At 40.9% G+C, this 144,179-nt stretch overlaps 6 protein-coding genes across 10 annotated transcripts; 2 read left to right on the top strand and 4 right to left on the bottom strand.

Annotated features, from left to right (window-relative positions):
* Positions 1-11,287: 11,287 nt before the first annotated feature.
* On the bottom strand, positions 11,288-16,991 carry mfsd4ab (major facilitator superfamily domain containing 4Ab). Of its 2 annotated transcripts, XM_058410029.1 has the most exons (10): positions 16,669-16,991; positions 15,900-16,098; positions 15,270-15,509; positions 13,987-14,140; positions 13,789-13,904; positions 13,201-13,374; positions 12,960-13,107; positions 12,279-12,349; positions 12,074-12,194; positions 11,288-11,984 (listed from the first exon to the last, which is right to left on the bottom strand). In XM_058410029.1, exons 1-10 carry the CDS (start codon positions 16,896-16,898, stop codon positions 11,836-11,838), a joined length of 1,602 nt encoding a protein of 533 aa, XP_058266012.1. In that variant the 5' UTR covers positions 16,899-16,991; the 3' UTR covers positions 11,288-11,835. The 2 variants fall into 2 exon arrangements, with proteins under 2 accessions (XP_058266012.1, XP_058266013.1); XM_058410030.1 differs by lacking the exon at positions 15,270-15,509.
* Positions 16,992-20,469: 3,478 nt separating this feature from the next.
* On the bottom strand, positions 20,470-25,937 carry nucks1b (nuclear casein kinase and cyclin-dependent kinase substrate 1b). The gene is made up of 8 exons (XM_058410031.1): positions 25,530-25,937; positions 24,438-24,487; positions 23,529-23,580; positions 23,419-23,447; positions 23,201-23,329; positions 22,890-23,060; positions 22,619-22,759; positions 20,470-22,288 (listed from the first exon to the last, which is right to left on the bottom strand). The coding sequence occupies exons 1-8, from the start codon at positions 25,544-25,546 to the stop codon at positions 21,966-21,968; spliced, it is 912 nt and encodes a 303-aa protein (XP_058266014.1). The 5' UTR covers positions 25,547-25,937; the 3' UTR covers positions 20,470-21,965.
* A 599-nt stretch (positions 25,938-26,536) lies between these two features.
* On the bottom strand, positions 26,537-29,559 carry LOC131366052 (acidic mammalian chitinase-like). Its single transcript, XM_058410192.1, has 11 exons — positions 29,528-29,559; positions 29,338-29,367; positions 29,048-29,252; positions 28,871-28,927; positions 28,624-28,789; positions 28,356-28,480; positions 28,130-28,253; positions 27,761-27,946; positions 27,537-27,656; positions 27,286-27,427; positions 26,537-27,120 (listed from the first exon to the last, which is right to left on the bottom strand). The coding sequence occupies exons 1-11, from the start codon at positions 29,550-29,552 to the stop codon at positions 26,804-26,806; spliced, it is 1,497 nt and encodes a 498-aa protein (XP_058266175.1). The 5' UTR covers positions 29,553-29,559; the 3' UTR covers positions 26,537-26,803.
* A 3,433-nt stretch (positions 29,560-32,992) lies between these two features.
* uba3 (ubiquitin-like modifier activating enzyme 3) lies at positions 32,993-44,995 on the top strand. Of its 3 annotated transcripts, none has more exons than XM_058410376.1 (18): positions 32,993-33,074; positions 33,186-33,256; positions 35,210-35,327; positions 35,470-35,550; positions 35,688-35,770; positions 35,864-35,944; positions 36,052-36,095; positions 36,745-36,809; positions 37,046-37,201; positions 38,180-38,282; positions 39,701-39,814; positions 39,944-39,997; positions 42,958-42,994; positions 43,089-43,170; positions 43,300-43,400; positions 43,490-43,553; positions 43,643-43,697; positions 44,457-44,995. In XM_058410376.1, the coding sequence occupies exons 2-18, from the start codon at positions 33,237-33,239 to the stop codon at positions 44,543-44,545; spliced, it is 1,347 nt and encodes a 448-aa protein (XP_058266359.1). In that variant the 5' UTR covers positions 32,993-33,074; positions 33,186-33,236; the 3' UTR covers positions 44,546-44,995. The 3 variants fall into 3 exon arrangements, with proteins under 3 accessions (XP_058266359.1, XP_058266357.1, XP_058266358.1); XM_058410374.1 differs by having other exon boundaries at positions 33,004-33,074; positions 33,186-33,224; XM_058410375.1 differs by lacking the exon at positions 33,186-33,256 and having other exon boundaries at positions 33,005-33,074.
* A 3,627-nt stretch (positions 44,996-48,622) lies between these two features.
* Positions 48,623-57,656, top strand: LOC131365636 (chemokine-like protein TAFA-2). The gene is made up of 4 exons (XM_058409353.1): positions 48,623-49,114; positions 49,970-50,075; positions 53,678-53,827; positions 55,767-57,656. Exons 2-4 carry the CDS (start codon positions 49,970-49,972, stop codon positions 55,925-55,927), a joined length of 417 nt encoding a protein of 138 aa, XP_058265336.1. The 5' UTR covers positions 48,623-49,114; the 3' UTR covers positions 55,928-57,656.
* Positions 57,657-59,581: 1,925 nt separating this feature from the next.
* tafa1a (TAFA chemokine like family member 1a) lies at positions 59,582-126,519 on the bottom strand. Of its 2 annotated transcripts, none has more exons than XM_058409220.1 (6): positions 126,061-126,519; positions 125,119-125,248; positions 69,879-70,019; positions 65,032-65,156; positions 64,881-64,936; positions 59,582-63,552 (listed from the first exon to the last, which is right to left on the bottom strand). In XM_058409220.1, the coding sequence occupies exons 2-5, from the start codon at positions 125,246-125,248 to the stop codon at positions 64,910-64,912; spliced, it is 423 nt and encodes a 140-aa protein (XP_058265203.1). In that variant the 5' UTR covers positions 126,061-126,519; the 3' UTR covers positions 59,582-63,552; positions 64,881-64,909. The 2 variants fall into 2 exon arrangements, with proteins under 2 accessions (XP_058265203.1, XP_058265204.1); XM_058409221.1 differs by having other exon boundaries at positions 59,584-63,552; positions 69,879-70,016; positions 126,061-126,516.
* Between the last annotated feature and the right edge of the window lie 17,660 nt (positions 126,520-144,179).

Below are 144,179 nucleotides of genomic sequence, written 5' to 3'. Positions count from 1 at the left end.
ATATCACACAAATATAAACACAAACAAAACACTCCATGATGCAATGCATTGCAATGTCGCCCCCCCCTTCTGTTAGGCAGTATAAGACACAGTGGCAGTGTCCTGCCACCAAAACATTTAGTCAAAGTCTGAGCAGTTGTTTCCTATTCCATCTTCCACAGGAAGCTGTCACAACCCCATAGGTTCAAGCCAAGCAGAGAGAACTGATCTTTAAATGTTCTCACCATCTCCCGCTGTCTGCTGCACTCGTCATGTAACAGTGGCGTGGCAGTTAAGGAGAGAGAATTAGTGCATTGGGGTTAGTCCACCTTCACACTGCTAACAGGCTTCACAATAAAGCACTTCAGCTTCACACTAACGGCTAGCAACTTCCCACAGCACACAAATTCCTCCAGGCTCCTTTCTCAGAGCAGTTGAAAGAACATTGTATAGGAAGTGTGCAAATATATACTGATCAGGCATAACAATATGGAACCAGCAATTTCTTCAGCAATTTGAGCAACAGTAGCTCGTCTGTTGGATCGGATCACACGGGCCAGCCTTCACTCCCCACGTGCATCAATGAGCCTTGAGCGCCCATGTCCCTGTCTCCGGTTCACCACTGTTCCTTCCTTGGACCACTTTTGATAGATACTGGCCACCGCAGACCGGGAACACCCCACAAGAGCTGCAGTTTTGGAGATGCTCTGATCCAGTGGTCTAGCCATCACAATTTGGCCCTTCGTCAAACTCAAGCTCAAATCCTTACGCTTGTCCATTTTTCCTGCTTCTAACATCAACTTTGAGGACAAAATGTTGACTTGCTGCCTAATATATCCCACCCACTAACAGGTGCCATGATGAGATCATCAGTCTTATTCACTTCACCTCTTAGTGCTCATAATGGTCTGCCAGATCATTGTGTGTGTATATATATATATATTGACCATTACATACATAGGACAGTATGCACATGTCATGTCTATAATATATTATACAATATACCACTATAATAAATAATTCTGTAGGGATGTGAACCAACCTGTGTATATTATATTTGCAGAGGATTTTGCAAACTCTTGCAAGCTTTGTGCTTTGAGTCACCTTGGGTTTATCACAGTTCAAATGAGTTAATGACTCTTTCATACCTCCTATTATTATATACAATTTTTTTTTTTAAGTTTATTTATTTGCTTAGAGAGAGGTACACAGCTTTTATGTGCTGTATTGAATTTTCCATGGGTCAAAAGTATACATACACTTTGTTAGTATTTGATGGCATTGCACTTAAATGCTAAACTTCAAACAAATGCCTGGGGCAGCCTTGTCTAAGCTTCTCACAATACCTTGCTAGAATTTTTGTCTATTTCTCCCCTTTTGTTCTTTTTCTCCTTTTAAAAACTGGTGTAACTTTGTTGGCCGCCTTGCTTGGACACACGTTTTCAGTTCAGTCCACACATTTTTTTTTTTATAATAGAATTCAGGTCAGGGTTTTGTGATGGCCACTCCACTGCTTTTACTTTGTTGTCCTTCTGCCATTTTTTTCAACTTTAGTATTATGGTTAGGATAATTAAAATGCTGGAAGATGTTTCCATGTTTCAACTTCCTGGCTGATGTTTTGCATCAGTATTTTTAGATAATCCTCCTTCCTCCTTCCTCGCCAGGTGAAGTGAATAAGACTGATGATCTCCTCATCATGGCACCAAGGCAACTGGGTGGGATATATTAGGCAGCAAGTGAACATTTTGTCCTCAAAGTTGATGTTAGAAGCAGGAAAAATGGACAAGTGTAAGGATTTGAGCTTTGAGTTTGACAAAGGGCTAAATTGTGATGGCTAGACCACTGGATCAGAGCACAGGTCAACAAAAAATCTAGGTCTTCATCCTGGTGATCAGCTCCCAACTTCAGCCTGGATTTATTATGCTAGTCCTAGAGTAGGAGCTTTCTTCCTTGCTTGACAGGCATTCATGCCATGGTGATGTAGAATTCTCTTAATAGTCGATGTACAGTGCCTCCATAAAGTATTCACCCCCCATGAATATTTCTCTTTTCACCGTATTGCAGCATCATATTCAACTCCATATTCAGACAGGTAGTATTTAATTTCATTAAATTATTTTGTGTTCAGTCTGAGGTCATTTTCACAACAGTAGATCAAATTAGTCCTCCTGTCATAAGGACCAAGGAACTGCATGGGAAGCCTAAGTTGTTAGAAGGGAAAATTGCAAAAGGTTATTATAAAAAGATTTTTTAAAACAAAAAAGTACTATAAAATCCAATATAACAATCTGGGAAACTAAGACAGGCCGGAAGGGCAATTGTCATCGAAGTATCCAAGTGGTCAGCTATGATTGTGAAATTGAGACAAAGCTCACTGGCTGAAACAGAAGAAGCTGAGGAGACATCAACCATATGATCAGCTCTTCATAGATCTGGCCTCTGAGGTTTTTCCAGACATTTGGTGTAAAAGTGCAAACTGTTATTTTTTGCCAAAGACCAAACATCATGTACGGTGATGGTAGCATCATGGTCTAGAGTTGTTTTTCAGCAGGAGGAACTGGAAATCTTCTTATGAGCAGAGCCAAATACAAGCAGTTTATTAAGATAATCTTTTCCAGTCAGCCAGAAAATTGCATCTAAGCCCAATTTTAAGGCTCGACCTTGGACTGCTGACCAACATCCATCTAATTTTGGAGATTTGGAGAAACTTTGAGGGAGAACATGCCAAAATCAATACAACATAAAGCTATAATTGGTGCATTACGGATTTACTCTGGGGGTGAATACTTATCAGTTAAGAAGTGTTTAGATTTTCTTTTACTTTTAAATAATTCTGAGCTCCTTTGTTGTTGTCTTGAGGTGCACCTTCTGGACCAAAGTCCATTCAGTCCTGGGATCTACATAATATGGTCAAATGTATGTTGAGACCTGACCATTGCTTATTGAAAAGTGAAGAGGAGTGTGACTGTGGGGATTTGCCCATTCGTGCACTGGTCCAAATGCTCTCAAAGGTATTCCTAGTAGGGTGAAGTCAGGGCTCTGAGCAGGACAATTGAGACCTTTCATACGACAGCTTTTAAACCATATCTTTATGAACCTTGCTTTGTGTCATGCTGGAACAGGTTTGCGCTAGCTCTATTAGCATTAGTGAAGAGAAATCATAATGCTACAGCATATAAAGACATTTTAGAAGACTAGGTGTATGTAAACCTTAGGCTTCAACTAGCTAGGTAGATACAAAGATGATGTTCATTTTAGCCATTAGGATAATGGAATTAATTCGAAAGCTTACTAAATGGACACTCCACAAGCTAGCGGCAAGCATAGCTAACATTAGCTATCAAATGGTTGTCAGATCAGGGCCTAACTGTCTACGGTGGGATAGTTTTATAGTCCTATATGAATTTTGTGTCATTGTAAAAGGATGAGGTGATATCATGAGTAGTTTTGAACACCATTTCTGTTACTGGTTTAATGAAGTAAGGTTTTAACAAGACAATCTGTTTGGTGTCTGTCTTTGTGTCGCTGATGAATTAAAAATAACATCCTTAGTATTGCAAGTCTTATCAGAAACAGATGGAGTCTGAAGTTAGAGTCAAGGTCAGGTAAACTCCTCAGAGCCGTGTTAGTTCTGTGGACACGTGCAGCTGAAGTCTGGGAGAAATGCTTATCTAAAGCTATGAGCTTAGAATCATTAACATGGAAAAGGTTACAAAACATAATAATAGGGATAAGACATCCATTTTTATATATGTTTTATATTAAAGCTGAATAGAAAATGTCAAATGAAAAATTAGAATATAATAATGTATAATAATGGAGTGTTTCGACTTGAGGAGTCACGCTGATGTCACCATGTGTGATAAGAAACAATGGATGTAGATGCACTCAGCTTTGAAACTGAAGCTGATGAGATGTTCCATGTGAGAACCTTGTCATTTGTACTCTACTCTGACTACAGTCCACCTCATCATCCAGTCTGAAGTATTTGCCCTGTTTTTTTTTTTTGTTTTTTTTTTTACAGTTATTTTAAGTCTGATCAATAGACTGAGTGAGTCGGGTCAATGTGTGTGGTGATTTGGAGTCAGATACACTACATTGCCAAAAGTTTTGGGACATCTGCCTTTACCTGCACCAAGATGTTAGCAGCAGATACTTTAGGTATCTTTAGGTATACTTTAGATCTGGGAAATTTGTAAACATGGATGAGTGAGTTTGGTGTGGAGGAACTTGACTGGCCTGCACAGAGTCCTGACCTCAACCCCATAGAACACCTTTGGGATGAATTAGTGTGGAGACTGCGAGCCAGACCAAAACTGGGATGAATGTAATATGGAGTTGTCCCGCCCTTTGCAGCTATAACAGCTTCAACTCTTCTGGGAAGGCTTTTCACAAGATTTAGGAGAGTGTTTATGAGAATTTTTGACCATTCCTCTAGAAGTGCATTTGTGAGGTCAGGCACTGATGTTGGATGAGAAGGTCTGGCTCACAGTCTCCACTCTAATTCATCCCAAAGGTGTTCTATGGGGTTGAGGTCAGGACTCTGTGCAGGCCAGTCAAGTTCCTCCACACCAAACTCACTCATCCATGTCTTTATGGACCTTGCTTTGGTCACTGGTGTACAGTCATGTTGGAACAGGAAGGGGTCATCCCCAAACTGTTCCCACAAAGAGCATGAAATTGTCCAAAATGTCTTGGTATGAAGCTGAAACATTAAGAGTTCCTTTCACTGGAACTAAGGAGCCAAGCTACTTAAAACTAAAGGACAATGATGTAGACATTATGAAAAGTAGTCTATTTAAATCAGATTAGACCGTATATGTCTGTGAATAACCTCTACGATGCTCATGAAAAGAAAAGGAGAAGCGTTTTTTGAAGACTTTCGGCTTCCCTCATTTGAATTCATGATGTCGGAGAGTGCTGTCTATCACTTCAGTCCCTAATCTCCAATAGTAGTTCAGTTGGTGAAAACCCATGACTGTTAAGACCATAGCATATGATTTACCTCTGTTTTATTCTCACTGGGCTTTCATGTCCTGTGAATGGACGCGTTGTCATCCTGGATGAGACCAGGATCAGACTGATCATAGATTAAGGGTCATGAGATCAGTCATAAAGATTTTGTGTTGATTTGTAGTGACTCCTGCCTCTAAGTAAATAAGTGGACCCAAGCTAAGGCAACCAAAAATTCTCCCAATATAATCCTCACTGCATGACAGAGCCACTGCTTTTTCCTTTAATTTGTCCTCTGTCTGTTTTTTTCTTATATATCTATCTGCTTTCTGTGTGAACTACATTTGTACATCTTGTAGAGCAAATCTCTTGAAACAGCACAATAAGCTCAAAATGTTTTACATGAATAATTTTTTCTGTGAGCTGCTTACATTTACGTGTTTCTTTCGGATAGGCGACCAAATCAATACAAGAGTGTGGTGTTTCTCAGCTGTCAGTATTCTTTGATCCAGGCTGTCTGGGCTCTATTTTAAGCATGGGCTTGGCTGGGGGATGGAGACTCCTGAGGTGAGGTGGCATCATAATGAAACGCTCGTCAGCAGAGAAAAGACCCATCCAGACAGTCTGGGAGCTGTGACACTGCTTGCACTCTCTTTTCCATATCAAATGAGATGATTATGATTAGTCGTTAACAATCAGTTTGAGTGCGCTAATTGTGTCACTGGCGTTTTAGTGAGTCTAATCGTATTGTGAAGTAATCATGATATATAAGCGGACATTATAAGGTTCCTCAGTGCGATTCCGTTCTCATTGTCTCCGATTCTCGCTAAGCTGGTTTTGTGCAAAGTGTTTGAAGCCGATTATCAATGCCTTCGTCTTTCATTTAGACCTGAAAGGAAAACAGCAAAGACACCTCATCACTGAAACAAGGGCACTGTCTCTGTAGGGCTACAGGCTGTGTTATCTCGCCTCTGCCAGCCTGCTCGGTTTAACCGCCATCCAAGTCCATCAGAGCATCCCTCATAAATCTGGCTGTTCAATTGACAGCCACTGTGTCAGGTGGATCAAAACACGGGCTTGCTCTTGTGTTAAAGGTCATCCTTCACTGCCTCAGATCTTTATGGACGTTTAATTCACTCCCCTTATTTTAAACCATCAGTCAAAATCTGCAATCAGGAAACAAGACAATGTTTATTTCCCTTCCTTCACCCAAAGCATTAAATACAAATATAACTGGCTCTGTCTTATCAGGGTAATGATTACAGTTTTGACATATTAAAAATCAATAAACCTTTCAGTAGTGCATTAACTGAGAACCAATGATGCTTGACAGTGACCATGTGGAAAATCAATGCAGTTTGGAACAAAGACAAAGACATTCATATACACTGATCAGGCATAACATTGTGAACACTGAGAGGTGAAGTGAATAAGACTGATGATCTCCTCATCATGGCCCCTGTTAGTGGGTGGGATATATTAGGCAGCAAGTCAACATTTTGTCCTCAAAGTTGATGTTAGAAGCAGGAAAAATGGACAAGTGTAAGGATTTGAGCTTTGAGTTTTACGAAGGACCAAATTGTGATGGCTAGACCACTGGATCAGAGCATCTCCAAAACTGCAGCTCTTGTGGGGTGTTCCCGGTCTGCAGTGGTCAGTATCTATCAAAAGTGGTCCATGGAAGGAACAGTGGTGAACCGGCGACAGGGTCATGGGCGGCCGAGGCTCATTGATGCCCGTGGGGAGTGAAGTCTGGCCCGTGTGATCCGATCCAACAGACGAGCTACTGTTGCTCAAATTGCTGAAGAAGTTAATACTGGTTCTGATAGAAAGGGGTCAGAATACACAGTGCAGGACGGGTCAGGGCTGTTTTGGCAGCACCAACACAATATTAGGTTGTTATAATAATGTTATACCTGGTCAGTGTATAGTCTCCGAAGAAAGAAATGCATTTCAGTTATACATTCAGCTTGCTTTGGAGACCTAATAGGGTTGAAATCGTTTAGCAAACCCTGAGATCCCTTTTAAAAAGGGCGCTTCCGTATAGGGTTAGCATAGTCTGTAACAGCTAGGGGTAAAACTTACAAAAATCGTAATATGACTATGAACTAAACCTGACTGTGAACCAAATTATTAGGCACTTTTATTATGTTATGTTATTTATTTCTTTATTTTTAAATAAAAGCTTCTACTAAAAGGTTTCAACATGGTTCTGAAAGGGAAACCAGCTGCTACAGGATTCTATATACTGTAGAACCATTAGTGTTTCCTCCAGTGAGCCCAAGCGAAATAACATTTGTGTTCACTTAAAGGGAAGATTTAAGAGTGTTTGTTAAAAGCCAGTCTGAAACCTGGTGATTCTGGTACACCTTTCTGCAAGAACCTATAGATGTATTGTAAATGACTGATATGACATGTCCCGTCATATAGAAATGTTTTTTTAAGCCATGTAACATGGAGATTTATTTTTTTCTGAACACGCCGTTGAATTAGTGGCATCGTCCGTTTTTACAGCGTAGAGGTCAGAAAGCCAGAGCAGCAGCAGGAGAGAGACAGAAAAGTCCAGAACTCTCGGCTGAACGGCTCCCTGCTTGCACACAGCCCGCTGAAGCCCATTCTCACGCCTGTCATGGCCTGATTTATCTTGTTTAGAGGAGTGAGATTGGCTTTCTGATAAAGCCGAGGATGTAGGCTTGCGTTTGCCTTGAGGCAGCGAGATAGATAGGCTGCCTTGGTGTGTCACAGTGTAAAAGATTGATTTGTGGTGGATGTGGTCTCGGGGATACAGGATTCTGGAAGCACACTGACATTGTGGTTTTATACTCAATTCATTGGAAAGGTCTTCTTGGCTGGCATCGTGGTGTTATAAAAATATAACAGATGTGTGCTACATAGCTAGGGTGCAATGATATTAAAAAGTAAACCAATTTTCATGCATGCATTTGTATTGATAATACTGATAATCACGCTATTCAACACTGAATTATTAGGAGAGTCTTAATGCCCCGATCTAATCATATATTAAATAAATAGTCCTAATCAAATAAATGAAAGTCCTCAGGCAATCCAAACCTGCCCCTTGCACTTTTGTATATGCACATGAATGTAATATGGAGTTGTCCCGCCCTTTGCAGCTATAACAGCTTCATCTCTTCTGGGAAGGCTTTCCACAAGGTTTAGGAGTGTGTTTATGGGAATTTTCGACCATTCCTCTAGAATTTGTGAGGTCAGGCACTGATGTTGGACGAGAAGGTCTGGCTCACAGTCTCCGCTCTAATTCATCCCAAAGGTGTTCTATGGGGTTGAGGCCAGTCAAGTTCCTCCACACCAAACTCACTCATCCATGTCTTTATGGACCTTGCTTTGTGCACTGGTGTGCAATCATTTTGGATTAATAATTATGACAATAAGCAGTCTTCCCAGGGATAATATGACAAACGTGGGTATTTCTTTAAACATGTCTGCTAAATGTCATCCAGCTGTGGACAGAGATTTGGCTGTATTCCTGTTTTAATGGTTATATATTTAGTTACTATAGTAATATTTGTCTGTGGTACAGGTTCAGTGTGATTGTATATTCTCCAGTATATTTCTCTGCATTCAGTCACTGCAGTTGGATAAACGTCCAGGGTTTTTTTTTTTTGCAACACATGAGGAAAGCTTTTGCCAATAAAAAATGATAGAGGCATCATTTATGTCTCAGCTTTACCCTTTTAGACTTAGACTAACAGTTCTGAAGTGATCCATTATAAACTGTGGTGTCTGGACAGCTGAAAGTATCTAAGGCCTGACATCTAGTGTTGAACATGAATAACAACCACCAAACATTTCAGTGGTCAAATATATTGAAGTTGCAAGATCTGTAATATTCCTCAACATCTTGCAGCCCTGTATGGTCAGTCATAAATATTTACATTTGTGGCAATTGGCAGATGCCCCTATCTAACTTATACAGCTGAGGGTTAAGGGCATTTCTCAAGCAGTGGCAGCTTGATGGACTTGAGATTTGAACTCACAACCTTCCAAGCAGTGGTCCAGCATCTGAACCACTAAGCTACCACATCCCCCACATTTCCTGCAGGCATCCTTATCCAGAGTGACTTTTTTATTTATACAACTGAGCAGTTGAGGGTTAAGGGCTTTGCTCATAGTCCCAGCAGTGGCAGAACTCACAACCTTCCAATCAATCCAATACTCCGACACCTCCAACAGCTACCACTTCCCACTACTAATACACTATATTGCCTCTTCATGTGTTACACCGACACTGAGGATCTTAATGCAGCACACATTTAACTGAGAACTCAATTCTTTCTTACTGCTTCAACTAGTCAGTGTTAAAGTTTAACACAAACAGCACATTTAACATAGACAACACACTCCCTGTCTGAGTTACACCAAGAGATTCGGAAGTAGCTAGCAGATGAGTTATGGGGATTGGAGAATATTCACAAAGTCTCATTGTGCAATGCTGACCAAACATGTACACGTTATACAACAGGATGTAGGTGTAATTCAGATCTAATAGTTCTTCTGCACTAGGAGAGCAGGTTCCATGGACTCCACTAGATCCCTGAAGGTGTGCTGTGGGATCTGGCACCAAGATGTTAGCAGCAGATCCTTTAAGTCCTGTAAGTTGTGAGGTGGAGCCTCTATGGATCAGACTTGTATGTCCGAAACATCCCACAGACGCTGGATTGGATTGAGATCTGGGGAATTTGGAGTAAACACCTCAAACTGGTTGTTGTGGTCATCAAACCTTTCCTGAACCATTTTCGCTTTGTCACGGCGCATTATCCTGCTGAAAGAGGCCACAGCCATCAGGGAATACCGTTTCCATGAAAGAGTGCAATAATGTTTATAATAATAATAAAAATAATAATAATAAGGTAAGTGATACACTATATTGACAAAGGTTTTGGGACACCCCTCCAAAACATTGAATTCAGGTGTTGTTTTTCAGGGGTTGGGCTCGGCCTCTTAGTTCCAGTGAAAGGAACTCTTAATGCTTCAGCTTCATACCAAGACATTTTGGACAATTTCATGCTCTTTGTGGGAACAGTTTGGGGATGACCCCTTCCTGTTCCAACATGACTGTACACCAGTGACCAAAGCAAGGTCCATAAAGACATGGATGAGTGAGTTTGGTGTGGAGGAACTTGACTGGCCTGCACAGAGTCCTGACCTCAACCCCATAGAACACCTTTGGGATGAATTAGAGCGGAGACTGTGAGCCAGACCTTCTCGTCCAACATCAGTGCCTGACCTCACAAATGTGCTTCTAGAGGACTGGTGAAATTCCCATAAACACACTCCTAAACCTTGTGGAAAGCCTTCCCAGAAGAGTTGAAGTTGCAAAAGGTGGGCCAACTCCATATTACATTCATGTGCATGTTAAGACAGACGTCCCAAAACATTTGGCAATACAGTGTACTTATGGAATATTGTTTGCTGTTCAGGACTCTAGGTTAAGGTTTGGTTGAAAGCTTATTTGTTTAGTCAGACTTTTTCATGAGCATGGGGAGTTTTGTGTGATTACTCAGGTTTGTTTTTCAATGACATACTGGGATGCTTTATGTCTTTTAGCTCAATCTTTTAGTTATGATGTCATAGCTAGATCGACCAGAGTCCAGGCTTGCACTCTGATCACTCTATGCATCCTTTTTAACTCATAGTTACCTGACGATATGCTGGTTGCTGTTACTTCTGGCCTGGTTGATCCTGGTTACTCTGCTCCTGAAGAACTGGCTGTTTCTGGTTCTTCATCTTAGAGATAATTGACTTTCCTACTGCAACAGATAATCTCACCTGGATACTACAGAGACTTTCCACCAGCCTCTATACCAATCACTCCCCTTCCCGCTGTCATTCCCCCGGGTCAATTGTTTGGCTGCTTTTACAGCTGCAAGTTTTCTGGGGTATGTCTCTGTTCTCGTTTCCTTCATGGAAAAATTGCTAAAGCCCTGTCAGAAAAGATGGAGACCACTGGCTATCAGGAGTTCAATCAGTCCTGAGAATCTTTGACTTGGCCATTCTAACACACTCCAGTGAAGCATGTTGTTGTGCTGTTAGAAGGTGATCCTCTAACCCAGTCTCATGTTTCCTGCAGACTGGAACAGTTTCTTCTCGGACTGCCCCATAATTGCCCTCAGCCCTGACTAGTATCACAGTTCCTGCTAATGGAATGCATCCCCACAACATGATGCTTCCACCACCATGCTTAAATGTTGGCTTTTCTGGCAAACAATAAATTAATGTTTTTAAATAATAAACTTTATTTAAAAGTTTATTATTTAGTTAAACTTAGTTAAACTTTATATAAAACTCGATAATAGAACAGTGAAGGCCATGAGATCTTTTTAAAAGAGTTTATTACAGCAAAACCATTGTACTGCATCTACATACCAACAAAAGGATAATGCAACAATTTAGGTGGCTGAAATGGACTGACAGGCCCACATTCATCCAGCTTTTAGAGATAATATGCGGCTGGATTCACTGCTGTGAAATGCCTTTACAAAACACAATAAATAAGATGAAAAGTTTTAAAAGAACCCCTGGACTGGGTGATGCAATAAGACCACACAGTACATACAGAATAGTGGAAACATGATCCAACGCTATTGACCTTTGTCTGGTCTATTGCCCCTAGTACGAATCAAATGGGCATCTCCTGCTTTTTCACTGAAAAAAATAACGAAAAGCCTGCCATATGTTCACCGTGTCTTCATTTACAGAAAACAGGTTTAGTATGCAACTAAAAAAACACTATGTTTTAGGCATGATTAAACTTTGATGCCATGCAAAAAGAAACTCCTGGATCATTACATTGTGTTTGCAGATATTACTCTGCCTGTATGTAGGATCAGTTTGGACCTCAAATTTTTCAATAATAGAAACTGTTATCTTTCTTCATTTTCCTGCTCGGTTTTCATTTCTATTTCATCCTTTATTTTCTCCTCCGTTTTCACTTCTGCTTCCTCCTCTCCTCTCTCTGCCGGAGCCTCCACTGCATCTGGTTGCTCCATCATAGCTGTCTTTTTAGATGTTCCTATTTGCAACAGGAGATGAGATGTAGATACAAAGTGATGTTTGTAAAGCGTTCGATAACTTTCAAGGTCAGAGAGATATCCATTTTACCTCTGAGGTAGTTTCTGTGGAAGTAGTGACACAGCATGAGGCTGAAGAAGAGAGCAAATCCAATGCAGCCGGCAATCATGCCACAGAGGAGGAAACTGTAGCTGCCTCGTGTCTGGATGATCTAGAGCCGATATCATAGACATAATTAGACTAACTCTGGGAAAGAACTGGAAAAATACAGGCTGGCAAATTTTGCACATCTTACCGATCCAATCACGACCTGGAGGACCATTTCACCCATTCCAGCACAGGTCACTATGACAGTAGTGGCACATCCTGGAGAAAAAACACAGTGTGATGAGGAGTCAGAGGGTTTGTTGCTTTGCGATCAGTGATTTAAAAATATCCAGTGTTTCCCCGCCTTGAACATCATCCTCATTTTCTAACATTACCAGAGAGTTTTGCCATTTCATTTACAAATAAAAGAAGGCAGAATGCCTAAAGCAATTAGGGGTGCAACATTTTAAAAAGTTTAATATTTTAATAAGTTTAATATTTTAATGTTTTAATAGCTACTCAGCCTTCATGATGCTGTTTCTTGTCTAACAAACATGTGGAAAAGAGGTGTGGGTGACTGTTTATGAAAAACATCACAAGCAGCATTTTACAGACCAAAATCCAAAATAAATAAATAAATAAACAAGAGTAAAAATTCGCCAAGGTTACAGCATGAATTCTGACACTTTAGAGTAATATCTAAAGCTAGGCCTTGACTTTGCACAAGAAGTTTAGTCTTATGATTTCATCCGTTAGTTAATCTCTGCCTTCAAAAGAAAATGCTAATCTAATCTAATCTAATCTAATCTAATCTAATCTAATCTAATCTAATCTAATCTAATCTAATCTAATCTAATCTAATCTAATCTAATGTATATGTATGACGTACCCTTGTAGTCTAGAATGTCCTCAGTGTAAGCAAGCATGCATGGAAAGATGCTGCTGAGGAAGAGGCCGAGTAAACACGTCCCCACAAAGAGGAACAGGCTACTAGTGTAAAAAATCAGCAGTAGCAATACGGTCACTATTACGCCAACCTGAGGAACACATCCAGATAAAGAGATTAGTTTAGTAGCAGGTGTGTTCATGTGTGTGTAACTGAATTTGTAGAACTATATCAAAACTTTTACCTGACTAAACATGAGCAGGTACATTGGTCTGAAGCGATAGGCCAGTGGAATGGACATCAACCTTCCTCCGGTGATAGCAGCCCAGAAGATACAGGGTAAATAGCCAGCTGTTTTAGCATGCAGTGACATCGGAGACGACACAGCATATGTGTACGCAAAACCAGCATAGGCACCCTATAAACAAGAGTCAGTGTCTGTTACACATGAGTCATAAAGCTATATATCTACACCGATCAGATATAGCATTCTGAGCAGTGACCGGTGAAGTGAGTAAGACTGATGATCTCCTCATCATGGCACCTGTTAGTGGGTGGGATATATTAGGCAGCAAGTCAACATTTTGTCCTCAAAGTTGATGTTAGAAGCAGGAAAAATGGACAAGTGTAAGGATTTGATCAAACTGTGATGGACCACTGGATCAGAGCATCTCCAAAAAAAAAGCTCTTGTGGGGTGGCAGTGGTCATTATCTATCAAAATATACTTTAAGTCCATTATGTCCAGGACTTAAAGGATCTGCTGCTAACATCTTGGTGCTTACGGCTGATCAGTGTATGTCAATCTACAGTAACTAATGACCAACTGCTCACCACAATGCCATCAGTCATGAAGAGGACCAGACCTCCCAGAATATGAATTCCAAAGAACGAGGCAGGAAGCTCACGCAGGTTTCCGTTCCTACAGCAGCTGAAAAGGTCTCCATGGCCTGGAGAAATGGGAAAAAAAGCCATTCAGAAACTCTAAAGCATCAAAATATCAGGAAAACATGTTCTGTTCTTTATTTGTACCTCCAGATTCTTGCTCTTGTGCCTCTGCGCACTCAGTTGTGTTGGTCTGCATGGCCAGCTCATCTTTGTCCAGGAGACGTGGAGAGCCATTCGGGCAACAGGGGATCAGCTTCTCGCAGTACATTAGCACAAGCACTGCGATGGGTACTGGCAACTGGAACAAAAGAGACAGACTTTTTGACCCAAATGACCCAGCCCAGTTCCACCTTCCTGCCTGGTTCCTGTTTTCTTTAGTTCCACCTACACCCTAATAATGTCTCATGATCATGTTCTCAAAAGGTTTACTTCATTTCAGGAGTCTTGTCTTGAAATATCTGTCTGTGTACTGTACATAGACATCTGTCTTTGTCTTGTTTGTGTCTCTGTGAAGCGTCTGTATTATTGCAGCATTATTCAACCCGAAGGCTACTTAGTTCCATGGGTTTTTTTCCCCCTCATTTCTTTGACTTTGTGCATTTTTAAACTATCCATGTTCGGCTCCCATGTGATACATCTGCAAGATGTCGGTTTCTCAATGCTGCAAACTAAAAGTGTATTATATTACACCAGAATTTCCCAGTACAGTCCACAGGGAAGGCAGTTGGTGTTTATACAAGCTACGAAGCATGTAATCAAGAACAGAACTCTCGCCATCTCATACGAATCATAATATTAATTATAATCTTTACAGTTAAGTAAATGATGATTTAATCTAAACACTTTCAAGGTTTACTTTAAAACACACCGATCAGGCATAACATTATGACCACCTGCCTAATATTATGTTGGTGCAGCCCTGACCCATCCTGCACTGTGTATTCTGACCACCTTTCTATCAGAACCAGCATTAACTTCTTCAGCAATTTGAGCAACAGTAGCTCGTCTGTTGGATCGGATCACACGGGCCAGCCTTCTCTCCCCACGTGTATCAATGAGTCTTGACCGCCCATGACCCTGTCACCGGTTCACCACTGTTCCTTCCATGGACCACTTTTGATAGATACTGACCACTGCAGACCGGGAACACCCCACAAGAGCTGCAGTTTTGGAGATGCTCTGATCCAGTGGTCTAGCCATCACAATTTGGCCCTTCATCAAACTCAAAACTCAAATCCTTACACTTGTCCATTTTTCCTGCTTCTAACATCAACTTTGAGGACAAAATGTTCACTTGCTGTCGAATATATCCCACCCACTAACAGGTGCCATGATGAGGAGATCATCAGTCTTATTCACTTCACCTCTCACTGGTCATAATGTTATAACTGATCGTTGTTAAATTAGAAGATTTCTCAATATCCTACATTAATTACAGCCATGATCCAGAAAGCGTAGGACACACTGGACTGCTCTGTGACTCCTCCAGAATGCTCTCCAGATTGGTTCAGAAGCATCGGACTCCTGAGGCCTGCAAGACTGTGTCTGAAGTGGTGCATTATTGCCTCATGCTCTGTGCTGTTCACACTGTGACAGTGCTCTGAAAGGAATGGATCTGCGATCAGAGGGCTCACGAGAGCACCGAAGCCGATGAAAAAGTGCAATGCCTAGGAAAAAGGAAGGCAGTGCTGTCACACTTTAAACAGATGTCTTTAAGCATAAATGATTAAATCGCAAAAGGTTCTTCGTAACAAACAGATAAAACAGATTCGTCTCAGTTTTAAGGGGATTGTTAGCATTACTGTCGTTTGGGTTTTTTTCCTCATCATTAAATGATGATTCAATCTATACACAATTTTCCATTCAACCATTTAAAGCATAATTTTAACCCCAACATGAATATCTTTTCAGCGTCCAAAATTTCCCATTTCATGATAATGTGTATGATTTACAGTTTATCGTATCTACCTAATGTTTTAAATGAATATTTTTATAGTATCGTCTGCTAAAATGTGGAGGTCTCAGATGTACAACAGATGTGTGATGTGTGAAGTCACCTGTAGGAAGATGGCGGAGTCCTTCTGGTAAAGAGCCACCAGCTGAATGTTTGCAATCGTATCGATGATGCCCATCGCCAGTCCTGACACAGCCATGGCTATGGCCAAGTGCAGCACATTGTAGCAGAGAGGAATGATGGCAAAGATCAGAGAAATGAGGAGGGAAGACAGGAAGAGAGCAGAAAGAGCACTGAGCAACCTGAGAAACAGAGAGAGAGAGAGATACAGACAGACAAACAGACAGAGAGAGAGACAGAGAGAGAGAAACAAAGAGAGAGAGAGAGAGAGAAAGACAGAGAGAGGGAGACAGACAGACAAGCAGAGAGAGACAGAAACAAAGAGAGAGAGAGAGACAGACAGACAGACAGAGAGAGAGAAAGAGAGAGAGATACAGACAGACAGACAGAGAGAGATAAAGAGAGAGACATAGACAGACAGAGACAGAGAGAAAGAGACATACAGACAGACATAGAGAGAGAGACAGAGACAGATAAATACCCTAAATAAATACATAAATAACTCCATAGTAAATTAGAATCATAATACTGTAAGAAATCGTTTCAGGAAATTGCTGTTTTATTGTACCATGTGATGATAATAATAATAATAATAATAATAATAATAATAATAATAATAATAATTATTATTATTATTATTATTATTATTGAGACTAATAAAAGACTGGGAAAGATTGGAATTGTCCAACTGGTTGGTAACTCCATAGTGGAGTTTCAAATTTGGTGCAATACAAATGCAACAGCAAACTCACGTTTTCTTGAAAACGCCGCCAATGGAGCTGCCAATAAGTAGACAGATCTGCTGCGAGAAGAAAACCCAAGTGATCTCCTGTAGTGTTGAGTCGGTCTGACATTTCAGATCTAAAATAGTCGGCCCAAGGAATGCTATACAGAGTCCAAAACTAAAGAACACACACCAGTATGTCAGGGTGTGCTGCCAGTTCTGTCTGAAAAGTGCAACAAGACGCTGGTCGATAAACATGCTGTCCTCAGAACGGATGAATTATTGAACGTCGGGGCTCTTGAAGAGTTGTAGGATTTCCTGCTCACACTCAGGTCTTCGCTCAGGTTCAGCCTGTCAAAAAATAGCAGGTGATGTTTAATATTTATAGAGCCGTCGACGCTGCCGTCTGTCGTATTCACAGAAATACATTTCAGGTTAATACCTAAAAGGCAGGATGCAACAGAGCTTTTCTAGGACTTGTCAATGATTTTCATTTATGGCATCGTGTTGAAATCGGATTTGGGTCGGTTTCATGCTTCAGTCCCTCTTTCCTGTCTCTTATGGGGTTAGTTAGTGTGTGAGACCGGAGGGCCATGATGTCCTTCCTGTGGTCGATATAGATTTGAAGCAACTGGAACGATTATACTCATCAGTGAATAAATAAAATTGACAAAAGTGACATATCAGGCTTTAATATCTTAATATACAGTACATAGACTGGAGATAATGTTTTCTAACAATTTAATCACTATTATTCTCACAGCTAAAGCCAAACAATAGAGGATAGCAATTAAGTAAGGAAACCTAAATCTTTGTGAATCAAATTATTAATCCTACTGATAAAGAAATAACTCAGAGACATTACCACTATTAAATGTAAACAAAAACACACTATATTGCCAAAAGTTTTGGGATCTGCCTTTACATGCACGTGAATGTAATATGGAGTTGTCCCGCCCTTTGCAGCTATAACAGCTTCAACTCACAGGCTCTGCTCTAATTCATCCCAAAGGTGATCTATGGGGTTGAGGTCAGGACTCTGTGAAGTTCCTCCACACCAAACTCACTCATCCATGTCTTTATGGACCTTGCTTTGGTCACTGGTGTACAGTCATGTTGGAACAGGAAGGGGTCATCCCCAAACTGTTCCCACAAAGAGCATGAAATTGTCCTAAAAGTCTTGGTATGAAAAACAACACCAAAAACAACTCAATGATAAGAATGATGTTGTGTTTCTAAAGTCTCTAAATAAAATGATAAATATTTTCAGCCTTTTTGATTAATTTAGATCAAGGTTCATTCAGCCATCTTGAATAAATATTTTGGGAACATCCTAGGCAACCATATACAGAGATCAGACATCTGTTGCAGGCACCTGTTAGTGGGTGGGATATATAAGTCAACATTTTGTCCTCAAAGTTGATGTGTTATAAGCAGGAAAAATGGACAAGCGTAAGAATTTGGGGGCAAATTGTGATGTCTAGACCACTGGATCAGAGCATCTCCAAAACTGCGGTCAAGACTCATTGAAACACGTGGGGAGTGAAGGCTGGCCCGTGAGATCCGATCCAACAGACGAGCTACTGTTGCTCAAATTGCTGAAGAAGTTAATGCTGGTTCTGATAGAAAGGGGTCAGAATACACAGTGCAGGACGGGTCAGGGCTGTTTTGGCAGCACCAACACAATATTAGGCAGGTGGTCATAATGTTATGCCTGACTGGTGTACATGCACACTGATACAGTTATTCATACTTGGGAGCAATACATCATAGTCGGTTTCCCTAAAGACATGGAACCTGGAGGAATTCTATACAGACTCGAGAGAACATGCAAAACTCCTCACAGTTTCACAGTCAGGATCGAACCAGAGATTGTGGATTTGTGAGTCACTACCCACGGCACCACTGTGTCATATATCTCTAAGTTAATACAACGAAATTAAATAATTTCTCAATTCACTGCTGAAATAACAAAACTGCTATGGGTTTTTATTTTGCATCCAGAACATTACAAACACCAATACAGCTGAATTCATTATATTCATAATATTTTCAGATAGAAGAAGTGTCAGAGTTCAGATATATCCATTGGAAAGGGAAAAGGAAGCCCTCTACAGATGTGTGTTTTTATAATTGACATTCATTAACTCATCTCTGACATCCTCTTCATGTGTTACACCGACACTGAGGATCTTAATGCAGCACACATTTAACTGAGAACTCAATTCTTTCTTACTGCTTCAACTAGTCAGTGTTAAAGTTTAACACAAACAGCACATTTAACATAGACAACACACTCCCTGTCTGAGTTACACCAAGAGATTCGGAAGTAGCTAGCAGATGAGTTATGGGGATTGGAGAATATTCACAAAGTCTCATTGTGCAATGCTGACCAAACATGTACACGTTATACAACAGGATGTAGGTGTAATTCAGATCTAATAGTTCTTCTGCACTAGGAGAGCAGGTTCCATGGACTCCACTAGATCCCTGAAGGTGTGCTGTGGGATCTGGCACCAAGATGTTAGCAGCAGATCCTTTAAGTCCTGTAAGTTGTGAGGTGGAGCCTCTATGGATCAGACTTGTATGTCCGAAACATCCCACAGACGCTGGATTGGATTGAGATCTGGGGAATTTGGAGTAAACACCTCAAACTGGTTGTTGTGGTCATCAAACCTTTCCTGAACCATTTTCGCTTTGTCACGGCGCATTATCCTGCTGAAAGAGGCCACAGCCATCAGGGAATACCGTTTCCATGAAAGAGTGCAATAATGTTTATAATAATAATAAAAATAATAATAATAAGGTAAGTGATACACTATACTGCCAAAAGTATTGGGACACCCCTCCAAAACATTGAGTTCAGGTGTTGTTTTTCAGGGGTTGGGCTCGGCCTCTTAGTTCCAGTGAAAGGAACTCTTAATGCTTCAGCTTCATACCAAGACATTTTGGACAATTTCATGCTCTTTGTGGGAACAGTTTGGGGATGACCCCTTCCTGTTCCAACATGACTGCACACCAGTGACCAAAGCAAGGTCCATAAAGACATGGATGAGTGAGTTTGGTGTGGAGCAACTTGACTGGCCTGCACAGAGTCCTGACCTCAACCCGATAGAACACCTTTGTGATGAATTAGAGTGGAGACTGTGAGCCAGACCTTCTCGTCCAACATCAGTGCCTGACCTCACAAATGTGCTTCTAGAGGAACGGTCAAAAATTCCCATAAACACACTCCTAAACCTTGCGGAAAGCCTTCCCAGAAGAGTTGAAGCTGTTATAGCTGTAAAGGGCGGGACAACGCCATATTACATTCATGTGCATGGAAAGGCAGACGTCCCAAAACTTTTGGCTTTCTAGTGTAGATGTAGGAGTCCAACCCCTGAATTCAATGATCCGGAGGGTTGTCCCAAAACTTTTGGCAATATAGTATATCTATCATAGCCAGCATTAATTTTTGAGATTAGACCAAACAGTCTAGCCTTCATCAGTGACCTATGACCCTGTAGCTGGTTCACCACTGTTCCTTCCTTGGACCACTTTTGATAGATACTGACCACTGCACATCGGGAACACTCCACCAGAGCTGCAGTTTTGGAGATGCTCTGATCCAGTCATCTAGCCATCACAATCCGCCTCTTTGTCAAACTTGCTCAAATCCTTACCTACTTCCAGCACATCGACCTCGAGAGAAGTGTCCTGCTGCCTAATATATCCCCCGTCCCTCTGCAGGTGCCACTGTAACGAAATAATCAATGTTATTCACCTCACCTGTAAGTGGTCTTAATGTTACGGCTGATCGCTGTGTGCGTATACAGGACTCATACAACACTTTAAAGGCAAGATACATTTTATTTTTTCCTTGTAAAACAAATATTCCAAAAATCAGATCAGCTCAATTAAAACAAAGTTTTTTTATTTTAGTTTTATTTTAGATAAATTATCATAGATCGAAAGGCTACATAACTGGACAAAGATAGAAGTCATGGAAATTAGACAAAAGAAGCAGAGAAAGCTCAAGATGGTGTGAACCGAATCACATTCTGCTTCACCATCCAACTGGCTCCACAGATAATTTATCTGAAAAAGGCATCTATAAGCATCGAAATACTTAAAAAATACACATATAAAGCATCACAAAGTCAATAATAAGGTTGTTACTAGCTCGCTCCTGACAGCCTTCCTTACATTCATACACCCGAGTCGCCGTACACGCTACCGCTCTGGTCACGCCATCTACACACAACTCACGACACACGTAATGCCACTCCATGAACTGCGGTACTACAATGCAATTATTAGGCTACGTTTAAGCTGCGGAAACGTTCAAAGCAAAACGCGTCAGAAATGCTAACATCTTTTTTAACGGTTAGAGAATGTACAAGGTGACGTATGACCTTCCACTCTTCCAGCGCACAAGCTTTTTGTTGTTTTTTTTGCAAAAACCGACTTCAAAAAACGGTTCTATTAGGAATTCGAAAAGATCCAGTTCTAGATATCTTTAGGTTTTAAGAAAAATAATTAGTAATATCGGGTGTGTGTGTGTGGGGGGGGTGTTCGGGGGGAGGATTGATGATGAATTAAGGACTGACAGAAGAGAAAGTGGTGGTCTGGTTCTGTTATGGTAGAATATGTTGGAACGGACTAATTTGGTGCTGTAAAAATCCACAAGGCAGCTCCATGTCAAGAAATAAAAACACAAAACAAACGTGCCCACAGCTTTGAAAAGCATTTAACAGAGTGAGAGCATACGCTTTGCTTTACAAAAACAAACAAAACAGATATCTTATGGCGGTATTTCTAATCTTGTATTTCGTATATAGCATTAATCCACAGAGATTACATTCTCTACATCAGAGCAAATCATAGTTTTAATCTTCTCTATTGAAGTCTGCAAATATATACGAGAGATGATATTTTGGAATTTAACAAAACGATCCAGCCATAAAGGGTTCATCGGTGTGATAAATGTTCCACCACTTTCTTTTCGATTTGTAACTGAATAAAGATTAAATTAGCAAAAAGGTCATCAAGCAACGCTCAATATTATTATTATTGTTATTATTATTATTATAGATTACCGTAAGCTGGATATAAAGAAAGTGGCGCAGGTAACTTCAGCGATACTGTTTGCAAATAGTGTGGATGATACTTCACAGAGAGTTCATCTGAAATATTGTATTTACAGGATGAAAGAAATAAACAAACATCCAAAACACCCGGAGCAGTGTGGAAAGTAAACTCCACTGTTCCACAATAAGAAAAGACAAAAAAAAGACAAAAAAAAAGAACGGGTAAAACAATTTTCTCCCATCAGAAAGAAGACGCTCAGTCTTCACCTGACGGAGCATCCTCCTCAGAGGCATCGTCCTTTTCCCCTTTCTCCTTCTCACTCTCTTGCCCCTCTTTCTCCTCGCCGTCGTTGTCCTCCCCTTCTCCGCCGCTCTCTTCGGCCTTCTCGGCTGGGGGGGATTTTTTCTTCTCGCCTTTCTTCTTGTCTTGCGCCGCCTTCTTCCCCTCTTCCTCCTCCTCCTCTCCCTCCCTAGGGCTCTCGATGTCTTCGTCCTCGTCTTTAGGGATGACTTTTTTGGTTACGACTTTCTTTGCCTTAGTCTGACGCTTTCCTCTCTTCTTTTTTGGCCCCCTGCTCACTAAAACAATAAAAGGTCAAAGGTTAACACACAACATGTGGCTTTTAAATTAATATTTAATACTGCCAAAAGTTTTGGGACACCCCTCCAAATCATTGAGTTCAGGTGTTGTTTTTCAGGGGTTGGGCTCGGCCCCTTAGTTCCAGTGAAAGGAACTCTTAATGCTTCAGCTTCATACCAAGACATTTTGGACAATTTCATGCTCCCAGCTTTGTGGGAACAGTTTGGGGATGACCCCTTCCTGTTCCAACATGTGCATGTAAAGGCAGATGTCCCAAAACTTTTGGCAATAAAGTGTATATCACAACACACTATACTAGTATCTAGTACCTGAAGTTCTTATTCTGGATTTTGGGGACTTCTTGTCTTTGCTCCTCCTGCTGACTTTCGAGTTCCTCCTCTTGGGCCTCCCATAGTCGCTGTCATCGTCATCATCTTCCACCATAAAATCTTCATCGCTGCCTGAATCCTCTATGGAATTCGAAAACATTCGGAATTGCTCCAATTACTGCCCTGCCAGCTTATTGTGAACCATTAAGTATCTGATACACAACATCAGACCTGTTTATCTGGCTGTATAATGCGTGAAAAATATTGTCACCTCCTGTATAAACATCACTGTCATCTTCGTCTTCCTCCTCCTCTCCTTCCTCTTCTTCACTGCCTCCATCGCCAAGAAGAATCTCCCTCTGTTTGGAGACCGCCTTACTAGCAGCCTGCCTCACTTGCCGGCCCTTCTTCCTCACAACCTTCTCATCATCGTCACTGTCATCTGACGTTCATCCAAAATATACAATAAACACAGTGAGCATGCACACACCATTGTTCCTCACTTAATATACTGTCTAGCAACTAGATTCATAACTGAACTGGTGAAATGAACTATTTTAAGTCAAGCAAGAAAAGTTGTACCTGCAGCTCTTTTCCGTTTAGCAGTCGCCTGCCTTCCCTTGCTGATCTTTTTAGTCTCGTAGTCACTGTCGCCACCGTCATCATCCTCTTCCTCCTCACCATAGTCATTATCATCATCGCTGAAGTCCTCTGGAACGAAAAAACAAAACAAAACGTATGAGCGATGGCCACATCATTAAACATACTCGGAAAATATTAGTGACAGGAAGCTCGCTTACTCTTGTGGTCTTTAACTCGAGATTCATCACTGCAAAAGACAAGGCACTGGTTATTCAAGTATGTTTATAATATCATGACTTAGAAATTAAGCTTTATTTAAGAAGCCGACCTCTGATTCAGTGCCTTCTTGGGTCTGTCAGAATCTCCTTCATATTCCTCATCTACAATAATCCAAACAATTGAGGTTAATCATATATAATAACATCAACATCACACCAGTTACTAAGCAGCTGTGTAATTATGTCATCATCCTTCAGAATGCTTATTAAATATGCATAAATAATTTTCCAATTATTTTTCTATGAAGATTTTTAGTTCTGCATTTATTGTTGGCTTGTTGAAATGAATAAAGGCCAAAGCGTGGGCCCTGCTCTCCACCGTAGGAACAGTTACACTTGCTTGTGAAAACCACAGGAAATAAGCTGGCCTTTAAGGGTACATGAATACCTGTGTGTGTGTGTGTGTGTGTGTGTGTGTGTGAGAGAGAAAGAGAAAGAGTCATACTCCATAGCTTTCTTAAGTACTAAGATTTTAGTAAGTTAAGTAGTCTTTATTTTATCATATATACATTACTGCACAGTGGTTCTTTCCTCACATATCCCATCCTTAGGGGTTGGGGTCAGAGCACAGGGTCAACCATGATGCAGCACCCCTGGAGCAGAGTGGGGTGTGGGCCTTGCTCAAGGGCCCAACAGTGGCAGCTCGGCGGTGCTGGGGTTTGAACCACGATCTTCCGGTCAACAACCCAGAGCCTTAACCACTCAAGCTACCACTGCCCCACGTAGACGTCAGTTGTACTGCACAGGACTCAAGACTCTACGATTAACAGCCTAATGTTTATGTTTATTTTTTTGGTTATTAAAGGTATTTTGTCTGATTAAGGACCATGCCACCTTTTCATCCACATCACAGATCATGGATTTTAGGTCTCTACTGCACAAGCACATATATTACCGTATATATTAACCGTTAAAAACATTTTTGCGCAAATGTTTTGATATGTCAAAGCCGTACTCACCAGCGTCATCAGACTCCTGAAACTGGGCATAATCAACTACCCTCTTATTCCTGCAAGGACAAATGGAAGAATTTAAGCGATTCACAACAACTTACACACATGTCTAGAGGGTTGGGGTCACTGCTGTTCGATTACCTCACCGGTCACTTCTTCATACAGATTCAGAATTAGATTTTGTCTATTACTGTCTACATGTTTGCATGATATACATTTATCATTATCAGTTATGAAAGAAGCACAGTTCTTGTTTCCTTATATACCAGAAACATTTTACACAGATTTTCTAGTACTCAGTTTTTATTTTTAAAGAGCTGGTTAATATCACCCCATACACTTTAGTTATATTTAGAAAAAAGAAAAAAAACTAACAAAAAAATGTTCGGTAAACTGCTTATTACGGTTATTACACAGTCCATTCCTTTATAACCACTTATGTGTTAATAACGCTGCAATAGACTTGCTGTTACAAAGTTTCATCATGAACTACTCCTTCGCTAACAGTTAGCAACAGATGCTGTTAATAACGCAGCCATTGAAGTAGGCGGGGAGCTAACAGGCTAGCGGCGCTTCATGCTCGTGCAAGAAGCTAACGGCAAAAAATAAAATTGTGCGAAACTTAACTAGGCCTTATTAAAGTCTCTTCACTCGTCGAATTGGTGTCGTGTTATAACACACGCTTTATTCAATACACTTAGTTGACCCTGGTCAAGTAATTAGACAGTTATAAAGCTAACTGGAAGCTGCCCAGTTACAGTCATGTATTTCGTTCCCGAGGACAGCTTGCGCGTGCACAATGTTGGCTTGTTTACATACACGACACTGGTCTTATTTTTTGGTGTGGCGTTATTATTATTATTTTTTTTGCACTAAAATAAACCCAATAATCCGTGTAAGTGAATGAGCTGACCAGCGAGCTGAGGGGCAGCGATTCGGTTAACTGGTGCTAGTCGCTGGTTAGCATCTGCGCTGTTAGCAAACATGGAGAGGTGCGAACTCTCTCCACTCCGCTAGCTAAGCTAACGCAGGCGCGTTATCAAATATGTACACCAAACTAACTGTTACAAACGCATGCAGCACAAGATATCAACCCACCTAGAAGGTCTCGCCATTCTGCAGATCCGATTCCGTCACGTTACTTTTGTTTTTAATGTCCCAGTAATGTTCGGGGAATATTTTGGCGGCAGGTTTGGTTACACAGAGCAACCACCTAGCGTGCTAAGGTATGCAGCTACGTACAAGCCAGGTAGTTTCCAGCAGGCTAGGCTAACTCGCGCGCCTTACGTTCCTAATCTTAATAAGATTGCGATGCGCGAAATCCCCTTACTTTAACCCTACGCCTTTCTCGCAGTATAATTGCGTTTCGTTTGGAAAGTGATCTGGTTTGGCTAAGCCCAGACTGGCTTGACCTGGTTCTGCCTAGCGATGAATGGTAGCTAACTAGCTAGCCAGCTACTATTGAGAGCATTGCGCCTGGCCTGTTGCAGCCAGGAGGCGTTCAGTGTGTGTAAAAAAGTGGGATGGGACTCAGAGGCTTAAGATGACCGTAAAATCAGGATTGGACGGACAAAACATGTTCTTTCAGAGAACCCAAACTGGGGTGCTTTGATAATGAGTTATATTTACTGATAAACTATCCACACTTTCATGAAAAGTTGTATTAAACTGTATTAAACTTCTAGTTGCTGGGGTGGTGACCCTCAGGTATGCATGTTAGGTACATTTGAAATGTATAGTCATGTACGCTTAAGTTTACTTTAAAATAGCTTATTTGTGTACTTTAAACTATTTTAAAGGTAACAAAAAACATTTCCAGGTGGAAAATAGATATTAATGTATTTTTTTTTCCTGAAAATACTTTCTGAGAGTGCATAAGGCTGAAAGTGCTTAGTTCTTAAGACCCTTGTTGTTGTGTTGTTTTTATCTGTCACATACACATTACTGCACAGTGAAATTCTTTCTTTGCATATGAGAGCACAGAGTCAGCCATGTGCCAGCACTGGGGCTTGAACCCCGATCCTCCAGTCAACAACCCAAAACCTTAACCACTTGAGCCACCACCGTCCACCTTCTTTAGCATAAGGACACTTCAATAAAGAAACTAAAGGTAAAAAAAGAGCCATTTCATAAGCTTTATTACAGACGATTAAACAATCCTGAGCACAAAGGAAGTGAACAATGTTTCTTCCTAAAAGTAAGGACTAAAGGACTAACTAAAGTTGTGGGCTCTGAATCCGATATTTCCTTCCCATCACACGCGTCTAACAGCTTATCAGTTATTCTTTTATTAAGAAGATACCTGTTCAGAAACTAGAAGAATCAAGACAGCAGGGCAAAGTTTGCTATTTAATAAATGTAAAACTGAGCCTTTAGCTCCAGTTGCAGCATGAGCAGCTTGTGTCAAACACCAGGCCTGACGCACATTGCTGGAAATAAGTCTGGCCTCCGTTGCACTCGTAGAACTTGTTGCTGTTGGCAGCGAAGGGATACAGACCGCTGGCTTTGCCAACACAGAAAGAGCTGTTCATGCCGCTGGTGCCGCTTGAGCTTCCGCTGCTGGAGCTTCCGCTGCTGGAGCTTCCACTGCTGGAGCCTCCTCCACCAGAACTTCCACTTCCACTGGCACTAGGAGTTGTGCTGCTCACTCCTGGTATTGGGGGAAGTGGAGTTGCAGGAGGCTTGCAGGCTTGAAAGAGAACAAACCATCATGTTAATAACTTTGTATCTGAAACGCGTTAGTTCTCATTGTTAAGATTTTATTTTTGCTATAGTTTTCAACCTTCAGGAAAAGTTAAGTAAAGTTAAGAGGATGGCTACTGCAGTTATTAATCCAGTAGAAGGTAATTCTCACATTGTTGGTCCAGGTTAAAGGCTTTGTGAAGCACATTAATTAGAGGGTATTTTCCCTGATTACAGAAAGTTCCCAAATAGTCATCCATGTCAATGGTCCACACCATAGCACCACCAAAGTTGCTTTTCATCAGCCAATCAACCTGCAGAGATGTTTAAAAAAGTTGTTTTATTCTTTTACTGTTCTGTCAAACAAACAGGCATCTACACGTGATATTAAGGTTAAACTAAACCGAACAGCCTAATGTTTACCTTGATCTGGAAGCTCTTCATGTTGTCATAGCCAACCCATTGGTTTCCCTTATAGGCATAGGGCACGTCTTGTTGAGAGTTCCACACCTCAGTTGCGCCCCCTTGCAAGAAGGTGCAGATCTAGCCAGCCAAAACAAGACAAAAACTGTGGACTGGGAGAAATCTCTTATTTTGCTCACACATAGTAAACGCAATACACATAACATGTCAATGGATCAAGATACCTCAAAATAAGCCAGTTCCCCAGCTTCCTGTGTGTATTTTCCTGGTGTTCCAGCTCCAGAGATTGGAGCACCAATTCCATGGTTGGCAGGGTTGCTCAGGGTAAAAGTGTTTCCATAGGTGGGGAACCCAACAAGAAGCTTCTCTGCAGGAGCACCATTGTTCCTCCAGTAATTCATGGCATAGTCCTGAAGAGCATCATCAGATCGGGACATGGGTTAGCCAACGTCTTGTGAAGGCAGTAATTAATTTGAAGAGCTTCATTAGTTTGCATTTCAATATTTACACATATGCCCAGTGACCGAAGATTTCGCTGTCATCTTGATGGGCTTTATAACAATGCCTTTCGAATACAGACGTCACCAACATACCACATTAAAGTAGATGTAGGCTCCACTGTCAAAAGAATCCCTGTACAAGGGGCTGCACTCTCCTGTGAAAGGATCCCATGACCCATGCATGTCATAGCTCATAACATTAATCATGTCCAGCGATCTGGGTGAGGAAAAGATAATCAAATAAAATAATATTAAACCCATCAACTGTAGCAACACCTTAGTGTATATCATACAGGCGTGGGAAATGGCTTTGACTTACTGTCCAAGCTGAGGAATCTGGTATGCTGTGTCAATAGTGCCTCGACCCGATGAGACGGCAGCAGACATCAGCAGTCGTGCTCTGTTAGTCTGCTTGGCTTCTGCCTCAAATGCAGTCCTCATTTCCTATTCCCAGATGCATAGAGGTATACAGAATTTTTGTTCTAGCCATAATGCCACAAGACGTGTATGTATTTAGTAAAATTATATCCAATACAGCATTGCTGCTATCTATGAATTTCAACATGGAAGCAAAATCAGATACCCACGGCTAACAGAACAGAGTACAGTTGTTGATCTTGTGGCGGACTACCCCTGTTGGCCGGGTACTCCCAGTCAATATCCAATCCATCAAATTCATACTTCCTCAGAAAAGCAATTACAGAGTTGATGAAAGTCTGGCGGTTGGCAGAAGTGGCCACCATGGCAGAAAACCTAGCAGGAAGATGGAGAACCTCGTTGAATGTGACATGCCAATGTCATTTATAATTTTTGAAGTAAATAATAAGTTCTTACCCTGAGGAGCCAAAGTTCCACCCACCCACTGACAGCAGAGTTTTCAAGTTTCCGTTCCTGCCAATATGTCATACGGGAGAGAGAAAGACACAAAGGAGATGCCACACAGTACAGTACAGATCAGTTCATCACTGCGGTGAACAAAAGGATGAGATGGTAACAGCAGAACACACTCACTTGTCCTTCAGGGCATTGAATTGGCTGTAGAGCTCCACATCGTTCCACTCGAATGTAGCGATTTTGTAGTCATTGGTCATGGTGGCGAAGGCGTAGAGGAGATGGGTACACAGGCAAGGGTCGATGTCATTGGGCATGTAGATGGTGGGAGGGGGACGATATTGTGCCCAGTTGGTGAAGTAGCATGATAAAATGAAAGCTGAGCCTGTCCAAAACAGCAGTGTATTTAAGTGAGTGGTTGCATGTCAGTTCCCAAGTAAAAAAATAAATAAATCTACGGTCATACTTACCAAGCTGCACATGAAGCAGCACGGCCAACGCTGATTGTGCAATGGGACAAAAGAGACAAGAAACCTTGTGATCTTGGTTTAATACACCCAGAAAATTATGTATCTATCTTAAACAAAGCTTGTTTTATATATATATATATATATATATATATATATATATATATATATATATATATATTTAGTCTCCTACCTGAAACCAGCACCACCTTGCCCATCGTTGCTGTGTACGAAGAGTGTGGCACAGGGTCCACTCTTTTAAATACCCCGCAGTTGACCCTCAAACTCTCAAAACAAGCCAGTGGTAGTGTTTACTGTAGATAGCAGATAATAAATGGCACTTAAGATTACCAAAATGCCTGCAAAAAAAAAAAAGATTACTATTTATCATAATTCCTGTGTACTTATAGGTGTGCAGTAATGGAGTGTAGCTCTGATGCAGAGATTTCAACAGCACTAGGCTTGAGAAACAGAATGCTGAAATTTTTCTGAATCGACATTTTATAGCAAAAATGATTGCTGAGAGTCAAGTGCAAATGCTTGGAAGAAAAAGAATTATAATGTGTTAGAGTGTCGTTTAGACTGACCAGGCATAACATTATGACCACCCAGCCTAATATTGTGGTGGTGCTGCCCAAACAGCCCTGACCCGTCATGCACCACTGTGTATTTTGACACCTTTCTATCAGAAACAGCGTTAACCCTGGCGGAACATCGGTGGTCAGCTACATCATCTTTTCAGTCACACTTTTCTCACACACGTTTCTAATGACCATTCTCACTGATACTGCTCACGGGTCAGCCACTGTCGTGTTCTCTATTAAAGATACTGAGAAAATGAACAAGGTTAACAAGGATACCAGAGAGCAGGCTTTATTTATTTTATGGATGCATCCCTATTAATTGAATTAAATAATATTTTAATGTTCAGAAATGTGACAAAAATTCTATAGTTGTTTATATAGTGGATGCCATCCTGTGGCCATAACAGACAATGGCACAGTTGCCAACTGGCCAGTCACTAGGCCAATTGGCAGGTCACTCAGGATGCTAGAAATGTTAACCGCAGCTGCATCAATAATTACCTTGAGCCTTTTGGAAGTAAGAGACTTTCAGAAGTTGGGTTGCCAGATTGTAGCTGAACCCCAAACACTACAAAAGAGGCTCATTCTTGTCTCAACAAGAGTGGGACAAATAAAATATAACCTTGAAGATTGAAGAGCTTTTCATTATTTGTATCATCTCTTGCATTCATATTGTAATATTTAAGCTTTGTTATTTAGCATTAATATCGGTGGACACACATATAGAAACACAGAAACGGCTATTTGGCCCAGCGTTTAAACGGTCTGTTAATGTTTGTCTTATCGGTCATTTTATTTGCATTAATTGAGATTACATGCATTGTGTTTCCCAGACCTATTAAAACCGGCGGTGACCTTCTTTGTTATGACTTTGTTGATAACCTTCTTAAAATGGTATGAATTAAATCCCGTTACAAATTGAATAAAAGTACAAAACAAAACATAATTTTCTGTTCGATTTAAAATATAAATAAATGTCTGATGAGAAGTGTGAGAGCCCCAGTAGTCAAATGTCCTGCGATGAGAAGATGGAAAACTGGATTATCTGTGGAGATCTTAACACTGACCGCATGAAAGATAAAACACATGTGCTGACTCACTGCTGACACGCCGCGTCCAGCCCACCATACTTTGTTTAATTTAGATTACAATTAAATGACAAAAATATTTTTAACCATTCTTAATGTTCTCATACCAGATAAAGAATTCCACTTTGCTCCTTATGTGTTGTCCTTGTGATTTGTTTTATTTTAGTGGATGTTGTATATAGTTCTTTATACCACAGAGGCTGTTGAAGGCTTGAATCTGACCAACGTTTGAAGGAATGCTCACCGGATTCGTTTTCTTCTAGTCTGCTGGCACATCATCAAATTATTTCTCACATATAGAATGATGCTGAAACTTTAAAGTGTGCAATGTTTAACTTGCTAAAACCTCATGAGTGGAAGTGCAAAATATATCCATATATATGTTGTGTTATATGGTAATAATAAACGTTTTCAATATTTACACACGGATGTAATGCAATGCACTTATATACACAGATTAGGCATAACATTATGACCACCTGCCTAATATTGTGTTGGTCTTCCTTTTGCTGCCATAACAGCCCTGACCCATCCTGCACTGTGTATTCTGACACCTTTCTATCAGAGCCAGCATTATCCCTGGTGGACATCGGTGGTCATCTACACTCATCTTTGTGTTCCCGGTCTGCAGTGGTCAGTATGTATCAAAAGTGTCCTTTAAGTCCTGTAAGTATATAAGTCCTTTAACTCCTGTAAGAATCTGCTGCTAACATCTTGGTGCTAGATTCCACAACACATCTTGAGGGATCTAGTGGAGTCCATACCTCCCAGCAGGAAGGCTACTACTCTAGGACCTAGACAATGCACTGGATTCAAATGATGGGCTGCAAATTATTGGTTTTCATGGAAGAACATACAAGGCATGTGTGTTAGGGTCTCTTGTGGTCAGGAATATTTCCTGCATTGCTGGGTCACAGTCTTCAACCTGCACTTGACTACAAGACACCAAGCCTAAAGGTGCAAGTAATCTGGCCAAGGGTGTCAAATATTCCTGTTAATCTGGGAAGACAGATCTGTTGAACCGCTAGTGAGAGCAGTAGTAGAAACAAAGGTCTCATAGGCCACTTCATAGGCCTCTGTGGCAGAATCAGTAGCGGAGGCTGAAATGTGTACGGTAGACAGTGAGGCTAGTCATTGTCCAGCTCTGCCTGGAAGCGCCGCTTGGTAAAACCACCATTAACAAACAGGCAATTAAGCATTACTGAAGAAGTCTACCTGTACCTTCACAAATTTTTCCAGATTTGTAACACCACTTCTGGGTGCAGGTGCTATGCTCCTGGGCATATCTGTTATCTTGACAGTACTACTGCATCCTCCCAGCAAGTGAGCAAGGGACGTCCACTCAGCCGTGCTAGTAGCACATATTTGGGTTATGACAAGTGATGACAGGAATCTACCTCGAGCTTTGGTGGACAGGGGATCAGAAGCTATAAAACACAGTCACAAGATGTTTTGCAGAGATCTCTAAGAAGAAGACAGGTGAAAAAACAGAAAGGGAAATCGTGGCTGTTTTATAAAGCTATTTATATCAAATGCTAGGTATCTGGTGAAGGAGATTTTGGAATCCAGATGCCCATTGCAAAACTTCTAAACAAGAAGATCAAAAAGTAATTAGTTTTAGTTAGTCAAATCTATTATTGTTATTAGTAGTAGTAGTAGTAGTATTGTTGCATTAATTAATTAGTTCAGAATTAGAATATTTATTATTAATCCCAATAATAATAATAATAATAATAATAATAATAATAATAATACATTCATTCATTCATTCATTTATTTGTTTGTTAATTAGTTAATTAATTTATATCTATTACTCTCCAGTATTGGTAGACAAAAAGTAATTAGTTTCCGAGTCGAATCTATTATTATTATTATTATTATTATTATTATTATTATTATTATTATTATTATTATTGAACCTCAACATTAAATTAATCATTTATTTATTGTTATTATTATTTCCAAGCCTGGGCTTTTGTGTTCAACCTTCAAGTTCGCCCCAGCAGCAAAGCATTGTGGGAAGGCATGGGACCGTGAAACCCTAAAGTATGGCGGATGGGGAAGAGCCGTAAGTAGCGCTGAATGATCGAACTGTTTTAGGAAGAAATACTTTGCTTTGTTGTCCAGTGGCCAGTGTACCAAGGGCGTGCTTGAATCCTCTTTTATTCTCTCATTTTAGGGCGAAGAAAAGACAGAGAATAGAGGAGCAGCCTGAGAAGTTAGTGATGAAATGCTAAGCGCTGGCTGCAGGTTTGAGTATTGCACAGCATAGGGAGTGTGAAAATTCATCCTTTTTCATCTTAGTGCAGTGTTTTTATCCAGCTAGCTGAGAAATTACGGATATATTCGGAAATGTAGTAACGTAAAAAACCCCAGGTTTAATGGAACCGGTGGATTATTTTAGCTCCGGATTGTGTGTTTATTCTGAGACGCGAAATGGCTGACGGCTAACTAGCGTTAGCTTTCCAGCTGTCAATACAAACCCAGGCCTGTAGACGGATCCGAGAGATTTTATAAGCTAGTCCATGCTAACGTGAAGCGGAGATGAATTTTCACATAATGCACTGTGGCCAAGGTTAGCGATCCTGTCTTATTCTCTCAAGTCACTCTCGACTCTTGGTTGTGTTTTACTGTATTTCTTTGTGCTTGGGTAATGTACAGTATATTGCCAAAAGTTTTGGAACACCCCTCCAAATCATTGAAGTCAGGTGTTGGTGTTGACCCCGGTAATTCCGGGGAAAGGAATTCTTAAAAGACATTTTGGACAATTTCATGCTCCCAAACTTAGTGGGAACAGTTTGGGGATGACCACTTCCTGTTCCAGTACACAAAGCAAGGTCCATAAAGTCATGAATGAGCGAGGTTGGTGTGGAGGAATTGGACTGACCTCAACCCCATAAAACGCCTATAGAGCGGAGACTGTGAGCCAGGCCTAAACTGGGACCTTTACGTGCACATGAATGTAATATGGAGTTGTCCCGCACTTTGCAGCTATAACAACTCTTCTGGGAAGGCTTTCCACAAAGTTTAGGAGTGTGTTTTGGGGAACTTTTGACCATTATTCTAGAAGTGCATATGTGAGGTCAGGCACTGGTGACGAGAAGGCCTGGCTCGCAGACTCCGCTCTAATTCATCCCAAAGGTGTTCTATCAGGCTGAGGACTGGCCTGCACAGAGTCCTGACAAGTTCCTCCACACCAAACTCCCTCATCCATGTCTTTATGGACCTTGCTTTGTGCACTGGTCCTGATAGAACACCTTTGTAAAGAATTAGTGTGGAGGCTGCAAACCTTGTCCAACATCAGTGCCTGACCTCACAAATGTGCTTCTAGAGGAACGGTCAAAAATTCCCATAAACACACTCCTAAACCTTGTGGAAAGCCTTCCCAGAAGAGTTGAAGCTGTGCATGTAAAGGCAGGTGTCCCAAAACCTTTGGCAATGTAGTGTATGTATATATACAAGATTGCTATAAATAGCCTGTCTGATGGCCACAACAGACCTCTCGAACAAAATGTCTATTTCCTGCTAAATCTTGGATGTTTTCGCTTTTTTTTTAAAATCTGGATTGAAAAACGAAACAAGATCCGTTCCCAGTAAGGTGTATAGATTTCAGTTCAGACCCGTATCTCATCATGGAGGTTCATAAGTGTCCACATTGCAGCAGAAAGAGTTAGGAAAAAAGTGCAGGATTTTTGCCTGTGCTCCATATTAAATTGTAATAAGAGCCTATAATTACAAAAGCACCTTGAGCAGTAATAAAGCCAAGGAAGCATCTGTTTATAAAATAGGTTTGGGGGGTGGGGTGGGGCGTGTTTAGATTGGTGAAGAAAAAGCTACTACTTTCTTGATTAGTTTTGTGTTGTGACGTTATGCGTCATGAATTCATCAAATAAGCTTTTATACTGAGCAGCTTTAAGCAAAAGCATTGCCACGAGTTTAGGTTTAGCGTCCTTCATGCAACCGTACTTTAAAATACTTCACAAATCACACACACACACACACACTTATTCACATCTAGGTGCAGATTTGCATGGCCAGTCCTACATGGGGTGAACATGCTGTTCATCAAATCCAGTTGTATCTCGGTCAGACCAGTGGGCTAGTTTGTGGTTTTTTTGTTTTTGTTTTTGTTTTTTTTGTAAATAAGATATATTTGCTGGTTAAAAATCGTTTCAAATTAAGCAATCAGATTTTGCTTTTCAGAATGGCAGTGGATGTTAGCAGCAGCAGCAGTGACTGGGACGGGAGATGGAGCCATGTGCAGAAGTTTCTGGAGAGATCTGGACCTTTCACGCACCCTGATTTTGAACCAAGCGAGGAGGTCAATAATACTTTATTATAATAATAATAATAATAATAATAATAATAATAATAATGCATTTTGATGTTAAGTTGAATTACATATGATGATTTTTTTTGCAAATAGATTATTATTATTCGTATTTTTTTTTTTTTTTTAACAGACACTACAGTTTTTATTGGAAACATGCAAAATTCTAGTGATTGGAGCAGGAGGCCTTGGCTGTGAGCTCCTGAAAAACCTGGTAAAGTTCACATACAGTTAAATTCATTATTTGTGTATGTATATCTCTAACCGGGGGTTTACACTGAATACACTGCTCATCATTATCCTGTGTGTGTTTTAGTGTCTGATTTGTTTTTTATTCTTCTTTTTATTTAGGCATTGTCAGGGTTTCGGAACATCCACGTGGTAGATATGGACACTATTGATGTGTCGAATCTGAACAGACAGTTCCTCTTCAGGTAAGGATTCTGACTGATCATTACTACATTTCATTTCAGATCCACGTAGCTGGTTGGTCAGCAGGTTTAACCTTGAGCTTTTTGTCTTTAAAGGCCCGCAGATGTCGGCCGTCCTAAGGCAGAGGTGGCAGCTGACTTCATCAACAGTCGAGTTCCAGGATGTCACGTTGTCCCGTATCCTTCATCGCATAAAGAAGCCGCTTATTTATTCAGTCCTAACTGTTTACACATGACAAAATTGTGTATTTTGGAGCTTTGCTTCCTTGACTGCTGTAATTTAGACACTTTAAGAAAATTCAAGATTTTGATGAATCTTTTTACAGACGTAAGTTTATTTTATATATATATGTATATACATACACACACACTGACCAGGCATAACATTATGACCACCTGCCTAATATTCTGTTGGTGCTGCCAAAACAGCCCTGACCCGTCCTGCACTGTGTATTCTGACATCTTTCTATCAGAACCAGCATTAACTTCTTCAGCAATTTGAGCAACAGTAGCTCGTCTGTTGGATCGGATCACACGGGCCAGCCTTCTCTCCCCACGGGCATCAGTGAATCTTGACCGCCCATGACCCTGTCGCCAGTTCACCACTGTTCCTTCCTTGGACCACTTTTGATAGATACTGACCACTGCAGACCGGGAACACCCCACAAGAGCTGCAGTTTTGGAGATGCTCTGATCCAGTGGTCTAGCCATCACAATTCGGTCCTTCATCAAACTCAAAGCTCAAATCCTTACACTTGTCCATTTTTCCTGCTTCTAACATCAACTTTGAGGACAAAATGTTGACTTGCTGTCTAATATATCCCACACACTAACAGGTGCCATGATGAGGAGATCATCAGTCTTATTCACTTCACCTCTCAGTGCTTCAGAGTGTTATACCTGATCAGTGTATATTGTTATATAGAAATTGTTGATTCTTCATCATTTTGTTACTTTTTTTTTTTTTTTTTTTACAGAATTCCACATAATTGTGTGTGGCCTGGACTCCATCATTGCTCGTCGCTGGATGAATGGAATGCTGGTGAGAAATGCTTCAAAGTTTCCAACATTCTTCTGCCATTTAAATATTCACAAATATCCAAAACTATAATGTCAGTGTTTATTCAAACTCAGTAGCTGATTGAGATTGAATGTTAAGAGTGGACATTTGGTTTAGATCCAGCTCATGTATTTCTCTAGTGAACAGTTTGAATTAGATGATTAAATGTCTGTGGTGCAAACTTGCTAGACTTTTTTTTCCTGTGTTTTTTTCCCCAGTTGTCACTGCTTATCTATAAAGATGGGGCTTTGGTTCCCAGCTCCATAATCCCACTGATAGATGGAGGTACAGAAGGCTTTAAAGGGAACCTGAGGGTCATCTTGCCTGGTATGACAGCCTGCATAGACTGCACACTGGAGCTGTATCCTCCACAGGTAGTCTGGTTTCTTTATATAAACTGGTACAGTGCTGTTTTCTCTTCAGATTACTTCATATACACTGTGTTGCCAAAAGTTTTGGGACGTCTGCCTTTACATGCACATGAATGTAATATGGAGTTGTCCCGCCCTTTGCAGCTATAACAGCTTCAACTCTTCTGGGAAGGCTTTCCACAAGGTTTAGGAGTGTGTTTATGGGAATTTTTGACCATTCCTCTAGAAGAGCATTTCTGAGGTCAAGCAAGGCCTGGCTCACAGTCTCCACTCTAATTTATCCTATGGGGTTGAGGTCAGGACTCTGTGCAGGCCAGTCAAGTTCCTCCACACGTTCCTCCACGCTCATCCATGTATTTATGCACTGGTGTGCAGTCATGTTGGAACAGGAAGGGGTCATCCCCAAACTGTTCCCACAAAGAGCATGAAATTGTCCAAAATGTCTTGGTATGAAGCTGAAGCATTAAGAGTTCCTTTCACTGGAACTAAGGGGCCGAGCCCAACCCCTGAAAAACAACACCTGAACTCAATGGTTTGGAGGGGTGTCCCAAAACTTTTGGCAATATAGCGTATGTCATGTCCTACACATCACACATAATTTTAGTTTGAAGATCTAAGCTCAACCTGTAAGAACCGTTTTTATCATGTAAATTTATTAAAAGACCTATGAACGAATTTTGAAGCAGTCATCAGTCCCTGAACTTTGTTCCAGTGTTGTGAACAATTAACTTAAGGATTTTTAATAAGTAATAACTAATCAGAAAAGATTTTAATATGGGTTATATAGGCCTTGTGTAACATTTTGCCATCAATGAATAAAATGGGGGGAAAAAATACTTTCACACCACTGATGCTTTATTTAATCTGATGTATACCAATGATCACAGCAACCCTGTATTGAATAGCCTGACTAGAATCTGGTCCAGTGGCATCTGTTGTTCCGTACGGTTCAGTGCTTATGGTTCTCTTGTGTGTTTTCAGGTTAATTTCCCAATGTGCACCATTGCATCGATGCCGCGGCTGCCCGAGCACTGCATCGAGTATGTACGGATACTGCTTTGGCCCAAAGAGAAACCGTTTGGAGGTAGTACATTTCTCTGGCACATGCTACACTTTCATTATTTTTTATACACTAGTCATGTGATAGTGTTTACACTCTGTATGACCATACATACACCCTGTCCACTTTATTAGGAACACCTAAAACGTGCTCATTCATGCCAGTCGTTTGGTAGCAGTGCATCAAATCAAGCAGATACAGACCAAGAGCTTCAGTTAATGTTTTAAGACCAGAATGAGGAAAAAGAGTTAGTACTGTGACTTTAAATGTAGCAGGAACGTTGGTACCAGAGAGGCTGCTTTGAATATGAATCTATTTATGTGTGTATTTTCAGTGTTCTCTAACCTGAGCGACATTTTAATAGAAAGGAACCTAAATCAGAGAGGAGATGTTGTATGAGGCATAGCAGCATTGCTTGGGCTTTTCATACATCTTTACAGACATCTCAGTCTGTATACCTGAACATGATCTCACAGCAGAGTGTATGAATACTGTGCTATGCTGAAAAAAGACAAACAATTTAAATAGTCTTATTTATTTAAGAGGATGTTACTGATAAATATATTCGAAGGCAGCATGTGGCCCACCATCACAGGAGGCTGTTAATGGATGTTAATAAGAGATGTGAACGGCACCCAATTAAATGCTGATAACGTGTCCTTTTATGACAGGCTTGTGGTAGGTGTGCTTGATTCAAATTCCAATGAGTTTAGGTACAAGGTAGATGTAACAGATACCTCTCAGTGGCTAATGCTTGTGGCTACGGCTGGTTGCGGGTTCAAAGGTTGCAAGTGCAATCTGACAGCTTTTGTCCTGCGAACAAGGCCTTAACCCTTTCGGTAGCATGGCTGAGCTGCCCCTTGGCTTCATAACAGTTTCACTGTCTATCTACCTACCTACACACACCGATCTGCCATAACATTATGACCACCTGCCTAATATCATGCTGGTCCGCTCCCTCTTTTGCTGCCAAAGCAGCCCTGACACAATGAGGCATGGACTCCACTAGATCCCTGAAGGTGTGCTGTGGGATCTGGCACCAAGATGTTAGCAGCAGATCCTTTAAGTCCTGTACGTTGTAACTTAAAGGATACTTCTGATAGATACTGACCACTGCAGACCGGGAACACCCCACAAGAGCTGCAGTTTTGGAGATGCTCTGATCCAGTGGTCTAGCCATCACAATTTGCTCCTTCATCAAACTCAAAGCTCAAATCCTTACACTTGTCCATTTTTCCTGCCTCTAACATCAACTTTGAGGACAAAATGTTGACTTGCTGCCTAATATATCCCACCCACTAACAGATGCCATGATGAGGAGATACTCAGGCTTATTCAATTCACCTGGCACTGGTCAGGATGGTATGCCTGATCTGTGTATATACACGTGTGTGCACACACACACACACACTGACCTGATGGCATCTTTTAATTCTGTGCAGATGGAGTAGCTCTGGATGGAGATAATCCTGAACACATTCAGTGGGTTTTCCAGAAGTCTCTGGAGAGGGCAGCGGAGTTCAGCATCACTGGTGTTACCTACAGACTCACACAAGGTAACTACATGAGGAAGCTTCAGGTTGAGTTTCTGTAGTACCTTTAAATAGTTTGTGAACACAAATAAATAGTTCACTTCTCCAAGGTTCAGTTTCTGATTCATTAGGTTTCTTGCTCTGATCTTTCAGGTGTGGTTAAACGAATTATCCCTGCTGTTGCATCCACCAATGCAGTCATCGCTGGTATGTTCAGACCACACACACTGCTCCTGTTTTGCATATAAGATTCATATCATTAGACACAGAAGGACTTATATTTTACAGACATTGTGGTGGATCTTTGTTTGGTTATTCAAGGTGTGAATCTGTAATCTGCATGTATGTTGAAACACACAAGAGACTTCAGATGCTTAAGACATGCATAACTTTCTAGAAGATCTACATAACACACATCTTTAGGTGCTGAGATTCATCACAAACTGTACCACTGAGTTAAATAATGCTCAGATTTTTCTTTCAGTTTGGTTTGATTTTATGTATTAATAACAGCTTATATCAAGGCTGAGTCAAATGAAGGCTTTAAAAGAAGAATGCATGGTTTTTTCTGTATATACACTATTTCCAAAAGTTTTGGGACGTCTGCTTTTACATGCACATGAATGTAATATGGAGTTGTCCCGCCCTTTGCAGCTATAACAGCTTCAACTCTTCTGGGAAGGCTTTCCACAAGGTTTAGGAGTGTGTTTATGGGAATTTTTGACCGTTCATCTAGAAGCACATTTGTGAGGTCAGGCACTGATGTTGGACGAGAAGGTCTGGGTCACAGTCTCCACTCTAATTCATCCCAAAGGTGTTCTATGGGGTTGAGGTCAGGACTCTGTGAAGGCCAGTCAGTTTCCTCCACACCAAACTCACTCATCCATGTCTTTATGGACCTTGCTTTGGTCACTGGTGTGCAGTCATGTTGGAACAGGAAGGGGTCATCCCCAAACTGTTCCCACAAAGAGCATGAAATTGTCCAAAATGTCTTGGTATGAAGCTGAAGCATTAAGAGTTCCTTTCACTGGAACTAAGAGGCCGAGACCAACCCCTGAAAAACAACACCTGAACTCAATGATGTGGAGGGGTGTCCCAATACTTTTGGCAATAAAAGTGTATAATTAGATTTATTTTTAATTTATGCCACATTTTAAGACAAAATATTTCCAGATCATATTTAATTTGTGTAACTTATGATTTAATGAAAAATTGGACCATCAAAATGTTCTCTTTTTCAAGCACTGGAGTTTTCCCATGTAATCAGTTTTGAGAACCAGTCTCAGAGGCGTTGACCAGCTGCTCATAAAAAGAAGATTTTAAGAGCTAAAATCAGTGCTAATATTTAAGCAACATCGCCTTATTGCTGTGATTCAGCCGCAGGCTAGTTTGCTAGTAAAAGGCTAGTAGGGCTAGTAGGCTAATAAAAATAGCTCCAGGAGCATCATGAGCTATTGCTAGAACTGGACGTTTATGTAGTGAGCACAACATGCCAGTCTAATTAGTGGTACTGATATAACTGATGAATCTCATTCTTTATAAGGATGATCACTTTCTGAGAATAAGAATCGCTCAGAGTTTAATACTTTTTCTTATTCAGAGTGAGGATTGTTTAAACACACCACAAATCACATGGCTCGTGATGAAGCAACATTCAGTCTGTAGAATCTTATGCCGGTTTCACGCTGCACGATTTTCAGTCATCGGATCATGGTTGCTTTCACGCTGCATGACTGTTTGGGGGAGCATTCAGTCTCTGCTGTGTTCACACTGCATGATGGATCGGCGACAGGAGCTTTCACACTGCACGAAGAATCGCCCACAACTCTGTCTGGTCCACAAACTGTGTTTCACAACCGAACGTACGCCAGAAATAATAAGGAAATAACGCAAGATCACACGTGATGTCAGAGTTCTCGTGCAAGACTGGAATTGGAACCACAAAAAACCCGAGGGTCAGTGCGGGGAACAAGGATTGTGCGTCCTGTAGAATTGAACAAATGAATAATTTTGCAATGTCCTGCTGCTGATGCGGCTGGTCAAGCAAATATTTCTGCTTTATTTCTATTTGATGCTATTGTAAAGCTTATTTATTCTGATATAACTGTATTTAAGACATTTTTGTTGGATTATAAACTATAATATTGTGCTCGAACCAAAGCCGTGCTTGCTGATATTGTGGTCTATAACTCCTCCCCAAACTGACCGCTGCCCTGTATCTCGCTCTCTCATCGGCTGTAGATCATCGCGGATGTATTTTTCACTCTGAGCTCCTTTCACACTGCACCATTCGACTCCTCAGCGACTCTCTCAGTTCGAGTTTTTGGTCATTCACACTGCGTGATTATCCCTCACGTGCACCATTTGCCTTGATTTTGGGAATTTGTCGGCGACTTCGAGTATCAGGGCCAAAATCGTGCCGTGTGAACTCGGCATTACGATGATGCTGAAGCTCCACGTGAACAGCAGGTGGAACTAGGGGCTATTTGGCCAGAACTCTGGCTTCATGCATAACAGTGACAGCAGTGGGAACGCATTCAGTCACAGGTTTGGCCGAATGGTTTGGCCGTGCTTCCTGGCCCAAAGCCTCTTTCTTTGTGTTTATGAATCACTTTGAGCAAACCTTGCGGATTTGCCGTCCAGTGTTACCTCTGAGATCAATGCTGACGATATCCATGCCAGAAAGAGACAGTTAGCATATGGCCAGCCAGCTCATTTAAAAGTGGACAGCTAGTCATAAATTTCTCACTTGCCTTTCCAGAGACAGCTGTTTTCTGTCAAAAAGATTTGTCTGGCCTTCACGCCTGTGAACCGCTCACATGGCTGTTTTATCGAAATTGACTTTGAGTCCTAGATCTTTCACGTCCGAGATTAGTAGCCCTATCAGGACTGTCGCTCACTGATGGCTTTGTCCAGACAGCAGTCAGACGTCCAGATCGGGGAATACACACAAGCCTCGGCACTGGAGAAACTGTAGGTTAATTCTTACACGTTGTGGGTTGCCATAGCTACTGGAAACAAGCAAAGCTCCACTGTTTCAGTTTCAAAGGGCACTCTGTTCTGAAATGAACTAATGTTGAACTTTAGAACCAAATGAATGTCCTAGAACTGTGGAGTGTTAATTATTGTTGTACAAATATGTTAAGTTTGCTTGTTTGTCTTTGCAGCTGCTTGCGCTACAGAAGTTTTTAAGATTGCTACAAGGTGAAAATTCAAGACGATATGTTTTTATATATCCAGTTCATTTTATGAAACCCTTTGCATGAAACACTAATAGTTGTTTTTGTTTTTTTTTCAGTGCTTATATTCCTTTAAATAATTATATGGTGTTTAATGATGTGGACGGCTTGTACACCTACACCTTCGAGGCAGAGAGAAAGGTATGTTTGCTGCTGGATTTCACGAATCGTCCTCTCGCGTTTCAGTCGAGTCGGCTTATAGTTAGTTGCACGTTCTTCTGGTCTGGGAAAAGCGTGTTTATATTTTGCCGTCTCCGTTCCGTCTAACAGGAGAACTGCTCAGCGTGTAGTCAAGTTCCTCAGAAGCTACAGTTCCCTCCGTCTGCTAAACTACAGGAAGTGCTGGAGTATCTGACTGAGAATGCTTCCTTGTGAGTACAGGATATCTTCTGCCATATCAGCATCCTTCACTGAGGTATGGGATTTAATCCATTTGATTTTTTTTTTTTTTTTTTTTCAGACAAATGAAATCTCCAGCCATCACTGCAACGCTCGAAGGCAAAAACAAAACTCTTTACTTACAGGTAAGTCTTTGTGAAACCTGAACTTGTGTCTGAAAAGAATATATTTTGAAAGGTCATTAAAATTCTCTTTTGTGTGTGCACTGGTCTAGAGCGTGGCTTCAATTGAAGAAAGAACAAGGCCCAATCTCTGCAAAACTTTAAAAGGTGAGACGTACACTCAGCTGCAGAATTATTGGCACCCTTGATAGGTTGAATTATCGAGAGAGAAACCGGACCTTTAATTGATGTACACTGACCAGGCATAACATTATGACCACCTGCATAATATTGTTCTGCCCGTCATTCACTGTGTATTCTGACCCCTTTCTATCAGAACCAGTATTAACTTCTTTAGCAATTTGAGCAACAGTAGCTCGTCTGTTGGATCGGATCACACGGGCCAGCCTTCTCTCCCCACATGCATCAATGAGCCTCAGCCGTACATGACCCTGTCGCCGGGTCACCACTGTTCCTTCCTTGGGCCACTTTAATGGATACTGACCACTGCAGACCGGGAACACCCCACAAGAGCTGCAGATTTGGAGATGCTCTGATCCAGTGGTCTAGCCAACACAATTTGGCCCTTCATCAAACTCAAAGCTCAAATCCTTACACTTGTCCATTTTTCCTGCTTCTAACATCAACTTTGAGGACAAAATGTTCACTTGCTGTCTAATATATCCCACCCACTAACAGGTGCCATGATGAGGACATCACCAGTCTTATTCACTTCACCTGGCACTGGTCAAAATGTTATGCCTGTGTTATATCTGTGTATATATTTTGAAAAAGGTTTATATTTTCTTATTATTAATTTGCTTGGTGTTAGAAATACTATATATTACATAATTAAATTATTGATTGAGTATAAAATAATTTAAGCACAAATATTAATGATGCTTTTCTTCGTTTGGATTTTTCCAGAACTGGGATTAACTGATGGACAGGAGCTAGCCGTGGCTGATGTCACCACTCCTCAAACGGTTCTCTTCGAGCTTCAATTCACATCCTGAACACAAGAAGTCCTGGACATTATATAAATATCCCCTTCTATATATAATATCCTCCTCTCATTTACAGAAAAGCTGCATTGGAGCTTATTAGATGAAATGGAAAACTATTTAAGAATATATTTTGTTGTGTACATAAGGCACTTTGCAGTGTATGCAGCACTTCTCTTCTGCTTTTTATTATGTTCTTCTGTTTGCCTGAAAAGCTCCGGTAACGATTTCCCAGTTTGAGTTATTTGAAGGTTCATTTAAACCAGCTTCACAAAGTGGAGAAGACCTTTCTAGCACATACAGAGTTCCAACACTGGGGATGAAGGTCAATTTTGAGCATTTAATGATGCTTCATGTTTTTATTAAAGGGTTTTTTTGTCCATCTGTTTAATGTAAATATCGCTGGTCACTTGTATGCTTGTCAGTGAAAAACGCTCTGTAATAAAAGGAAGTGTTCGCAGGGTTGAAGCAAATGTTCCCATTTTACTAACTGCGTATTACACCATTAAACATCTTTGGTATTTACAATGGATATAAAAATTCTAGACATCCCTGTTAAAACTGCAGGTTTTTGTGATTTAAAAAAAGAAGAAGGAAGAAGTCAAGATAAATCATGCCTGAACTTTTTCCGCTTTTAATGTCAAATTACTGCAAATAAAAATTAAAACGACCTGGCTGCATACACCGATCAGACATAACATTATGACCACCTGCCTAATAATGTGGTCCCAATTTTGCTGCCAAAACAGCCCTGACCCGTCGAGGTATGGACTCCACTAGATCCCTGAGGTGTGCTGTGGGATCTGGCACCAAGATGTTAGCAGCAGATCCTTTAAGTCCTGTATGTTGCGAGGTGGGACCTCCATGGATCGGACTTGTTTGTCCAGTACATCCCACAGATGGTGGATTGGATTGAGATCAAGTTCCTCCACACCAAACTCACTCATCCATGTCTTTATGGACCTTGCTTTGGTCACTGGTCTGTAGTCATTTTGGAAACGGAAGGGGTCATCCCCAAACTGTTCCCCAAAGAGTATGAAATTGTCCAAAATGTCTTGGTATGAAGCTGAAGCATTAAGAGTTCCTTTCACTGGAACTAAGGGGCCGAGTCCAACCCCTGAAAAACAACACCTGAACTTAATGATTTGGAGGGGTGTCCCAAAACTTTTGGCAATATAGTGTATGTGCAGTTGAGAATAACAAATAAAAATTTTCCTTGTAGTAGGAAAACTCACTTATAATGGAAACCTTTTTAAATGTTGTAAATAAATGTATAAAATACTCTAAAATAACTACACAATGCAAATTCCTAATCAAGCATGCCACATAGTTTTTTTTTCCCCTTTTACAAAGCAATGCATAATAATAATAAAAATAATAATAATAATAAATCATATTTCTAATGAATTAATTATATAAAATAAAATACCCTTTGTACTTTTTCTGTTCCATAAAATATGTTTTATGTAAACACTTATTAAACAGGGTTTAATAAGAATTTTTAAAACTCAAGTATTGTTTATTAGTTTTTACATTTCTGGCATTTAGTAAACACCCTTATCCAGACTGACTTACATTTAACTGAGGGTTTAGGGCCTTGCTCAGGGGCCCAACAGTGGCAGCTTGGTGGATTTGAACTCACAACCTTCTGATCAATAATGCAACACCTTAATCATGATGCTACCACATACCCCAGTATTTAGTATTAGTTTTTTTTCCACAAAGAGAAACTATATAAATGAAATTGGTCAATTCTTTGATCGTTTATGTGGATTATTACTTTAAATTAGCAGAAGTACTAATAAGAGCCATAAATAATTATGCTTTTCCTCCAGTAGACACGTGAGGGCAGTTAATAACTCTCAGTAATAAGGGTTCTCTGAGTAATGATGGTCTTGTAGTGTAACTGTATTATTTCCAATCTGCATCCGGAGCTCATGACTCTGGGTCACTTAGAACTGACAAACCATAGAGCAGGATTCATTTGTTATTCATGAAAAGTAAAGCCAAGGAAAATCCTTAAAAGTCATGTTTGGTAGTGTCAGTAGAAATATTTTGTCAACTCATCATTTTGCATTTGTATTTAAAATGTAAGACTGACTCGAATTTATACCTAGTCTATACAATTTTATTATAAACACAGATCAGCCATAACACTGTGACCAGTGCCAGGTGAAGTGAATAAGACTGATGATCTCCTCATCATGGCACCTGTTAGTGGGTGGGATATATTAGGCAGCAAATCAACATTTTGTCCTCAAAGTTGATGTTAGAAGCAGGAAAAATGGACAAGTGTAAGGATTTGTGCTTTGAGTTTGACCAAAAGCATCTCCAAAACTGCAGCTCTTGTGAGGTGCTCCCAATCTGCAGTGGTCAGTATCTATCAAAAGTGGTCCAAGGAAGGAACAGTGGTTTCAGGCGACAGGGTCATGGGCGGCCGAGGCTCACTGATGCACATGGGGAGAGAAGGCTGGCCCGTGTGATCCGATCCAACAGACGAGCTACTGTTGCTCAAACTGCTGAAGAAGTTAATGCTGGTTCTGATAGAAAGGGGTCAGAATACACAGTGCATGATTGGTGTGGCAATATTAGGCAGGTGGTCATAATGTTATGCCTGGTTGGTCTATATTATTCACATGTTTAGCGATGAGAACGATAACACTGTAAAAATGGTGACTACAACACGTAAATATATTCAACTAGATGTTTTTTTTCATATGTCCTTCATTTCCCATTAACATTCTCTACAAAACATGAAGGCCTTGTAAAAGGCCCAATGAAAATACATTTAAAAGCTCACGTGGGCAGATGATGACTCAATGGCGATATGAAGATTATTTTATCTGCGTCCTAAAGGAAGCAAATTATCTTCCATTATCAGTTTGTGATCACGGGGGCTTTTAAGTGGCTCCGGTTGTTTACGCTCTCCATGGTGCTGAATTGTAGGTGGAAGATTTAGAATCAGAATGTTTTCTGAATTCACAGTAATAGAGGATGCAGATATGCCAAATAATAATAATAATGATGAAAAAAATAGCACATATGTAATGCATAACAGTGTCACAAAAATAACACAACCAGAGTGAATGATTTGCTTTTGAGTAAGGTCTTTTTTGTTGTAGGGAACTGTTCAGAGGATGAGACACACAACAGAGAATGTTCTACATAAACACTGTTACATACAAATATACACAAATCCAAATATCACAAATAGCTCAAAATTAAACCAGTTTTACTTATGTGAATTAAATCGAATTAAAAAAAACGTTCCTCAAAGCATGCAGTATAAAATAATAAAAATATAAAACCTTCTTCTCCTTCTTTTACTTCTTCTCCTTCATCGTCTCCTCCTCCTTCTCCTTTTCTTCTTTTTTTTTTAGTTTTGTGAGCTCTACACGTTGTATCATTTCACTTTTATGCTTTATTCACATAAATTCATTTTGCACCGCATTTAATGCGTTTAAGTTATTCTAAAAAAAATGTGTGTGTGTGTGTGTGTGTGTGTGTGTTTAAAAATCACAGATTTATTTTTCGTTATATTTACTGTAACACTGAATTTTTTTCCTGGTTCTTAAACAGCCATTTTCTTTTATTCTTTCTAAGTTTAATATAGAAATTACGGAAATGGAATAATAAACTGTTTTGGTGCATGCTGTTTTGTCAACTTATTTACACTGATAAACAACTTAAAACATGCATTATGTATAATTAAAAACATTAAAACAGAAAAAAAAAAAGTTTAACATAAATGCGGTCGAGCTTTTTTTCCCTTTTCCTTATAATTTCCCAGGCTTTCCCTTCGCTGCAGTTTTCAGTGATTCCACGCCATGAAGCATAATCCGTTAGTTATACTGACAGCAGTTTCTCAGTGGTGTCCAGACTCGAACAGAATGAAGCAGACCAGTAAATCAGTGACCCTCTCCTCGCCCACTGATCATCAGCATTAAAGTAATCAGCTTTGGAGTAATAACGGGAGCGGTCTGCTGAAGCAGATGGTCTTTTGATTAAGTTTGTACCCTGGATAAAGCCTTGTGCGCAGGATGACTTTAAGTGAACTTGCTCCCTGACTCGCCCACACAACAAGAAATGAAGACATCTGTAGTGTAGGCATCATATGCTGCAAAAAAACACAGACTCAATTCAAGGCAATTTGTTGCTCTCTTGTTGATTCCTTTCTTTCTCTTTTTTTTAATTTCTTTTTTCTTTTAGACAGGTCTGGTGCTGGATACTGATTCGTTGTTTTCTTGCAAAACTGGATGACATTTACAGAGAGAACACACACACACACACACACACACTTGTGTACATGAACAATACGGGGTGTGACTGAGAAAGCGCGAGACGCGCGAGACGCCCGATCCTGCGCGCGCTCTTAATCAACTTCGTCCAACTTAGAAGTCACTTTTTAGGTCACTTTATGAACAAGTGATCAAGTTCCAGGATGCTTTTCCGACGCAAAATGATGTATCTGATTTTCCTCAGCATCAGACATCCGACTCACTTCTAACTCCACGACAAGGACGCAAGGTGCAACACCCAGAACCCTCTCTTCTTCTTTTTTCAGCTACAGGAATTTAAAAGGTAAGATCCATGCCTGTCTTTAGTTATAATGGTTGCTGTAGGTTTGTACTTCTTGGACTGTTTAGGACAATACTATTGTGTGCTGTGATGTAAAACATCTGATGGGTCATGATATATATATATATATATAGAGAGAGAGAGAGAGAGAGAGAGAGAGAGAGAGAGAGAGAGAGAGAGAGATTTGAGCACTGTCTAAGTTTGAGTAAAAGTTTTTTGTTTGTTTTTTAAAAAATTTCCTTTAAAAATAAAAGTTCTAAGTTCTCTGCAATTATTGTTAGAAACCATCATACAGGACAAATATTCTGTAATCCGTACCTCTCAAGATATCCACATTTTTCTAAACTAATCAGACCAATCTATTTATTTATTTATTTATTTATTTATTTATTTACTTACTTACTTATTAGATATTAGAACCCTCTGCATCTTTGTATTGACTGCCAAGTTCTGCAAAGCCGTGAGCTTAAAATGAGATCTCTGTTTTTCTTAATTAAGTCTCTGAACCTATGAATAGGCGAGTGATCTGAAGGAGCTGGAAAGAAAAGGATGTACAGGATATTAGAGCGAGTCAAGATCGAGATCAGATTAACTCCAAGGACATTAATACTAACACTAATCTCTCTTTCTCTTTCTGTGTGTGTGTGTGTGTGTGAGAGAGAGAGATAGTAGAGAAGTGGTGTGTGTCACTTTTTATTACTTAGTTTAACCCTTTAACTCTTAATATCAGTGTCTATCACTTTCATATTGGGCTGAAATAAGAGTTTCCTTTGCACTGCATGCTTGTGCTGCTTCTGCTGAATAACAAACAAACTGATGGCTATGGACGCCTTCTCTTTTTCTCTTTACCACCAGTAGATGTGTGAGAAGCTGTTTGTGATTACACTGCTGCTGCCGGTGTGCGTGTGGCTCCTGTGCGCTCAGTCAGTGTCCAGCAGCAACCGAAGCTCTAGGGGACATCCAGGTGAGTGCTTTCTCTCTCTTTCTCTCTCTCTCTCTCTCTCTCTCTCTCTCTCTTTAACTCTCTCTCTCTCTCTTAGGACTCATTACTGGACACACACCAGCAGAGCTCCTTTGGGAGAACTTTCAGACCATCTCTAATGACTAAATAGAATCTAATTGTAGCTCAAGTAGCTTGTACACATAAAACTATACAGATTCAGAGATCAGGATAGCTGTCACCTTTTCCACAGTGCTATAAAAGAGCTACAGTTAATTATACATGTATTTTATGATGCTGCAGGATGTTATGTTACAATGACAGTATGCTAGCTGTCTTACTGTTCGCCATAACCCTAAAGAGGTGATGGACTCGATCAACACCTTGCTTCAGTGATGGACACAAGCTAAGATTATCAGGTGACTTTCCACCTACCTGGATTATGCACGGACGGTAGGAATGGGTAGTTTAACTTATAAAACCAATCCTGCGTAATCTGACCAATGCACTGGACTTGCTCATTGGATCTGGATTGGAATAGCAATGTTTTTGTATTCAGCCCAGTCAAAAAGACAATCTGTGTGTCCATTTTTCTTCACAAAAACCTCTTTAAAAGGGTCCTGTCTCTGACCTACACACCTTAGGTACAGTGTCATCAGGATATTGTTGTATTATGAGTTTCCACCAAAGAGAAGGCCATAGGGACATCATTTCCTTGCACACTTTTTGGTGTACAGTTTCACAATGGTGTTTTTTTTACACTCCACACAATTCATAGGCAAGATTCACTGAGAATTCTAGATACCCGGTCATCCCATGTTTTCAAACATTAAACTGCATTCCCACTGATGGCTGCAGCTCCAGTGGTTGTTTGTTTGGTTTCCATTACTGCTTTTACTTGTGGTCTGAACACCCTGGTGACTTTTTCCCTCAGGAGATCTGCTGGCCAAAACGGAGAGATTTGACACCATCAACCAGGTCCTCTGTGCCTGTGGGTTTAGCCTCTCAGAACTAATTGACAAGTCAATACTGTGACTTTATTCATTCAGGAAACACTCAGCTCGGGTCTAATATGTTCTTAACACCCCACTAGCTTAATCCACTACACTGACTAATTCACAAAATACTAATAGTACTCATTTAATGTTTGTTCTGGTGTTTGGCTCAAATTGACCTGTTTTATATTTTTATTAAAAAGGTTTTGCAACTGAGAGCTGAATTTCACAGCTAGCAACTGCAGTAATCTTTGGTTTCTTGGCCATGTTGTTGTTCATCGCCTGTATTTGATAAATCAGTTCAAAATAATGATAAAATATGAATTGAAACTTTATTCCATTTCAATTGTTTTTGCCAACAAGGTCTTATTGTACTATACACTGACCAGGCATAACATTATGACCACCTGCCTAATATTGTGTTCGTGCTGCCATAACAGCCCTGACCCGTCCTGCACTGTGTATTCTGACCCCTTTCTATCAGAACCAGCATTAACTTCTTCAGCAGTTTGAGCAACAGTAGCTCGTCTGTTGGATCGGATCACACGGGGCAGCCTTCTCTCCTCACGTGCATCAATGAGCCTCGGCCGCCCATGACCCTGTCTCCGGTTCACCACTGTTCCTTCCTTGGACCACTTTTGCTAGATACTGACCACTGCAGACCGGGAACACCCCACAAGAGCTGCAGTTTTGGAGATGCTCTGATCCAGTGGTCTAGCCATCACAATTTGGTCCTTCATCAAACTCAAAGCTCAAATCCTTACACTTGTCCATTTTTCCTGCTTCTAACATCAACTTTGAGGACAAAATGTTGACTTGCTGCCTAATATATCCCACCCACTAACAGGGGCCATGATGAGGAGATCATCAGTCTTATTCACTTCACCTGGCACTGGTCATAATGTTATGCCTGATTGGTATATTTTGTTACACAAATTATAACTTTATCACAACAACGAATAACACTTTAATTGTGAAATGTGATCTAATGTGTAATCACAAACATTTTGGATTGAGATAAAGACAATATGTGTAAAGGACTATTATTTCTCTAAGGCTTTTAAAAACCCCAATATCACCCCGGGTCAAGCAAGGGTTCAAAGCATGAATATAACAGAGGTGGTATGAGTGTAGCGGCCATTTCAGACCAGTTTACTGGCTATGAGTCCATTGTTGGGATGTTATCCAGGTGGTACTCATCTTTCCTGAGGTTAGAGATCGGTATGATAAAACCATGTGTTATGTATTTTAACTGTGGTTCTAGAGCAGTGGTGTCCAATCCAAAGAGGTGTCCAATACAAAAAGGGTGGGTCCATTCCCAGGGGTGGTGTGGGTGCAGATTACATTCTATTTCATTTCATTCCAAGTTGATACCACAAAGAATTTTATTAAAAGCCAAGATCTGATCAAGCAGGTGGAATCAGGTGTGGCTCCTGTTTGATTGGAACGAAAGCCTGCACTCACACCAGATAAGACTGGACACTCCTGCTCTGTGGAAAGCAGACCAACCATTTATTTTACTTTGTCCAATTTGCAGCATTATTAAGAAAGTGTAACATTATTATTTTCCTTTAATAACATTATTATTATTATTATTATTATTATTATTATTATTATCATAAACATCATTTGAAAATGTTGAATATTGAGTTACTGTTTATTTTTTTTATGTGAGCATAATTATGGGCTCATACTGTATTCAATGATTTATACATAAAGGCTTCAAAGTGTATGTTACCACTTGTTACCATACACTACATTGCCAAAAGTATTGGGACACCCCTCCAAATCATTGAGTTCAGGTGTTGTTTTTCAGGGGTTGGGCTCGGCCCCTTAGTTCCAGTGAAAGGAACTCTTAATGCTTCAGCTTCATACCAGGACATTTTGGACAATTTCATGCTCTTTGTGGGAACAGTTTGGGGATGACCCCTTCCTGTTCCAACATGACTGCACACCAGTGACCAAAGCAAGGTCCATAAAGACATGGATGAGTGAGTTTGGTGTGGAGGAACTTGACTGGCCTTCACAGAGTCCTGACCTCAACCCCATAGAACACCTTTGGGATGAATTAGAGCGGAGACTGTGAGCCAGACCTTCTCGTCCAACATCAGTGCCTGACCTCACAAATGCGCTTCTAGAGGAATGGTCAAAAATTCCCATAAACACACTCCTAAACCTTGTGGAAAGCCTTCCCAGAAGAGTTGAAGCTGTTATAGCTGCAAAGGGCGGGACAACTCCAGATTACATTCGTGTGCATGTAAAGGCATATGTCCCAAAACTTTTGGCCATATAGTGTATAATGTGATGAACTGATAGAGTTGGGGTATGATGGTCTTTCGTCATTCTTTTAATTTATTAGAAAGCATAAGAATTATGTTTAAATACTCGGCATTACTGTTAAATGACAGTTTTCTTAAATTATGTTTGATTGACAGATATGAAAATATGAAATTATGTGAAAATGATATGTAAATTATATAGTTTTGATTCTTTAATTCTTTACGCAGCATCTTGTGGAGTAGTACTTTGAATGTCCATGTGATGGCCCTAGAATACCAGAAATTACTCTTCTAAATATATTTATACAAAAATCTTGTTAATCATCACTCTCTGTCTGTTTCTCTGCTTTAGGTGGAGTAAAACCTGGCACATGTGAAGTGGTGGCTGCCCATCGCTGTTGCAATAAGAATAAGATTGAGGAAAGATCTCAGACAGTCAAATGCTCATGCCTCACCGGACAGGTGGCTGGAACAACCCACGCACGGCCGTCATGTGTGGACGGTATGACACAAGTCTTAATGAGAGGACAGTCAGTGCAGGACACCGGGCCAAGTCATTGAAAAGTCTGAGTTTAGTGAAAGTGTAACTTTACTGACTCACAGTTATTCTAAATGTCAAAGAAAGATCTCAAAATGATGATTTTAATGCTGATTATTGTTCTGTTGTACTTATTATCTTATATATGTCCTGAGGATTCTCCATAAAAGGACAGAGTTTGTTGATTTCAGTAAACACTAAGGAGTTGTTTTTACGCTTTCTTTCAACAATCTTGGTTTGAATGATGCGACCACTATCACGTCTGTGGTTATGTGAGTAATTATCCAAAGCAGTGGTTATGTGTATACACTGAAATTTGGTGTTTTTTTTCTGTGTGTGTGTGTGTGTGTGTAGAATAGACAAAAGTATGTGGCTAAAATTATGGCTATCATACCCATATGTAGGTGTTTCCCAAACAATCTAATTACATGCTGTAACATTTCCCTTCTCTGGAGCGAAGAGGTTCAAACCTGTTTCATCATAACAATGCCCTCATGCACAAAGCGAGGTCCATAAGGACCTGGTTTGCAATGGCTGATGCAGAAGAACTTGAGTGGCCTGCACAGAGCCCTGACCTCAACCCCGGAGAGCACCTTTGGGATGAACTGGAAGGTTGACTGCACCTCAGACCATTTGGCCAACATTTTTTGATTTCACTAATGCTCTTGTGGCTAAATGGGCATTTGGTAGATGCCCTTATCCAGAGTGACTTACATTTTTATCCCATTTTATACAACTGAGGGTTAAGGGTCTTGCTCAGGGGCCCAGCAGTGGCAGTCAATAATCCAACACCTTAACCACTAAGCTATGTAATATTCCACGTCCACATCCACATAATATTCACAATGTCTCAAAATTTGTGAAGATGTGACCAAACATAATGGACTGGGCATCACAGGCTTGGTTTAGAGGTGAGAAAAGAGTTTAGTGCTTTAGATTAATATTAATGTTGAAGGGAATCGCGACTGCGGTGGGTTAACACAGACAGGGAGGTTGTCTTTATTTGTCACATATACATTACTGCACAGTGAAATCCCATCCTGGGGGTGTTTGGGGTCAGAGCGCAGGGTCAGCCATGATGCAGCCATGGTGCAGTGAAAAGTAGGTGAGGGATCTGCTGGCAGTGCCAAACAACGACAAGGCAGGATCCAGGGAGCTTAAAGAATGCAGCAAGTTTAGGGAGCCTCATCCTCAGTGCTCCATGTCCTCACTGAGCCTGGTCCTCACTGAGCCTCATTTTCACTGGTCCATGTCCTCACTGAGCCTCGTCCTCACTGAGACTTGTCCTCACTGAGCCTCATTTTCACTGGTCCATGTCCTCACTGAGCTTCGTCCTCACAGAGCCTCATCCTGACTGAGCTTTGTTCTCACTGATCCTTGTCCTCACTGAGCTTCATCCTCACTGAGCCTCATCTTTACTGATCCTCATCCTCATTGTCATTAGTAGCTCTGGAAGGTAGACAGAAGTAATCATTAGACCACAGCCCAACGCAACTGCCTTACCTTTCTGTGTGTGCTGCGCTCTATGATACTCTCCCAGCAGCCTTTACTGCCATTTTGATTGGTTGTTGGCCTTCTGCTGACCTGCCCTGCGGCCATGTGCTCCTCTGCTCTCCACAACAGGGGGCTGAACTGGTGCAGTCCTTTAGCACCTGAGCGGTAGTCATGTGAGGACCGTGTTTGGGCTGCAACATGTAATTTTGACAACATTGTACTTGTACCCACAAAGTATATAGTATTTCCAAACTGAAATCCTTTGCTGTCTGAAAGCTTTTTCTCTTCTTTTTCTTTTCTTTCATTCATTTTTTTATCCATTTATTCATACTCAACATGATGAAGCCAACTAGTGTAAAGTTCACTGATGAATTTCTTGACTCTCTCTCTCTCTCTCTCTCTCTCTCAGCATCTCTCGTGCATCAGAAGTGGTGGTGTCAGATGGAGCCATGCTTGGAGGACGAGGAATGTAAAGTTCTTCCTGACCTCACCGGCTGGTCCTGCAGCTCTGGGAACAAAGTCAAAACCACCAAAGTGAGCAGGCCACCCAGGGCTGCAAAATCAAATTAATTTCCATCATCTATAAGTAGTCTCGTTTGGCTGACCTTTTCAGAAGTCATGCGCTGATCTCCAGCAGTAATGTACAACAATGTCTGGAGTCCTAGAAATCCACCCTCGACTCCAGCTGCTATGATTGCTGGATTCCTGCTCTTAGCCAGCCTGTAAATGTTAATGACTACAGGAGTAGAGATGGATATTGCACCCACAGAGGCTGGGAATCCACATGGATGCAGTTGTTCGTACTACATTTGTGCTGAACTTCTTATTCTTTTCTTGCCCCTTGTTCTGTTTTGCACAGATGAGAAAATGACACAACAGTGTCAATATACTGTGATACTAACTTTATATACACTTTATATCACACTTTATGGGAACTGTGTTACTGCAGTCATCTACAGCTACAAGTGTCGAGAACACACAGATGTACACAAATCAGAGAATGTGTGAAGAGTGTGTGTGTGTTGTTTTGTATACAAATATATACAAATATATATATACACTGATCAGGTATAACATTATGACCACTGAGAGGTGAAGTGAATAAGACTGATGATCTCCTCATCATGGCCCCTGTTAGTGGGTGGGATATATTAGGCAGCAAGTCAACATTTTGTCCTCAAAGTTGATGTTAGAAGCAGGAAAAATGGACAAGTGTAAGGATTTGAGCTTTGAGTTTGACGAAGGGCCAAATTGTGATGGCTAGACCACTGGATCAGAGCATCTCCAAAACTGCAGCTCTTGTGGGGTGTTCCCGGTCTGCAGTGGTCAGTATCTATCAAAAGTATCCTTTAAGTCCTGTATGGAGGGCCTACTTTGTAACTTAGAGGACTCAAAGGATCTGCTGCTAACATCTTGGTGCCTAGATACCACAGCAGGGATCTAGTGGAGTCCCTGCCTCGACAGATCAGGGCTGTTCTGGCAAAAGGGGAGACCAACACAATATTAGGCAGGTGGTCATAATGTTATGCCTGATCTGTGAATAATGATTCTTGTGTTCTTCTGAGCAATTATAAGAAGGGACCGATTCCTTTTTAGTTTATTGTCATTAAAAAATCTCTCTAAATGTTTTTACTAAATAAGAAATTTTCCTCTACATGAACTTTATATGTCGCTGTATTACAGACTCGGTATTATACTTCCTGTGGAGTTCAGGTCATTTCTCAAACTTACATGATTGTATTATTCCCTTCTCGCTCTCTGCCATAAGCATAGTAATACTATTCTTGCAGTTGACATTTCAGATCAGACTGAAATTCACACACACACACACACACATATCTGCTGGAGCCTGAATTATGTCCACTCTGACACTGGTGTAAAGTCCCCGCACAGCTCCCTGCCTCTGACAACCTGACTAAGCGAAACATGGAAATATTCAAATAAAGCCCTAACACACATGCACACACTCACACACTTGCCGGCCCCATTTATTTTCCATCTGACTGGTTTGACACACCGCCTGCAAGCCTGTGGAGACAACTATGGCACTCAGTATGGCACCGAGAGAGAGAGAGAGAGAGAGAGAGAGAGAGAGAGAGAGATTTATAACGTTAAGCTTTTCTTTCTTTCTTTCCGATTTCTTATTATTTTTACCAAATTGTGCATGTTTGTTTAACCCGCTTTTTAACGTTTCTTAAGAATAGCCCTGATGAATGGACAGCCCAGTCCTGTTCTTCTAAGAATATTGCTTGTTGTTTCTGATGATTTATATTATTTCCATTTTTCGAATAAATTGTTCTTTCACCGTTAATTGCCTCCCTGAGCTGCCTTCTCAATCCAAAATAATACTAAGACATTCAAAATGAAAGAATTTATGAAATCTATTCACACACACCATATAATCTCCTTCGAATGAAGCCGGGAACAGATAGATTTTTAAAATGTTGCGAAGGAATACAATTTAGTCTTAATGGTATACAGTCAAACTCTCCTAGGGAGTCATTGTTCTGACTGGAAATGCAGGAAGCTGGATATTAGTGTTATTATTGCACACCGTATGTGCTAAAGGCCCCTGGGGAGGTCCAACACGCCTCTGCATGGCTTTCGGCAGAGATTAAGAGAACACGGCATCTGCATGTTGAGGAGAATAAATTTAAATACTATTGACATTCGTAATGGTGTTAATAGCTGCCTGACAGAGCACTTGGACTTTCTAGTGTGAACCGAAACGTTAATTCACTTCAAATTAGAAACCTAGATATGTCACCACTTGTTGAAAATTCATTTATTTATTACAATGACTAAACATTACGGTGAGCGGTGACATTCATTTATGTGAATTTCAGTGCTGATTTCTTCTGAAAACTTCTGCTTCCTCCAGGAGAAATCTGACCAGGAATCTTGTCATGTACAAATACGGTGAGGTAAAACCCGACTTCTCCATAATGATGGCTTGAACCTCTAATGATTTCTGATCTCTCTGCTGGTTCGCTCATCTGAGATGCCGTGAGCTTGAAGTTGGAGCTTGTGCGTTGTTGTTGTGCTTGAGTGCAACATAATTGCTTTGGTTAATAGGAAAGCACTAGAGTGATCGAAGAAGAGAAGTTGAAAAATCTGAAAACCAGAGCAAAGGATTTTTAAAGCAGCAAGGAGACAAACATTTAGGAAAAGGGAAAAGCAAAGGAGCTAGTCAATGTACACTGTAAAATAAAAAAGAGAGAGAGAGAGAACTGAAAAGTAAATACTTTTAATCAATTAACAGCTCTGTTGTGTGTCAAACAAAAACTCATATCATTGCACACTAATGTGATGGTGGATTAGTGATTAGAATGTTCACCTTGTACCTTCAGGGTTGGAGGTTCAAGTCCTGCATCTACCCTGTGTGTAGAGTTTTGTTATCCCCAGGACCAAGACACGTATAGTCGGTGTATTCAGTATCTCCAAACTGTCCACAGTGTGTGAATGAGTGTGTATGTGTGTGTGTCGCACCAGGGTGTCCTCCACCTCGTGCCCTGAGTCCCTCTGGATTCCCTGTGCTGGATCACTGGTACAGAAAATGGATGTATGGAATAATATAATGTCATGTTTTTTAAAAAGATCTTTTTTCAACATAGTAAACTGACCATCATCTTGAAATTCTGCTTATGATTATTATTAATTCTAGAGTTGCACAAATTGTAATTTTAAGATATCTGCAGAATAAAGTTGCTGGACGATTAACAGATCACTCCCAGAAGTGTTGAGTTGGGTGAGATCTGGTGAACTGGGAAAGACACTGCTACACAACCTGGAAGACTCTACAACAATCTGGACAGAAATGTCTCCCTTTCTGTTCAATTGTGAGCTCAGATGGAATACAGGTGGAGGTTAGGTAGAGTTCTGGTAGAGTTCAGGTGGAGTTCAGGTGGAGTTTAGGTGGACTTCAGGTGAAGTTCGGGTGGAGTTCAGGTGGAATTCAAGTTGAATTCAGGTGGAGGTCAGGTGAAGTTCAGGTGGAATTCAGGTGGACTTCAGGTGGACTTCATGTGGACTTCATGTGGACTTCAGGTGGAATACAGGTTGCATTCAGGTGGAGGTCAGGTAGAGTTCAGGTGGAATACAGGTGGACTTCAGATGGAGGTCAGGTGGACTTCAGGTGGACTTCAGGTGGACTTCAGGTGGAATTCAGGTGGAGTTCAGATGGACCCAGACCATGGCAGCAAAATTTCCCCACAGCAAAAAAAGAATTATTTACTTATCCATTCATGACTGTTCCCCAAATCAAGCTATAATAAAATAACCTGGACAATGAAATCATCAGATTTATTGAAATTGGTGAATGTCAGTTCTACATGTTGCTATTGTTCATCAGATGAAGAATATCCATGAAACTATTCTCACCACCATCACCTAAAAAAATCATACCTTACTAAGAAACATGTTCATAATCTTAATGCGTTCATGAATATGTGCAAGTATAATTTGTGGTTATAAAATATGCATATTACTAATTTGGTGATGTTTAAGTCAATATCTACCCAATGAGTTGATATTTTAATAGTCAGAAAAAAATGCACCTGCCCTGATGTGGACAGAGTGGTGCAACAGCGGGAGGGCAGCAGGATTACTGCCTGCCAAAGACATCTGGGGTGAAGCAGCATTTTTTATTAAATTGACTAAAGGCCAAAAATCAAATAGCAAAGTAACAAAAAGAAAAAAGATAATAATAAAGCAAATGAGCTTTTCCTCATTTTCTTGTTTATGCTTTAAATTTTTTGGACAGTTAGCTTGTTTGTGAACGTACAACTAAACACTGAAACACAGTTTGTACATGACAGCGAGGACGGAACAAAACATTTCCTGTACGTTGTCTCAGTGAGCCTGGTAGGTAGGTACACCTGGAGAAATATCAGCCTGCCATTCTTTAAGAGAAATCTAATCTAATCTAAACATCACTGCGCCACAGCAACACACCAAACTACACTTCTAAATAATACACAATATGCGCAAAAGCATGTGGAGGTCTGACCGAAGCAAAAGTATGTGGACCATATGTGGGTCTTCTCACAATTTTAGAATGTCTCTGTGTGCTGCTGAGAAGTTCACTTCCAGAACAAAAATGTAGAAATAATTTACATTGTGGAATGACACAAAGTTATATGTACCTTATTGTGAGTAAAGAGTGTTTGCACTTCCTTGGTCTTTGCACGTTCGCTTTGTAAACACTGGGTCTGTAGCTCCGCCTACATCACGTGTGACCTTCTGATGTGATTACGTAGTATATAGCGTCGCGGACGCGCATCCCAGAGCTAGTGCTAGACGAGCATTTGTGGTTAAAAAGTCTACAATTATTGATGACCAATGGTGTGGCTAGATAAGAGCCTTGTTCCTGGGCTGGGATGGAGGTTTAGAGCTCTCTGAAGCTGCATTTAAACTGCATTCAGGAAGGTCAAACTCGTGGGCACCATTGAAGTCCACTATATGGAGAAATGTTTTCCTCAAAAAACATCATTTCTTTACGACTGAAGATAGAAAGACATGAACATCTTGGATGACCAGGGGGTGAGGAAATTATCTGTAGATTTTTGTTCTGGAAGTGAATTTCTCCTTTAAGATTCCCTTTTCACTAGGACTAACCGCCCTGAAAATGTTCCAGCATGACAATTCCCCTGTGCACAAAGCAAAGCCTAAAAAGACACGGTTTGCCAAGACTGGTGCAAAAGAACTCGAATGACCTGCACAGAGTCCTTGTGACTGAATGAGCACAAATCCCTACAGTCACGCTTTAATATCTGGCGGAAAGCCTTCCCAGAAGAGTGGAGGCTATAAGAAGGGACACAACTCAATATTAATACACATGGATTTGGACTGCGATGTTGAACACAGGGGCATCCACATACTTTTGGACATATAGTTTATATTCAAACACAACCTGCAAGTCCATATCAATCCCCATCAATGCTCACTAAAATACAGAGGACACATAACGGTGCAGTTGTATGCCTCGTCTGCATGAATAAAATGGTTTTCCTGATCCTAAAATCGGTCTGGTTTACAATATCATGGCTGTGTACAAACATTTGTACAAATATAGCAACCATATGATCGATATGTATAGGTATAATAAATAATACAGCAAAATAATATTTCTTCCATGAATAAACAGTGAAGCATTTTACACTGTGATATTACATTTAGGAGTTTTAATATGAAATGGGTAAATGAGTTAGCTGTCAGGAGGAGGTCCCAGGGGTTTGTCCTGACGTCCTTCAGTTACGGTGGCCGAGAAGCGCAAAACACAATAACAAATCCACAAACACAAGGACGATTCGGACAAAGCGGAAAAGGTAGGTATAGTCTGCGAACAGAATTCTTCCCTCTGATTGGACGAGACATCGGTCACTCAGGATCTCCAGGAAGTCCAGCAGTAGCTGCAGCAGTAGAAAGTGGATTGGTGTGTGTAACACAGCTCTGCTCTTATAGCGCTCCTTACATCCTTTAATCTGGAATAGTTTGCTCTTCCAAACATACCTGGTGTGTTTTTAGAGATCGCAAACTAATCTTTACTCCATGATACGCTATCAGTATCTCCAACATCACACCATATGAACGTCCTTCCTCACAGTAGAGCTGAATCTATTTTCTTATAAAGATAAATATATATGTTTGTTATTGTCTTTAAAAGATTTTTTAAAATGGTTTAAAGTGAAGGCAGAACTCCACACATGTACAAGAGATAAAGTTAAACACACAATTTCCTACTTCCTGTAGATCCTGAGTGACAGATGTCTCGTGCAATCAGAGGGAAGAATTCCATTTGCAACCTATACCTACCTTTTCCGCTCTGTCTGAATCTTTGTTGTGTTTGTGGATTAGTTATTGTGTTTTTCACTTCTCGGCCTCCGTATTCAGTCCATCTGCATGCTTCCATCTGTAGACACAATCATATAACCGGCCCTCTGGTTTTATTGAATTTTATTTTTTAACAATCAGGACTATAGATACAGTAGGAAAAAAAGGGAGGATTTGGCTTTTTAACAAATCTGATCGTATTGTAGGAGAAATGTTCCCAACGTTTTTCTTTACACTTTCACCACTTTGTAGGTTTTTGTAGGTTTTGTTTTTTCATCTATACTGTATGCTGTTTCTTATACAGGTCACGTCCTCTCACAGACTGACTTTTACTGATGCTATGTGTATGGCTAAAAAACAAAAAAAAACAAAAAACAAAACAGAATATGAAAGTAAATGTCGTCACTCATTCAGACGCAAACAGATTTTCTCTGAAGTGGCATTCAGGACGTTCAGATCTCCGAGCATCCATGGATCACAAGCCATCTTAACATTTCAGATTTGACCAGCATTTTTTTTAATGAAAGCAAAGCCCTAGAATAAAAATCTGCCTCGGAGTATTTAAATGCCATGCTATTTGATATCTGCATGCAGCAGCAGATTTCCATCAGACCTCGTTGGCTTGGATAATAAGTCTCAGAGCTTTCACACTGGAGTCCTCTCAGTGATGTTCTATCAATTTATCATTAGCTTAATGAACCAGAAACTGGGAAAATCAGCTAGAGCTGGACTGGAGCTTCACGAGCGCATGGAGGATGACGATACCATCTTTTCCAAACACTCTGCATTGCATTATTGTGCTTTTGTCTCTTTTAAATCACAGTTAGCAGTGGGTTCACTTTAATTTACCACAAGATTATGTTCATCTGCCGCTTTGCTGAACCACATAACCATGTCAGATATTTGGGGTTAGACAATTATATAATGAGTTTTTATGTTACACGTGTCCTTAACAGTCCATTTTAGTTGCAGGAGAAATGCAGTGAGCTTCTCGATGACACCTGATGAGGTTTTTGTCCCGGCTGATTCTCATGAAAAGTCTTCTTCCTTCTCTAATGACTCGCCAGCGTGTAGGTGAGTTTGTTAGCTCGGTCAATTCTGGAAATAAGGATCACCGGGAATGTCATGAACGAAAACGAGATTTTGGGTCAAACGATCAGGGTAAAGTCTCAGATTACCAAGGATTTACAGCGCAAACCTAAATGAAGCAAATCATGAATGAGAAAATGTCCATTCTTCCTCGGTCAGATGTTGGTCAAGTTATTGGGTAGAAAGTGGAAATGAAACAGCCGCCTGAAATGCGCCGCCAAGTTCACCAGCTTCCTTCCACTGGAGTAGATTATTTGTCCTGTCCTGTTGTATTCCTAAAATAAATAATGCACAAATCAATGACTGCAATATTAATAATCAAAAATGTATAAATACACTATATTATTAGAGATGTCTTATGATGTTTGATAAACAGTAATGCAAAATTCGTGATAATTTACAGTTATGGCTCTGTGGTCATGGTTTAAGAAAAGGCCTGTTTGGATCTCTGGGAATTTTTGGTCCTGTATGAATCAGGTTTATAGATGTAATGTGTGTGTACACATCAGGAAAGATTAACCTCAAGTAATACACTGTATTGCCAAAAGTTTTGGGACGTCTGCCTTTACATGCACATGAATGTAATATGGAGTTGTCCCACCCTTTGCAGCTATAACAGCTTCAACTCTTCTGGGAAGGCTTTCCACAAGGTTTAGGAGTGTGTTTATGGGAATTTTTGACCGTTCCTCTAGAAGCGCATTTGTGAGGTCAGGCACTGATGTTGGACAAGAAGGTCTGGGTCACAGTCTCCACTCTAATTCATCACAAAGGTGTTCTATGGGGTTGAGGTCAGGACTCTGTGCAGGACAGTCAAGTTCCTCCACACCAAACTCACTCATCCATGTCTTTATGGACCTTGCTTTGGTCACTGGTGTGCAGTCATGTTGGAACAGGAAGGGGTCATCCCCAAACTGTTCCCACAAAGAGCATGAAATTGTCCAAAATGTCTTGGTATGAAGCTGAAGCATTAAGAGTTCCTTTCACTGGAACTAAGGGGCCGAGCCCAACCCCTGAAAAACAACACCTGAATTCAATGATTTGGAGGGGTGTCCCAAAACTTTTGGCAATGAAGTGTGTATATATCTAATCTATTGCAGAAAAAAATCATGATATCCTATGGGAAAAGTAAACAAAACTTGGTATTGGCAAAGTATAAAATGCACAACAATAAAATATAAAATATAAACTTTTTCCGAGAAGAAATACTTCTAGCTTCCTTGCACAGGTTTGGCCTTCAGATACGTCGAGGTCATGTGACTTACTGATGCTTAAGTGCAACAAACACACAGCTGAAAGCTCTACAACAAGCAGTTTTAATAAAGGTCAAAACAAACAGTTCATATTAAAATGAGGTGTATGTAGTCGGCACGGGATTGTGTGTGTAGGTGTGTGTGTCTTGAGCATGAACAGATACTATATACTCCCACTCCTGTGATTTAAACACTGATCACTTATGGCTGTGTGATTACAAATTACCTACAGATACTTAACTGAACATCTAAACACACAATCCTTTCCAAAAAGATCTTTAATCTATTCAGGAAATGAATTATCATTGGGATTTTAACAGTTAAGCAGGGTGGATGGAGTGAAGCTAACAAACCTTTGTTTTGCACTGAACTGCTCCTGCTGCTACAATGATGTATAGGGATGAGTGTTCTGAAACACACACACACACACACACACACACACGTACATTATTATGCTTTGAATAATATCACCATGTTAATTCATGCATATGAACCAGTTCTCACCCTGGTGGTTTTGATCTTGTTCCCAGAGTAGCACATCCAGCCCGAGTTGTCTGGCAAAGTCTTGCACTCTTCTCCCTCCAGACACGGTTCCATCTCACACCACCATTTCCCCACCACTATAGAGGCTGTGGGAAACATCCTCTTCATCAACACTTTTTTTGCAGGTTGAAAAAGGAACACTTCATGCATAAATACTAATACTGGTAATAGTCCACTGAATTAGTGGATGTGATCCATACTTATGAATTTGATCCAGGCTGGCATAGGAAATTAATTCTATTCTATTTTCTTTTTCCTGTAAAAAAATATTAGCTTTACATTTGTGGCGTCTAACCATGGTCAGAAAATTTTAACCTGCACAAGTTAGTTCCAGTCCTTGTTGACAAGTCATTAAACTGTGCTTTATAGATGTTCCTATAACTGTATATATAATATATATATTTGTGTGTGTGTGTGTGTGTGTAAAAACACAGTATGATCATTTTCCTCATAGCCCAGCATCTGCTTCATATTAGTAATGGCAGATGACCGTAATTTGTATAACACTGCAGCACTTTCAGCCTTCAGCTCTTTCTCAAACAATACTAACAGACCATTTTGTCTGACCGGCTGCCTACCTATATTTCAGCGTGTCCAGAATTATATTCCTCACTCTTCTAACTCCATAACATTGCTCTTACTGTTACTGTTGTTCCTGAATCATTCGGTGTAGTTACTGGATAACATGCTTTCAGACAAGGAGCTGAATAACAAACCAGAATGTAAAATACACAGATCAGACATAACATTATGACCACCGACAGGTGAAGTGAATAAGACTGATGATGTCCTCCTCATGGTACCTGTTAGTGGGTGGGATATATGAGGCAGCAAGTCAACATTTTGTCCTCAACGTTGATGTGTTAGAAGTAGGAAAAATGGACAAGTGGTCTACAGTGGTCAGTATCTATTAAAAGTGGTCCAAGGAAGGAACAGTGGTGAACCGAGGCTCATTGATGCACGTGGGGAGAGAAGGTTGCCCCGTGTGATCCGATCCAACAGACGAGCTACTGTTGCTCAAATTGCTGAAGAAGTTAATGCTGGTTCTGATAGAAAGGGGTCAGAATACACAGTGCAGGACGGGTCAGGGCTGTTCTGGCAGCACCAACACAATATTAGGCAGGTGGTCATAATGTTATGCCTGATTTTTTAGCATACTGTATTTGCGAGTTTAATCGAACTGTTATGATCGTCCCAGTCCTTACACAGTCCTTTAACCAACAGCTGATGGTTAATAAGTCAGTATGTGACATGACAGTAGATTAAATCGTCTACACATTTGTCTTGTTTTCTGTTCTACATGTTGCCCCACATAAGGCATTATGATGCAGCAAAATGCTACACACTGGTTCATTCGAATTCATTTCTAGTCTAATATCACATCACCTATAATTCCGACAGATTTGCTGGCAGTAATGGGCGGAAATTGACATAAATACAGTTTAAGTTCATGGTTCATTTCAATGACTTGTCAAAAGACCAGACAGTGTAGACCTTATAAAAAGCTATCAATTTCACTCACTTTGCTCGGTGAAAGAGTGATCATTTTGAAATGACAAGAACTGAGGCCATTATATGCAGAGAAGGAGAGCAATCTGGCACAGTGATATAAAACTGATGTGCTCTGAATGCGGAAAGCTTTTTAAGCCCTCATCATGCACATGGTCATTTGGTATAGTAACAATAGCATAATACTGATTTCAACTAAGGCTTATTTCAGGAACAGCGTGAATGAGCTTCCTGTCCACATTTTAGATTCCCTGCAATATTTCTGTCAGATATTCTACAACAGTATGTATTAGTCACAATATTTTTTAAATACTGGTTTCTTTTTCCATCATAGTACAACCTTTAGTGTCACTGTTTGACATATTACACCTGACACCGGAATAACAAAACTAATTGGGAAACTGAAAGCACGGCCACGTGATTTAACGTTTATCTATTTAATCTCTTGAGTGGTTGGAACCATCATTAAAACTAATTGAGCAGATAACTGTTATGTTTCGCTCCATTAGACGATTCATAAAGAATGTGGAGTAAGCAGAGAAATTTCATCGAGCTTACAGTGTAGTCTGTTTATAAATTCAACATGCTTGAAATAAGGAAGGAAGGAAGGAAGGAAGGAAGGAAGGGCATATTGAAAAATCATCAACATAAATCGAAGCAGCAGTTAGTGAACTCTCATGATATCATTAAACAGAGTTTCTCAATAATCAAAGTTAAAAATGTTTTGACCTGAAAACAAGCTCATGAGTGAACTTAAAAACTCCAATAAACCAATCACTGCATTTATGTCTGCTCTGTTCTCATTGGCTCCGTTCTCCTTGGCTCCGTTCTCCTTGGCTCTGCTTGTGACATTTAAGAAGTAAATGAGAAATGAGAAAGATGAACAAAACAAAAGCACATGGTGTTTGTTGCCGTGGGAACCATGACATTCCCTCTGTGCTCAGATTTCTGACCTGTTTGCTGACCTCTTTGTTTAGATTTGATATTTTTAAGCTAGAAATCCCATTGTTCTCCTCTCTCTGCTCCTTAACTAGTTCAAACTGGCCAAAGTTACACGGTTTAAAAAAAGCAATATCAGTATCACCTCAGGCAAAACTTCCTCCTGATAAAAAACACAGTGTTAAAAAACACTCTCAGCCTTCATAGAGTAAAACAATATCCCATAGCTATAGGAAATGGAAGTACTGGTTTCTGACAGGTCCAACATTCCAGCACATTGGTTTAATGAAGCAGACAGACAGATGCTGGTTTTATTCAAACTCCTGTTGCAAATAAAGCAAGGGATTAGGCAAGACAAACAAACAAACAAAAAAAAACATAAGGCAGGCAAATGATCAGGCAATTAGCAAAACATGCTAATTCAGAATATGTGAAGTAAGTTATTGTCAAAACACTGATAAAAACAGGCAGGAAGCCGAGCTTCAGACTCAGAAACAGTGCTAGTTACACTCGAGTAACACTGGGCCCGGGTTCATTAAAGGAAACTGTGTGACTGCAAACCCGTTAGTGTCATTAATAATCCGGTTACTGTGAGCAGAGACGAGTGAGTAGATACACCGACCAGGCATAACATTATGACCACCTGCCTAATAGTCTGCCAAAACAGCCCTGACCCGTCCTGCACTGTGTATTCAGAACCTGATTCATCAGACCAGGCCACCTTCTTCCATTGCTCCGTGGTTCAGTTCTGGTGCTCACGTGCCCATTGTCGGTGCTTTCAGCAGTGCACAGGGGTCAGCACGGGCACCCTGACTGGTCTGCTGCTATGCGGCCCCATACACAACAAACTGTGATGCACTGTGTATTCTGACCCCTTTTTATCAGAACCAGCATTAACTTCTTCAGCAATCTGAGCAACAGTACCTCATCTGTTGGATCAGATCACACGGGCCAGCCTTCACTCCCCACGTGCATCAATGAGCCTCGGCCGCCCATGACCCTGTCTCCGATTCACTGCTATTCCTTCTTTGGACCACTTTTGATAGATACTGACCACTGCAGACCGGGAACACCCCACAAGAGCTGCAGTTTTGGAGATGCTCTGATCCAGTGGTCTAGCCATCACAATTTGGCCCTTCGTCAAACTCAAAGCTCAAATCCTTACGCTTGTCCATTTTTCCTGCTTCTAACATCAACTTTAAGGACAAAATGTTGACTTGCTGCCTAATATATCCCACCCACTAACAGGGGCCATGATGAGGAGATCATCAGTCTTATTCACTTCACCTCTCAGTGATCATAATGTTATACCTGATCTGAGCCTGTACTTGGTCGGGTGATGAGTTTGTGGGCTGAGGATAATGGGAGTTGCGGTCTACTATCTTAGAAGTGTGACATAATCAGCTTCAGCTCACATAAGATAGAGGATACCATCAATGATCTGCTTTTAATGACCACCAGTGGATCAACTCCATCCATCATTTCAGAGTAAGTGAGATTTACAATCGGCCGCACCGCAAATGAGACGGGTTAACCCTGAGTACAAGCACTTACTGGCCCAAGCAATTTCCGTAATTAAGACTGCACTGCGTTCCTTAGGGATGTATATTTGTGGCTTATCCAGGTCATTATGCTGGTGTGAAATGTGATGTTTGGTTGGTATTTCCCGCCACAGTTGAGGCTAATGTTTTTTTCCCCACAGAAGGAGCTCAAAGCGACTCATTTGTCAAAAGGACAGAGTGGTAATAATAAGAGGCCCTCAAGAGGCCCTTGGGCTAGGATACTACAAAAGTGACCTGAGTGCAGAGCCTGCTCAAACACTGCACTCTTAAACAGCCATTCATTTATTCATCTTCACTACTAACCATCATCATTCATCTTTATCTTGCTCAGGGCCATGGTGGATCTGGAACCTACCCAAGAACACTGGGCATGAAGGAGAAATATACCCTGAATGAAAGACCAGTCTATTATACGGCACCCTGCACACACACACACACACACACACACACACACACATCTAGGAGCAATTTCGAGTACTCAATCCACCTACCAGCTAATTTCTGGGAGGTAGGAAGAAACTAGTGGACCTAGAGACATGCTCAGAAATACCATACCACCCACTTAAACACATCCAGTCCTTATTTTTAAGCATGGCAGTGTGTGGTCAGGTTATGCGTTTTTATTTTTATGACCTCCGGACTACACTATATCATCATATTCTGCAAAATCTAAAAATCTGCTAACAGGAAAAATATGTTTTCCTCCTAAGATGTATTTAGTTTCTGTAAAAGAAAAAAAGGGAGGGGGGGGACACATAAACAGTGCAGCCGTTTCAGCTTACAGCTCAATTCACTCACCGTCCACACAGGAGGGCTTATTCCTTGTGGTTCCTGCTACTTTCCCCGGTAAACAGGAACACTTGACTGTCTGCGATCGCTCCTCGATCTTGTTTTTGTTACAGCATCTGTGGGCAGCAATCACCTCGCATGTCCCTCCTTCTGCCAGAAAGGGGGGGGGGGGTTAAAAAACAACAACCAATTAATAAACGCATTCTGCAGAGAGCTGAGTCTTTCCTAATCATGTCTTGTGCAATATTTTATCTTTCAATGTTGTTAAAGCCATCACCACCACCATCATCATCATCACATTATGCCTCGGCATGACATAAGAAATGAACCAGCAAGCAGAGTAAAAGTGGGTGAAGTTCTTAAACTGCTGTGTTTCCAGTCAGGAAACTTTAGTTATGTAGATTAATGTTTGTCCCCTGCGATTAGCACAGTGCCATGGCGCTAAGTAAGAATGATGTAGTGTGTGTGTGTGTGTGTGTGTGTGTGCGCGTGTGTGTGACGCATAGAAGATTCGAGGCCTGGGTGGGGGCTGCTATCTGTGTAAAAATGCAATAATGAGGAGGGAGGTGAAGTGCGAAGGAGGGAACACATAAAGACAGGGGGCCTGCAGTCACACACCACAAGTGAGTGATTACTGAACACTCCAGTACGTCCCCACGGTGACAGAAGGACACACACACACACACACAGGGAGTCTGAACACTGCAGTGTGGGTTGAATGCGACTGCATGAGGGATGTTAAGTCATGTGATTCGGAGTTTGTGTCATCGTACAAGACCTTGCTTAATTATCACATCGAATAGATTTGATCCGGTGTACAGAAATCTGAAAAGTAAACCATGACTCACGACTCAAATGACTCATGAAAACAGAAGCTTTGGAGCTTGATCAACCCCTGTCTGGAAATATAACACTCCCTGTAAGGTTAATGAGGAGACAAACAATTAAACATAAAAGCATGGGCAGAGCGTGCCATAAAGACCCAGGAGAGTGATTAGCTGACTTCCTCTCGCCTGGGTTCCCACTGATTAGGATTGGAATGGCTCAGGGTTTCCACATCTGGCATCGGGTTTGGCTGAGATGAGCGAGATGCTGAATAATGCAGCCACCAGCAGTAGGAGTGAGGAATGCTGGGAATATGCTGAGCACCGTGCGGTGTGTTGAACAGCATGCCTTTGCGCTCCATTAATTATGAACCAATCCAAGCTCCATTGGGGCTTCAGAGGGAAGGCACAGAGGTTTGTTTGCTTTAATGTTCAGACTTAATTACATAAGACAGACACAATATTCCACTTTGATCTAAAAAAAAAAAAAAACCCAAAAAACTTCTTGACAAATACCCACACACTTCACTTAAAGTAAACAAAAAGAATAATAGTGGCTCTCATGTGAGAAGTTAAAAACGGAGGTAATAATAATACACCTTGCTAAAAGTACTTTTAAAAATCAATAAAAATGTAAATAGCTTGAATATCTCCAGCAGGCTTGGGGAAGGGGAGGGAAGGGAAAAGGTTCATTAGCTCCAGAGTGAAGTCGGTCAAAACAGAAGAGAGAGAGAGAGAGAGAGAGAGAGAGAGAGGAAAACAGTGAGAGACAGAGGGAGGAGGGGATCACAGCCTGGAGAAAGAGAAAGAGCGATTCAGAGTGAGAGTCAGCGAGAAACAGCATGTTGCCTGCTGACTGTTCTAACAGCCTAGCTAAGGGTTATGAATATTTAAAAAGGTGACACTGGACTTCTCAGAGCCATGTAGGGGGAGTGATTGCTTTTCATATCTGCTCAGTCTGTGTGACAGAAGGAGAGATGATTGTTTTACTCCAGGGGCCAATGCTGTCACATCAGTGGTCTGTGTACCCGCTCTTAATGAGCGTATTAAACACCGAGTCGAGTGTTAAAATACACCGACTTTCATGTGCGTGAGTGTGGGATAAAAAGCAGATTGTGAGGTCAGTCCTTGTCTATTTGGGTTGCTTGTACCTTGTCAGGTGTGTGGGTGAATACTGGTTCGTGTTTGTATGTGTATGCAATTCCATGCAAGTATTCATTTTAATCACAGGGTGATACACGGTACACCCACACATTCACACCTAAGGGGTGAATCTAAAGTAGACAAATCCACCTATCAGATTTTTTTGGGAGATGGGAGGAACCTGGACACTGGGAGAATGTGGAACTCTACATAATAACACAATTTCGCTAATCCTGCAAGTTCACTTGGTACCACCAATGTTGTGTAAATATTATATGAACTAATTGTGTATAAACTATGAAATCTTGTAATAACATTCTTATAAAAAAGTAATGTCTTAATTCATTAAAATGATTAAATCTAGACCCTTTTATCTTCAGAGTAACCCTTAATGGTCCTCTCTAGCTCCAGTGAATTTCCCTTTCACTGACCATCCCAAGTAGAACCCCTTTAACAAGTCCAGAGCTCTTAATCACCCCGGAGTTTATGATGAGTGTAAAGATTTGTTGTAAGACAGTTTGTTCTTTATGTTACTCCTCCAGAGTAAATCACTTCCTGCTACAGTCTTTATCACCTCGTGTCCTCTCCTGTACTGATTAGTATTATATTATCGGATTGTCCTTCACGCTTTTGCTAATCTCTTCTCTAATAAATATGGTTTTGTACTGTGTTGTGCTGTACATTATTAACATCTCAAATGTTTTATTGCAAACTCTGTAATTCGGGTACTGAAGAGTATTTGTTTTGTTCGCTTTGTTCTCAGTTTAGTTCTCAACAACAGGATCAGCTGGACCAACTGCACTCTTTCTTCTCTGATTTGACCACCTACCTAAGCATTGTTACAGACCATGTACGGTACGGTATTCCCTGATGGCTGTGGCCTCTTTCAGCAGGATAATGCACCGTGCCACAAAGCAGAAATGGTTCAGGAATGGTTTGATGACCACAACAACCAGTTTGAGGTGTTGACTCGTCCTCCAAATTCCCCAGATCTCAATCCAATCCAGCGTCTGTGGGATGTTCTGGACAAACAAGTCTGATCCATGGAGACCCCACCTCACAACTTACAGGACTTAAAGGATCTGCTGCTAACATCTTGGTGCCAGATCCCACAGCACACCTTCAGGGATCTAGTGGAGTCCATGCCTCAAGGGGTCAGGGCTGTTTTGGCAGCAAAAGGGGGACCAACACTACACTATATTAGGCAGGTGGTCATAATGATATGGCTGATCGGTGTAAACGTTAATATTACGTAAACTCCAAAATCAAACGGCTCGCTTTATGGAATATATACATATTATATTACATAAAATCTTCTGTATTGTTCCAGTTCATATATAACACACAGGGGCGCGGAAACCCTATGCCCCGACTTGCCCGACTTGGGTTATTTGACCGACGGATAAGTGATTTCTTTCTAGCTGATCTGTCTGCAGGCAAGTAGAAATTTCAGAACGATTAAGAATCAATGAGTAGACCAATGAATAATAAATAACGAGTATTCAATCCATTAAGATTGATAAACGTTGCAAAAAGACGGCTTAAATATCAAAACAGACCGTTTACAGCAGTGTATCGATCGTATTCAGTACTGGAATTACAAACTGGTATCCCTGTAGCATGGACATCCAAATATGAGTCCAGAAAACAGGCCAGAAAACAAACAGGAACAATTTTAAGTAATAAAATCTGGGATGTAAGTTTGTCTGGCGGACAAGTCATTTTGTGCAGTTTACATGTCCGTGGACAAGTAAAAAAATGTTGAGATTTCCACACCCCTGACACGTCTCCTCTTATTCCTACTGTGCTGCTTGAATGGTTTTTCTCCCACTATACCATGTGGTGTTCTCTGCTGTGTCTGTCAAATTAGCTGGATTTCTGCTAATATGCAGCTCTGGGGTAGGAGTCAGTTTTCCCTCCACATAATGGACTACGTGTTTTCCTGTCTTGGATAGGATTTCTCCCATAGTTCACACTACACGAGTGGTTAAATCCATGCTGCATGAACAGTCTGAAACGCTTGGAAGATGCCGCCGCTACAGTATAGAAGTGACCGTATTGATTACTGTCAGCTTCAGTGTACTTTAAGGAAAGAAACTAAAGATTAGAGCACTTTGTGTACGACTTCTTTCCTCTCATCAGTCGGGAGTTTTTATAGGCTATGTGGGTCAAGATCACGAGGTAATGCAAGGGAATTAAAAAACGTTAATATTCCTTTACTTCTGAAGGAAACAGCTCTGATATGTGTCTAGAGAGGAAGTTAAACTGTCTTTTTGCTACAGTAAAAATAGTTGATTGCCCTGGGGACCTTGCGGATGAATCCGGGATTATTCGTGCAAGCTCATATCACCCGGTTTTGTGAATCAGTCCATTTTGTTTCCAGTGAATGTGGGCTTGAGCATTTTCTGCTTTTGTCACTGGACATGTCCATGTCCTACAGACCGGCTGGATGCTCCATCTTTACTGTGAAATTCTCCACAAAGCTCATAGAGAAGCATCTCCTCCTCATGGGCAGCATTTATGCCATTTCAATCAAAAGTCTAATAATGTTTTCCATTTACACCGTGCTCAAGGTTCTAACACTCAAGGTTGCTCAATAGAAACATAGCACAAAAGAAAAAACACGACAAAAAAGTCTGGTAGAAAGAAGAAAAGGGAAACGTGGAAGGTCTCATCATATATGCGCAAGAAGGTATAAAGGAATAAACTCATCAACCCTGTCGGATATCACTTCACGCCTCTAACTTCTCCTGACCGCAATGTCAAACACTAGTTAACCTTGTTACTTTCACCACCAAAGTTGTCTTTAAAAAAACACGGCTAGAAATTTGCTCATTGTGCTGAAAGATTCTGGAGATGTCTGTGTGTACGAAACACACGCATGAAAAGCACACTTCATGGTCAGATGAAGGCTATGGAACATTGTCACCAGGCCTCCCGAATCCCAGGTGAACGATTTCATTTTGCTTCTATTGCTTGGCTTTCTCACACTGTCTTTCACACAGGACTACCACTTTAGAATTTATGTATGAAAGGTGACAGCGTTATTTTCCAGTTGAACTGTGGGGTTAGTAGCGAGAAGCCAGCACTCCATATATCATTTCAGTGTGAATGGACTCATGTGTATCTACTTATGCAGACAAGCAGCTGTGGAGACTGTGGTCTGTATATCATTCATCATCCATAATGATATATGTGGAGGTAGAACGTGGAGGAGAAGAAGAAGATGAAGATGAAGAAGTTGAATCCTCCTCCAAGGATTTGTTTTTTCCAGACCACATTCCTCAGCATAGTTACTTCTACTGGTTTAGATGCAGTGGTAGCTTAGTGGTTAAGGTGTTGGACTACTGATTAGAAAGTTCTGAGTTTGATTCCTGCTGGGCTCCTGAGCAAGACCATCAGTTGTATAAAATGAAAGAATGTAAGTTGCTCTAGATAAGGGCATCTGCCAAAGGCTATACCTGTAAGAAAACACTGATGTTCTTCCATTCTTTAAGCAGAACTTTCACTCTCTTAATAGAAGATTTCACACACCTTCTGTGCATCTGCTAGCTAGAAATCCCCAAAATAAGTTTGATCTGCCAATCAGGTATAACATTCTGAACACTGACCGGTGAAGTAACTAACACTGATGATCTCCTCATCATGGCACCTGTTAGTGGGTGGGATATATTAGGCAGCAAGTCAACATTTTGTCCTCAAAGTTGATGTTAGAAGCAGGAAAAATGGACAAGTGTAAGGATTTGAGCTTTGAGTTTGACGAAGGGCCAAATTGTGATGGCTAGACCACTGGATCAGAGCATCTCCAAAACTGCAGCTCTTGTGGGGTGTTCCCGGTCTGCAGTGGTCAGTATCTATCAAAAGTGTCCTTTAAGTCCTGTAAATTGTGAGGTGGGGGCTCCATGGGAGGATCTTAAAGGATCTGCCGCTAACATCTTGGTGCCAGATCCCACAGCACACCACCAGGGGTCTAGTGGAGTCCATGCCTCGACGGGTCAGGGCTGTTTCGGCAGCAAAAGGGGGACCAGCGCTACACAATATTAGGCAGGTGGTCATAATGTTATGCTGAGAGTGAAAATGCTTGTGTTTGCATTTTTGTTCAATTTAACACAAAGGTTTTCATTGCAAATGATATTATATATTTATTTCATATTTCATATTATATCATATATATATTTCACTATTGAGGAAGTGAAGGAGGACTGAACATGACCTGACTCTGAGCTGGAAGGTGAGCACGGCTCTGAGCCGGACACCGCGGACTCGGCAGAGAATGCTTCATTCTTATGAAAAGCTGGAAATTTCTGCAAACTCAATCAACTCAAATCGCTTTATTATTGCTTCCTCATAAGCACAATCACGCAGGTGGAGAAAATCTCGACCGTGTTCTCCGTAGCTGTTCAGAATGAAATGCACGCACATTACTCATGAATAAATAACTTTTCATGCGAGCAAATCTATTTACTGCGTCTTATTATTATGAGTTTATTGTGAGAGCTAATTATTTTCCCAATTTTCCTATAAAGTCTTTGAGACCAGCTTTATTACAGGATACGAGTTCCCGCTTCTGTCTGCGGTCCTTCCTCCAGTGGAATGGACTCAGTGCTGCCTTTACAGTGTCTCTGCTCTTTTTTAATCTGAGAGATTTACTTTAATCCGGTGAAACATGGAGCTGACGAGCTGAATGAATCAGCTAGCGTCTCATTCTGTCAAAAATCTGTCAAAGCAAATTTGCTAGTCGTCCAGATAGTGCAGCAGATAGCACTGCCACCTCACGGCGTCTTCTGTTCGATCCTGAGCTGACTATATGGACTTCTCTTCTCTGTATCTGCATGGGTTTCATTCTGAGGTCCTTCAACCACTTCAAACATGTCAGTAAGCAGATTCGCTGCTGTAAAATGATCCTGGAGGTGAATGTGAGTGTCCTGTGATGGACATACCCTCAGGTCAGGATGTGTCCCTGCCTCAAACCCATTGTTCCTGGGATCAGCTCTCTATTCGAAATGACCCTGACCAGGATAAAGAGGAAATAAGTGTGGACTGTTCTCCTGATGCTGATCATCTAGACCATTATTCTTCCATATAAGGATGATCATTTCTATTAAGGTTTAATCTTAGTTCATTTTTATTACAGAAAAAGAAAGGATTCTATTTAAAAGTGTGCAAATTCCAGACATTTTAGATTCCCTGGTGATTGACTTTATCTAGAGGGTTCTGGGACGATGTAGTCTATTCAAAACCATAATCACTGTAATGCAGATACACAGTCCCCTGAAAACACTGGAACAGCAAGGCCAGGACGATAAATCAGAGGAGATGATAGATCAGAAGTTCTGCTTTCATTGCACCTTTCATGGCAAACCATTTCATTTTTAGGTAAGCAAAAGTATAGGAACATACACACTGATCAGACATAACATTATGACCACCTGCCTAATATTGTGTTGGTCCACCTTTTTGCTGCCAAAACAGCCCTGACCCCTTGAGGCATGGACTCCACTAGATCCCTGAAGGTGTGCTGTGGTATCTGGCACCAAGATGTTAGCAGCAGATCCTTTAAGTTATGAGTTCGAGCCTTCTTAAAGGATCTTAAAGGACACTTTTGATAGATACTGACCACTGCAGACCGGGAACACCCCACAAGAGCTGCATTTTTGGAGATGCTCTGATCCAGTGGTCTAGACATCACAATTTGGCCCTTTTCAGTCAAAGTTACTCAAATCCTTACGCTTGTCCATTTTTCCTGCTTGTAACACATCAATTTTGAGGACAAAATGTTGACTTGCTGCCTAATATATCCCACCCACTAACAGGTGCCATGATGAGGAGATCATCAGTGTTAGTTACTTCACCGGTCAGTGTTCAGAATGTTATACCTGATTGGCAGATCAAACTTATTTTGGGGATTTCTAGCTAGCAGATGCACAGAAGGTGTGTGAAATCTTCTATTAAGAGAGTGAAAGTTCTGCTTAAAGAATGGAAGAACATCAGTGTTTTCTTACATGTATAGCCTTTGGCAGATGCCCTTATCTAGAGCAACTTACATTCTTTCATTTTATACAACTGATGGTCTTGCTCAGGAGCCCAGCGCAAATCAAACTCAGAACTTTCTAATCAGTAGTCCAACACCTTAACCACTAAGCTACCACTGCAGCTAAACCAGTAGAAGTAACTATGCTGAGGAATGAGGAATGAGGACAGAATGTTATATATATCCCACCCACTAACAGGTGCCATGACGAGGAGATCATCAGTATTATTTACTTCACCGGTCAGTGCTTAGAATGTTATGACTGTAGTCTTAAAGTAAGTAGAAATAAGAGACATTTAACACAAAGAAGCATTGAGGGCCTTGCTCACAGGTCCAGCAACAGTGGACCAGGGATTTGAACACACAACCATCTGATCAGTAGGCCAACACCTTAACCACTACGCTATCACATCCCACATATATATAGTACTTTCAATAACTGAATCATGCCAGAGAGCCACAGCCATCACTGCTGCAGTCTTCCTTTGTGGTGCTTTTTCTCCTCTTCAGGAGGTAAAATGGTGCTGAATTGGATTAAGGTCTGATGATTGACTTGTCCTGTCTAAAACCTTCCACTTTCTTCCCCTTGATTAAGCGCTTTGTTGTGTTGTCTTGTTGTCTTTGCATGCTCCAGCATTACAATTTGCCTTCATTTGAACTAAGAGAAATTACGAACAGGTTCCAGAATGAAAAACACCAGGCAAGAAAACTTTGCCAGGATGCTATTCATCAATTTCACACCAAAGACCCACTGAGAATTCGGATCCTGAATTCCCTGAAACACCACCGGACTGCAAAGCTGGTCCGGTCATCACAGGTCCTGCAGATGTTCACCAGCGGTTTCGCTCGGCTGACTGCCTCACCCTTTTCAGGTAAACATCTGCAGGACCTGCAATGCATTCACATGCAGTGATCCAGAGAGAAGGCTAGGAGGACAATCAAGGACTTTGGTCACCTGAACCACAGAGTGGTCACGTTACTGCTCTCCAGCAAACACTGGCACAGTGTGATGACCAACACAGAGCGTTTCAGGAGGAGCTGCAGAACATTCCACAAGCCATTAGGGCTTAAGTGAGTCATTTCATTTATCTTCATTTCATGGACACACACACACACACACACACACACACACACTGGACCTAGCTTGTTCATATCATTCATTACAACAGCACATTAACACACACACACACACACACTCATAATTCACACACTCACCCTCAGAGGACCGAGCCTGTTCATATCATTCATTACAACAGCATACTAACACACTCATCACACTCATCACACACACACACACACTCATCACACACACTAACACAAACACAAACACACTCATCACACACACACTAACACACTCATCACACACTAACACAAACACACTCATCACACACACACTAACACAACCACACTCATCACACACTCATCACACACACACTAACACACTCATCACACACACACTAACACACTCATCACACACTAACACAAACACACTCATCACACACACACTAACACAACCACACTCATCACACACTCATCACACACACACTAACACACTCATCACACACACTAACACAAACACAAACACACTCATCACACACACACTAACACACTCATCACACACTAACACAAACACACTCATCACACACACACTAACACAACCACACTCATCACACACTCATCACACACACACTAACACACTCATCACACACACACTAACACACTCATCACACACTAACACAAACACACTCATCACACACACACACTAACACACTCATCACACACTAACACAAACACACTCATCACACACACACTAACACAACCACACTCATCACACACTAACACAAACACACTCATCACACACTAACACACTCATCACACACACACTAACACACTCATCACACACTAACACAACCACACTCATCACACACTAACACAAACACACTCATCACACACTAACACAAACACACTCATCACACACTAACACACTCATCACACACACACTAACACAAACACACTCATCACACACACACTAACACACTCATCACACACTAACACAACCACACTCATCACACACTAACACAAACACACTCATCACACACTAACACACTCATCACACTAACACACACACACACACACACTGGACCTAGCTTGTGCATATCATTCATTACAACAGCATACTAACACACTCATCACACACACACACACACACACACACTCATCACACACACTAACACAAACACACTCATCACACACACACTAACACACTCATCACACACTAACACAAACACACTCATCACACACACACTAACACAACCACACTCATCACACACTCATCACACACACACTAACACACTCATCACACACTAACACACTCATCACACATACACTAACACAAACACACTCATCACACACACACTAACACAAACACACTCATCACACACACACTAACACACTCATCACACACTAACACAAACACACTCATCACACACTAACACACTCATCACACACACACTAACACAAACACACTCATCACACACTAACACACTCATCACACACACACTAACACACTCATCACACACTAACACAAACACTCATCACACACTAACACACTCATCACACATACACTAACACAAACACACTCATCACACACACACTAACACACTCATCACACACTAACACACTCATCACACACACACTAACACAAATACACTCATCACACACTCATCACACACACACTAACACACTCATCACACACTAACACAAACACACTCATCACACACACACTAACACAAATACACTCATCACACACTCATCACACACACTAACACACTCATCACACACTAACACAAACACACTCATCACACACACACTAACACAAATACACTCATCACACACACACTAACACACTCATCACACACTAACACAAACACACTCATCACACACACTAACACAAATACACTCATCACACACACACTAACACAAACACACTCATCACACACACACTAACACAAATACACTCATCACACACACACTAACACAAACACACCCATCACACACACACTAACACAAACACACTCATCACACACACACTAACACAAACACACTCATCACACACACACTAACACAAACACACTCATCACACACACACTAACACAAACACACTCATCACACACACACTAACACAAATACACTCATCACACACACACTAACACAAATACACTCATCACACACACACTAACACAAATACACTCATCACACACACACTAACACAAATACACTCATCACACACACACTAACACAAACACACTCATCACACACACACTAACACAAACACACTTATCACACACACACTAACACAAACACACTCATCACACACTAACACAAACACACTCATCACACACTAACACAAATACACTCATCACACACACACTAACACAAACACACTCATCACACACTAACACAAATACACTCATCACACACACACTAACACAAACACTCATCACACACACACTAACACAAATACACTCATCACACACACACTAACACAAACACACTCATCACACACACACTAACACAAATACACTCATCACACACATACTAACACACTCATCACACACTAACACAACCACACTCATCACACACACACTAACACAAATACACTCATCACACACACACTAACACAAACACTCATCACACACACACTAACACAAATACACTCATCACACACACACTAACACAAACACATTCATCACACACACACTAACACAAATACACTCATCACACACTAACACAAACACACTCATCACACACACACTAACACAAACACACTCATCACACACTAACACAAACACACTCATCACACACACTAACACAAACACACTCATCACACACTAACATACTCATCACACACACACTAACACACTCATCACACACTAACACAAACACACTCATCACACACACACTAACACAAACACACTCATCACACACTAACACACTCATCACACACACACTAACACAAACACACTCATCACACACTAACACAAACACACTCATCACACACTAACACAAACACACTCATCACACACTAACACACTCATCACACACTAACACACTCATCATACACACACTAACACAAACACACTCATCACTCACTCCAACACACACACACACACACATTAATCATTAATCACACACAAACACTGATCACACACACTAACACTAACACACTCATCACACACTAACACACTCATCACACACTAACACAACCACACTCATCACACACTAACACAAACACACTCATCACACACTAACACACTCATCACACACACACTAACACACTCATCACACACTAACACAAATACACTCATCACACACACACTAACACAACCACACTCATCACACACACACTAACACTAACACACTCATCACACACACACTAACACAACCACACTCATCACACACTAACACAAACACACTCATCACACACTAACACACTCATCACACACACACTAACACACTCATCACACACTAACACACTCATCACACACACACTAACACAACCACACTCATCACACACACACTAACACAAACACACTCATCACACACTAACACAAACACACTCATCACACACTAACACACTCATCACACACTAACACACTCATCACACACACACTAACACACTCATCACACACTAACACAAATACACTCATCACACACACACTAACACAACCACACTCATCACACACACACTAACACTAACACACTCATCACACACACACTAACACAACCACACTCATCACACACTAACACAAACACACTCATCACACACTAACACACTCATCACACACACACTAACACACTCATCACACACACACTAACACAACCACACTCATCACACACACACTAACACTAACACACTCATCACACACACACTAACACAACCACACTCATCACACACTAACACAAACACACTCATCACACACTAACACACTCATCACACACACACTAACACACTCATCACACACTAACACACTCATCACACACACACTAACACAACCACACTCATCACACACACACTAACACTAACACACTCATCACACACACACTAACACAACCACACTCATCACACACTAACACAAACACACTCATCACACACTAACACACTCATCACACACACACTAACACACTCATCACACACTAACACACTCATCACACACACACAAACACACTCATCACACACACACTAACACAACCACACTCATCACACACTAACACAAACACACTCATCACACACTAACACACTCATCACACAGACACTAACACAAACACACTCATCACACACTAACACACTCATCACACACTAACACTCATCACACACTAACACACTCATCACACACACACTAACACACTCATCACACACTAACACACTCATCACACAGACACTAACACAAACACACTCATCACACACTAACACACTCATCACACAGACACTAACACAAACACACTCATCACACACTAACACACTCATCACACACTAACACTCATCACACACTAACACACTCATCACACACACACTAACACACTCATCACACACTCATCACACACACACTAACACACTCATCATACACACACTAACACAAACACACTCATCACTCACTCCAACACACACACACACACACATTAATCATTAATCACACACAAACTAACACACTGATCACACACACTAACACTAACACACTCATCACACACTCACTCACTAACACACACATCACAAACAAACAAACACTAACACACTCATAACTCACTCCAACACACACACACACACACACACACCAGTTCAGGACATGCACTATATTGCCAAAAGTATTCGCTCACCCATCCAAATAATCAGAATCAGGTGTTCCAATCACTTCCATGGCCACAGGTGTATAAAATCAAGCACCTAGGCATGCAGACTGTTTTTACAAACATTTGTGAAAGAATGGGTCGCTCTCAGGAGCTCAGTGAATTCCAGCGTGGAACTGTGATAGGATGCCACCTGTGCAACAAATCCAGTCGTGAAATTTCCTCACTCCTAAATATTCCACAGTCAACTGTCAGCTGTATTATAAGAATGTGGAAGTGTTTGGGAACGACAGCAACTCAGCCACGAAGTGGTAGGCCACGTAAACTGACGGAGCGGGGTCAGCGGATGCTGAGGCGCATAGTGTGAAGAGGTCTCCAACTTTCTGCAGAGTCAATCGCTACAGACCTCCAAACTTCATGTGGCCTTCAGATTAGTTCAAGAACAGTGCGCAGAGAGCTTCATGGAATGGGTTTCCATGGCCGAGCAGCTGCATCCAAGCCATACATCACCAAGTGCAATGCAAAGCGTCAGATGCAGTGGTGTAAAGCACGCCGCCACTGGACTCTAGAGCAGTGGAGACGCGTTCTCTGGAGTGACGAATCGCGCTTCTCCATCTGGCAATCTGATGGACGAGTCTGGATTTGGCGGTTGCCAGGAGAACGGTACTTGTCTGACTGCATTGTGCCAAGTGTAAAGTTTGGTGGAGGGGGGATTATGGTGTGAGGTTGTTTTTCAGGAGCTGGGCTTGGCCCCTTAGTTCCAGTGAAAGGAACTCTGAATGCTTCAGCATACCAAGACATTTTGGACAATTCCATGCTCCCAACTTTGTGGGAACAGTTTGGAGCTGGCCCCTTCCTCTTCCAACATGACTGTGCACCAGTGCACAAAGCAAGGTCCATAAAGACATGGATGACAGAGTCTGGTGTGGATGAACTTGACTGGCCTGCACAGAGTCTTGACCTCAACCCGATAGAACACCTTTGGGATGAATTAGAGCGGAGACTGAGAGCCAGGCCTTCTCGTCCAACATCAGTGTGTGACCTCACAAATGCACTTCTGGAAGAATGGTCAAAAATTCCCATAAACACACTCCTAAACCTTGTGGACAGCCTTCCCAGAAGAGTTGAAGCTGTTATAGCTGCAAAGGGTGGACCGACGTCATATTGAACCCTATGGATTAGGAATGGGATGTCACTTAAGTTCATATGCGAGTCAAGGCAGGTGAGCGAATACTTTTGGCAATATAGTGTATGTATAGCATCAGTTCATGTATACTATGTACACTGTGGTCTCGTGTATCTCTCGCCTGCTTTATGAGTCTCTGTAATGTTTACGGAGTTCAGGAGCGAGTGATTAATAACTCACTATAAAAATTATACACTACAACCATCTGTATATCAGACATACAAAGAAGTTCAACTTCAAAAAACTAAAAGCTCCTGTGCGGTCCATTAAGACATCCCATGGTTTGGCAAGGTTGAAGTGGAAGAACTCGAGTGACCAGCACGAAGCCCTGACCTCAAACCTAATGAACACATTTGGGATGAATTGAAATGCTGACCGTGCCCCGGGCCTTCTCGCCCGACATCGGTGCCTGACCTCGCTAATGCTCTGGCGGCTGAATGGACACAAATCCCCACAGCTACACTCTATAAAGCCTTCTGAGAACAGTGAAGGTTATTATAAGAGCAAACGGGAGAAGAGATGCACAAAAAAACAACACACAGTAGGAGTGTTACGGTTGCGTGTCCACAAACTTTTGGATGTAATGTTGATTGGGGTTCAAGCCCCAGCACTGCCAAGCTGCCACACTAGGGCCCTTGAGCAAGGCCCTTAACCCACCCTGCTCCAGGGGTGCTGTATCATGGCTGACCCTGTGCTCTGACCACAAACCTCTAAGCATGGGATATGTGAAGAAATATAAATATAAATATATAATGTGACAAGACAACTTAATATTCTGTTTTCGAGGTGTTTGTTTAATTGAGAAATCAATCTCTATTGCATTATGAAACAGACTACAGGACTCAGTGGACATTAATTCAAACTGAGAGAACACATACAGTCACTCACTCACACACACAAACACACACACACACAGTCACTCACTCACACACACACACACACAAACACACACATACAGTCACTCACTCACACACACAAACACACACACACACAGTCACTCACACACACACACACACACACAAACACACACACATACAGTCACTCACACACACACACACACACAAACACACACAGTCACTCACTCACACACACACACACACACAAACACACACACATACAGTCACACACACAAACACACACACACACAGTCACTCACTCACACACACACAAACACACACACACACAGTCACTTACTCACACACACACACACAAACACACACACACACACAGTCACTCACTCACACACACACAAACACAGTCACTCACTCACACACACACACACACAAACACAGTCACTCACTCACACACACAAACACACACACACACACAGTCACTCACTCACACACACACACACACACACAAACACACACACACACACAGTCACTCACACACACACAAACACACACACACACAGTCACTTACTCACACACACACACACAAACACACACACACACACAGTCACTCACACACACACACACACTCAGAGTCACTCACACACACACACAATCATACACACACTCAGAGTCACTCACACACACACACACACACACAATCATACACACACTCAGAGTCACTCACACACACACACACACACAATCATACACACACTCAGAGTCACTCACACACACACACACACAAACACACACAGTTATCACTCACAAACACACACACACACACACAGTGTTATCACTCACACACACACACACACACACACACACACACACACACACACACACAGTTATCACTCACAAACACACACACACACACACACACAGTCACTTACTCACTCACACACACACAAACACACACACACACACAGTCACTCACACACACACACACACAAACACAGTCACTCACTCACACACACAAACACACACACACACACAGTCACTCACTCACACACACACACACACACAAACACACACACACACACAGTCACTCACACACACACACACACACAAACACACACACACAGTCACTCACTCACACACACACACAAACACACAGTCACTCACTCACACACACACACACACACACACAGTCACTCACTCACACACACACACACAAACACACAGTCACTCACTCACACACACACACACACACACACAGTCACTCACTCACACACACACACACAAACACACAGTCACTCACTCACACACACACAAACACACACACACACACAGTCACTCACTCACTCACACACACACACACAAACACACACACACACAGTCACTCACACACACACACACACAAACACACAGTCACTCACTCACACACACACACACACACACACACACAAACACACACACACAGTCACTCACTCACACACACACACACACAAACACACAGTCACTCACTCACACACACACTCAATCACACACACACACACAAACACACACACAGTCACTCACTCACACACACACACACACACTCACACACACATACAGTCCCTCACTCACACACACACACACACATACAGTCACTCACACACACAAACACACACACACACAGTCACTCACTCACACACACACACACACACAGTCACTCACTCACACACACACACACAAACACACACACAAACACACACACAGTCACTCACTCACACACACACACACAAACACACACACACACACACAGTCACTCACACACACACACAAACACACACACACACAGTCACTCACTCACACACACACACACACAGTCACTCACTCACACACACACACACAAACACACACACACACACAGTCACTCACTCACACACACACACACACACACACATACAGTCCCTCACTCACACACACACACACACAGACATACAGTCCCTCACTCACACACAAACACACACACACACACATACAGTCACTCACTCACACACACACACACATACAGTCACTCACTCACACACACACACACATACAGTCACTCACTCACTCACACACACACACACATACAGTCACTCACACACACACACACTCACACACACACACACACACACACACCCCAGTTCAGGACCTGTGTATAGCGTGTATCTGAAGACCAGCTCATCACCAGGAGCTCCATTATTAAACTCCCTCAGAGTAACAGCATTAGGATTCAGATTGGTTATAGGATTCTCTAATTGATCCTCTTTGTTGTAACTTTAACGGGGTTTTAAGGCAGAGACAGGGGATTGTAAAACTTTTTTAAAAGTCTTTTTTTTATCACAGAGGTCTTTGGATACAATCCTTTCAGGGTGGTTAGTTTTCAATAAATTAGCCACTGCCAAGAACAATTAAGGAGCAAAAAAACCTGCTAATTACATGGTCCTGTTTACTGGACATTTCAGGGACACATTACTCTGTGTTGTTGTCTCCACCACTTCATTTGCGCTGTAAATGAGCCCAGTTACTCTGCTGCTATTATCCCAGTTGATTGTTTGTGTTTGGTGTGAACAGAGCAGGGCAGAATGGACATTATTTAATCACACACTCTGCTGTCACACTGCAGTCTGGATCCTTCTTCATCATATCGTCTCAGGGAGGTGTGCCCTGCCACTGTTCTCTATCTCACACACACACACACACACACACACACACACACACATTCATCCCACAAACTAACACAAAGACACTTATCACACACACACATTCATCACACACACACACTTATCACACACACACACACACACACACATTCTTCCCACAAACTGACACAAAGACACTTATCACACACACACATTCATCACACACACACACTTATCACACACACACACACACATTCTTCCCACAAACTGACACAAAGACACTTATCACACACACACATTCATCACACACACACACACACACACACGCACACACATTCTTCACACACATTCATCACACACACACACTTATCACACACACACACACGCACACACACACACATTCATCCCACAAACTAACACAAACACACTTATTACACACACACACTTATCACACACACACACACACACACGCACACACACACACATTCATCACACACACACACTTATCACACACACACACACATTCATCCCACAAACTGACACAAAGACACTTATCACACACACATTCATCACACACACACACTTATCACACACACACACACATTCATCCCACAAACTAACACAAAGACACTTATCACACACACACATTCATCACACACACACACTTATCACACACACACACACACATTCTTCCCACAAACTGACACAAAGACACTTATCACACACACACATTCATCACACACACACACTTATCACACACACACACACATTCATCCCACAAACTGACACAAAGACACTTATCACACACACATTCATCACACACACACACTTATCACACACACACACACACATTCTTCCCACAAACTGACACAAAGACACTTATCACACACACACATTCATCACACACACACACTTATCACACACACACACACATTCATCCCACAAACTAACACAAAGACACTTATCACACACACACATTCATCACACACACACACTTATCACACACACACACACACACATTCTTCCCACAAACTGACACAAAGACACTTATCACACACACACATTCATCACACACACACACACATTCATCACACACACACACTTATCACACACGCACACACATTCTTCACACACATTCATCACACACACACACTTATCACACACACACACACACACACATTCATCCCACAAACTAACACAAACACACTTATTACACACACACTTATCACACACACACATTCATCACACACACACACTTATCACACACACACACACGCACACACACACATTCTTCCCACAAACTGACACAAAGACACTTATCACACACACACATTCATCCCACAAACTAACACAAACACACTTATTACACACACACTTATCACACACACACACACACACACATTCATCACACACACACACTTATCACACACATACACACGCACACACACACACATTCTTCACACACATTCATCACACACACGCACACACACACACATTCTTCACACACATTCATCACACACACGCACACGCACACACATTCTTCACACACATTCATCACACACACGCACACACATTCTTCACACACATTCATCACACACACACACTTATCACACACACACATTCATCACACACACACACTTATCACACACATACACACGCACACACACACACATTCTTCACACAAACTGACACAAAGACACTTATCACACACACATTCATCCCACAAACTAACACAAACACACTTATTACACACACACATTCATCACACACACACACACGCACACACATTCTTCCCACAAACTGACACAAAGACACTTATCACACACACACATTTATCACACACACACACTTATCACACACACACTTATCACACTCACACGCACACACACACACATTCATCCCACAAACTAACACAAACACACTTATTACACACACATTTATCACACACACACACATTTATCACACACACATTCATCCCACAAACTAACACAAACACACTTATTACACACACATTTATCACACACACACACATTTATCACACACACATTCATCCCACAAACTGACACAAAGACACTTATCACACACACACATTCATCACACACACACACACATTCATCACACACACACACTTATCACACACGCACACACATTCTTCACACACATTCATCACACACACACACTTATCACACACACACACACACACACATTCATCCCACAAACTAACACAAACACACTTATTACACACACACTTATCACACACACACATTCATCACACACACACACTTATCACACACACACACACGCACACACACACATTCTTCCCACAAACTGACACAAAGACACTTATCACACACACACATTCATCCCACAAACTAACATAAACACACTTATTACACACACACATTCATCACACACACACACACACACACATTCATCACACACACACACACACACACATTCATCACACACACACACTTATCACACACATACACACGCACACACACACACATTCTTCACACACATTCATCACACACACGCACACGCACACACATTCTTCACACACATTCATCACACACACGCACACATTCTTCACACACATTCATCACACACACACACTTATCACACACACACATTCATCACACACACACACTTATCACACACATACACACGCACACACACACACATTCTTCACACAAACTGACACAAAGACACTTATCACACACACACACATTCATCCCACAAACTAACACAAACACACTTATTACACACACACATTCATCACACACACACACACGCACACACATTCTTCCCACAAACTGACACAAAGACACTTATCACACACACACATTTATCACACACACACACTTATCACACACACACTTATCACACTCACACGCACACACACACACATTCATCCCACAAACTAACACAAACACACTTATTACACACACATTTATCACACACACACACATTTATCACACACACATTCATCCCACAAACTGACACAAAGACACTTATCACACACACACATTCATCCCACAAACTAACACAAACACACTTATTACACACACACTTATCACACACACACACACACACATTCATCACACACACACACTTATCACACACATACACACGCACACACACACACATTCTTCACACACATTCATCACACACACACACACGCACACGCACACACATTCTTCACACACATTCATCACACACACACACTTATCACACACATACACACGCACACACACACACATTCTTCACACACATTCATCACACACACGCACACGCACACACATTCTTCACACACATTCATCACACACACACACTTATCACACACATACACACGCACACACACACACATTCTTCACACAAACTGACACAGACACTTATCACACACACACACACATTCATCCTACAAACTAACACAAACACACTTATCACACACACACATTCATCACACACACACACTTATCACACACACACACACGCACACACACACACATTCTTCACACAAACTGACACAAAGACACTTATCACACACACACACACACACACACACACACATTCATCCCACAAACTAACACAAACACACTTATTACACACACACTTATCACACACACACACACACACACATTCATCACACACACACACTTATCACACACATACACACGCACACACACACACATTCTTCACACACATTCATCACACACACGCACACACATTCTTCACACACATTCATCACACACACACACTTATCACACACATACACACGCACACACACACACACATTCTTCACACAAACTGACACAAAGACACTTATCACACACACATTCATCCTACAAACTAACACAAACACACTTATCACACACACACATTCATCACACACACACACTTATCACACACACACACTTATCTCACACACACACACACGCACACACACACACATTCTTCACACAAACTGACACAAAGACACTTATCACACACACACACTTATCACACACACACTTATCACACTCGCACGCACACACACAGACATTCATCACACAAACTAACACAAACACACTTATTACACACACACTTATCACACACACACACGCACACACACACATTTATCACACACACACACACACACACATCACACTCACACGCACACACACACACATTTATCACACACACATTCATCACACAAACTAACACAAACACACTTATCACATACACACACACATTCATCACACACACATCACACACAATAACACAAACACACTCATCACACAAACTAACACACTCATCACACACTCACTCATTCACACACTCACTCATTCACACACACACACACACACACACACATCAGCGGCGCTGCACCAGGAGCTTCATTATTAAAACTCCCACAGAGTAACAGCTTTAGGACTCAGATTGGTTATAGGATTCTCTATCTATTATATCGATCCTCTTTTTCGTAATTAAGTATATATTTAAATTATTCATTTTTATTCTGAATTTCTACAATACATTCCTGTGCATCTGCTATGAGACAACATCCATGGTTAAGAGCGCTATACAAATAAAAATAAAACTGAGAAGCCTGGACATGAGAATGTGTCCAGGATCAGGGGAAATAAGGTCCATTTTTATCACTAATAAGGACACACAGTGTTATAGATATGAAGGTTCCTCCATGGTTCTATAGAATATCTGAGCAGGATATCTGGGAGGCTGAACATTTCTATAAGGGTTCATTTAAGGCTAACATTCTTTGAGGTGAAGAAAAAATGAACATCAGTGCTGTTTATTTCACATACTTAATTGCTTTCTTTTAACTGGACCAAAAAGTAAAACATTATATTTCACACTTTCCTGTGTTCTTAGCCAAGTCCAGGTTTAATTGTGACAACAATGCCAAGTTAGACTGCTTGCTTAACAGTTAATTAGAGTCCTACTTCTAATAACACTCCATAAGCAATACAATAAAGTAATATACACCGATCACCACCGGCCATCCACATGATGTGATTCATCAGACCTGGCCACCTTCTTCCATTGCTCCGTGGTCCAGTTCTGATGCTCATGTGCCCATTGTCGGTGCTTTCAGTGGTGCACAGGGGTCAGCATGGGCACTCTGACTGGTCTGCGGCTATGCGGCCCCATATGCAACAAACTGTGATGCACTGTGTATTCTGACCCCTTTCTATCAGAACCAGCATTAACTTCTTCAGCAGTTTGAGCAACAGTAGCTCGTCTGTTGGATCAGATCACACGGGCCAGTCTTCAATGAGCCTTGGCCACCCATGACCCTGTCACCGGTTCACCACTGTTCCTTCCTTGGACCACTTTTGATAGATTCTGACCACTGCAGACTGGGAACACCCCACAAGAGCTGCAGTTTTGGAGGTGCTCTGATCCAGTGGTCTTATTCACTTCACCTCTCAGTGCTCAGAGTGTTATACCTGATCAGTGTAATGTATATAAGGGAAGGACACTGCTATGTTGAGTTTTTATGTATAGGACATAAATAGATGTACAAGCAACTCAATCAGGACCATTTACCTGGAACAGCTGGAGAGAAAAGTCCTACATTTTGAATGCAGGTCACTGTAAGTTACAATCCTACTACAGTCTAATTAGGCACCAGCAGTGTGTAGTGTCTTGAGGGATACACAGCTCATGTCCTCGGTAAGTATCCCTCCGAGTGCCACCTGCACTTTTGACAAGCTGGTTTTCATTCCATCTCTTCAGAAAATAATCCAGCAGGCTGTCAGACCATAAACAAACAACAACAATAGATAAACATGCACAATATGGCTCCGTCTATGAATTTATAAGCTGTGGTTAGGTGGGTGGAAAAGAGACAGGGAAAAAAAGTGAAAAGGCAGAGTGGGAAGAGAAGTGAAAAGAAACTCAAGGAGAATGAAGAAAAAAGAAATAAAATCAAAGACCAATGAAACACCTTCGCTCTCTCCTTCTCTTTCTCCAAGCCGCAGTCCGTGAAGACGGATGTGTCCAGAGACTTTTCAGTTCACACACTGCACCTGACCACACTGAGGCGCATATCAAAATGAAGTAGCTTCACTGAAGTGTGATAGAAACATTTTCCTGATCCATCACTTGCTAAGCAGCACACACACACACACACACATTTAAATATGTACCATAGCTAAACAGTGTTGGAAAGACCACATAAACAAACCTAGCTAGCAAGGCTAAATCCACAACAGGTATTTTTTAGATCATTGGCATAACAACACACAAACAATCCACATAGTGATTCAGATAAATATAAACTAGTATCCACAAATGAACATCTTTGTAGATTTTATTTACGGATCTCTGAAGCATTTCTCTGTAGCCTTTGGGTTTTAGCTAATTCCATTTTTAGCTAATTCCCACATTTGTGAAGCCATGAATGCAGTCAGTAAATGAGGCGAACATGTCTATGTGTATTCATGAATCTTTTATTTGTGAAACAGTCTAATTTTATTTAATGATGTCTCTGGTTTTTTTGGGAAAACTATGCTAAAAGAAATACCACCCACAGATAGATGTACCGAAACTGTTCTTCCATCTGTTAAGACAGATTTGCAGAATTGTGTTTGTAACACAACGCAAAGAAGGGGATTATGGGTACTTTGCAGAGGCCCACAGAGTAGGCAACGTGCATTTCGGCTAAATCGGAACAGTGTGTACAAAGCTGTAATGCTATGTGTCAGGAAAGCACTGATTAGTTGTGCAGGAAGTGTAAACGGTTGCACTGAGGTTGGGACCTGAGCCCGAGGACATTTTATTTTCCTCAACCAGACCTGATGGACTCCAGCACTTTATGACGGAATGCTCAGGACGAACACAGATAACACCAAGTGACAAACAAACAAGCAAAGAAGAAGTTTGGCAAAAAAATAAAATAAAGATAAAAATTGTCGAGTTCATTTCTGGTAACTTCAGTACAATTACAGAAATGTAATGCTCCGAACAATTATTGCTAATAAGAAATACTAATCATAAAGTAGCAATCATGTCCTAGTATCTTTATACTCTACTCAAGCCACTAAATTATTTTGTTAGGGGAACAGGCAATGCACAAAATGTTCGGAGAAATATCAACAAATTATCCTCAAGGACGGCGGACACAGCTCTTTATCAAATCCACTCTTTTCACTTCTCTCCATTCTCCTTACTAGCAGGAAAAAATAAGAGGTTTTTTTGCCCCTGTACATTCATTTTCTGTACAACGCCACCTAGTGTACACATTTCTGTTACATGTATGTTTTTAGACACTTATTAGACACCTATGCAAACATCTGGACATGGTGCCATATACATGCTCTCAGATATCGAGAAACAAATAAAAATGAACTTAAACATAAAGATCTCCATAAGCAAAAAGGCTGTAATGCTCTTCCACCCAGACGCTCACGTTTCCATAGTTACTTACAGATACAGAAATGTGATGATTATTATACTGAGAATTTTGCACTGACCACAAGAAATGCTGAATTGTTACACTCCATTTTATAGGGATAGGGTCAGCATTCATAACCATCCTCAAATACAACCACATCATAATCAACCACAACCACTTCCCTCTCAACTCCAACCATATCAACTTCATCCACTCCCAATATTCTACAACCACATCACCCAATACCACATCATACTCAACCATGTCACTTTCCATACCACCTTCATCCACTACCAATTATATATTATATTAGCGCCAGTTATATTAGGCAGCAAGTGAACATTCAAAGTTGATGTTAGAAGCAGGAAAAATGGACAAGTGTACCACTGGATCAGAGCATCTCCAAAACTGCAGCTCTTGTGGGGTGTTCCCGGTCTGCAGTGGTCAGTATCTATCAAAAGTGGTCCAAGGAAGGAACAGTGGTGAACCGGTGACAGGGTCATGGGCGGTCAAGGCTCATTGACGCATGTGGGGAGAGAAGGCTGGCCCGTGTGATCCGATCCAACAGACGAGCTACTGTTGCTCAAATTGCTGAAGAAGTTAATGCTGGTTCTGATAGAAAGGGGTCAGAATACACAGTGCAGGACGGGTCAGGGCACCAACACAATATTAGGCAGGTGGTCATAATGTTATGCCTGGTCAGTGTATGCATAATGGTTTATGTAGTCATCACTAATGACCTTGTGTGTGTGTGTGTGTGTGTTATACATCTTTCATGATTTTGAATACACAGGTGTACACGTTTCCATTTGTCCAGTCGCCTGATGCTTTTTATCCAAAGCGACTTAAAGCTCAGACAGGAAGCGGCTGAGCGTTTGAGAGTTAAGGTTGTTGCTCAAGGACAGTGACAGTGCAGGGATTTGTAGAAAACCTTAAGCACTGCTCCTCCATCGCTCTTGTGTTGACTTGTGTGTGTGTGTGAGTGGCCAGTTGATGAAGTAAATCTACCGGTAAATTCTGTTGCAGGCTGTAGCTCATCTGTGGCTCTGCTTTGCACTAGGGATTAAACTGAACATGAATATATTATACAGAATGTATTTTAAACAGGAACAGTCGTCTACTTTATGCATTTATCCAATCAGCCAATCGTGTGGCTGTTGATGTTTTGTGCATGATGAGATGATTTTCTGCTCTCCACGGTTGGAAACAGTGTTTATATGACTTTATCCTTCACAGCAGCTCAAAACAATCTGGCTATTTTCCTTTTCAACAAAGCGCATCCACTCACAGAACTGTGTTTTTTGTTTTCAGCACCATTCTGTGTAAATTCTAGAAAATCCTCACGTGGGAAAATCAGGAGATCAACTGAAGCTCCAGACTTGCGTAATTTCTGCATTGTGCCGATGGGCTGCATGAATATGCAGGTATTCCTAATAAACTGGACAGTGAGTGTAGATATGAATAAAAGACATATTGTTGTTGTTTTTTTTCTCCAGAAATCTTGCTAGACAGGTATTCACGGCGGTATTCTAGGTATTCGGAGACTAGAATTGTGCATCAGGATTTGGATCCCATGGAACATTTACACAATCAGGAGGTGTTTACTTTCATGAAAGAGAACGTAGTGTATTAAAAAATAAATAACTACACAAGAAATGCACACGTCTCTGGGTAAGACTAATTATGAACCTGAGTGATGTAGCACAGGTTGAGGAACTGTCAGAACCACAATTCCCAGACCATACCTCCATGTCTCAGGAGGCTCAGTACGAAGCTTCTTCACTCAGGCCATCAGACTCCACAACACAGATATGTCCAACATACCGATCCCTCAGACTCCATAAAGACTCTGTTGTCACTCTACACTCCACACACTCCACTGTTACTGGAACATAACTGCAGATTTGGTTCCTACACATTTCTGTACAAATGTTTCTTATCTTATTCGTTTCTTATTTTTTTTAATGTAGTCACTCAAAGGTACAGTCTAAGGAGTGGACCAGGTTTAAATTTCACTGCATGTTATATTCTATCTCTACATCTGGGGCATTTTACAGTGTTTCTGTGAGCGTAGTGGTAGATTCCACAATGAAATAGATCCAGTACCTCAAGTACAATTTGGCGGAGAAGTGCAAAACACAATAACAAATCCGAAAACACAAGGACGATTCAGACAGAGCGGAAAAGGTAGGTACAGTACAGTTTGCGAACGGAATTCTCTAGGAAATTGTGTATCTAACTTTATCTCTTGTACATGCGTGGAGTTCTGCCTTCACTTTAAACCATAGTGCAACTTTAAATCTGTTAAAGACAATAACAAACATATATCTTTATATTTATAAGAAAATGGAGTTCATTCAGCTCTACTGTGATGAAGGACGTTCATATGGTGTGATGTTGGAGATACTGATAGCGTATCATGGAGTAAAGATTAGTTTGCGATCTCTAAAAACACACCAGGTATGTTTGGAAGAGCAAACTATTCCAGATTAAAGGATGTAAGGAGCGCTATAAGAGCAGAGCTGTGTTCATACACACACCAATCCACTTTCTACTGCTGCAGCTACTGCTGGACTTCCTGGAGATCCTGAGTGACCGATGTCTCGTCCAATCAGAGGGAAGAATTCCGTCCGCAAACCTTTTCTGCTTTGTCTGGACTGTCCTTGTGTTTTTGGATTTGTTATTTTGTTTTGCACTTCTCGGCCACCGTAGTTTTCTTTCTTGTACTCCTCTTGTGCTGAATTTGTGTTACGTGTGTTGAATTTCCCCTACCTGGGATTAATAAAGGTATATCTCTCTCTATCTCTCTCTCTCTTTCCATAATAATATTTAATAATAATAATAATAATAATAATAATAATAATAATAAAAATGATTCCAGTTAAGGCTATGCCCATTGACCTTACATTCTTTATTTTAATACTGTTGACATTAGATATGTAAATGTCCAGTGCACATCTAATGCAACTAACATGTCCATGGCTATATTGGCATCATTTTAAAAAACCTTTTGGGATATAATCAAACTAAACCTTTACCTTATTAAAACCTAGTGAATGTCTTTATCTGGTGGAAAGAGATTTCCTCAAATTGGTCTCCAGACATAATCATTTGCACACAAATTCCTCGTCCTTTCACGTTTAATAAATCACATTGCTGATGCAGTCTGCCTCCACCTTGTACAGTGTTTACACTTTCAGGTAAAAAACACCCCGAATGTTCATGATGTGAAAAAGGCATGATCTTTTCCTCATTTGAAAGACTCTTAGTTTATCAATCAGCTTTTTTTACACTTGCACGTGTTGCAACCGCTGTTGCATCAGTCAGCTCTCGGCAGGAAGGAAGTCTATAATGAACTCAGAAACTACCCTGACCTATTAGTTCCTCAAGAGATCTTGGTTGATGCTGTAGAAAGGACATTATCTACAGTTACATTATTTAGTGTCCAGTGAGGATGAGGTTCCCTTCTGAGCCTGGTTCCTTCTCAAGGTTTCTTCCTCAGATCATCTCAAGGAGTTTTTCCCTCTCCATCGTCACCTCAGGCTTGCTCATTAGAGATAAATATTAAGGGATAAATACTAACTAATCATTTTTTTTCCATACTTCTGTAAAACTGCAATACAGTTGCAATACAATAAAGTGCAATACAAATAAATTAAATAGAACTGAATCGAATTATTCTCAGTCATATCTCAGTAACACGGAGCACAGGGTGCAGAGAACATGATATCACATCCTGTCCATATGAAAAAGGTTGGATTTTCCCTCCAGGTTAACAGTAATAGTCAGTGTGCTCTGTGGTTTGTGGACGTTTTCTTGTAAACGCTGCGGTCAGCTTATATTCATCCAAAAGAGTAATGGGCAGAGAGAATCTCTGAATTCGCACTGGACCCATAGGAAGTGTTGACCATCTATTCAATTCATAGCACACAATAAAAGCGTACTGCAATACAACACAAAACACAACACCCAAATGCACAGCCCTGTCAATCAAAACAAAGCCGGGTCAGTGGTAATTACGGCACAATAAAAAAGTGGCTTGAGACACCGGGAATGGTCAATAAACAACCTTTTTCTGGCGGTCAGTATCATACCAACACCTTTTCTATAAATAGAACTATTAGAGCTTGCGATTATTGTGCTGCTTATATGCTCACTCAAATGCATATAAAACATAGAAGTGATGAAAGATCTCAAGTCTGACATGCCTCTAACACACACGTCTCTGACACTGAAGATCAAGACATCTGTGCCTCTCATGCCACAAAAAATAAAAAATGCTGTAGATATGTTTCAGTGTGAATTGTCTTTAGACAGATGAAGATACTGTGCTCATTGCTCCAGTGTTCATCCTTCCATCTGGTGGAAATAAGTCTGATTGCGAATTTGATCAGTCGTGTGTTTTGTGCTCCCTCTACCCTATCACAAATTTGTTGTGGGGGTTGAGAGAGAGCAGCAATTTGTCAGCAGGTGCACAGACACACCGATTTCTGTTTTTTACCCAGGAGAGGAAACACTGCTACGGTGGACTTGGAGCAGGGTAAAGAATATGATGGGGTGGAAGCAGTGCTCCAGTTCTGCATGTGTGAATGTGTGTGTGAGTGTAAGATCAGTCTGCAGTCTCATTAGCTACTGTTGACAGAGCTGTTGACAGCACTGTCAGACTCCACCCCAGCACACAGGGGGACTGAGCTCTCAGTCAGATCACGGTCACCTTGACAAAACCTTCAGTGGCACTGAGCCAGACATGCTTCACTTTATACCAGGAATTGTGTCACTTCCCTCCAGTTGACTTTTCTGACTCGCAGTGTGTTTATTACTAAAGCCAAGTGGAGCAAGCAACAATGTAAGAGCACTTAACCATGAAATTTCTTTCTTTTTTTTCCCCACTGTGGACCAGATTTTCCTCCATGTGCTAATGATATTTCAGAAAATAAAACGATGTCAATGTGTTTTGAATACTGATGTCAATTTAGGGATAGAGTTGAGTGGTGATAATTGGCCCAAAGTGTCAGATGTGAGCGGACAGATAGTGTTCCATTACTGTTACAGGCGTGTGTACAGAGAGGGTGCCAATACTTTTAGAGGCAAGTGGATACGTGCAAGTGTCACCAGAATTCACATGATGAAGTTCTTCTGTAGGTGCTGCGCGTTTTGATATGTCACACGTCCACGCCGCAAAAATTTTGTGATTCCACTGCATTTCAGCGTTGCCGTACACGTGTCGTCACGTGACCTCGTCAGAATACTCGTCAAGCAGTTTTCCTCAATGCGCTGAGTGGTTTTGGTATGTCAAATGTCCATGGCACATTAATTCTGTGATTCTAATTCATTTTAGTGTTGCCATGCACGTGTTGTACACGTGTCGTCACGTCACCTCGTCAGAATACTCGTCAAGCAGTTTTCCTCAAGTTATGTCACCAGAATTCACATGACGTAGTCCTTCTCTCTGTGCTGAGCGTTTTGGTATGTCACGTGTCCATGACGTATTAATTCTGTGATTCTAATTCATTTTAGGGTTGCCATGCACATGCTGACACGTGGCATCACGTGACCTCGTCAGACTGTTCATCAAGCAGTTTTCCTCAATGCGCTGGGTGCTTTGATTTTTCGTATGGGAATGTTGTGGTCATTTTGTGACTCCAGTTAATTGTGGGTTAACAACAGCAATTTTTTGGGGCGTTCGATCGCCCTGTACCGGGAAAACCGTCATTCCGACCGCTTAGAAAAGTCATAGCACATCTTTCCCGAATAAGCCGCACGATACGATACCTCATTCATGGGTCTATGACAAACGGTGTGAGACAAATTTTGTAAGGAAGAAGAATAATAATAAGTATGTGAGAGTAATTGTGTGCACCACTAATAATAATAATAATAATCATAGTAATAATAATAATAATAATTATTATTATTATTATTATTGTAAACGCTCTGTGTGTGTGTGTGTGTGTGTGTGTGATGTTTGTGCAGAGGTGGAAAGCACTCACATCATTGTAAATGACTATGATTAGCATGTCATTTTAGTGAAGTATTTTTCTTAACATTTTGTAATTAAGTTCAGGAAAAAATACATTTCATACTTTTCCCTTCTTTCATTTTCCTTTAGACCTTTCCATTAGCCTCTTGAAATTTCAAACACTGTGGCTCAAAAATTACATTTTTTTCTTGCTTACATTCACTGAGCCAGACTTCTGGGCATGTTAACTGTATTAACTTATTATATTTAAACATATTTCAAATGCCTTATCGAATTCACATGAATTTGTACAGACAAAGTTTACATATTCTTCATAATTAAAGTTGATTTGAAGAAGTGAGGGTGATGTGTTTGGGTTGACTGTGATGTAGTTGAAGGTTAAATGGTTGGGTTGAGGGTAGTGATGGTGGCGGTGGCGGTGGATTGGATGGTTGAGGGTGATTGGGGTTCGAGGGTGAGGGGATGGTTAAGGGTAATGAGGTAGTGTAGAGGATTATCTGGTTGCAGTTGAGGGATGTGGTTAGCGTTATGGGTGAATTGACTGCACTTAAGATGGTTGAGGTGGTTGAGAGGAATATGTGGCGGGGTTAAGCCTAATGTGTTTGTGGTTATGGAGAACCACATTGAAGTTGGGTTGAGGGTGATTTGGTTGGGCTGTAGATGATGCGATTAAGGGTAATTGCGTTCTTCAGCAATTTGAGCAACAGTAGCTCGTCTGTTGGATCGGATCACACGGGCCAGCCTTCACTCCCCACGTGCATCAATGAGCCTTGACCGCCCATGACCCTGAACGCCGGTTCACCACTGTTCCTTCCTTGGACCACTTTTGATAGATACTGACCACTGCAGACCGGGAACACCCCACGAGAGCTGCAGTTTTGGAGATGCTCTGATCCAGTGGTCTAGACATCACAATTTGGCCCTTCGTCAAACTCAAAGCTCAAATCCTTACACTTGTCCATTTTTCCTGCTTCTAACATCAACTTTGAGGACAAAATGTTGACTTGCTGCCTAATATATCCCACCCACTAACAGGGGCCATGATGAGGAGATCATCAGTCTTATTCACTTCACCTCTCACTGGTCATAATGTTATGCTTGATCGGTGTTTACATCCACTGTTAAAATTCCTACACAAATAAAATTGAACTGTTGCCCAAACTCAAATACTGTATGCACAGAGAGCTGTTTTCATTTTGTTGCTTCTTTTTTAGTTTCCCATGTGCTGATATCTCTTCCCTTTTCAAGTGTTTTGAGTCCCACACTTTCAACACCTGTTATAGAATAACTACAGATTGTCTGTTTACAGTCTGATTATTATTTTTTTAAAATATTTATTTATAAAAATAACAGAACACTTTATACAATTAAGGTTATAACTTTCCCCCCATGATGACCCTTACCGCCGAAATAATTCAACAAACAAAATAAAATAAAATGACAAAAACAACAACAATAATAAGAATAGACAACTTAGGAAGAATTAAAATAATAATAAAAATAAAATAAAAAATACAAGATAAACTTTACAATATTGTACATATTTACAGATGGACAATATCGTTGTAGGAATATAAATAAATAAATAAATATTTAGCTAATAATACATACTCTAACACAGTCATAGTGGTAAAATCTCTTTATAATAATTACTTAAGGGGGAGAATCTTCATCTTTTCAAAACATGTGATCAGAGCTTGCCATGTCTCATCAAATTTAAAGATTAACACATTTTGTGTATCTGTTATTTTGTGTCTAATAAAATCAGAAATCGTCTGATCCGGTGGCTACACCATGCAAGTTTAATCTCCTATAATTGCTGATATAAAACACAAGAACTTGTGCTTGTTCTGTTCAGTCACATTACAGGCAGCGATAAATAGTAAAAAATGTTTTTCCGACGCATTCAGGGAGGTAAGATGCTAATTTAACACCTGATTCCCGCGGCCGGACGGATGGCAGGTAATAATGACGGACCATTTAAACGCTCCTTATGACTAATGGTCGTTTTTAACAATAACGCAATATAAAGTTGTATCATTACAGACTTGTTTAAAAATGTGGACACATTTTAATGATCATTTTAAGTGCCTCTTGTACAGCGCGAGAGATTTCAATTCAGACGATGCCCTTTCAAATTAATTCAGCTATTATTTTCACAATGTGCAGAGTTTACACATGGGTGAAGCAAATATCAGCAGCGAGCCTGAGAAAGCCGGTCACAGATCACAAAAGGAGACAGGGGGTTTATGGAAATCTTACATGCTTCAGAGCACTGCCATCCGCGCATGGTGTGGAAAACCAGTTTGCTCAGTGTGTCCTGTTTTCAAATAAATAAATCAGAAGGAAAAAGAAATGCAGATCGTCTCCGAATGCTGTATGAGGTTGCGTTGAGTTTGGATGAATGCAAGCAATGTGAAAAAAAAAAATATATATATATATATATATGTAAAGAGAGAGGAAGGAGATGTGCGAGGAGAAGAGAAGGGACCAGGAGGAGAGTTGGATAGCAGAGTCAGCGAGCGAGGGAATATTTCGACCCCGTCAGTATGTTCTCCCTCAAAGCCAGTCAGTCTGTCACATTCAGAGGAAGGATGCGGCACGAGCTGCAGAGAGTGGAACTGATCTAGGACATGAAATCATATTCAACCTGTGCTGAAGGACCTTAAGAAAAAGCTGCACTCACTGAGGAAATAACTCACAGGCTTTGTTTGGGCAGCGTGAGTTTATTCCATCCGGTGTTTATTCCATCTAACCACAACCACTCCTCCTCCCATATGAGCAGGTCAAATAAAGTTAAAGTAAAAGAAGGGGGGGGAAATAAAGGGACTACAAATGCTGGATCTCACAGCATCAGATTTAAAGGATCAACGGCTCAACAGAAACCGTCAGCAATAAAACGTCTACACGGGCTTTCGGGCATGCGTGTTTTTCTGAAATCATAGCAGAAGTGTTTTATTTTAACGTGTCGTATAATCTTGGAGACATTTCACCAGTTCTGTTTAACTGGAACCGACGTAAAATTGACAATTTGTTCGAACACTTGAATGTACACCCATCAGCCGCTTTATTAGCATGCAGTTTTCCAATCGGCTAATAAGGCAGCAGCAGGACCCAGAAAATAGAGTTCAAGAGATAAAGTTAATGTGCACATCAGAAATCAGACCTCTGTATAGTGTGGGTTTGTTGCTGGTGCCCTACGAGCTGGTTTGAGTGTTTTAGAAATCTGATCTCATGAGATTTTCACACATCCAAAAACACAAGGACGATTCAAACAAAGCGGAAAAGGTTGATAAAGTTTGCAAATGGAATTCTTCCCTCTGATTGGACGAGACATCGGTCACTCAGGATCTACAGGAAGAAGGAAATTGTGTATCTATATTTATTTCTTGTACATGTGTGGAGTTCTGCCTTCACTTTAAACTATTATTTTTTAAATCTTTTAAAGAAAATAACAAACATATATATTTATATTTCTAAGAAAATGGAGTTCATTCAGCTCTACTGTGATGAAGGACGGTCATATGGTGTGATGTTGGAGATACTGATAGCGTATCATGGAGTAAAGATTAGTTTGCGATCTCTAAAAACACACCAGGTATGTTTGGAAGAGCAAACTATTCCAGATTAAAGGATGTAAGGAGCGCTATAAGAGCAGAGCTGTGTTCATACACACACCAATCCACTTTCTACTGCTGCAGCTACTGCTGGACTTCCTGTAGATCCTGAGTGACCGATGTCTCGTCCAATCAGAGGGAAGAATTCCATTCGCAGACTATACCTACCTTTTCCGCTTTGTCTGAATCGTCCTCGTGTTTTTGGATTGGTTATTGTCTTATCGCCCACCGTATCACTCAGATAAGGATGAGTTCCCTTTTGACTCTAATTTCTTTCAAAGCTTCTTCCTGTTATTGTCACAGGGAGTTTTTCCTTGCCACACTCGCCTCTGGTGTTTATTCTAAATTTATTTATTTCTGTAAAGCTTGCGATAATATCCATTGTTACAGGACTATACAAATTAAAGTGATTTGAATTGACTACTGTGTCAACAAAACTAGATGACCAGTGTGTCCAGTTCAGTTTCGAAGTTGTTGGCACCCTTCAAAATCAATAGCCATAAAAGATTCTATTAAAATGAATCGACATAGTGTCTATACACTTTTGGCCAGTTTAAAATTGATCATAACAGAGACACACAAGCCTACTGTCCATACTTATAACGAGGATGATGGTGATTGCAGATTCTCATGGTTTTGATTCATTCTTGGGGTCGTGAACTTTCGAAATATATAGAGATATAACTCTAAAGAAATTTTAACAAGCAAAAGGAGTTTTTTCTTGTTAAAAGTCATTTTCTTCCACCTATACCGTTGCCAATTTCCACCCACCACTTAATTAGTGGCCAATGCATATTTTCAAACTGTTTCTCACACAACAAAGTGAACACACTAAACTGCCATCTTTTGTAAACATAAGCTAACAGACATCCCTAATTGGCTAGCCAAGCTTCAGCCACGCAGAGGAAAGAGTGATTTCTACAGTGAGATGACAGCAAAGAGAAATTTTGCAGGATTTCACACCATTAATAAATTGCTTTGATGGCTATCTCTCCCTAAACCTTTGACCTTTTATTCCACCCTCCTGTATACACTGATCAGGCATAACATTATGACCATTAAGAGATGCCGTGAATGAGACTGAGTATCTCCTCCTCATGGCCCCTGTTAGTGGGTGGGATATATTAGGCAGCAAGTCAACATTTTGTCCTCAAAGTTCATGTTAGAAGCAGGAAAAATGGACAAGTGTAAGGATTTGAGTGAGTTTGACCAAAAGGGCCAAAGTGTGATGGCTAGACCACTGGATCAGAGCATCTCCAAAACTGCAGCTCTTGTGGGGTGTTCCTGGTCTGAAGTGGTCAGTATCTATCAAAAAGAAGGAACAGTGGTGAACCCGGCGACAGGGTCATGGACGGCCGAGGCTCATTGATGCACGTGCTGAAGAAGTTAATGGTGGTTCTGATAAAAAGGTCTCAGAATACACAGTGCAGGACAGGTCAGGGCTGTTTTGGCAGCACCAACACAATATTAGGCAGGTGGTCATAATGTTATCCCTGGTCGGTGTACATAAGACCAGGTTAGAAAACCCTAATGGATGCAGATACACATCTTCTCCCTCTTCCACAGCAGTCTACAGTAATTAGGAGAGCTTTACTACCTCACTGAGGTTATGAAAGGGCCGGCAGAGAGGCCTCCTCATATGTTAAACAAGCTGAACAATTTCCCACTTAACATTTTAGAGAAGTGTTTCGAACAAAGACAATTATACAGTGAGGGCTTCGGCCCACGTACGTCCGTAATTGAGACATAAGAGCTAGCCAAAAGGGCTAACTCAATTTTCTCTGCTAGGTACAGCCAGACTGAAGCACACACACCATGTATTATTCAGAGGCGAGGTGAGCCGAATCCACCGGTACTCTTTGGAAAATACAGGAGGTCTTGGATTGTTGGGATAGCTAAGCCTACTGTAACTCTACTGTTTCACTCAACATCGTGAAAAACACACACCACAAAACAGCGTAATTGCCCCTTCATCCTCTAGTAGCTGAGGTAGACGCTGGCTTTGTCTCAGTTACTTCACTCCTTCAGAGAGCACTACCCTGCACTGAACAGCAACTTTTTTTTTACTTTGTGTAGTTTGACAGTGTTTGGTTATAGAAAATCACAAGTTAAGATATGCAAATTAAATTGTGTACAAGAAACACGCTCGAGCACACAAACAGCACAAATGTGTGTACATGAGTGTACATCAGGAATATGGGCTCTGCCACGATGCTGATGCACAACATGACGCACTAATCTAATAATGAAGCACTAAAACTGTACAGATTTCTTCACTGGTGCGTAAATTTACGATACCACCCTCTTCCTGGACCAAGTATAAAATATACTAGCCAGAAGACACATGACCATCACACCCACATATGTTAGTTAGTCTCCCTTTACTGTTATAATAACCTCCACTCCTCTGAGAAGGCTTTCTGTTCTGTCCTGTGACTGCTTTTGTCCACTCAGCCGTATAAGCATTAGTGAGGTCAGGCACTGATGTTGGTGCACAGCTGGTCCATCCACGTGAGGTTTTCCACTTAGCTTGTCTTCACGGAGCTTGCTTTGTGCACAGGGGTGTTGTCATGCTAGAACAGGTCCGAGTTTAGGAAAATTGTAACGCCTCAGCAAACGACATTCTATACAATTGTATTGCTTCCAACAGTCTGGGAAAAGGCCCACATATTGTTAAAAAAGCCCACTTGTTTATTAAAGGTATGTTTAATACAAACCTATTTAGCATTATTTTGTGTTACTTAAGTGGAAACTATGCCTTTAATTTCCATGATTATTTAGGTCTAAGTAATGATAATTCATTCTGAAATGGATTCCAGATGATTTCTACACCAAAATGATCCAGGATGATGCTATAACAGTATAACAATAGTCTGATTATATTTTAATATTACTCAGGAATAGATCTGAGATAGATACACTGATCAGGCATAACATTATGACTAATATTGTGTTGGTCCCCCTTTTACAGCCCTGACCCTTCGAGGCATGGACTCCACTAGATCCCGCAAGGTGTGCTGTGGTATCGAGCCACCAAAATGTCAGCAGAAGATCCTTTAAAGGATAATTACATGACTTATAAAGGATACTTTTAATAGATAGTGACCATTGCAGACCGGGAACACCTCCACAAGAGCTGCAGTTTTGGAGATGCTCTGATCCAGTGGTCTAGCCATCACAATTTGGCCCTTTTGGTCAAACTCGCTCAAATCCTTACACTTGTCCATTTTTCCTGCTTCTAACATGAACTTTGAGGACAAAATGTTGACTTGCTGCCTAATATATCCCACCCACTAACAGGTGCCATGATGAGGAGATCATCAGTCTTATTCACTTCACCTGTCACTGCTCAGAGTGTTATACCTGATCAGTGTACATCCAAAACAATAAAACATGATAGTAGTAAACTATCGTATAATTTGATAATGGGAAATCTAATCCTGAAATATCGTTGCTATTCTGCTGCCATTTGAAAGAAAGCTTCAGGAAGCTGGGAATGCATCAGACCGTATCTTTACTAGGCAAAGAAGCAGGTTGCTAGGGTTTTATTCAAGCTACACTGGCTGCCTATTAAGTCCAACTTTAACAACAATGTCCTGCTCATGACATTTGTAGCTCTGGATTGTTCAGTGCCAGCGTATCTTGCTCATCTCCTTAAACACTTATAGTCCACTTTGCTCAGCTGAAGGCAGACCTGCGGTTATTCCAAAAGTTCAAGGGAAAGATGTTTTTCTTAGCTTCATCCTCCAGGATAGTGTTCGGAGTACATTATGAATGCTTTCTCCATAACTTGTTTTTTTGGCATATTCTTAGTCTGTGTACTTTTATAATGAAAGCACTTTAAGGTAATGCGCTTGAACTTTTAAACTAAATCGTCTAATTTAGTTTTAATTGTAATTAGTCATTTAAATGTCTTTCTGAATGACCGAGTAATGACTAAGAGGAGAACAGAAATATTAAAAATGGCAACATGGATATAATCTCAATACTGTCCAAGCGTAAACCCCACGTCAGTTTCTTTAATGGCTATGTTACACGCACATTCACAAGCTTTAAATCTCTGCCTGAGAAAGCCTTAGAGACAGGCTGTATGGTTTTGTTAGTGTTTTAGTTTCCTACATTCTCTCCTGCACAATGAGGCCTGAATCACACTGGGCCAATTTAACTCTCATTACAAAGATTAGTGCTCATGCAGCCCAGGGCAAGAAGAAGAAAAAAAAAAATTAATATGTCTTAATTCAAGCCTAGATGCCGTTGTAGCTCTGTTTAGTTGCATTACTGTGATGACTGTACATGCAGTTAGAGTTGGACTGTGTAACACGTCTTGTTAACTCCGTAGAGTGGAGCTAAAAGATATTCGGTCTGTTTGTGTTCATTTGTAATTCAGTTTCTGGGATGTGGTAACCAACATGAATATTGAACATCTACAAATTTGAACAGTATCGCCGCTATCTGCTTGCTGTGTCTTTCGTTAAAACCAGTTCTGAATTTAATTATTCAAATATAAATTTGTCTTGCGGTCTCTGCCACGTTTTTGCTCCTCCGAGCTCGTGTGAAGAAGGGAAAGTTCTCTCTCTTCTGTGGAAGAAAAAGCTTCATTGTGTCTAGCTGTCACTCCAGTAAAACTCAGTCGAGCAGAATATCCGCAGCACCTCTCTCACATCTCCCGCTACACCATCTTGCCTTCCCTCTTGCTTTCGTTTGAAGTGTCTTTCCATGTGGTGAAGAACAAACACTTGTGTTTCATACGCCATGACAGGAAATAAGGGTTTATTATTGGTGGTGAGTCAGTGGTGAGCTTTTACACTTAAAAGTTTTTGTCCTTTTTCATACCAAAGCGAGAGAAAGAAAAAAAAGCAGGCAGGAAAAAACATGATAGCACTCAACCGTCTGTACAAATCCGAAAAGAAACAGAACTGCAAATGCATTTGTATGGAGGGAAGCATTAACACTCTTCAAAGGAGATTTCTGAACGCTGGACATGCAAATATATCCGAAGCGATAAACGCTTATCGTGTAATAAATTTACACCGAATCCTTCTGTTATTCCTATTTACGTTAAAACAACTCCATTTCCCTCTCACCAAAGCTGTGATTACTTCTATTAGTGGTATGGCAAGCTTTCTGATTGATTACCACCCTGTTTTGCTAATAGCACTTAAGCATGCAAAACAATTACCTCGCCTTGCTCGAGGTTCTGCTGCAGGGAGAGAGGGGTGGAGTCACCCCTCAAACACAGCTACTCCACTCTTGCATGTTTATTAATGCACTGAGATTCTATAGGAAGTTCGAGGGCTGTGAGGAAGCCAGTGTGGGAGGGCTGAGTGCGGTGTAATCATTTAAGCTGTAGGCAACCAAAATCCATTTTCCCAACCGCGACCTGTACGGTTTTCAATTATTCGTGCTGTTTAAACAATTACACATGAACACATTTGTGTTACGCACTCTGCATTATTCATCAAATCCAGTGGGGAAAGAAGTTCGGCTCCGTGAAGGCAACACTAACACTGAGCTTCACACCCACAGATGTGGGAAGGAACCGAAGAGTCAGAAAGAACCAGCAGGCGTAAGGTTCAGCACTGGTGTACGCCGGTCTATTTTAGTGTTTGTGTCTAGTTTCTCTGAGAAGTAATTAAAGATTTCCATTCATGGTTAAGGTTATGGTTACACTGAATCATATTCCTCAGAACTGCTTAAAGAGTTTGATGCATTAAAGGTGATATACGCTGATCAGGTATAACACTGTGAGCAGTGACCGGTGAAGTGAATAAGACTGAGTATCTCCTCATCATGGCCCCTGTTAGTGGGTGGGATATATTACGCAGCAAGTCAACATTTTGTTCTCAAAGTTGATGTTAGAAGCAGGAAAAATGGACAAGCGTAAGGATTTGAGCAAGTTTGACCAAAAGGGCGAAATTGTGATGGCTAGACCACTGGATCAGAGCATCTCCAAAACTGCAGCTCTTGTGGGGTGTTCCTGGTCTGCAGTGGTCAAATTCTATCAAAAGTCCTGTAACTTAAAGGATCTGCTGCTAACATCTTGCTGCCAGATACCACAGCAGACATTCAGGGATCTAGTGGAGTGCATGCATCGACAGGTAAGGGCTATTTTGGCAACAAAAAGGGGACCGACACAATATTAGGCAGGTGGTCATAATGTTATGCCTGATCTGTGTACGTTAAAGTTGTTAAGAAAAAAAAAGAGGGTGGACAGGGGGGCTATGGTCCCAAATGGTGCCACAGAACAAATGATGACCCGACAATGTCACAGGTCAAGGAAAAAAATCCATGTGTCGGATGAAGCATATGCTTGAACCACCCTCGCCTCGCTGTCATGTAACTGCGGGAATTAGCAAGATTACTTTTGACTAAATGTGCATGAAAATGAAATACATTACTTATTTTCAGGTTTATTCAACAACATTTTAAAAATTATAGTACCATTCCCTCCTTAGGTGCTAAATAAAAGTAAATAATATTCACAAATACTAACTTCATGTATTTCTATTTAATTTTATACAGCAAATTATTTTGCACAGCTACTAATATTGTATAGATTTAGTGTAAGGCAGAACAACCAACTATATAAATATTTATCATTTTTGGGGCTCTACTGCGTACATTACTTTTGCCAAATTCAGGATTTTTTTTCATGCCTGCCATAACAGTAAGAGAGCTTCTGCTCCTGCACACTTGGAAGGTTACAACAGAAAGGCACTGAATATACTGTGAATATTTTGAATCAGCCATAGCAAAGAACAGATCCGAAGGCAGAAGATACAAAAGTATTTGTCTTTCCAAACTTACTCGAGGAAGAGAGCTACTCAACACTCAAATGCACAGCTGAACCAGTGTCTAGACTTAAATTACTCTTGGTTATATTATCTCTCTCTCTCTCTCTCTCTCACTCACTCACTCACTCACTCACTCACTCTCTCTCTCTCTGTCTATCTACAGTAGCTCTTCTGTGGATTCAGACCAGATGGCTAGCCTTCACTCCCCATACACATCAGTGACACTAACCACTGCAGACTGGGAACACCCCAAAGACCTGCTGCTTTGGAGACCCCGTCGTCTAACCATCACAGTTTGGCCCTTGTCAAAGTCATTCAGCTCCTACTCACCAAAACAGACCTGGGGACACCTTAATGACACCAAAATAGACCTGGGGACACTTTGAGAACCCAAAAACAGACCTGGGGACACCTTGAGCACCCAAAATAGACCTAGGGACACTTTAATGATACCAAAACAGACATGGGGACACCTTGAGCACCCAGAAACAGACCTGGGGACATCTTAATGACATCAAATTAGACATGGGGACACCTTGAGAACATAAAAACAGACATGGGGAAACCTAAACGACACCAAAATAGACCTGGGACATTTTAAAGGACACCAGAATAGACCTGGGGACACCTTGAGCAGCACCTCAAAACAGATCTAGGGACACCTTGAGCACCCAAACACAAACCTGGGGACAGCTTAAGGACACCAAGATAGACATGGGGATACCTTGAGCACCCGGAAACAGACATGGGGACACATTAAGGATATATTTAGTTCTCTTATATTAGATTAGATTAAATAGTCACTGTTCAAAGTACAAGTATAAAGCCAATGAAATGCAGTTAGTATCTAACCAATCTAATCTAATTCTAAACCTTATATATTTACAAATATATATTAAACTACGAATAAAGTATACAGTTATGGGGGTGATATATACAGTGAAGTGGATGTGCATTAGGTATCATAAATAGGGATTTATTCGGTCTTTATATGTATGTACAAACAACCTGCAGTGGTGAAGACGTGTTAAGAATATAACATGCTACGTATGTACACACAGAATAGATTACGGATCTATATATAAATATACAGCAGTGCAAAGACAGCATCATAAGTTTTGATAGTGAAGGTGTAGAAAAGGATATAAATGTATGTGTAGATGTATGCATGTTTATTTAGTATAATGTACACAGAATAGATTACGGCTGAAATATGCAGTAGTGCAGAGACAGCGTTATAGGTTATGTGTTGTGCAAAGATGCATAGCGGATAAAGAGTGTAATAAATTTAATTAAATGCAAACAGATAGTAGAGGGTGATCAGCTGTTCAGTAACAACCATAGCTATTTCTTCTTCTTCTTCTTCATCTGATGGTGCGACTGCTGTGGCTTAGAAATATATATATATATATACACTACCAGTCAAAAGTTTGGACACATCTTCTAATCCCATGGTCTTTCCTGATGTTTATTTCTTTCTACATTGTAAAACAATGCTGAAGGCGGCCGAAATCCACAATAATGTCCTTTGAACAGTGGATATTGAGATATGTCTGCTACTGATGCTCTGTAAAGCCTTCATAACGCCTCTAATCTGAGGTGCTGTTAATTGGTGATTTCTGAGGCTGGTCACTCTAAATGAACTTCTCCTCTGCAGCAGAGGTCAGTTTTGGTCTTGCTTTACTGGGATGGTCTTCATGTGAGCCAGTTTCATCATGGTGCTTGATGGGTTTTGCAAATGCACTTGACAATACTGTTCTTGCAAGAACTATTCCAGAACACCTGACCTTCGTGTCTTAAAATAACAACTGACTGTTTTTTGTTGTCATTACATATGGATTACTTAAGTCCATGTGTGTTATTTCATAGTTTTGAAATCTCCAGTATTGTTCTAGAATGTAGAAAATAAATCCCTAAACAAAAAACATTGAATTAAAAGGTGTGTCCAAATTTCTGACTGGTAGTGTATATATATATATATATATATATATATATATAGGTGTGTGTGTGTGTGTATACACTGACAGTGATCTTACTAACCACTTACTGCCTCACATACCCCACCCCTTGAAAATTATTATGCATTAATGTTAGATATTAACATTACATAGATTATTGATTTAATTAATTAATTAATTTCTTAATTAATAATAAACTGCAGACAAAAGTCAACCTACAAATCTGACTCTCTGTGGTTCTACCCTAATGGCATCACCTTTAGCATGAAAATATTTACGTTTTGTGTGTGTGTGTGTGTGTGTGTTTTATACAGTTTATGCAAAGCTTAATTTTTCTTGTTTTTTTCCAACTTTAAACAGTTTTTTTTTATTTATTGTAGCACTTCCTGATGTGCTCAGTATGAGAACCCATAATGGATAAGTAGACTTTTCAGTGATTTGCTTTCATCCAATCAACAGAAGCCATCTTCATATGTTTCGTGTACTTCCATGCTGAACTTAGCTCAGAAAAGCTGAGTGATAGACCATTGGTATTCTTTCCTGAGACTCAAGAATCCATTGCTATTCTGGATAAGACTCACTCCTGGTAGAACCTGGCTGCTGCCCCGCTATGTGATTCGGAGAGCAGTCACTGTAATCCATAAATCATAGGAGCACCATTTCTTCACCCAGAAATCATATGATGCATTTCCATTCAGAGAGAGCTGGAGGATTTTAAAGTGAGACCATGCATGCACTAACGGAACACTCTGCTCTGGCTCTGCATACTTTCTAATTTTGGAGCTGTCTACATTTGTTTCCACAAACAAACACATTTACAACTCCATTAAAAACTCTAAAAAAAAAAAGATTGTTTGGCTGTGCATCACAGACACTCTTTATGTTGTTGTTTCCACCATTGGGCCCCAGATCATCCAACTCGGAAAAAAACAGACAATGATATGGGGACACCTTAATGACACCGAAATAGACCTAGGGACATTTTGAGCACCTAAAAACAGACATGGGGACACCTTAATGACACCACAATTGGCCTGGGGACACCTTGAGCACCCAAAAACAGGCCTGGGGTCACCTTGAGCACCCAATAATAGACATGCAGACACCTTGAGCGCTCATAAACAGACCTGCAGTCACCTTGAGCACCCAGTGACAGACCTGCGGTCACCTTGAGCACCCATAAACAGACCTGGGGACACCTTAATGACACTAAAATAGACCTGGGGACACCTTAAGGACACTAAAAACAGACATGCGGACATCTTGAGCACCCAAAAACAGACCTGGAGACACCTTGAGTATGCAAAAACAGACCTGGGGACATCTTAATGACACTACAATAGACCTTGGGACACTTTAATGACACTAAAATAGACCTGAGGACACCTTAATGACACCCAAATAGACCTAGAGACACCTTGAGCACCCAGAAACAGACATGGATATATTTAGTTCTCCTATATCAGATTTGATTAGATAGTCATTGTTCAAAGTACATGTATAAAGCCAGTGAAATGCAGTTAGCGTCTAACCAGTAGTTAAATGCTAACTTATATATTTACAATAAACTACGAATAAAGATAAACATACAAACATAATTTATGTAAAACTTTAAATTGAACAGATTTAAATTTACAGCAAAATCTCTAGCAGTGAGATCCTGACATTGGTTCCAATCCATGGTCACGGATTAATAATAATATAACATCAGTCTAAAAACTATTGGGAAGTAATACAGCAAGAAAAGACAACACACAGAAAGCTTCAGGAAGAGGTAGGTCTTTAGACGTCGTTTGAAGACAGCCAGTGACTCAACAGTTCAGACATCTAGGGGAAGTTCCTTCCACCAAACAGGTGCCAGAACAGAGAAGAGTCTTGATGCATACCTTGTGGGATCCGTCGAGCAGTGCTGGAGGATCTGAGGGAGCGTGGTGCAGTGTACTTTCTGTCATACGAGCTTTAAGGTAAGAGGGTACTGCTCAGTTCGGGGCTGTGTAGGCAAGCAACAGTGTTCTAAATCTGATGAGGGCAGCTACAGGAAGCCAGCGGAGGAAGCTGGGTGGTGTGGGAAGGTTGAAAACGCGGCTGATGGTGGGTGGTGCCTCACAGCTCCAGGGTTCCTGGATTGATCCTGAGCTTGAGTTACTGTCAGTGTGCTTATTTGTCTTTTCTTGGGTTTATTTTAATTAGCCTTGACTACTTTAACGTGTCCTTGTGTGTGAATGTGCAAAATGAGCGGTGTCAAATGTGGATGCCTCGCACCCAGAGTTCCAGGCACACTGTCTGGGATAAAGCAGCTACTGAAGATGAATGAATGAATAGATGCTAGACATGGGAAAATTACAGTCTTATGTAAGTGTGTTTTATTTGCAATATTCGAGGAAGTAATGTAGAAGTGCGAAACACAATAACTAATCCAAAAACACAAGGACGATTTAGACAAAGCAGAAAAGGTAGTTATAGATTTGCGAATGGAATTCTTCCCTCTGATTGGACGAGACATCTGTCACTCGGTATCTACAGGAAGTAGGAAATTGTGTATCTAACTTCATTTCTTGTACATGTGTGGAGTTCTGCCTTCACTTTAAACCATTATTTTTCCCCCGATAGTGAAACTTTAAATCTTTTTAAGAAAATAACAAACATATATATTTATCTTTCTAAGAAAATGGAGTTCATTCAGCTCTACTGTGATGAAGGACGTTCATATGGTGTGATGTTGGAGATACTGATAGCGTATCATGGAGTAAAGATTAGTCTGCGATCTCTAAAAACACACCAGGTATGTTTGGAAGAGCAAACTATTCCAGATTAAAGGATGTAAGGAGCGCTATAAGAGCAGAGCTGTGTTCATACACACACCAATCCACTTTCTACTGCTGCAGCTACTGCTGGATTTCCTGTAGATCATGAGTGATCGATGTCTCGTCCAATCAGAGCGAGGAACTCCATTCGCAAACTACCTTTGTCTGAATCGTCCTTGTGTTTTCGGATTTCTTATTTTGTTTTGCACTTCTCGGCCACTGTAGAAATATCTTTGCCTTCGATACACAATTAACTTCAATATATATAAAACCTATTACAAAACAGATGTACAGATTATTGGGCGGTGAACTAAATACTATAGCAGAAAATCTATAAATAAGTAGCATTATCTCATATTAATGCGTATTATCTGAATCTTGTCACCTACAAACTTTTTTTTAGCGAGTCTGACTAAGTTACAGCTCCACAAAATTTAACATAATTACAAATAACCCACAGATCGAAGAATAATAATTTAAATTGACGGTGCTGTGATTCAGTTCCTCAGGAGGTGAAAGCCAGTGACATTAGATCAGATTAGTATTCATAGGCACTGAGAAAGAGAAAGGGAAAGACAGGAAGCTCGAAAGTGCAAGAAAAAGAGATAGAAAGTGAAAGTGGTGTGCAGCAGATGGAGAAAAGCCGAGGGTCAGAAGCGTACGCCGCTGCCACTGTTCCTGCAGGGAGACGCCACTGTCAGAAAGGATGGATGGATGAGGCAGAGATGGATGTCAGCCTCTCTGATAGAATAATGTACCTTCAGGACCCAGGTTATGTAAGACTATTAAGCTGTCACAGTGTGCCAGAGTGCATGCAGGCAGATAACCTTTGTTTTGCCAAAGATGAAAAAAAAAGCCTCCATTTCTCTGTTTGCTTTCAGTGTGGGCACACAAGCAGCAAGGCTTCACGAAGAAAGAAAACGAGAGAGCCTCTTCTGCTGCTTTCACTCCTCTGATATATTTAATACACACACGAGCGAGTAAGACGTGGCGCCTCAGCCGGGGCCCTGATTCTGTCAGAGATGTTTTGTAGCAAACACAATGGGCAGCGTGAACACGCCTTCAGTCTGTGTTTAGTGCTCGGCTAATGCTTAAAGATGAATTAAAATAACAGGGTTGTGTTTCGCTTACGAGTTCCGCAGTAATAACATGCAGAAGAGAGTTTGTTGAGCCCTGTGGCTTATTGCGATATAAAATGAGAACGGAGTTCCCGGTATGGCGTTGTATGCCGTACAAAATAAATTATATGTATATGTAATTACAGGACATGAAAATTGCCGATAGATTTTCTTCACGAAAGGAAAAACACATTCTCACATTCTTATTCAACAGCATTTCTATGTTCTCTTCTTCAGTTTGTACCGATGGAGGAACCCTTAAAGGTTCTACTGATTGCAGAACCCTAAATCATAGGGGTTTTCGAATAGACCTGATTTAGAGCCATAAACCATCCCAACAAGCCCAGAAAAAGACATTTTTTCTGAAAGTGTAGTTTCTTCAACTGAATCCAAGGTCTACCAAGCTGTCACTGCTGGGCCCTTGAGAAAGGCCTTTATCCCTCAATTGCTCAGTTGTATGAAAATGGGATAGAAATGTAAGTCGTTCTGGATAAGGCTGTCTGCTAAATGCCAGAAATGTCAATGTAGTTTGAATCACTGGAGGAACCCTTAAATGTTCTACTTAGACCCTTAAATGTTCTACTTAGACCCTTAAATGTTCTACCTAAATCATAGGGGTTTGCATTCTGATGGTTTTGTGCATTTAAAGCCATGAGCCATCCCAACAACCCCAGAAAAAAACATTTTTTTGGAAAGTGTAGTCTCTTCAACGTTGACATCTTTCTGGCCCTCAAATGAGTTCTATTCCTTTTAAGACAAGTGCAGGGGGGATGTGGAAGCTCAGTGGTTACGGTATTGGACTCTCTGCTCAGAAGGTTGTGAGTTCAAATCCCAGGACCACCAAGCTGCCACTGCTGGGTTCCTCAGCAAGGCCCTTAACCCTTATTTGCCCAGTTGTACAAAAATGCAAGTTGCTGTCTGCCAAACACCAGAAGTGTAAATGTAGTTTGTCTCTCTGGAGGAACCCTTAAAGGTTCTGTTGAGAACCCTAAATTATAGGGGTTTGCTTTCAGAAAGGTTTCTGCATAGACCTGATTTAGAGCCATAAACAATGCCAGAAAAAACATTTTTTCTGAAAGTGTAGTTTCTTCAACTTTGATATCTTTCTTGCCCTGAAGAGAGTTGGTGGTAGCTTAGTGGTTACAACATTGGACCACCAATCCCTCAATTGCTCAGGTGTATAAAAATAGGATGAAAATGTAAGTCACTCTGGATAAGGCCGTCTGCAAAACGCCAGAAATGTAAATGTAGTTTGTTTGCTTTCTGAAAGTTTTCTGCACTTAAAGCCATAAATCGTCCCAACAACCCCAGAAGAAACATTTTTTCTTCAACTTTTTTGACATTTTTCTGGCCATAAAATGAGTTCTAGTCCTGGTAATGAGAGAGCGCTGCAAATTTAGCTGAAACACAACTCACGAGAGTTCATACAAAGTTTTACCACAACAGTTGAGTAGGATTTATGGAACAAGAAACCGTACTCAACAGAGGGCCCAAAGAATTACAAACTGCTTCTTTAATGCCAGATGTCCTGCTTAGTACCTTGACTACGGATCATCTAGCACACGTCTAGCAACTTTCCCAAAGCTATGAGCACAAAAACCGTGTATAAAATCTCATCTGAGCCGATCAAAGAGCCATATCTTTAAAAAAAAGAAAACATATCTGGTCAAAGACATGGGGATATTGATTGAGGTGTACTTTGGCAATGCTACAGAACCCTCCACTGATTCACACAGCCACTAATGATCTTGTCGGTGAAGTCTTTAATGTAATTACCATCCTGGAAGGCTTGCTCTCTCATCAGCTACATGCTAAGCAGGAAAAACGATACTGCAGTGAAATTAGCTTACTCTCTTTTTCTATCCGACACAAAACGGCGCCCTGAAATCTGACCATGAGGAAATAAATACTATTTCTAAAACAGTATTTCTAAAAGCTTTCACGGAGTAGCCGCAAGGGAATAGAACAGATATGTTAAAAAGGGTATTTAATATTTGTGCAGAGATGAACTCCTCAAATCTGACCGCAAGGAAATAAATACAGTTTGCTGTTAATTATGCAACAAATTTATTCAGCTCTCTCAATGGCGTTTTTGTGAAAGCTTTTACTTCCTGCCGGGTTGCCTCATGGGGTGCGCTGTCTATATAGATTAGTGTAAAGTAGGTAAAGTGTGGTTACTTTCTGTATCTGGTGAGTCCGTATTTATGACAGCGAAACATGCTGCTTATGTATGCATGACAAACATCATCTGCTTTGTCCGGTTCCTTCAGTCCTCAGCCGAATAAAGACCCGTGATTCACCCGTCGTTGCCAGTCCGCCTGAGACTCGGAGGGGGAGAACAGCCGGTAGAACATCTGTGGACAGAGCTGCTCCCCTCAACACCTACTCACTCTGTCTCTCCCTCTCTCTCTCTCTCTCTCTCTCTCAGTCTCTCTGTCTCTCTTTGCTCTTCTTCACATTCAGGCACATACATAATTATCTATTCTGATCCCCGCAGGTAGAAAAAGCAGTGCTGCAAGCCCTCAGCATGAGCACCGCCGACTGAATTTAAAACACGCAAACAGCCTTGTGCCTATTTGTATTACTGTCCAGAAATACATCTGTAGCAGATGGACCTCAGAATCTGATGCTTAAGGAGGACCGCATTTGTAGCAAGTAACACAAACCTAAATTAAATGTGAAAATCTGGTTTTTGACACAGAGATAGAGTGATAGTAAAACTAACGAAGTCAAAGCTGGATTCAAATCCAAGTCAGTTCATTACGGAATGAATACCAGATGAAATCCATTGAGATACTACTAGAAATATGATACAAGGGGAATTACAATCATTCCACCGAATCAATATTTTCTGTTATAGTAACACACAGACCTGCTATTCTCCTCCCACTGATCATTTCCATGAGGTATATTGTTTCAATATTAATAGCATATTCATCTATATGATGTCCGACAGAGATCCTTTGCCCTGAATCTATTAGCACTGAACCCTTGAACCTCATGAGTAATGAAATCTGCACTGACGGAAGCTATGTACCAGTATTTCTCTTCATCCTGCTGGAAATTCAAGTATCTGCGTTTCAACAGCCGCTCAGAAATGCTTGAGGAAAATCGTTGACTCGGGTACAAGGAAGCGTTCTGTATCCACCATTCATAATTTCTTTCTCAGAGATCATTTTGGTCACGCCAATAGTTTCGATGAAACAGCCACTACCCAAACACTAATAATTCATGACCTGCCAACCCTGAAACCCTGGGCAATCAAAAATCCTTTCAAAGCACCAAATACTATTACTTACACACACCGAGAGTTCTGATATTCTAAGGTATGAAGGTGACAGGACACAATGGTCATAATAGTACATAAATGTAGCACTTAACTGCCCGAGCCAGCTGACAGCACAGCAGATGTGAGCGATTTGTGCTACTGGTATCAGTTGATTTTCTTTTATTTTTCCTTTCAGCCTCTCTCTCTGCTTAGGGCTCTACAGCAGGCACGTCTCTGTACATTGAACGGTATCGATCATGTGGAATGTATAGACAGCGTTTGATCCCACGGCGCACTCGAGTCTCAAATACAAACACAGATTCTGAAATAGAATGTTATTTTGTACTAAGCGGAGTTAGCGTGTTCTGTCATCATTATGATAATCGAAGAAACACCCCGCTATGTGTTTTTTTTTTAACCTCAAAGACCCGTTCTCTCTGGGGAAAGCTCAGAGCTTCTGCTTGGTTATTGATGCAAGAATTCTTCATAAAATAGGACAAAAACAGGCAATGCCAAGCAGGCGTGTTCTTTCCTGCAGAGCTCTTTCTGCTTTTAGATCTGAGTTTTAAAAAATCATTTAAACCTGGAGGGGCACAGTGGATTACTGCTTAGCACATTTACCCCTGCACCTTGGGGGTTAGAGGGTTGATTCCTGCCTCTATCCATGTTTTGGGGGTTTCCTAATAGCTCTCTGGATCCCTGTCCAAAGACATGTGTTGTAGGCTGATTGGCATCTCTAAAATGTCCATAGTGTGTGAAGCTGAGTGTGTGTGTGTGTGTGTCCTGTGACGGGTCGACACACTGTCCAGGGTTTCTCCTGCCTTGTGCCCTGAGTCCGCAAGACTCCAGGATTCCATTGGCTCTGTTTAGGGTAACCATAAAGAGTAAACTCATTGATCTTTAGCTGTTGGTCTGACCGCTCCTGCTTTGTGCTGAAGTCCACTATCAACTCCTTAGGAGAAGTCCTTCACTATTACATCTATATTCTGTCCACATATTCTGTTATATTGTTGTTTATTTTTACTCTATTTTTATATATTGTATAATGATAGTCTATTCTATATTATGTTTCGTATTATATTCTTAGATATTTTTATACTTGATATTCTTTTTATTTTAAATTCTTCTTTTCTTCAAGTGTATTTCTTATATTTTATATTCTAGTTTTACATTTTTATTTAAATTATTTATTAAATTTTATTTTCTAGTTTTACATTTTTATTTACATATTATTTCTTATATTTTGTATTATAGTTTTACAATTTTATTTAAATTGTATTTCTTATATTTTATATTCTAGTTTTACATTTTTATTTAAATTATTTCTAATATTTTATATTCTAGCTTTACACTTTTATTTCCATCCTAGGACAGTCGTAAAAAACATTCCCCTACATGTGGTACTGTGTATGATTTGTGTAAATAAATGACAAATAAAGCTAGAATTTGAATCGATAAGGAAAAATGGACGGAATTTAAACTGTTTAACATAATTAGGTCTAACACTTTCATATTCATTTCATTTATTTCCTTTAGAGGTGGATCTCAGCTTATTTCAGGACCTCTGGACACCAAGTCAGTCCACCAGGCAGCATGTTTTTGAGAACTGGAAGGAAACCAGAGAACCCAGAGGAAACCCACACCTACACAGGTCTGTACTCTCTACAAACACTGACCCTGAAGCCGTGAGCTAGCACCACTATCCTTTGCACCTCTGCGCTGCATGCTGAAATGTCTGTACGAGAAAATATTTGAGTGATCGACATCTAATATGATAGAGCTTTCAAGTCTAGATGAATTTGCTGATCAGTCTGAGATCTGAGAGCTGTACGTCTGCCAAAGCATACAAACATAACAAAAACACCCCAGTTGCCTTCAGTATACAATGAGTTATAAATTTATTATTAAAGCCATCAATTACTCATTCTTTAGATGGTGCAGGAGCCTCATTAACATACAGAGCATTTACAGCTCTTTACAGAACAGTTTCTGTATTTATGCCTGTTTTTGGTTCGATTTACAAATGTAATAATTAAGAAAAAAAATGGATAAGAAGAATGCAAAATGTTCTTCCCAGTTAGCCTAGTGCCGATCGCTGATTTTTTAAAAAGAGGTTACGTATTTTCTGACAATATTTTCATGCTTTAGTGGTAGAGAGGAAACATTTCTTATGAAGTATTAAACCAACACCCAGACACCTGCCAGCTCCTGATGCTGATCCAGCGCCTACATTTAAGGCACACACACACACACACACACACACATACCTTTTTAAACTATTTAAGAGGTTTTTCAGCTCAGAGTGTCACTGACACCTTAATCTCCTCAAATACTCCTCCATTTGAGTGGGAAAAGGAATGCTCCATATGGACACATAAACAGCGTCTCATGTGACTCATTTCTCAAGCTCCAAAACACTAATGTGTTCTTACACAATGGTGAAAAGCTCATAAAAGCTCAATATGGGCAAATGTCTCACAGCATTGTTATTCAGATTTATGGTCTGCTGAAATCTCCCAAGCTAAAGCGCTTAACCTGACACAATAACAGCGCCACATTTACCGGAGCCAGAGATACTCTCAACCTCTGAAACGTCCCTCGATCTCAGATAAGACTCGTAGCGAGCGGGGCTCTTCCTTTAGCACCAGCTCCTCTCTAATGAAGAATCACTGTAAAATCATAGACACAAGCGTTGCTAAAGAATTAACGGCACGTTTAATTGGAAAAGAGAAAATGATTCAGATCATTTAGTGTAAAAAAGGGCCTATATTATTCTTCAAGAGTCTGAAATATAAAATCAATTCCAATTGAAGCTCCAATCCCGGTAAAGTGGCTCAGGCTGGATCAGTTAATGTGAGTGGACCAGGCTCCATTTGCTATTAGTGCCCTCAATTTAAGGTGTGAGGTTACGAGGAGCAGCACCGCGGCTCCATGACAAATGAGGTACCAGAGAGCAGCTACTCGAGCGCTGGCTAATATGTCACACTATCGCAATATAAGATTTGTTCTGTAAGCTTTTTGAAATATTTTCCTCGGTCATTAGCTGGGTGCTGAATTATTTTGCAATCAAATAGACCTGGGAGTGAATTAGTCAGCTCTGATCCGCTCTGACGGCTGACAGTGAAGCGTAATTAATGCTAAAATATCCTGGACTTGACCGTTTTAATAATATTGGTCAGAATCGTTCACACTCGGGACTAAATAATGTAATCTGATATAATTACAGTCATTATCGTTCATTTTAATCCCCTGGGACACACTAGATTCTGTTCAATTTTTATCACACATTTCTACTTTCCCTACAAGTGTGAGGAAAACCTGAGGAACTTAGAAGAAATGTCAGTCTGGGGGTTTGTTTTTTTTTTGCCAGATAATTCATTTCCATGACAATTACCATGCACAATCGAAAAGTCTCTTTATTGCCAGACATTTTGTGTTCTTCCAAGTCTCATCATCCACGGGGTGTTTCTAATTGCTTCTATCATGTCGTCCTTCTCATTACACAAAGAACATCTAAATATCGGGCTAGGGACCTAAGGTCGATTTGAACCCAATTTCTCTCCTATGTAATATTTCTCACTCAGTTGGTCAGTGGGAAAAAAAGCACTCAGAAAAATGCAGCGACTTTTAAAGTACAAATATTTAAATGTTCAGCAGTGTGTGTGTGTGTGTGTGTGTGTGTGTTCCATCGCTTCAAAGCAATCTGCAGTGCTTTAGGGACTTTCAGTAGGCAGTAGGGTAGAACGCCGGGATGGACACGGGCCAGAACCAGACTCACCGAGGATCTGGATGTTGGTCCCAGGTGGTGCCAGGTGCTGGTGTATGGTCTTGTAGAAGGTGGCATCGCACACCAACATGATGGTCACACTGATCCACACCCACAGCAGCCACGACATTCCCACACCCATCTGCAAACACACACACACACACAAAGCACGTACGCTCAGCAGCCTGCTTTCCTTAATATCGCGCTGCAAAACTTTATGAATACACTGAGCATTACTCTGACCTCTTTCCTTAACCCACACCTCCTCACACACACCTACACAACAACACTGACAGAATTACTCGTTCTACTGTACAATTTTCTGAATGTTGTCATAATACAAGGTAAAGGTAAGGCCAAATTGTTGTGAACAGATAGATAGATAGATAGATAGATAGATAGATAGATAGATAGATAGATAGATAGATAGATAGATAGATAGATAGATAGATAGATAGACGGATGGGTGGATGGATAGATAGATTTCTCCTGAGACTCATACCTCCCAGCCGCACCCTCTCTTCCCCTACCCCCAAAATTAGATAGCAAAGTGACAAGCAAGTTGTTTTTCTTCTTCTTCTTCCTTTTCTTCTTCTTCTTTTTCTTCTTTTTCTTCCAAACAGCTACCCAGTGTAAGTGTGTGCTGATATACTCCGAAGTATACTCCAGCCCTGTGCGTCCTGTAACAGTATTTCACACTGCACCCTACTCATCACTGAAGCACGTGCAAAGCTATAATAATAATAATAATAATAATAATAATAATAATAATAATAATAATAATAATTCCCCAGATGTTATCAGTCTTATTTATTTATTTATTTATTTATTTAGGCTTCTGTAAATTCCGCATGATAATGAAGCTTAAGAGGATGATTAGTATCGTTTCTGTTACAGGACACACTTTAAGGAGGAAGGAAACCTGGAGGAATGCGCTGGAAACTAATCACTTACCTGGAATCAATTAGGAACCGCCAAAGGATGGACTCAACACGTTGCGCTTAATCCATTCATGATGAAGTTGTGCAGTATTCCACTCGCCCTGCTGTCTCTCTGCTCTTCAGCCCAACTCTCTCTGTCTCCGGTCTGTCTCTCCTGCTTTCCCAGGTAGCCTTAGTCTCAGCGGCTGCTTAAGTGGAGTCAGATCAGACTGGAAGAAGGCATTAAACAGAGAAACCGGAACAGAGTGACAAAAATGCGATAGTGTGTAATTTAAAACACCGCAGTGCCTCTCAATTTACCCCCAACCACCACCGCGTCACTACACCGAGGCGCGAGGACCAGTTTCAGCGCTCATATTAGAGCGCGAGACACGGAGCGCGAGTCTCTCTCTCTCTCTCTCTCTCTCTCTCTCTCTCACACACACACACACACACACACACACGTAACTCAAACAATAGACATGGGAAGATTTGTATACACACACAGAGTCCTCTATCTATCTATCTATCTATCTATCTATCTATCTATCTATCTATCTATCTATCTATCTATCTATCTATCACAGGATGCTATCTATCTATCTATCTATCTATCTATCTATCTATCTATCTATCTATCTATCTATCTATCTATCTATCTATCTATCACAGGATGCTATCTATCTATCTATCTATCTATCTATCTATCTATCTATCTATCTATCTATCTATCTATCTATCTATCTATCACAGGATGCTATCTATCTATCTATCTATCTATCTATCTATCTATCTATCTATCTATCTATCTATCTATCTATCTATCTATCTAGATTCTTCCCTCTGGATAAACTATTTCCCAGGTTCTATGTAGAATACTAGTAGATAAGATGTCCAGCATAACCCAGAGGAATATAAGGACTAGAACCGTCCAAAGAACCCTTTATGTCTAAGTGTGTATCCGGCTTTTTGTCTGTCTATACGTCTGTTTTAAAGTCAAACTGCTGAACGTTTCTCAGCGAAGCTTTATTCTCATTTAAAACTGGCTCATTTATGAACTTGTGGTGAGTACAAAGGGTTTCCAGTGTTTCTGTTTAAAACATAATCATTCTTTCACCTTCACTAACCTCGGGAATACACACTGGAAAGGACAACAGTTCATCCCAGGGCTGTTAGAAACATGAAAGATTAAATAATTTATGAATGTCCATAAATTATAAATGCACTGTGCAAACATGATCAGAGATAGTGCTGTAACGATCAGATGATTCAGAGTGATGCATCAATTTAAAAATCCATGATCATAAATGGGCAATTATTCATTATAATTGATGATTGAGTGTTTATCACATACACCGATCAGGTATAACACTCTGAGCAGTGAGAGGTGAAGTGAATAAGACTGATCATCTCCTCATCATGGCACCTGTTAGTGGGTGGGATATATTAGGCAGCAAGTCAACATTTGGTCCTTAAAAATGGTCAAGCGTAAGGATTTGAGCGACCAAAAGGGCCAAATTGTGATGGCTAGACCACTGGATCAGAGCATCTCCAAAACTGCAGCTCTTGTGGGGTGTTCCCGGTCTGCAGTGGTCAGAATCTATCAAAAGTGGTCCAAGGAAGGAACAGTGGTGAACCGGCGACAAGGTCATGGACGACCGAGGCTCATTGATGCACGTGGGGAGAGAAGGCTGGCCCGTGTGATCCGATCCAACAGACCAGCTACTGTTGCTCAAATTGCTGAAGAAGTTAATGCTGGTTCTGATAGAAAGGGGTCAGAATACACAGTGCAGGACGGGTCAGGGCTGTTTTGGTAGCAAAAGGGGGGACCAACACAATATTAGGCAGGTGGTCATAATGTTATGCCTGATCAGTGTATAATTCAAAAAGGAATAACAATGGAAATTTTGTCATTTTAAAAATGATGTATAAATTAGGATAGTGTAGTGATTTGCCAGGAGCTCTAATACATAAATAGTCCTTCTCTACATCATTATTTACAGATTCTAAACAAAGCTGAGGTGTGAATCAAATCGAATCATACCTTATCAGATTCAGTGCTATTAGAAATCGCATCCTATTGTGTAAAAGCCTGATATTTATACTCCTTTCCTGGGTAACTGCTCTTAGCTTATCTGCATTTGTCTAGTTTACCTTCATTATTTGGACTACAATTTCTTAACCCGGAGGCTACAACCTTTTATTAGTAGCCCCTTTAACAACAGATGTTGTCACGTAAAAGCTTAACAGAAATATACGAATTCTGAATAAAAATGACAAAGTTAAATTTTTTTCCATTTATGTTTATCCTTAATGAATAAGCCAGAGGCAGCAGGTATGGAAAAACTCCCCAATATGACATGAGGAAGAAACCTTGAGAGGAACCAGACTCAGAGGACTTCATCTGGGTGACAGGGTAAAGTCTGATTATAAATATATTCCTTTCTCTAACCGTATATATTTCGAGTGCAGTTGTGTAACCAGGAGCTTTATTTCCCGTTGTTTTATTTGATTGAGCCTTGTCTTCCTTCCTCTGGTTCAGACTCCATGGTATTTTCTGCAGGTAGGGTTATGAACTAAATGTCAAATACTAGCCTGAGGTCCGGCGAGAGAGAGGTTTTTCTATGCCGCTGTCCTTATGTGCTTTTCCATGTTCTGTCACATATTATCTTATCTCACTCTGTCCATCAAATGTCAGATCTAGAGTTTGCACAGCATCAGCAGGGGTCTTTAAAAGCCATATTTCCGTGTTCGTGCTTAATATTACCTCGACTTACTTCCGAGGATTCTGATCGAGTCTTTCTGAAGTTCTGTGCGTTTAATGTCAAGAACTCACTTAAGTCTAGATAAACATCTCTAAAAACAAGCAAAACTAGCTCAGCTTACACTGCAAATATAATCGAATCATCCTCCAATTTCATTTTCGGTCAGCCATAAATGCATGGTCAGAGGAAGGGCACAAGAAGTGTGGAGGGTTATTTACTGAATTCTGAGAGAAAAAAGCTTTCAAATAAGACCACGTTCAGACTATGTTTAGAAGTGAATTAAATTTGTTTAACTATTGTAACGTCACCCGATTTAGTAAAGGCGCCAAAAAGAATTATATGGAAGTGACCACAGTGCACCTCAAGGGGTTTCAGTTTGCTGTTCCAGTGTGAATTTTTCACTGTTTGTGCGGACAAACTTTTTAAAAAAGGTCAAACCCATAATGCTGGAGAAAAACACTTAAAGGTTGTACAACAGAGAAGGGCCTCATGTTTATAATAATAAATAGGAATTATTAGGAGATTTGGCTTGGCTGGTCCTTATAAAACAAAATGTTTTACAAAAATGCTGATTTTATTTGATTTTTAATGCACTATATTGCCTAAAGTTTTGGGACACCCCTCCAAAACACTGAATTCAGGTGTTGTTTTTCAGGGGTTGGGCTCGGCCCCTTAGTTCCAGTGAAAGGAACTCTTAATGCTTCAGCTTCATACCAAGACATTTTGGACAATTTCATGCTCTTTGTGGGAACAGTTTGGGGATGACCCCTTCCTGTTCCAACATGACTGCACACCAGTGACCAAAGCAAGGTCCATAAAGACATGGATGAGTGAGTTTGGTGTGGAGGAACTTGACTGGCCTGCACAGGGTCCTGACCTCAACCCCACAGAACACCTTTGGGATGAATTAGAGTGGAGACTGTGAGCCTAGAGATCTAAAACGTCTTGAAATTCAAATCACTGATTTGCACATGTGTTTTACTGCTTTAGCCATGACTACGTTCATACAAAATTCATACAAAGATTCCGTCGGACCTCCTGTCACGTAGGGCGTCAATGACAGACCTTAGCCAAGGGCATCAGACCTCAAGATGTTCCTCCTAAGGTCAAACTACAATGAAGACAGGCACTCAGCAATAAAACCAGCAGACCATATAAGATAAATCGTCTTTGCAGAGTTCAGTCAATGAGAAGATCATCACCCCTCAGGCCTGGCAGAAGAAGAGAGGGATGAATAATTCCTTCATCTCTTCTCTAAACTCCTGATCCTCTCTCCAATGACACTGCAAAAAGTGTATCTAATATCCTTTAGCTCCAACACACTCATACACATGTCGCTTAAACAACGTCAGTCACTAAAAATAAACGTAAGAATCATTCGCAGCTATTATATCCCCAAACCCTTTATGTGCCAGATTCGTAACATAACCTGGAATATAGAGTGTGACTGGAAGTGTTTATCTGACAAAGTAAACGCTCTCGCTGCTGAAAGCGTCCTATTCCTGGCAGTTACGTTTCCCTGCCACATCCACTATCACACACAACCAGACAGCTTTCTCTTGTAAGTGCCTTCTTTTCCCCATCCTAAAGAGATTACTAATAACGCCAAGAATCAGAGAGAACTCTCACTCTTTCCTGTTTAGATATCCCCTGATGTTTGTGCTGCAATCCAACACTTTTAATGCGTAAATGTTCGGATGGCGAAACATTAAGGTGCCTGGAATGTTGAGGTGCCCTTCGTTACACTGACCTCTCCTTTATTTCCATGGCCATTAAGGAAGTGCAAAGTGTAGAATTTAAATGGGTACATTCTGCGTCTCGGAGGTAAGGACATTTATCGCAGGCTGTCCGCTATGATGGGGACTCTGATTACATTTAATCGCTGTAAGGCTCACTCTCACAGAGCATGTGTAGGATGTGGACGTGATTAATGTAGCACTCACTTTTATCTTATCTCCAAGTGTCACAGTTGGCAATGTTTCAGATCTGGCTATTAGTCTAATAGTCATGCTTCAGCAGTGAGGAAGGAGAACAGTGTGGGATACGAGGGAGTGTCTGGAGTGAGTTAAGCACAAGTGTGTGGGCAGCGAGGGGCTGGAGGTGAGCTGAAATCATGATGTACTTTTTCATGAGCTCCAGGCATCTTGCACTCACTCTGATATTGCAGTGGGGAAACAGAAATGCTGTGGGCCAGGGGCGAAAGCACACACTCACATTAATGCACACGCACACACACACACACACACACACACACACACACACACACACACACACACACACACACACGTGTGCACATTTGTCTTACTATCCTTGAGAGGACCTTTTGATGACACTCTTCTTTTATTAAATAAAACTTCTTTTTTAAAATAAAAACTGGTGTTTTTGCTTTTCAAAAGTCTTGTCCATGCAAGGTCAAAACTATCAGATCCTATCCTATTGGGGACATCTCTGAACATACAAACACACACACACACACACACATTTTTCTTACTATCCTTAAGAGGACAGTTTGCTGATATTCTTCTTTTGTTTACTTTTTTCCAAATAAAAAACAAAAAAAGCAGCTTTTGAATAGTCTATATGCTCCTGCAAGGTCAGAACTATCCTATTACTAACTATTTTCCTATGCTAGTGGAGACGTTTGGTCCCCCAAAAGACATAAAAACGCACACAGTCACACAGTCACACACACCATTTTCCCTCAGAACACATCTCTCTGATTCCTGCTGTCATTAGTAATCTCTTTAGGACAGGCAAAGGGAGGCACTGTCGGAGGACAGATGGATGAAAGGAGATTTCAGCGAGAGTGGAGAAGATAGAGAGAAAGACAAGAAGAGAGAAGCTAATAGACACAAGAAGGACTGATTAAAAAGAAGGAAAAACTATATGAAGATGGATGGACTGGTTTTGAGACTTTCGGGAGTGAGTGTCAATGATCATTCACACGGCTGGCGTCGGTGCCCGGGCGGGAAGCCACACTGTCCTCAGCAGGGGATTCAGCGGCACAGACAGCAGCAGGCTGTTACTGTCACATCAGCAGCACAAATCAGTGGACAGTGTCTGCAAACGCCTGCAAGGAGCCAATTAACCCTAATTGGGGATGGCACGAAGGAGAGAGATGAAGAGGAGAAGGTGAGTGAGAGGACATGTACTCATCTAATAAACAAGCACTCTCTGCTCCTCCCAGAGGAAGTGAACAGAAAAGCTGTTTCCTGCTCCATGCTGACAAACGAAGATTCCCTGGAACCTAAGCAGCCCTCGAGTGACTACAGAAAATCCACCTGATTCAGAGCGCAGACACATATCCAGGTTTTTTCGTGCGTGTACACGCGTGGAATTTGCACTAGCTCATAGTGTCACCACTTAACGTGGACCTTTATTGGTGCTCTCTTGGTGCTGATTACACGTTTACTTATATTGTGCATCATCTAGCTGGCCAACAACGAGTCCCCCCCCCACACACACACACCCCTTAATGTTTGCAAGTGCACAGCAGCAATTTGGAAATTAATGAGCAAAGGTGCCACAATCGGTGCTGAAAATGAAACATGGGCAGATGGAATTGGATGTGACTGTAGAATGATCGGTGCGGAATGCTAATGAACGTCTCCAGAGAGAGCATATGTTCCGTTCCTGGTTGGGGCCTTCACTCCTCTAATGAACCTAAAGACAGAAAAGCCACAATTTTTCTTCAATCTCTTTTTCATTTCATACGGAACAGAGTTTTTTTTTTTACATAATAATGGTGCTACGGCTTTAAAAAAGATCGCGAATCAAATAAAGCAGGAGGAGATTAGTCAACGTTTGACAGCGTACCATGGATAAAGAGTGCGTTATTTCCTTCTTAAATGTTCTGGTGCCGATGCTACGGACCGTGGAGACCAGTGACAGAGTGAATAGTAATGTTGTAAGATCTCATCTCTGCCTTTTTCCCTCTATTACTAGGACTGAAAGAATCTAAAAGGATCCAAAGATATTCTTGAAACTGAAAATTACTCTGTGAAAAAGCAGATCCATTTAATTGTATGTGCATCTGCCTCAGATATAGAATACACCCCACCACCACCACCCCTCCCAGAACATAAAGCATTCACCATAACTGCTCAACCATCTCAGCACTTACCCAGGCATCCTATTATCTCTGTCACTTTTTGTCCTTCTGAAGAAAATTAAACCATCGTGTGAAATTCCCAGCAACTCGCAGAGAAACGTACACTATATTGCCAAAAGTATTCGCTCACCTGCCTTGACTCACATATGAACTTAAGTGACATCCCATTCCTAGTCCACAGGGTTCAATATGACGTCGGTCCACCCTTTGCAGCTATAACAGCTTCAACTCTTCTGGGAAGGCTGTCCACAAGGTTTAGGAGTGTGTTTATGGGAATTTTTGACCATTCTTCCAGAAGCGCATTTGTGAGGTCACACACTGATGTTGGACGAGAAGGCCTGGCTCTCAGTCTCCGCTCTAATTCATCCCAAAGGTGTTCTATCGGGTTGAGGTCAGGACTCTGTGCAGGCCAGTCAAGTTCATCCACACCAGACTCTGTCATCCATGTCTTTATGGACCTTGCTTTGGTCACTGGTGCACAGTCATGTTGGAAGAGGAAGGGGCCAGCTCCAAACTGTTCCCACAAAGTTGGGAGCATGGAATTGTCCAAAATGTCTTGGTATGCTGAAGCATTCAGAGTTCCTTTCACTGGAACTAAGGGGCCAAGCCCAGCTCCTGAAAAACAACCCCACACCATAATCCCCCCTCCACCAAACTTTACACTTGGCACAATGCAGTCAGACAAGTACCGTTCTCCTGGCAACCGCCAAACCCAGACTCGTCCATCAGATTGCCAGATGGAGAAGCGCGATTCGTCACTCCAGAGAACGCGTCTCCACTGCTCTAGAGTCCAGTGGCGGCGTGCTTTACACCACTGCATCCGACGCTTTGCATTGCACTTGGTGATGTATGGCTTGGATGCAGCTGCTCGGCCATGGAAACCCATTCCATGAAGCTCTCTGCGCACTGTTCTTGAGCTCATCTGAAGGCCACATGAAGTTTGGAGGTCTGTAGCGATTGACTCTGCAGAAAGTTGGCGACCTCTTCACACTATGCGCCTCAGCATCCGCTGACCCCGCTCCGTCAGTTTACGTGGCCTACCACTTCGTGGCTGAGTTGCTGTCGTTCCCAAACACTTCCACGTTCTTATAATACAGCTGACAGTTGACTGTGGAATATTTAGGAGCGAGGAAATTTCACGACTGGATTTGTTGCACAGGTGGCATCCTATCACAGTTCCATGCTGGAATTCACTGAGCTCCTGAGAGCGACCCATTCTTTCACAAATGTTTGTAAAAACAGTCTGCATGCCTAGGTGCTTGATTTTATACACCTGTGGCCATGGAAGTGATTGGAACACCTGATTCTGATTATTTGGATGGGTGAGCGAATACTTTTGGCAATATAGTGTATATATATTTTCTCTTTTGAAGTCTCTCAATTGCTGAGGTTATTATTTTTGCTTTAGTATGTTTGGATCATACATCTGATCATAAGGTCTATATTTATCCGTTCCCTTCACTAATGAACTTTATCCCCTTTGAAAGAACAGGAGTGAAATCCTGCAGCGTTGTGGAAAAGCTAGAACTAAATAAAATACCTGTAAAGCATTACAGTTCTAGCATTACCCTGGTGAGTGTCACTGCTTTAATGTCAAGAGCCTAAAACATCCATGAGTTCCTTTTGTGTGAAGCTTATTAAAGGACATCTTTTTTTTTGCACATTTAAGAAACTTCCATTGGTCCAAAATCCATCAGTGGACCGAAGCAGCAGATTCAAAAGGGGCCATTTTCAATCTTCCCTGTGACCTTCTGGCTAAAGACAGAGGACCGGACAGATATTTAAATAGTAGCCTCCTTTTTCTTCATATTTACATCATCCTTTCAAATGAAGGACTAAAAAGCTTTGTGATTTCATAAGGTGAATATTATTGAGCTCTGAGTAGTGCTGATACTCTATAACCAAGTTACTAGCTATATTTCAGTAGGAGTTGATCATGTTGCCTGAATCTTGTAAATGGTTCTCCTTCAGTGAGAATAGCACATTCTCAATACAGAGCAAAATTCTCTGGTCACTTTTCTATGATTAAACTTCATACTGGCTTTCAGGAAAGGCTTTTTAAGGTAGTTATGGATTTCTGCCAGGAGCAGTTATTCATGTAAAAAGCAGTGCAGGAAAGAAATCGTTCTTATTTCTCGTGTCTCGGAAAATCCCTACATACACTAACATCAAAAGCCCTAAAGGTTTTTACGCATACGGTTTGTTTGATAGGAAACCGAGCAATTTTCTTTGCTATGATTATTTAGGGCCAATCGCTAGCCAGCACCCTTGTATCTTTTTCTCTTCTCTAAATGGATGGGACTGTCTATCATGTGTGTGTGTGTGTGTGTGTGTGTGTGTGCAAACATGCCCACTCTTCAGTGAAAAACAAAGAACATGTTCTTTATCTGCAGAATAGGGAGATTTCAGAGTGATAGGCAGTTCTCGTGTACGGCCTGACACAGTAACATCTCTGCAAGGACGATGTGACATAAAAATGTTCTCATCTCTTCAGTGTAATCTACATATTCTTTCAGGGATGAATTCATTTCTTTACAATGGATGGTTCAGAGGAAAAGAAGAGTAAAGTTTGAAAGAAAATGCGATTTAAAAATTTGTGAGGTCAGGCACTGATGTTGGACGAGAAGGTCTGTCTCACAGTCTCCGCTCTAATTCATCCCAAAGGTGTTCTATGGGGTTGAGGTCAGGACTCTGTGCAGGCCAGTCAAGTTCCTCCACACCAAACTCACTCATCCATGTCTTTATGGACCTTGCTTTGGTCACTGGTGTGCAGTCATGTTGGAACAGGAAGGGGTCATCCCCAAACTGTTCCCACAAAGAGCATGAAATTGTCCAAAATGTCTTGGTATGAAGCTGAAGCATTAAGAGTTCCTTTCACTGGAACTAAGGGGCCGAGCCCAAACCCTGAAAAACAACACCTGAACTCAATGATCTGGAGGGGTGTCCCAAAACTTTTGGCAATATAGTGTATCTGTATATAGTGCACTATTTAATTACTGTGTATGTCTGCACTTTCATGTATGTTTGCACTATGTCTATATACTATACTTACGTAGCTCCGGTCACCAAGTCAAATTTCTGATTCTGATTGGGAATGTGAGAGCACCTATGCCACAATATACCATTTGCGGAATACAAACACACTTTACTGAACACACTAGTGCACAATATACCAGTTTGGGAATGAGATGAAACCTAAGGGACAACATCATCACAAGTCTGGTTAGTCTAAATATTCTGGTTTAGACATTTGAGTATGCTCAGGCACAATCTTCAGGTCTGTGAAGGTGAACACATTCTTGATTGTTGGACTCTTGACAATCTTTCTTGACAATGAGCCCAGAGAAACAGATCTATATTTCAACACGTCCTTGTTATTACATGAGCAGCTGAACTTAACTTCACACTGAAGCATCCCAGACTGTAAAGTCCTTCATTCTGTCACAAGTTGAAACTGATATTATAGAACATATACAGGACAGCAGTGTTGACCATGAATACTGAGAGAATCTCAGGATTGACCTGAGAAAGAATTATGGAAGAGCCAGCATTTTCAGCCGATTTAACCCCAGGTGTCTTACAATACATTTTAATGCAGCTCTGCATCCTCGATCCCTTAAAGTTATATCTTAATATTCAGTTACTCAGACTCAACCTTGTGTCCGAGAAAAAATGTTCATATGCAACTTATTTGCAGCGTCTTCGGTATGATTAATAACGTATGTTCGGTCGCAAGCACACTATATTATCTATATCATCACAAAACATATAAAGCATTGTAGAAGGTGATGCAAATAATTTGCACGTGAATTTATTTAATAAAATATGAGTCCGGTTTGGAACAGATAAACAATTAATTGGATGTGTGATATCAAAATCGTATTAAGATTAGTTCGGTGTTCTCTGTCCATAAGCCCTTTATCTCAGGCCTGTCTGTGATACCGAGAGCTAACTGATTGTCTTCAGTAGAAAGTAATTGAAAAAAGATACTAACTACTGAACAACATTCATCACTTTCATGGACAGCCACGTGTTTCAGTTTCAGGTGATCTGTTAGGGGTGAGTCTATGTTTCCTTCTGTCTAATGCATTTCTTTGCAGATGGACAAAAATTGTGAACTGTGTGAGCTTTAAATTGGAAATCTTAACCAACAGAGCTTTTTCCCTCTCATGCTGGTGGACAAGGTGGTATATGGGGTGGAAAGAAAAGTTAAGTAGTCTTTATTTGTCACATATACATTACTGCACAGTGAAATTCTTTCTTCTCATATCCCATCCCTGGGGGTTGGGGTCAGATAGCACAGGGTCAGCCATGATGCAGCGCCCCTGGAGCAGGGTGGTTTGGCGGCCTTGCTCAAGGGCCCAACAGTGGCAGCTTGGCAGTGCTGGGGCTTAAACCCAGATCTTCCGGGCCAACACCCAGAGCCTTAACCACTTAAGCTATCATGTGCACCATGGCTCACCCTGTGCTCTGACCGCAACCCTTCAAGGATGGGATATGTGAAGAAAGAATTTCACTGTGCATTACTGTCTTCTTCTTCTTCTTTGGGCTTTTCCCTTCAGGGGTCTCCACAGTAAATCATCTCTCTCCACCTATCCCTATCTTCTGCATCCTCAACACTTACACCCACTAGCTTCATATCCTCATTTATTACATCCATATACCTCCTCTTTGGCCTTCCTCTTTGCCTCCTGCCTGGCAGCTCCATGTCCAACATTCTCCTACCAATATACTCACTTTCCCTCCTCTGAACATGTCCAAACCATCTTAATCTAACTTCGTCCCCCAAACGTCCAACATGAGCCGTCCCTCTGATGTACTCGTCCTAATCCTGTCCAACCGTGTCACTCCCAAAGAGAACCTCAACATCTTCAGCTCTGCTACCTCCAGCTCTGACTCCTGTCTCTGACACTGTCTCTAAACCTTACAGCATGGCCGGTCTCGCCACTGTCCTGTACACCTTCCCCTTGATTCTCGCCAATATTTTTCTATAACTCCCAACACCTTTCTCCACCCATTCCAACCTGCCTGCACTCGCTTCCTGTGCAGTAATGTATATGTGACAAATAAAGTCTATTTACTTATTTATCGATTTTTTTTGTTTTGTTTTGTTTTGTTTTAAAGCAACTATATTGCCATTTTGCCTGAAAACATCAGACAAACTCTGTACAATATTTACAATTAGCAAGAATTTGACTCGCTGCCAAGCTAATCATGCTAGCTTCTGAAACCTATACTGGCATTAGCGAAGTAAGCAGATTGACTTGTTTACATAGATCCAATTATTGTTCAGCAAAACTTAGACTCTTTTACTCACTGCAGTGTATTTTACTGAGGAAGATCTCCGGTAAAACTGTGTTTCAGTGTCTTATCCATATTCAGATGCATATGGATGGCTAGAGTGTTAACTACATTGTGTAGGATGCAAAGATCTCTAGAGATGATGAATTGGTCGAACACGACAAATGATGAATGCATGATTTTTTTTTTCCTATATTGATGAACTTGATTAGATGTTAAACTGGATGCCAAGCCGAGTCCATTTAATTGATTTATAACACACAGATATTGCTGGACTGAGAGAAGAAGAGACCTTTGAGGTTTGTAATAAATGCTCTGAAGGTCTGAGGAGCAAAATGTGCGGGTTTTCTTTTCCTTAGGAATGTAAATAAGTAAGAGATCAAGTATTCAATTTTAATAATAATTTTAATAAGTACAGCCAGAATATGTAAATAGAGCTAATAATGCTTAAATTTAGTAACCGAGGGCAGTGATTCAAGTGTTTTCCATTTCTGTATAACAGTAAAGTAAATCCTTATCGTACTATCGTAAAAGGAAAGATCTAGAATATTTCACCTGAAATACTTTTTCAATCATACACCATGGTCAGTGTGGTGATGTTTATAGTAAAAAGTGTTAAAAAAAAATTCAGATTAAAAACTTCAAAACTTTGAATTACATCACAATGTACAGGACAAATCTTTACTATACACTTCATTCAGAACACTGATACACAATATTGCCAAAAGTTTTGGGACGTCTCCCTTTACATGCACATGAATGTAATATGGAGTTGTCCCGCCCTTTGCAGCTATAACAGCTTCAGCTCTTCTGGGAAGGCTTTCCACAAGGTTTAGGAGTGTGTTTATGGGAATTTTTGACCATTCCTCTAGAAGTGCATTTGTGAGGTCAGGCACTGATGTTGGACGAGAAGGTCTGGCTCACAGTCTCCGCTCTAATTCATCCCAAAGGTGTTCTATGGGGTTGAGGTCAGGACTCTGTGCAGGCCAGTCAAGTTCCTCCACACCAAACTCACTCATCCATGTCTTTATGGACCTTGCTTTGGTCACTGGTGTACAGTCATGTTGGAACAGGAAGGGGTCATCCCCAAACTGTTCCCACAAAGAGCATGAAATTGTCCAAAATGTCTTGGTATGAAGCTGAAGCATTAAGAGTTCCTTTCACTGGAACTAAGGGGCCGAGTCCAACCCCTGAAAAACAACCCCACACCATAATCCCCCCTCCATGATCTGGGGGAAACTTTTGGCAATATTGTGTATGTATTCAAGTAGAAGACATACTCTATCCACTCACACAGTTCCACCACCCTCAAAATAGTTACAGTAGATGCTTTGCTATATAGTTAAAATGCTAAATTGTGTGTTTTATTTTAATATTTCTTAACATGCATTTTTTCCCCATGCAAGCTGCAGCGATGGATACAGAAACTAGTGTCTTTCTCCCAGTACAAGGTAATTGTCTGGCACAGTTGCCAGGGGAACATTTCTCATCCTATAACAAGAAGCTCATGAGTCAGGTTTATTACTTTTTGGAGAAACGAGGTCCTGACTTAAACTCGCTGAAAAGACTGATAATTACGATGCCGTAAATTTACGATGTGCATTTCTGGAAGATCCGAAGCTCCAAGAGCCTGTCACGGGCCTGTAATGCATTATTGATAAATAATGCACCTTCATCATTCAGCCAGCGCATTTGTCATATTTTAGAGGTACATTTGAGAGACATTTCTCCTCTTTCTCTTCTTTTATTTCTCAGTGTGTGTGTAGAATGAGTTAGAGAAGGCCTTAAAGACTATCCGCAAAATGTCTCTCACAGGATGTCCTTTACTGCCATAAAAACACTGTTAACTGAATTATCTCTACGAATTGTGGGGAGACATTGGTTTATAATATGAGTGATGAATCTAATCTTTTCTACTGCTCATCTATTACACTGGGATGACTTGCTACTTGGTCTGTGATGCATTGTCATCTTGTTTGATCTAATTTGCAAGCTGCTGTATTGTAGTGGACACAGATGTGCTTGTATATCAACACGTCTTCTCTTAATTTATTTTTATTTTACAAGAATCATCACCATCATCTATGCCAGGGGTCAGATTACATGCAGAAGACAGGTAGATGTCAAGCCTTAGACAATACCAGACACATGACCAAGATTCAAGATTCTTTTGTTGTCACTATACTATTACTAGTACAGCGAAATTAGAGCAGTCCTTACAGTCCAAATACAGTGCAAACTATACATGCATTTTAACAAATGAAATAATAAAATAAAAACAACTGCAGTCATGGCAATAGTGATAAAATATATAGATAAAATATATAGATATAAATAATTTATTGCACAGTATTCACACATAGGGATTTGCATATAATGAGAGGTTATTAAAATGTCACGGGATTTAAAGATGTCAAAGATGTTTCGGCTCCTCCCTGTTCGGGGTCGCTACAGCGGATCATTTAGTACGCATGTTTCAATTTGGCACATGTTTTATGCCGGACACATCCCTCCCATTTAATCCAGGCTTGGGACCTGCACTGAGAGTTAACTCTTCAGTGGCTGGGTTAGCGCCCTGCCTGGGAATCAAATCCAGGCTGCGGCAACGATATCGCTGGATCCTGCAGCTGGACCACCAGGAGGCAATGTTAAAGTACTGAGTAATTTATATGAATACATGAATATGAAAATACATTGACCAAGCATAACATTATGATCACCTGTCTAATATTGTGTTGGTGCTGCCAAAACAGCCCTGACCCGTCCTGCACTGTGTTTTCTGACACCTTTCCATCAGAACCAGCATTAACTTCTTCAGCAATTTGAGCAACAGTAGCTCGTCTGTTGGATCGGATCACACGGTTCAGCCTTCGCTCCCCATGTGCATCAATGAGCCTCGGCCGCCCATGACCCTGTCTCCGGTTCACCACTGTTCCTTCCTTGGAGCACTTTTGATAGATACTGACCACTGCAGACCAGGAACACCCCACAAGAGCTGCAGTTTTGGAGATGCTCTGATCCAGTGGTCTAGCCATTACAATTTGGCCCTTTTTGGTCAAACTCGCTCAAATCCTTACACTTGTCCATTTTTCCTGCTTCTAACATCAACTTTGAGGACAAAATGTCGACTTGCTGCCTACTATATCCCACCCATTAACAGGGGCCATGATGAGGAGATCATCAGTCTTATTCACCTCACCTGGCACTGCTCACAAGAAAGGAAAAGAACTTGTGTAACTATGAAACAAAGCTAAACAACGACAAAACACAGTGTAGTATATGCATTATATTAGATATTTTGCTCACTTTTCACCTTGAATACTGGCTCAAGACTGTTTGCTATTAATAACACAGCTCTCCAATCTCTGCTCTAATTGGAGGACAAGTCAAGCAAAACAAAATCCAGTCTTTAGCCTGTCGTCTTTTCATAAGCAATGTGAAAAGATTTTTCTTTTTTTACTTTCTTTTAAAGATTCGCCTGCAGTCACTGTTCACCGTGTTAAGTGCCCTGGCAGCGAGCCGCTAAATCACAGGCAATGGCTTCAGTGAACAGTAACTACAAGGGACTAATGAAGCCTGAGAGTCCACATGCTGTACTTAATCATCACTTTTACATGAGCTTTGGACAGACTGATGGGAGCCCTCTATCTCTAATTAACCCACTGGCTAAGTGGATAATTAAAATGGCCAGCTAGTTTAGAATGCAATTTGGTCCATGTCCAAAAGATTAGCAGTAAACATGAACCTGGCTCACCCACCAACCTTGGTTTATTATATGATTGCTACATTCACATTCGCTCTGAATGCAGCGGTGTTGTTTTGCATCAGACACTTTATTCCCTTTATTCAAAGTGCAGCCAGTCCACCTCTGCTATGCTCTTGCTAAACTTCACCCATCACGACTGCTATACACTGGCTGATACGAGTCTGTGTTTCACCTTCCATCCTTTTCTATAGTTGTCTGTTTCTCTGGCGCATTTCTCTGACCTTGGTCCTTTATTATGTATTCCGTGTGGTCTCGGCAGTCAGTCTAATGGTCTGCACATAGTCACGAGTACATAATCAGGCTGTCTCATAATCTCACAGCCCTGTCAAAATGCAAAATAACACCTTTTAAACATCATCTGTTCCTCCTGTTTACTACTGTGGAACAGAAGCTGCTGCTAACAACTAAATGTCCAAGTTTTGACCTGCGTTTCTACTTCAATTAGAGAAAGGAGAGAGCGAACGGACAACACAGACATTTTGTTTTTTAATGTATATTGCTGTTACATCCTTGATCCGCAGTCATTGATAAATGTTCTATAATAGAATGGATCCAGCTGGAACAATCGACTCATTTTAATGCTTGATTGCTTGATTTTGTTTTTGTTCATTCACAGGGACTTTTATGGCAGGGAATCTACATAATCTAACATAACATACACATACACTGAGAAAAACATGTTGATTAATATGGTGACTTTTGTCTAACATACACTGTATTGCCAAAAGTTTTGGGACACCCCTCCAAATCATTGAATTCAGGTGTTGTTTTTCAGGGGTTGGACTCGGCCCCTTAGTTCCAGTGAAAGGAACTCTTGATGCTTCATACCAAGACATTTTGGACAATTTCATGCTCTTTGTGGGAACAGTTTGGGGATGACCCCTTCCTGTTCCAACATGACTGCACACCAGTGACCAAAGCAAGGTCCATAAAGACATGGATGAGTGAGTTTGGTGTGGAGGAACTTGACTGTCCTGCACAGAGTCCTGACCTCAACCCCATAGAACACCTTTGGGATGAATTAGAGTGGAGACTGTGAGCCAGACCTTCTCGTCCAACATCAGTGCCTGACCTCACAAATGGTCAAAAATTCCCATAAACACACTCCTAAACCTTGTGGAAAGCCTTCCCAGAAGAGTTGAAGCTGTTATAGCTGCAAAGGGCGGGACAACTCCAGATTACATTCATGTAATATGTGATAATATAACAGTGTACACATACAGTAATTTTATTATGAAGTCTTCACTAGGCTTTCCTACTACTGGTTGCCATAGTAACAATGTTGGGTAAGGTGACAGAACTATCATTTCAAATCAATTTTCTTGCCACTAAAATAAAAATATACTGGAAATGGAATTCTGGAAAGAGTCTGTATATAAAAGTCACCTGTGTATTTACGCCTCATATCATACAAGATAAAGTAGTAGTAGTAGTAGAAGTGTGATTCTAAGCAGTCTGTGCCTCCCTACTGTCTCATTGGTACAGGATGTCGCTGGACACGCCCACAACTGGTCACCAACGATCTCTGTCGCTCAGGCAACCCGAAATCACCAGCTCTCATTAAAAATGACCGATCTTCGCTGCGTGTGCAAAGATTTTTTTTGTATCATGGAAAAAGAGATCAATTGAGAGAAATAAGAAAGAGAATAAAAGGAGTTATTTCAGCAATATCATCAGTGATAACAGAAATGCTCCACATCATTAAATGCAACTATAAAATGTTTTAAAAGCATGACGTTGTTCATTAAAAAAATAAAAGTTGTATTCATTTGCAGAATTGCTGTTTTATAAGAATGGAATAAGAATAATATCAGGACATATCTTATTTACATGCTGTTTTATTCCTTACTTAACACTTTGACTCTAGTTACATTTCTTATTCTTCTTCTTTCGGCTTTTCCCTTCAGGGGTCGCCAAAGGGAATCATCTCTCTGCACCTATCCCTATCTCCTGCATCCTCAATACTTGCACTTAACCACTTAAGCTATCATGTGCACCATGGCTCACCCTGTGCTCTGACCACAACCCTTCAAGGATGGGATATGTGAAGAAAAAATTTCACTGTGCATTACTGTCTTCTTCTTCTTCTTTGGGCTTTTCCCTTCAGGGGTCTCCACAGCGAATCATCTCTCTCCACCTATCCCTATCTTCTGCATCCTCAACACTTACACCCACTAGCTTCATATCCTCATTTATTCCATCCATATATA

Source organism: Hemibagrus wyckioides, linkage group LG15 (genome assembly GCF_019097595.1).
Source record: "Hemibagrus wyckioides isolate EC202008001 linkage group LG15, SWU_Hwy_1.0, whole genome shotgun sequence".
NCBI lineage: Eukaryota > Metazoa > Chordata > Actinopteri > Siluriformes > Bagridae > Hemibagrus > Hemibagrus wyckioides.
The sequence above is the reverse complement of the archived record's forward strand: the minus strand, read 5'-3'. Positions and strand labels throughout refer to the sequence as shown.

Excerpts from the sequence above, each read along its gene's own strand:
- LOC131366052 (XM_058410192.1), bottom strand. The coding sequence starts at position 29,552 with ATGGGCAAGGTGGTGCTGGTTTCAG. Across the intron at positions 29,253-29,337 it reads GCTGCTTCATGTGCAGCTTG|GCTCAGCTTTCATTTTATCA; the intron begins GTAAGTATGACC and ends TGTTTTGGACAG. Across the intron at positions 28,790-28,870 it reads TGGAACTTTGGCTCCTCAGG|GTTTTCTGCCATGGTGGCCA; the intron begins GTAAGAACTTAT and ends TCTTCCTGCTAG.
- mfsd4ab (XM_058410029.1), bottom strand. The coding sequence starts at position 16,898 with ATGTTTATCGACCAGCGTCTTGTTGCACTTTTCAGACAGAACTGGCAG. Across the intron at positions 13,905-13,986 it reads ACAAGAGCAAGAATCTGGAG|GCCATGGAGACCTTTTCAGC; the intron begins GTACAAATAAAG and ends CCATTTCTCCAG. Across the intron at positions 13,108-13,200 it reads ACCTGCTCATGTTTAGTCAG|GTTGGCGTAATAGTGACCGT; the intron begins GTAAAAGTTTTG and ends TGTGTTCCTCAG.
- LOC131365636 (XM_058409353.1), top strand. The coding sequence starts at position 49,970 with ATGTGTGAGAAGCTGTTTGTGATTACACTGCTGCTGCCGGTGTGCGTG. Across the intron at positions 50,076-53,677 it reads AAGCTCTAGGGGACATCCAG|GTGGAGTAAAACCTGGCACA; the intron begins GTGAGTGCTTTC and ends TCTCTGCTTTAG. Across the intron at positions 53,828-55,766 it reads ACGGCCGTCATGTGTGGACG|CATCTCTCGTGCATCAGAAG; the intron begins GTATGACACAAG and ends TCTCTCTCTCAG.
- tafa1a (XM_058409220.1), bottom strand. The coding sequence starts at position 125,248 with ATGGGTGTGGGAATGTCGTGGCTGCTGTGGGTGTGGATCAGTGTGACC. Across the intron at positions 65,157-69,878 it reads TAAGCCCTCCTGTGTGGACG|CCTCTATAGTGGTGGGGAAA; the intron begins GTGAGTGAATTG and ends TGTTTCCCACAG. Across the intron at positions 64,937-65,031 it reads ACAAGATCAAAACCACCAGG|AACACTCATCCCTATACATC; the intron begins GTGAGAACTGGT and ends TGTGTGTTTCAG.
- nucks1b (XM_058410031.1), bottom strand. Across the intron at positions 23,581-24,437 it reads TCAGGAGTCTGATGACGCTG|ATGAGGAATATGAAGGAGAT; the intron begins GTGAGTACGGCT and ends GGATTATTGTAG. Across the intron at positions 23,061-23,200 it reads TAAACGGAAAAGAGCTGCAG|ATGACAGTGACGATGATGAG; the intron begins GTACAACTTTTC and ends GATGAACGTCAG.
- uba3 (XM_058410374.1), top strand. The coding sequence starts at position 33,055 with ATGGCGGATGGGGAAGAGCC. Across the intron at positions 35,328-35,469 it reads ATTTTGAACCAAGCGAGGAG|ACACTACAGTTTTTATTGGA; the intron begins GTCAATAATACT and ends TTTTTTTAACAG. Across the intron at positions 35,945-36,051 it reads CCAGGATGTCACGTTGTCCC|ACACTTTAAGAAAATTCAAG; the intron begins GTATCCTTCATC and ends GCTGTAATTTAG.